Source organism: Eleutherodactylus coqui, chromosome 5 (genome assembly GCF_035609145.1).
Source record: "Eleutherodactylus coqui strain aEleCoq1 chromosome 5, aEleCoq1.hap1, whole genome shotgun sequence".
Lineage (NCBI taxonomy): Eukaryota > Metazoa > Chordata > Amphibia > Anura > Eleutherodactylidae > Eleutherodactylus > Eleutherodactylus coqui.
This window is the reverse complement of record NC_089841.1, coordinates 213,933,165-214,077,343: the sequence shown is the minus strand read 5'-3', so window position 1 is coordinate 214,077,343 and position 144,179 is coordinate 213,933,165. Positions and strand designations below refer to the sequence as shown.

Genomic DNA, 144,179 nt, shown 5'->3' with positions numbered 1-144,179 from the left:
ACTGCTGGACACTATCATGCTGGCATACTACTGCTGGACACTACCGTGCTGGCTGACTACTGCTGGACACTACCATGCTGGCTGACTACTGCTGGACACTACCATGCTGGCTGACTACTGCTGGACACTACCATGCTGGCTGACTGCTGCTGGACACTACCATGCTGGCTGACTACTGCTGGACACTACCATGTTGGCTGACTACTGCTGGACACTACCATGCTGGCCGACTACTGCTGGACACTACCATACTGGCTGACTACTGCTGGACACTACCATGCTGGCTGACTACTGCTGGACACTACTATGCTGGCTGACTACTGCTGGACACTACCATGCTGGCTGACTACTGCTGGACACTACCATGTTGGCTGACTACTGCTGGACACTACCATGTTTGCTGACTACTGCTGGACACTACCATGTTGGCTGACTACTGCTGGACACTTTCATACTGGCTGACTACTGCTGGACACTACCATGCTGGCTCACTACTGCTGGACACTACTATGCTGGCTGACTACTGCTGGACACTACCATGCTGGCTGACTACTGCTGGACACTACTATGCTGGCTGACTACTGCTGGACACTACCATGCTGGCTGACTACTGCTGGACACTACCATGCTGGCTGACTACTGCTGGACACTACCATGCTGGCTGACTACTGCTGGACACTACCATGCTGGCTGACTACTGCTGGACACTACCATACTGGCTGACTACTGCTGGACACTACCATACTGGCTGACTACTGCTGGACACTACTATGCTGGCTGACTACTGCTGGACACTACCATGCTGGCTGACTACTGATGGACACTACTATGCTGGCTGACCACTGCTGGACACTACCATGTTGGCTGACTACTGCTGGACACTACCGTGTTTGCTGACTACTGCTGGACACTACCATGTTGGCTGACTACTGCTGGACACTACCATGTTGGCTGACTACTGCTGGACACTATCATACTGGCTGACTACTGCTGGACACTACCATGCTGGCTGACTACTGCTGGACACTACTATGCTGGCTGACTACTGCTGGACACTACCATGCTGGCTGACTACTGCTGGACACTATCATACTGGCTGACTACTGCTGGACACTATCATACTGGCTGACTACTGATGGACACTACCATGCTGGCTGACTACTGCTGGACACTACCATGCTGGCTGACTACTGCTGGACACTACTATGCTGGCTGACTACTGCTGGACACTATCATACTGGCTGACTACTGCTGGACACTATCATACTGGCTGACTACTGATGGACACTACCATGCTGGCTGACTACTGCTGGACACTACCATGCTGGCTGACTACTGCTGGACTCTACCATGCTGGCTGACTACTGCTGGACACTACTATGCTGGCTGGCTACTGCTGGACACTACCATGCTGGCTGACTACTGCTGGACACTACTATGCTGGCTGACTACTGCTGGACACTACCATGTTGGCTGACTACTGCTGGACACTACCATGTTTGCTGACTACTGCTGGACACTACCATGTTGGCTGACTACTGCTGGACACTACTATGTTGGCTGACTACTGCTGGACACTACCATACTGGCTGACTACTGCTGGACACTATCATACTGGCTGACTACTGCTGGACACTACCATGCTGGCTGACTACTGCTGGACACTACTATGCTGGCTGACTACTGCTGGACACTACCATGCTGGCTGACTACTGCTGGACACTATCATACTGGCTGACTACTGCTGGACACTATCATACTGGCTGACTACTGATGGACACTACCATGCTGGCTGACTACTGCTGGACACTACCATGCTGGCTGACTACTGCTGGACACTACTATGCTGGCTGACTACTGCTGGACACTACTATGCTGGCTGACCACTGCTGGACACTACCATGTTGGCTGACTACTGATGGACACTACTATGCTGGCTGACCACTGCTGGACACTACCATGTTGGCTGACTACTGCTGGACACTACCGTGTTTGCTGACTACTGCTGGACACTACCATGTTGGCTGACTACTGCTGGACACTACCATGTTTGCTGACTACTGCTGGACACTACCATGTTGGCTGACTACTGCTGGACACTATCATACTGGCTGACTATTGCTGGACACTACCATGTTGGCTGACTACTGCTGGACACTACCATGCTGGCTGACTACTGCTGGACACTACCATGCTGGCTGACTACTGCTGGACACTACTATGCTGGCTGACTACTGCTGGACACTACCATGCTGGCTGACTACTGCTGGACACTATCATACTGGCTGACTACTGCTGGACACTACCATACTGGCTGACTACTGCTGGACACTACCATGCTGGCTGACTACTGCTGGACACTATCATACTGGCTGACTACTGCTGGACACTACTATGCTGGCTGACTACTGCTGGACACTACTATGCTGGCTGACTACTGCTGGACACTACCATGCTGGCTAACAACTGCTGGACACTACCATGCTGGCTGACTACTGCTGGACACTACCATGCTGGCTTACTACTGCTGGACACTACCATGCTGGCTGACCACTGCTGGACACTACCATACTGGCTGACTACTGCTGGACACTACCATGCTGGCTTCCTACTGCTGGACACCCCACAGAGATGCTCCGAACAGCTGGACAAGAGACAGGCAGAGACGTAGTGTATGACTTGATGTTTTCCAGGTATTAACCATCAGCCTATTACTATTGCCATGCATTTTGGGATATAAACAATTATTGCAGATTACTAAGAAAAAGAGCCAATTTTGCATTTTGACTGCCATAATCATGTTGAACGCATACAAATTGATAAGAAATGACTAATTTTATTTCAGTAACATGACTTTTGTAAAAATTTGTTGACCAGTGACATCAGATGGAAATAGCACCTATTTATTTGGATATCACAGGCAATCACAAATTAGGAGCTTGGGTGATAAAAGCACAAATTTCCTCTGTTTATTCAAATAGTGCTTGGTACAGACTGGCTACTATATACTTCCGAAGAGTAGGTAGTAGCCTGTCTGTACCAAGCACTATTTGTGATTGTCTGTGAAATGGACAGCCACCTGGATCGAGTGGTATAGAGTGGAAAACATTCCCCGTTGGAACAAGGATACCGGACGAACATAAGACGGGAGCAAAAACGATCTGCTGCAAGGGTGAGAACTAGAAATGAGCGAGCATACTCGCTAAGGACAATTACTCGAGCGAGTATTGTCCTTAGCGAGTATCTCCCTGCTCGGAAGAAAAGGTTCGGCTGCCGGCGCGGGTGACAGGTGAGTTGTGGGAGTGAGCAGGGGAGAGCGGGGAGGAGAGAGGGAGAAAGAGATCTCCTCTCCGTTCCCCGCTGCTCCCCGCCCTCCCCTTTTCTTCTGAGTGGGCAGGTACTCGCTAAGGATAATACTCGCTCGAGTAATTGCCCTTAGCGAGTATGCTCGCTCATCTCTAGTGAGAACTATTTTTTTATTATTCATTTGGATAGGTGTGTTCATACAGGGTTTTTTTACTCGGACTGATAGTCTGAGAAAATAATTGCTGCATGGGCATGTTGTCATCTCTTTCACACGGACCGTAGATCTGTGTAGAAACTCACACGTGTAATTAGCCTCATAGGCTATAATGTGTCTGTGCGCTGCTCGTGAAATACACAGACGGGAAATACACCTGCGTGAATGGGCTCTAAGGCAAAATGGGGAACACCAGAGTTTTTATCTTCCTGTGGAACTGAAGCAGGTGATGTAATGTGATGGCATGGTGGTGACAGGAGGAGCGAGAAATAGCACTTTTATAAAACTGAACTTTACTGAACGTAAGTAATTTTATGCATGTTTTCACTCCATAAGGAGATTATAGCACTTTAACGTTCCATTGGGACATCATATCTTATCACAGTTATCAAAGTTATATTCAATATTTCGGGTGCATCGCCCTTACCCTTCCTCCTGAATGAAGCCATAACAAGTCACCTGTTAGGCATATTTATTGCATGTGTCTGATACCGACTCACTTTCAGTAAACTAGACCTATACCACCCAATTGGAGCTGCATCTCTACTCACAAGATGACTGACCTTGGTGACGTCAACTCTACCCTACTATGACACAAATCCTTGCTGGCAGTGTTAAGCCCCATTTACATGCAAAGATGATTGCTCAAAAGATAGCTTGAATGACAGTTTTGAGCAACCATTTTGCATAAACTACTAAGTAGCTACTTAGTAGTTTATTTGCTTTATTTGTGTGCAAATGAGGCTCCCTTTGCTGTATGCAGATAACAGCTGGAGGTCTGTTATCTACTTACAGCTCCATTGTTCTCAAGCGTAACAGCAGCTGAAATGATGTTCTCAGCGCTCCCATGGAGAATCACAGCGTGTGGTCTCTGCTATCAGCTGGCCAGCTGAATAATGGTTTTTATTCTGAACTAAAAATCATCATTCGGCAGAATAGCAAACGATGGGCGCATTTACACTCATAGTAACATAGTATGTTAGGCTGAATGAAGACAATGTCTATCAAGTTCAGCCTGTTTCAACCCCTAGTTGATCCAGAGAAAGGCAAAAACCCCAAGAAGCAAAAGCCAATCAGCCCATTTGGGGGGAAAATTCCTTCCCAACTCCATAATGGCAATCAGAATAATCCCTAGATCAACCATGATAGTTCCTACCTAAATGTAAGACTTGGAACTATAAACCCGCTGGTCACCTAATGTCTATATCCTGTAATATCCTTCTGCTCTAGAAAGACATCTAATCCCCTCTTAAACTCCTCTATGGATTTTGCCATCACCACGTCCTCAGGCAGAGAGTTCCACAGTCTCACTGCTCTTACAGTAAAGAACCCCCTTCTATGTTGGTGATGAAACCCGCTTTCTTCTAGACGTAGCGGATGCCCTCTTGTAACCGATGCAGTCCTGGGTATAAACAGATCATGGGAGAGATTCTTGTATTGTCCACTAATATATTTACAGTTATTTGATCGCCCCTTAGCCATCTTATTTCCGGGGTGAATATTCCTAATCTTGATAGCCTCTCTGGGTATTCCAATCCTCTCATTCCATTTATTAATTTAGTTGCCTTTCTTTGAACCCCCTCCAGAACTGTAGCATCTTTCCTGAGCACCGGTGTCCAGATCTGTACACAGTACTCCATGTGGGGCCTGACAAGTGCCTTATATAGTGGAAGAATAATGTTCTGGTCCCTTACCCCTATAGCTCTTTAAATGCACCCCAAGACTCTATTAGCTTTTGCAGCAGCTGACTGGCATTGGTTGCCCCAGTTAAATCTACAATCCACTAGTACCCCCAGCCATTGTTTGAACTAATTTTGAGCGATAATCGTTGTGTGTAAATGGGCCTTTAGGTAAGTTCTTGTGACCTCACATTCGTTATAAATAGAGATGAGCGAGCACCAAAATGCTCGAGTGCTCGTTACTCGAGTCGAACTTTCAGTGATGCTCGAGAGTTCATTTCGAGTAACGAACCCCATTGAAGTCAATGGGCGACTCGAGCATTTTTGTATATGACTGGTGCTCCGCTAAGGTTTTCATTTGTGAAAATCTTAGCAAATCGCCAAACTCATGTAAAAAACACAGAAATGGATAGGGCAGGTGAGGAGCAACATGCAGGGCTGCATTTTGGGCTCCGAGGTCTCACTATTAAGCCACAATAGTGGCAAGAGTGAACCCCCCCCCCCCCCCCCCCCCCGCACTGTCAGCATAAAGATCGTTCTCCTCTGCCACAGCTGTAACAGCTGTGGCAGAGAAGAACGATGTTATCCCATTGAATTCAATGGAGGCGGCAATACAGCCGGCTCCATTGAAAGCAATGGGCTGCCAGCGAGCGCGGGATGAATTTTCGGGAAGGGCTTAAAAATATAAGCCCTTACCTGAAAATCATCCTAAAATGTGTAAAAAAAAAAAAAAAATGTATACTCACCTTTCTGCTGCAGCCGGAGTTCAGCCGCGTCTGGCCGGCAGTTCTTCTGAACTGCACTGAGTAGTATTCAGCAGCCGAGGATTTAAAATCCCCGCCTGCTGAATGAGCTGCCTCTGATTGGTCACAGCCTCACCAATCAGAGGCAGCTCTCACTCACACCCATTCATGAATGGGTGAGTGAGTGCTGCCTCTGATTGACTCAGCGCAGGGACCAATCAGAGGCAGCACTCACCCATTCATGAATTCATGAATGGGTGTGAGTGAGAGCTGCCTCTGATTGGTGAGGCTGTGACCAATCAGAGGCAGCTCATTCAGCGGGTGGCGATTTTAAATCCCCGGCTGGTGATAGATCAGCAGTTCAGCACCACAGTGCAGGGGACAGCTGGAGAAGACGCGGCTGTGCCCCGGCAGCTGAAGGGAGGTGAGTACCTATTTTTTTTTTTTTTTTAAATCACTTTTAATTCATTTCCAGGGAATGGCTTATATGTAAAGCCCTTCCCTGAAAAAGAATTCAGGTGTGCCAGCAGACCACTGTCTTCAATGGAGTCGCCGGCAGCAGCAGCGGCTCCGTTGAAGAGAATGCCTGCATTTTTATTCTTTTTTACACTAAAATCTTTCTTTTTCAGGGAAGGGCTTATATGTAAAGTCCTTCCCTGAAAAGGAATGCAGGGAGCCAGCAGGCCATTGTTCTCAATGGAGCCACCGGCAGCAGCCGCGGCTCCATTGAAAACAATGCGTGCATTCCCTATGGTGCACGCATGTCCTATCTTTGCAGGCACGCACCTGCAAAGTACGGACATGTGCACACACCATAGGGAATGCAGTGTTGTAAATACAAGTGTGTTTTTGTGCGTGCGTATGCACGCACCAAAACACGCTCGTCTGAACGCATCCTTAAGGATGGTTTTCAGGTAAGGGCTTATATTTTTAAGCCCTACCCGAAAATTCATCCCACGCTCGCCAGCAGCCCATTGCTTTCAATGGAGCCAGCTGTATTGCCGGCTCCATTGAATTCAATGGGCTAACATCGTTCTTCTCTGCCACAGCTGTTACAGCTATGGCAGAGGAGAACGATCTTTATGCTGACATAATTTTTTTTTTTTTTTTTTACACATCTTAGGATGATTTTCAGGTAAGGGCTTATATTTTTAAGCCCTTCCTGAAAATTCATCCCGCGCTCCCCGGCAGCCCATTGCTTTCAATGGAGCCGGCTGTATTGCCGGCTCCATTGAATTCAATGGTCAGTGCTCGTTTAATCGAGACGAGTACCACGTGGTGCTCGTCTCGAGTAACGAGTATCTCGAACACCCTAATACTCGAACGAGCATCAAGCTCGGACCAGTATGCTCGCTCATCTCTAGTTATAAACATTAGCATTACTTTACACTCATATTTAGTAGTAGCAAGACATCCGTAAATAACTCAGGCCTTCCAGACATGCACCCGATATCTAAATTATTTCCTGGAACTCGATTTCTTCTGCCCTTTAAAGCCCATGCCCTTACACCGTGGACATGCAATGTCGAAGTCACCACTCTTGAGGTCTCACGTGAGATACTACTTTCTCTTTTTACTTTATGCCCAGTGTCTTGCTGTATCTTTACATCAGACATGCGTACATGTGCACCATATTCATTATATGACTTCTGAATAATCCAAAGTCACTTGTTGCATACACAGTAATGCAGGAATAACAAGTCCAATTTATATGGCAGGTCTTTGATGCAGTTTTTGGGCCAAACACAGGAGTGGATTCAAATAGGAAAAATCTTAAGGAAAGAGTCATGCTTTACTTCTACAGTATTTTTGATCAACTCCTATGTTTGGCTCAAAAAACCTACCACAAAAACTACATGTATGATACCAGCCGTATGAAGCTTTGGGCAATTGTAGCAGAACTTCCAAGTGGCACATTTACACAATTTTATATTTGCCCAATTTGCTTATCAGTAATTTTGTTATATGGACAAGGTTGGGTCATGGTATTTCACAGAAGTGAAAAATAAGCCTACCCTGCGCTGGCAGGACATTCCAAACTCTACATTTGTAGCTTTCTTGTGATCTATGGAGATGTATATAGCCTCATTCAAGTAATTACCATTATAAATCATTTGATGACCCTGCACTGCTGGCATGGGAAGTAGCAATCATCTCAGTCTTGTCAGGTAGTTAAAAATTGATTATCCAATGACAAAGGCATTCGCCTTACCCATTCCCTTCTTTCATAAATGTGTATCCCCTCATATGTGGCCATAGCAACAGAGCCATCCATATGGCTGCTCATGAGCACTGGGAGATATTAATGAATGAAAACCATCAAAGGTTATTCTAATTCCCTCCATTTAACTTTTAATTTGGGAATGCACATTAGCTCGGTAATTAAGTTGACCTATTCCATTGTGCTGGCATAATACTTCGGGTAAAAAGGAGAAGTGCAGACTTTCTCTCATTCTTTCCACTTCTATGCATACATGTATTTGTAGAGAGTATTAGCAATGCATGAATCATTTTTGATCCTACAAATACATAGCAGCATAAGGTCCGGACTTCTTAGGTGGCTTGTAATCTCTCTATAATGTATTAGAAACTGGCATTACAATTATATTTATATTTGTCTTGCTTAATATAAAACTTTGGGCATATTTTCACAATTGCTAAAAATACTGAACACATCAAGGCTCTTATTTCTATCACTCTGGTTTCTTAAAGGTTTTCAACTTGTTCTGTAGCTGAACCAGACCCACTTCTCTAACATCACTTCCTGCTCTGCAATTATTGGCTGGAGTTACACCTAGACGACTTCCTGTTCTACCCACCCAATTTATTTACTCTGAACATCATGACAAGAGCTCTGCTACATATTACCTGCTTCCTCCTGTGTTTAAAGCAGAAAACAGGGCATTGCCTTAAAGGGGCTGTCCCGCGAAAGCAAGTGGGGTTCAGCACTTCTGTATGGCCATATTAATGCACTTTGTAATATACATCATGCATTAAATATTGGCCATACAGAAGTTATACACTTACCCCCTCCGGTGCTGGCGTCTCCGTCTCCATGGCGCTGACCGAAGCCTTCTTCTCCCTCGATTAGACGTGCTTGCGCAGTCTGCCCTCTTCTGTCCGGCTCCGGTGTGCTCGCGCTGCAGAGGTCTTCTGCGCATGTGCAGAAGACCTGTGCGGCGCGAGCACGCCGGAGTGGCCCCATTCAACGGGACAGAAGAGCAGACTGCACAAGCGCGTCTAATCGAGGGAGAAGAAGGCTTCGGTTGGCACCATGGAGACGAGGACGCCAACACCGGAGGGGTAAGTGTATAACTTCTGTATGGCCAATATTTAATGCACGATGTATATTACAAAGTGCATTAATATGGCCATACAGAAGTGCTTAACCTAACTTGCTTACGCGGGACAACCCCTTTAAGGGAATTAGGGAGCTCCACGTTTTTTTTCATATTGCATTTTTGCAATCCATTGTTGGGTCCCTCTTGGGTTCTATGCTCAATGCTGAAAACTACATGAAGATGAAATCCGGATGGCGTTATAGGGTAGAATATGTGAATTTTTTTTTGTTGCTATTATCTTGCATAGACAGGAACATGCTTCTGTTGTCATAATGTATGTATTCATTGCAGATGTATATTTTTGAAAACTCTACAATAAAAACAAATATGATTACAAAAAAAGAATATGTGGGACAAAGACCTTATCATTCTTACACACTGGACAGAAAAGTGCCGAGAAGTAGAATAGTGTGCTGACCACCTATTTGGTATTATCCAATGGGGAATGGGATTTCCAGTGCGGGGTCTCATGAGAGGGGATAGATTGATTGTCTTGATGATTGGAAAGTATGGAGGAAGGTTTAAGTATTAGCATGATTTAGTGTTGCAGAATTTATACAATCAGGATGTTGGTACCTCAAGGTAGGGTGCTAGTATCTTGGCACTTTGATTATATTTTTTGCATTAATTACTGTATCTGTTAGCTTGCAATCTCTTGATAAACCCTACAGGTTATGGAAAAAGAGAGAAGCATATTAGGATGCTATGTGTGTTTCATTAAGGGCTTTGTATGATTGTTATAGGGAATGTCATCAGAGAGGGAGGATACCCTTGTCAGGGCGACTAACCTGCTGTTAGGCATGGGGACACTAGGGGTATGTAGGATCAAATCTCTCACAATATATATACATTTCCCCCTTTCCCACCAGCAAACTGTATCTTCAACATGCCATTAAAAAAAAAGAATGTGATTTGGAAATGTGGAAATTTTGCAAAAAGTGTGTAATTATGGGTTATCCATTCCTCATCAAGTCAAGTCAAAGAGTTTTAGCTACAATGTAGAGAGATTATATTAGATACTTTTCACTGCTCTTCCTCTTTCTAGAGGTCCTTGAAAGATATGTTTCTTTAGCCACAATGTGTGAGCAATTAACAAATCCGGATAACACTGAAAAATTATTTGAGAAATTTGGGGAATTTTTAAGAATAAAAGAATAATATTATTTTCTTCACAAAATTCTTTAAATATCTTTTCTACTTGTAAAATAAACATTATTTTAACAAGTAGAGGTGCATACTTTGTACATCATTGAGGATTGAGGAGATGCAGAATCTTATGACTAGTATAACATCAAAACTATATTCTGATAATCTTGATGTAGTCAGTTTTAGATTCATTTATATGGACTTCATTATATACATTTTTAGGACAGGATTAAACGGGGCAAGTTTAGGGAGTGCATGCTGGTGCTTTAAGAGAAGAGCTGGGAGCACATCTGAGCTCTACAGCCAGAGGCCTGGGGGTGAGCACAGCGTGAAGAGGATGGAGCCCAATGTGCTGGAGGAGAGAGATAATGGCATCCGGCCATGGCTCCCAGAGGTAGGTGAGCTGCACTGATAGTGCACCATGACACCCTCTTATAGTAATGAGAAGACAAATTTTTATTTTATATGTTAATGGACTGTCCATGTTATGGATCTCATAGAATTCAGTCCCCCTTGTATTAGCCAGAACAGTGAGAGCTCTGCCAAATATCAGCTCTCATACTGGAGGGCCCATTGATTTTAATGGGTATCATGTAATAATTCCTGTGAAATAAGACTAGCCAAGTCTTTACTTTAGAGATAACAGTCATAAATATTTTTTACAGTTATTGAAATATGAAAATATGTAATTTGAAGGTACATTCCCAGAAGCAGGCCCACAAGTGGTTCTTGCACATGGGCTCTCAATTGTGCTGGTGCCATTTTTCTTTTATGTCACTCATCTTGGCAGTGTTAACCCCTTAGTGACCAAGCCTGTTTGCGCCTTAATGACCAGGCCAAATTTTGCAAATCTGACACGTGTCACTTTAGCATGGAAAAACACCAGAAAGGTTTTGCATATCCAAGAGATTCTGACAATGTTTTTTCGCCACATGTTGTACTTCATTTAGGTGGAAAAAAAAGAGCAATAGAATTTGTGTTTATTTATTAAAAGCGCCAAAATTGGGAAAATTTTTAAAATCGTCATTTTTTCACATTTCCAACTGCAATATCTCAAATATGTGCAAACATAATATAGAAATTTTTGTTAAGATTTATATTTCCATCCGTTTACTTTATTTTGGGCGCACATTGGAAAAACTTTAGTTTTTTTTTTAACCATTTAGGAGATGTACAAATTTAACATTACTTTTCAGCATTTTGAGGAACACTTTGTTTTCCTACACCAATCCAAGATTGGAAAGGCTCATAGGAGTCAAAATGATAGATACCCCCACAAGTGACCCCATTTTAAAAACTACACCCTTTAACGTATTCACTGAGGGGTGTCATGAGTATTTTAACCCCACAGTTTTTTTTCAGGAGTCAATGAAATTTAGAAGAGAAAAACTAAAATTTGATATTTTTGCAAATATGTCATTTTAAAGACAGGAATTTTTTCTATAGTACACATGAAAATTAGGATTTGCACCACAGAATGGATACCCCTGTTTGTCCCGTGCTCAGAAACATACCCATTGTGGCCCTAATCTTACGTCTGGATGCACAATGGGGCCCAAAATGAAAGGAGCAACCAGTGGCTTTCGGAACAGAAATTTTGCTTGAAGGAGATTTAGGCCCTATTGCACACTTGTAGAGCCCTTGAGTGACCAAAACGATGGAGAACGCCCACAAGTGACCCTATTTTGAAAAGTAGACCCCTTAACGAATTTATCTAGGGGTATGATGACTTTTTTGACTTCACAGTTTTTGAATGAATCTAAGCCAAGCCGAAGGAAAAAAATTACGATTTTCATTTTTTTGGTAATTCTGTCATTTTAAAAGCAGTTTTTTTGTACAGCACATATATGAATGAAGACTTGCACCCCAAAATGGATACCCCTGTTTCTCCCGTGCTCAGAAACATACCCATTGTGGCCCTAATCGTATGTCTGGATGCACAATGGGGCCCAAAATGAAAGGAGCAACCGGTGGCTTTCGGAACAGACCTTTTGCTTGAAGGAGATTTAGTCCCCATTGCCCACTTGTAGAACCCTTGAGTGACCAAAACGATGGAGAACGCCCACAAGTGACCCCATTTTGAAAAGTAGACCCCTTAACGAATTTACCTAGGGGTATGATGACTTTTTTGACTTCACAGTTTTTGAATGAATCTAAGCCAAGCAGAAGGAAAAAATTATGATTTTCATTTTTTTGGCAATTGTGTCAATTTAAAAACTGGTTTTTTTTGGACAGTGTACATAGGAATGAAGACATTCACCCCAAAATGTATACCCCCGTTCGTCCCGTGTTCAGAAACATATCCATTGTGGCCCTAATCTACTTAAAGGAAACATAGCTAGGCCTATAATGGAAGGAGCACCCATTGGATTTCAGGGTACAACGGAATAAATTCCAGTCCCCATTGCCCACTTGTAGAGCCATTGAGCGGCCAAAACAATAAAGAACCCCCAGAAATGACCCCATTTTGAAAACCAGACCCCTTAACGAATTCATCTAGGGGTGTACTGCATATTTTGACCCCAAACTATTTGAATGAATCTAAGCAAAGCAAAAGGAAAAAATTATGATTTTCATTTGTTTGGCAATTTTGTCAATTTAAAAACTGTTTTTTTTGTACAGTGTACATAGGAATGAAGACCCTCACCCCAAAATGGATACCCCCATTTGTCCCGTGTTCAGAAACATACCCATTGTGGCCCTAATCTACTTACAGGACACATGGCTAGGCCCATAATGGAGGGAATGCCCGCTGGATTTCAGGGCAGAACTGAATAAATTCCAGGCCCCATTGCCCACTTATACAGAAAAAAAATTGACTTCCTAAAAATAATCCCTCCCCCCTCCCTCCCCCCCCCCCCGCCATCCCCATTTTTTTGGCATTCCCTAAATATTAGATAAAGGTAATAATATAAACTGCGTTTTATGTCCGAAGACGGGTAATTACGGAGGCTGCTTGGGATGGGCACATGGGGCAAGAAAACCGTGTATCCCCCCCTCCTCTCATGTATTTTGGGGGGTATTTCGTAACCTCAGCGGCGGGTATGGGGTGTAAAAAGTGGCGCTCTGTGAGGCTTTGTAATTTTGCTGTGGTGCGGCGGTCTCACAGAGAAGGCGCTCAACAAGCTGCTCCTGGAACTGCAGGAAGGCGAATGTTCCAGTGGCTTCTTGTAAATTACGGATTATAGGTAGCGGTCTGAATAACGCCGGGCTCACGTAGCCGTAGGCGGAATCTGCTTGCGAAGGCCCGCAGCGGATCCCAGCTGTGAGCCTGGCTGTGACCCTGCGTACGGCCGCGTAATGTACTGCGCATAACTGTCTACTCACACAGGCAGTCATGCGCAGTACACCGTTGTTTGTTTTTATTTCCCGCGGCGTCGCTTAGAGATGACCCGGGTACCCGTTCACAATGTGTTTGCACATGGGCTGCGGGTATATCCGCGGTCATAGAGCACAATGGGCTCTAGGTCGCGGATATCCGCAGTAAAATATAACATGCCGTGTTCTGTTTCTGCGAGTGGATTACGTAATTCCGACCCGCTAATTGGGGGGAATTGTGTAATCCAATGCATGCGATTGATCCGTGGATTACCGCTGATCAAGCGCATGCAGAACCCGTAATTCCTCTCCGGTCATGTGTGACCTGCCTAATGTTAGAGCGCTACTTTATCACGTGACCGGGGACCGCTCAACGAGGCCGCCAGTCACTGCTCCAAGCACTCAGCGACCGTTAGTCGCTGGGAGCAAGGAGATTTAAAATTTCCTGGGCTCCCCGGCTCCTGCGAATGTGTCCGGCATTTTGCCGGCGGGCGCATGTGCAGCAGCCGGAAGGGTCCATGGAGGATAATCGCATCTGGATTCAAATGCGGAAGCTGCCGAGAAGATGTTTCATCTCCTCTCACCGATCGCATCGGTGAGGGGAGATGAAACTTCCACTTTTTAAAGAACTTTTACGTGATCGCCATTATGCATTGGGTAACGGCGATCACGTGACCAGTAACCGTATACCGCGGCTGCCCGTGACATCTCCAGGCTCTTGGCTACCTTTGGTAGCCAGCAGCAGGGAGATTTTACATTTCTTGGGCAATCTTTCACTTTTGCGCATGCGTCCGCCATCATGCTGACGGGCGCATGCGCCGAAGCTGGGGTAAGGTCCACGGATCAACATCCCACCAGGGAACAAATCCGGGACCTTGGGTACGTAATTTTATCCCCCCTTATGGATACGATCCGTAAGGGGAGATGAAACTTTAACTTTTTAAACTTTTTTTAACTTTTAACTTTTTTTAACTTTATATGATCACCGTTATCCGATGGATAACGGTGATCATATGACTGGAAACCGCATACAGCCATCCCCAGTCATATCTCCCTGCACTCGGCTATCTGTGACAGCCAGGTGCAGGGAGATTTTGAATTTGCCGGGCTCGCCGGCTTCTGCGCATGCGCGCCACATCGGCACATCGCAGAAGCCAGCGGGGGGTCCCGACACCGGCCGGAGGACATCGGCGGACCTGAGGTGAGTATTTTCACCTCCCCTTATGAATCCGATCCATGAGGGGAGGTGAAACTTTTTTTTACACTTTTTTACACTTTTTTTCACTTTCCGCGATCGTCGTTATCCATTGGATAACGACGATCGCGGTATCGGGGACCGCTCACTGCAGTCCCCGCTGACATCTCCTGCCTCCCGGCTACCTACAGGAGCCGGGAGCCAGGAGATTTTAAATTTCCCGCGCCGCCGGGCCTTCTGCGCATGCGGCTGACGTAATGCCGCCTGGCGCGCATGCGCAGAAGGACGGCTACAGGGCCCGAAGCATCGGGACAGCGGGGAGCCGTGCCGCGGACCACGGTGAGTAATTTCAGCTGCTCCGATGGATCCGATCCATCAGAGCAGCTGAATCTTTAACTTTTTTTGCAGTTTTGTTTACTTTTTTGCAATCGGCGCTATCCATTGCATAGCGCCGATCGCAATGGCGGGTGGGGGGGGTCTGAACAGCCCGGGATGACAGCTCCATGCTGTCAGCTACCTGCGGACACCGACAGCATGGAGCTGTCATGTCCACAGCCCGAGGGGCTTTATTCTCTGCAGGACACATGTTTTTATGTCCTCAGAGTATAAAGCCCACTTCGGGAGGACGTAAAAAGACTATGGCCCGGTCGTTAAGGGGTTGATGGGATCTTCTGACAGATACTTAATGTCTATGACTACTGTTCAGTACAGATGCAACAATTACCACTTGACATAGTAAAAAAGTGTTCTTGTTCTTACACTATGAACAGAACAACATGTTATTATTAGGATACAGTACAACATTTCTTATTTATTATTGTATGTAACGTATGAATGACACTGTTTATAAATAAGCATCAATTACTCATACAAGCCTGATACAGACCCACATCTTTGTTTCATTTCTGATATGCTGATACATTAATCAGATGGGCACAGAGCTATTGTAGTCGGTGGATCTGGAGCTAATGTAGTAATTCTATGCAGCTATTTTCACTACAAGTTTCAAAACTCTTCTGCCTTAGGAGAAGCCATTAAACAATATTTCTCTCAGTCGCTATACTCCGGAATTAAATGTAAGGAATATCCTACTTCTGTTGAGTGTTGTTTTTGACAGTGCTGTGACAGTGAAAGCATTCTATCCATTTTCAGGCAAATGATACTTGTAAAACGTTCTTTTGCTATAAGATGATAAGTTTTGCTTGTTGTAGTAGAACTCTGCTCTAGTGGGGCTTTGTGCTGGGAATTTCATTGGCCTCAAATTGCCTAAACAAGACACAGGGTTTGGAGTCGTTCAAATCATGTTATTTAATGGGTTTGTGCCAAGAGCACAACCCTTCTTCATATATCCTATTGGTGCATATGAACGTTACAGAGCTAGGTCCCAGAACTGAGAGCTGTTTAGGAAGAGCAACTCCTCCAGGCTCGCCCAGAAGGTTGCTGGGGGCGGCAGCAGGACACTGAAAAGAAGCAGCGTGGTGACAACCTGGAGATACACATCCGCCATCCCTTGTACACCGTTACACACTGCTCCACAGATGACACCCCCCTCAGTGATAGCACCCAGCGCGGCCTGCACCTGCTGCACCCCCCCTTCCTACACCACTCCCTCCAGGTGGACTTAGTGCTGTTCTATTATTACAGCATGGAAATTTATCTGACCCCCCACCAACACCTCAACCGTAAGATCTTTGCTGTCTCCTAGTGTGTTCACAGGAAAAAATAAATTAATCTGCAACTTGGCAACTTGGTTATCAGTTTCTGGATGCTATAAATTGTGGGCATATGGCAGTGAGGGTCTGTATATCTTAGCAGCACTTTAAGGCCTCATTCACACAGGCGCGGTTTTAGTACATTATAGGCGCGTGAAAAGATTGTGTCTAATAGAACCAATGGTTTCTTATAGAACCTTCAGATGAAGGAATTTTAGACGTGCAAAATACTCACACCTTACAAAGATAGAACATGGGACTGTAAAGCTCTGTGCTGCGAGAAAAGATACCGTAGGACCTGACCTATCTTTGGTGCGTGATGCATAGGAGCTTCCATAGACTCCTATGGGAGCTGGATAACACGCACCGCGCTCCTCTGATCATGTGAATGGGCAATTTCACAGCTAATTAAGCTCGAGACTTAAAGGGGTTGTCCCGCGGCAGCAAGTGGGTCTATACACTTCTGTATGGCCATAATAATGCACTTTGTAATATACATTGTGCATTAATTATGAGCCATACAGAAGTTATAAAAAGTTTTTTACTTACCTGCTCCGTTGCTAGCGTCCTCGTTCCGATGGAGCCGACTAATTTTCGCCCTCCGATGGCCAAATTAGCCGCGCTTGCGCAGTCCGGGTCTTCTGCAGTCTTCTATGGAGCCGCTCGTGCCAGAGAGCGGCTCCGTGTAGCTCCGCCCCGTCACGTGCCGATTCCAGCCAATCAGGAGACTGGAATCGGCAATGGACCGCACAGAAGAGCTGCGGTCCACGGAGACAGAGGATCCCGGCGGCCATCTTCAGCGGTAAGTATTGAAGTCACCGGAGCGCGGGGATTAAGGTAAGCGCTCCGGTAAACTTTCTTTACTTCCCTGCATCGGGGTTGTCTCGCGCCAAACGGGGGGGGGGGGGGTTGAAAAAAAAAAAAACCCGTTTCGGCGAGGGACAACCCCTTTAATAGCTGGAAATCACCCGTTTGTGCGATTTATGCACGAGCGAGATGCATTTTTTTGCATGGCTATTTGGGCGCTAAAACCACGCTTGTGTGAACGAGGCCTAAGGAAGAACGTGTAGGAGTATGTGACAGTTTAAAAGACTATATAATTAATAAAAAGATTTTTAGACCAACGAGAGTCAGAGACCATAGAAAAAAGTTGCTTGATTGGGAATCCTATTGGAAATTCCTCTTAGGAAGTTGCCAGCCTAATGGTCTAAATCAAAGATAGGACCTTATTTTTTATTATTATTGATATGTTATTTCAAACCTTTGTATTGTTTCTAATTGCTTTTAATGCATGCTACGTAAATGTAATTTGACCTTTGAGACAATAATGTGATTATAGAGTGTGTTATATTGGGCGTGTATACCCATTTGTATTGATGTATGACTAAGGCTACATACCAGAGAGCTGTATATGGTGTGTTTTCCATGTCTGGATATTATGCCTGATGTCAATAAAGATTTACTTGATTTCATCTAATCCCTTGGTGCTGGAAAGTCTTTTCTGCTTGTGCCTCTGCTCCGGGTGTAACCAAATACAAATAATTGAACTGAAAGGCCGTAAACTGACAATTTTTGATTGTTTAATTTAATTTGCTGCTATTGCAATATGCTGTAGATTTTGTGCCCACCAATCCAGATGGAAAATCGGCTGCATATTTGCTAGTCTGAACATACACTAAGTGCTACTCCTGGTAGTGGAAATGATTCTGAGAGACCATGTAGGTACTCTGTATTCATTCAGTGCATTGCCTGCCTTGTCTCCTCACATGTTTCACCCTCAGAGCCCTTACATCACAAATAAATGCACTGCTGCTATTCTTGCTATTACATTGTTGCAGGAAGTGATCACTGGAAGAAGGGGGCACTGGAAGATTAGGGTGAGGGCCTGGCTTATTGGGGGGCAACCATGTTTCCCCTTTTTCGTGATGCTGTCCATCAGAGATGCCTCCTGGCTGGCTTTGAATCCTTCCACTTCAGTCCTGCTGAAGCCAAATGAGAAGATAAGGTAATTACCCCCCCCCCCCCCACTCATAAGTGGTATTTTTCCCCTTGTGCTGACACAATGCATAAAGTATTACTCCCCTTTTAAAGTAATATGGCCCTTTTGTGCCCCTTCAAAGTAATAATGCCCCCTTTGTTTCCTTCAAAGTTATAATGCCCCCTTTGTGCTTTCTCAAAGTAATAGTGCACCCTTTCTACCCCTTCAAAGTAACCGTGCCCCCTTTGTGCCAACAAATGAATACTGCACCCTCTATGCCTCCCCTAAGTAATAATACCCAATGTCAGCACATTTCCCAAGCCCCTTGCTTCTTCCACCTTGTGCCAAAAAGAAACATCATCCAGGCAGAGATCTGTTATGATTAAGAACTAGGCTGTGACATTAGTATGCAGCTCTGTCCCCAGACTACAATAGTAGTGGAGCCTGCCCTCATCTGCATAGGGTTCTTGACAGGGCAAGTGTCATCACATGTTATGTGATGTGACATCAGTTAACACAAGGCCATAGGTATAGGAAGGCCATAGGTACATATGTACATATATATCTATAATAGAAGCCACTTTATATTTCCATATATAACTGTGCATTCTCCCTGCTGCAGCCACTAAGAAAGTTTTATGTTGGGTCCTCCAAGCCAATGGGAAAATGGGCAGCCAGGGGTGCATCAAAGCAAGTGAGAAAGTGAGGCCTGGAGCTAAAGCTCCAAAAGCTACAAAGATAATATGGCCCTGGACAACTGGCATGGATGGAGTGGGATGATATCTCTTTATAAAGGGAAAGATCACTGAGACTCTGTTTACACTTTTTGGAGTCTACTTCCACAATATCGGCCAGTTCATGTTCCTAGAGAACACTTGGTTAACACTAGAGGAGTTTGCAGAAGGGACCCTGATATTAGGAGGTGACTTCATCATTCCCTTAGACCCAGCTTTAGATACTTCTCGGTCCAGTCTGTCCCTCCTCTCTCAAAGGCCTTGCCTGTGCCCCCTTACCCCTTTAGGAGTGGCTGGTCCTTAAAAATACTTGATGCCCTATTGACCTTCATTCCTATGTTCACTTTGTATGTATCTTTGATAAAATGCCTTTTGCAGTTCAAGCACTGTAGTATGTTCTTTGCGATGAAATCAGAATTTAAAAAAAATAACAAAAATCTGGACCTGGGCAACACAATAAAAGGGGTCACATCAGTCAGTGAATGTCACTGGCATTGGTCGTTATGTTTTATTCCCTCTGTGACTGCTTCATCCCAATCAGGTCTTTTAACCCCTGATCTCACCACTACTGGTATGTCATTGCATGCACTGGCAGCCAACAGAAGACTCACAAGCCCAATAACGCATTCCAACATGTTACCAAGGCAGTGCCATCAGTCATAGGAACATCATGCCCACAGGACCATCACATGGCTTGCCCTTGACTTACTGTAATATATGTGCACAACGTCGTATATGGTGATTATATGGTCATTGACTAGATGATGACAAAACAGTTGTAAATATGTTTGGATACCGAGCTGTCAACAGGGGCAAAAAATAAACTGCACGTCTCCCTTACCTTGATCAGTAGTAAAAAGGTTTATATTCTAGATTTCTGATACTGGTGGCAACTAGAGATGAGCGAGCATACTCGTTAAGGACAAATACTCGAGCGAGTATCATCCTTTGCGAGTATCTGCCTGCTCGACCGCAAAGATTCAGGTGCTGGCGAGGGAGAGCAGGGAGGAACGGGGGGGGGGGGATCTCTCTCTTACCCCGCCCCCCCCTGCTCACTCCCGCAACCCACTGCTTACCCCCGCCAGTACCTGAATCTTTGCGGACGAGCAGGCAGATACTCGAAAAGGATGATACTTGCTCTAATATTTGTCCTTAACGAGTATGCTCGCTCATCTCTAGGGGCAACATGGAATGCAGCAATTAATAGTATACATAGTAGTGATATTAATTATGGTCTATGTTAGTGAATTCTGCCTTGGATAACCAAGGTTGGGACCTTCAATGGTTGCCCGACCCAGTCCCCGAAGTCCAAGCTGGTCATAATAAGACTGATTTTCACTGCTGTGATCCTGGATGTGATTCTGTTATATGTTTCTACACTGAGGACAATTTTCTTAAAAACAACCGCTATCCCCACCTGTGGAAACTGTTGTGCTGGATAACTCGGCAAATAAAATTAAGTTCCATGTCTGTAGAATAGCTTTTTTCCCCAGAGGTAACTAACTGTGAATGAAATAGAGATAGGATTTGATTGGCAACAATTTATTATCAACTTTGTTACTAGCATAAAGTACTATTTCTACATGGCATGGTCATTCTTGATCGCCATGCCTTCAATAAAAGACACATCTACGGTATGTCCTTTGACTCTTTTGCAATAGTTTACATTAGTCTAATAGTAAAAGAGTAAAACTTTCTTTCCAGACTCACATCCATTACTGAACTAGACAAGAACCAGTAAACAGATTATTGGAACCCATCCTAGCATAACTAACAGAACATAAACCCCGCTGCCGGTCCTAATCACTATTTCACCTGTTGTTCTGAAGTTAACCATTTTTAAAGGCTTATGTAGATCTGTATTTGCAGTTCAAGGTCCATGGTTGTTGCCCAGTAAACATTTTTTCTCCTTTATATTCATATATTTATGAGATGGAAAAGGGAGAGGGAGAATGCAGGGGTAATGAAAAAGTGATGACATCACTGGCATGATGAGACATAGAGGATGCAGTATGTCAACATGGTGGGCAATGTCAATGAAAATGTCTGACATGTCCCCTTTAAGGCATCAAAATGGTTGGTGATGTCACAGTTAACATTACATAGTTAGCAGGGAAATCACACAGGTTGGCAGCCCTATGAAATATGCTGCACCTAGGAGTAGAGGTGGACCATGCCATAGGAATCAGAAGTCCATGGAAGAGTGCGTGCACAGCAATCTGAAAAGAGTCAGATTTTTGTGCCGCACGTGGACTTCACCGGGGTGGGGCAATACAAGAACAGGCAAGTGGGTGAGTATAAAAAATACATCCCTGGCCTTATCACAGAAAAGACCCAAAGAACAGAGGGCCCTTGACAAACTCCCCAATTATGTCATCAGCAGTGATGACACCATGGAGCTACAAAGAGGACACTCCATGACTTCAGGTCTTCTCCTGGGTGCAGTTGCTGAAGCTGACTGGAAGCTGCGGGTCCTACTGCCCAAATTATAAGGTCAGTAGCCCTGGTGATGTTACTACCTACTATGTCCTCACCTATGAGATCATCACCTATTGTGCAGCCTACAATGGGTCACAACAGTCAATATCAATAGCATTATTCATTCGGATATAATACTATCATTGACCTCATCATATAATCAGCACTACTGTTTCTTTATCCCATGCATTGCCACTCCACAGACGACTCACCAGGCCAATGAATTCAGATGTGATGCCACCAAGGCAATGACATCAGCTGACTCTGTTCTGCAGCATCATCACTGCTATGTATTCTTACAGGAAAAAAACAGTAGGCCCTTTTAGACGGAGCGATTATCATTCAAAAATCATTCAATGAGTGAAAGTGAACGATAACCGTTCGGTCTAAATGCAGCCAATGAGCTGAGCGGCAAACAATAACTGTTCACTTTTCATTCGCAGGCATAAAAATCATCATTGGCTTGTTCACTTATCGCTCGGTTTAGGGCTCAGTCATACGAGTGGAGATTTGCGCGTTTTTCTGCAATTCGTGTGCGGGGAAAAATCCGCATGACCACGTCCATTGCCACCCATATGTTCTATCTTTTGTAGGTGTGGATTTTTTCCCGCAGATGCATTGCATTTTTTTTCACGTGGAAAAACGTGCGAATCTCCGCTCGTCTGACTGAGCCTTTAAGCAGCGCTCGTTCAGTCCTTCTCATTCACGGCAAACATTAAAGACTGAATGATTTCTCATTTGACTCGACAATGTATCTGTCTGTATAAACAAACTAACTCTGACACTGTTCGCTCATTCTCTCATTCAAACTATAAATCGGCTCATCTAATTGGACCCTATGCCTCCACTACTGCTTCATGGTGCCGCCTATTAAAATTCAACCACGAAACATAACATGATGTGAGTTGTTGAATGATTTCTAGACACATTTATCAGTGCTTACATTTAATGGAAGTAGCCAACTGATGTCAGATGGCAACCAACAACACACATTTGTGGATCTGGACTTTATTTTATAATCATTGCAATAAAGCAAACACGTCTTTATAGGAAAAAAAACATCAAAAAACTTAATTTGTTCCAGATTCAGTGCTATGCTGAATAATTTACATGAGGCCTGTTGACTTAAAAAAAAAAAAAACAAAGAAAACACCTATTGATGGATCCTATTCGTTTACATGGCGTCTATGTCAATGCCAACGTGAAGTCTCATTTTGTTTTATGGCTCCTGTATTCTTGGCTATAGCAGTAGTAATGCCCAATGACCACGATACAAGGGACTACATTGCATTGCCATATCTGTGTCCTTCCCCTTGTTGCCAACGGTTACCATTAGATTTAGCTGTGCCTCTCTTAAGGGTAAAATACAAACTGATAGAAAGTTTGTTGTTTCATTGCACAACGACCATCTGCCTTCCATATTTTTAGGCATGCTTAATAATTTAAGTAATTTGAAGTGAAACCTTCTTGAGAAATATTTTGGCTGAGAACGTGGCCAAGATAAACAGCATGTGCCAGGCTTGACTTGTTGCAGAAAGATATATTGCCTCATTTATCAAACAAGCTAATTTTTGGAACCCCTAAAAATAGCATGAAATGAGTGTAAATATGGATGTTGCAATGTATACTTGTATTTAAATAGGCTGTTTTCTACATCTCTGGCAGTTTCTTTCATTTTTAAAGGGCTACGGCTAAAGGAACATTACTGAACAGGTAAATGATTGTACATTTTGCTAACAGTCCAGTCTTGGCAGAATGCCACACAGACGGGCACCACAAATCACTATAGAAAACGGGAGCAAAATCGAATGTAAGACCTGATAATATCACAAAAGACAAAATACATCCAAAACAAATGCACACCGCTGAATATAAAAAATACTAAGGCATCTTTTTCTTACAACATTAGTACTCTGCAAACAAACACTTAAAAACATTTCAAAAAGGAAAATGAAAATTGTGGTTGGTACAATAATGGGATAAACCACGGAAAGATCTCAATGATGAGACAAAATGTACAAGGAGCAAAATAATCTCATCAAATGGAAAATAGATATATACAACATAAATGCCCCAAATATTTCAGATACAAAACCTAAAGTGCATAGGAGAAAAAGCTACACATACCTGGTACATAAAGCTAGACACAATGATATGGTATAGAGGTCAGATTATATCAAAAAGTTGTGTACCCAACTTGCTCCAGTAGGAATGCTCAAACCCTTGTGAATGGCCGCGTCAGTACAGCTTCCTCAGGATTAGGTAAAGTCCCCTGGTGCAAGCGCCGAGTCATGACTTACTCCTAGGGTGACGTCATATCGTGACATTTTCTTGGCAGAATGTTTTTGTGGGGTGGTTTGCCATTGCCTTCCCCAGTCATCTTTTACCCCTCAGCAAGCTGAGTACTCATTTTACCGAACTCGGAAGGATGGAAGGCTGAGTTGACCTTGAGCTGGCTACCTGGACCACACAGGGATTGAGCCCACAACCTTCATGAGGGAGAGTTTAGGATTGCATTTCTGCTGCCTTAACACACTGCACCACACAAGGCGCCTAGTACCCTGTGGACCACCTCTAGCTTGGATACATGATGTGATACGGGCAGGCATGGAGGCTCTAGTACCCTGTTGTACCGCCTCTAGCTTGCATACAAGATGTGATACAGGTGGGCATGGAGGCTTTAGCACCCTGTTGTAGCACCTTTAGCTTGGATACAAGATGTGATATGGGCGGGCATGAAGGCTCTAGTACCCTGTTGTACCGCCTCTAGCTTGGATGCAAGATGTGATACAGGTGAGCATGGAGGCATACAAGTTTCATGTGGTGTCCTGCGGTATATCGGTCCACATTTGCTGTAACTGAGCGTCTAGATTGTGCATACTTGTGGGCTATTGAAGTTAGCATCCCAGATGGTCCCATACATTTTCTTTTGGCCATAAATCTGGCAACCTGGCAGGCCACAGAAGTGGGACAAGGTTGTTGAGACATTTCTGTGACACCCTAGCTGGAAAATATCTCTTGGAGGCCCTGCTGTGAAACATAACACATGTGGCTGCAGGATATTCTGAACATATCGCTGAGCTGTCATTGTCCCTCATACCACTACTAGGGGTGACTAACTGTTGGATATTAGATGGGATACAGATGGGCATGGAGCCTCTAGTATCCTGTTATACCACCTCTAGCTTGGCTACAAGATGTGATACAGTGGGCATAGAGGCTCTAGTACCCTGTTGTAGCGCCTCAAGCTTGGCTACAAGATGTGATACAGATGGCCATGGAGGCATACAGTATCCTGCCGCATATCGCTATAACTGAGCCTCTAGATCGTGCAAATCCATAGACTGTTGAAGTTGACATCCCAGATGGTCCCATACATGTTCTATTGGTGATAAATCTTGAGCCTGGGCAGGCAACAGAAGTCTGCCAGTGTTGTGGAGACATTCCTGTGACACCATTACTGTGTTTGGCCGAGCATTATCCTGCTGCCTCTTGGAAGCCGCCATGAGAGGAACACATGTGGCTGCAAGATGCCCGGAACATATCGCTGAGCTGTCGTTGTCCCTCTTACCACTACTAGGGGTGACCGACTGTGGTATGCGATGGCCCCCCAGACCATCACACAGCACTGCGGGCAGTGTGCCACTCCACAGCAAAGGTAGGATTGAGGCACTCACCCCAAGGTCTCCAGGCACAAACACGGCCCTCATCAGTGCCCAAACTAAACCTGGACTCATCACTAAAACAACTCGGTTCCACAGTCCAGCTTCGTCGTTCACAGCACCACTGCAAACGGAGGTAACAGTGGGTGGGTGTTAAAAGCGTCTAGTGGCCAACAAGCTCTACACAAGTGGAAGAAGAGGTCACTACATACAAGGAGCCTCTGAGAGCCTCTTATAGGCCAAGGGGGGAACAAGATATCGGGTGACAAGACTGTTCATCTAATCACCCCACAGCTCTAATCATTTGCCTATCTCCCTGAGATGGAACCGCATGCCGAGTCCTGCAGCAAAAGGACAACTCCTGATTTGATTATATTTTTTTCAAAGAATGTATTATTTCCTTACAGTCTATAACGCACTGCTTTTGTCTCACCAACTTACAGTATATTGCGTGTACTACAAATGAAAGTACTGTGAAAAGCACCATATGTAATTTAATACATTTTAACTTCTTCACTGCTGACTTCAATAGAAAAAAAATGATGTGGCTTGAGAATTGTACGAGGCCAAACTGTTAGTCATTCTGGCCTCAGCCTTTCACAACACTGTGAACTATTTAGACATGAAATTACGTTTTATGGAGCAATTTGGCAATCAGCTATTTGATATGAAAACACAAAACTGCTGGACTTTTTAGAACGAACCTGGGAGAATATATATAAATTCTATGCAGATGTGCAGTCTTGGTCAACTCAAACATATTCTACAGTATCATTCCAGTTACTTTACCATAGATAAGGGAATGAGGTTATTTCTTTGGAAGAGATGTACACTTCACTATAGTTTGACAAGAATCCCATATCACCGAAGAGTTAAATAGTAGCAGCAGGGGATGCAAACTACTCAATAAACATATTATTTAGTGTATATATATATTCATACTTATCACGGCTGTAGAGGTTAATATGTCCTACATACTAAACCCATATCATAGGCATCAGGTTGCAAGCAAAGAATGATACTACGCAGTAAAGTTTGCTTTGACAGGGAAAAGGAAGGAAACAGATCCATCAGGATCATCTAAGTTTGTTATTACAAGTACTGAGAAGTTTTAGAACATTTGTTCTTAGTGATGTTTATAGTCAGTCCCTTTCCTGGAGATTGACTCAGTTCCTGTGAAAAGTAACTTTGCTGCAAGTTCTCTGCCCTTCCACCCCCCCAAAAAAACCTGAAAAACAACTTGGGCTTTCAAGAGCGTGAAAAATAATGGGTTCGTTATGCAATTTTCCTCTTAAGATTTCCATTGTTATTTGCCATATAGATAGTTTCACGCGACTCTGAGGGAAACAAGTCAGCATATTTTTAAAAGGTTGTTCATATGAAAAATGTAGGTTGGTGTTTATTAAGTGAGGACATTTAGGTTTCAGATGTTGGCACCGCGAGATGTCATCAGTCTGTCATCATATTTTAATGCATCCATAAAAGAAAATGACTTTTAAAATACTGGAAAATGTGAAGCAACGTTTGTCACTTACATCTAGAATCAGACAATTCCTAACGTCTGAAGCATCTTCTCTAATAGGTGGAAATGGAACATGAATTGGAAGTCTGTGCTATTTAGAAAAACCTCAGCTGCTTGATGGAAAGAAACTATTAAAGGTCCTGCCAACAATCAGCCCTAACAGCATTAAATGTCCTAGGAAGAAGTTAAAAATGGACTGTACTGTCGTCTCTAATGATGGCCACAAATCTTGCGGCAATTAATGATGGTCCGTCGGCCTAATGCTATGATACAGTCTGATTTATTGTTTTATAATATGTATGGAGTTGCACGAAAAAGTAAGTGAACCCTTTGGAATTCTTTGGATTTCTGAATCCGTAATTAATAAAATGTGGTCTGGGTGTTATCTAAGTTACAAGTACAGAACACAACAAAATGACTAAACTAATAGCACACACTTGTACTATTCATGGCTTTTACAGAGCACTTTGAGTAAACATCCAAAGTGAAGAGAGATAAAGTAAGTGAAACCTTGAATACTTCTACCAAACTTTTCCTGTAGCTGTAAATAAGATTTGTGTAATGGAGGAATATTGGACCATTCCTTCCATATGTATTTCACTTCAATATTTCTAGAGTGCCTTGCATGCAAAGCCCTCTTCAGGTCTCTTTACAGCATCTGGATAGGGTTTAGGACAGAATTCTGACTTGGCCATTCCAAAACACAAGTCATCCTCTTTTTTAAGTATTCTTCAGTTGATTTACTTGTGTGCGTTGGGTTATTTGGGAGGTGTATCATCTCTCCTTAAGGAGAGCACTTAGAAGGTGTGTGGAGACACCTAGGAGACTTATAAAAGCCATGCATGCTCCTCTGGGAAATATATGCATATAAGAAGAGATGGAACGATAACCTCTGTAGCAGCACCTATTGGATGGCAGCATTCCTTCAAATCAATGTCAGACCTTTTATACAATTCTTTAAAACAATGATTTGGAATTGAAAACCAAGCTAGAAATCCATACACAGACAGCTGTTTCAGGGGTTTTGCCCCTCATCAGTGTGCAGTAAGATTTTGACTTGGCCAGAGTTGCTTCAATCAAAGCATTGCCAATGTTTCCTCACTTGAGGCCCTGGATTACTGCCCATACATTCTCCTGTATAATGCTTTAATACATCTCAGAATGTATTGCTCTCTCAATGATCGCAAGGCATCTAGGCCCTGACGTAGCAAAGCACCACACAACCATGATGCCCCCTCCACCATGCTGCACAGTTGGGATGAGATGTCGGTGTTGGTGTGTTGTGTCTTTTTTCATCGAAACCTAGTGTTGTGCATTTGTGTTCTAGAGTTCCACTTTTATCTCACCTGTCCACAACATAGTGATATCACCAGCTCCTTCACATGGGCAAACGAGAGTCGTGAGATTCTCTTTCAGTGTAAAAGGGCCATTAGGGTCATTTTAGGCAATCCAATTCTAGTCTGAATGAGCAAAGTCTCAGGATAGGTCATTAATATGAGATTGGTGGGGGTCCAGCATCCGGCAGCAGCTGACTGAATTGGCGATGACGCTTTGGTGAGCACTGCATATGCTTCATTTGTTTACTAGGCATAGCTCTGTACATTTTGTAGCTGCTGAGCATGGTACTACATCTCAGTCCCATTCATTTGATCCAAATATGGTACGATTGACAGACCCTGAGGCTGCAACGGCTTCAACTACCATAAAGAGGTCATCCATAATCTATACAGAAGATTGGGGGGGGGGGGGTCTCTTCCATTTTGGGAGAAGTTGCATCACCCCTCTTCAATTAGTACCCCATTCTTTTTATTTAGAGTGTACAGTGTAGACTTTTGCCCCACTCCGTAATGCATACTGTCAGACATGTCAACTCACTCTGTCTCACATAGAGTGAGTTGACATGGCGAGACACCATGTACTGTAATAGGAGCAGGTTGGGCAGCCACAGACACACAATTAGGTAGTAGAAAAATGGGGAGATTGTGTAGGTTAGAAAACTTTAGTGCTATGCTAGAAAAGGGAGGAGTCAAAGATATCTACATTCCATATTCTGCAGAGACAAGTCATGGTTGGAAACAGTCTTCATGGTGGTCTGAGCTGGATGGAAGAGATGGTAAAAGTGAACAACTCAATCAGGGAGAATGTCACCTATAGGTCCCCTTAATTAATGGAGCAGTTGCGGTTGGTCTGGCTCATCTAAGACTCACACGGGGTTGAGTCCTAAATCTGTTTAATCAAGTCAGCCATCTTGGTAGCTGGTGGTGCCCCCGATCATATATATGTAATAACTATATAGGTATATGATTTTTTTTTCTTTTTTGAGGGAGAAGGAATGGCAAGGCGGGGGGACCATATGTCTTGTGGCTTCGGCCCCTGATCTTTGAAGACTAGCAATACCCCTGTTAAGAGCCATTATATTACAACTAGTATTGTGTCCACTACCTCCGCTGACCTTTTATTACTAGTAAATAACATCATGTCTTCCAATTCACGCAATCCAATTCAATTTGCCGACTATAAAACTGCTCACTATGTATGAAGCCAACCAGGGAACATATGGAGACGATCATGTAGTCTCAACACAGTACCAAGAGCAAGCAAGACAAGTATTCTTATCATGCCAGCTATGAGTCAGTAGTACGCCTTTGGTTCATTGTCTTGAAAATGACTTTGGACAGTAAGAGATTTGTGGTATTTGAGTGTCCTTTTACATGTTTTTCTTGAATAAACAAATTCATCATAGCAAACAGTTCTTATTATTGTTTCAATGTAGTTGAGTTATTTCTATTAGAGTTAAGTGCTTTCATATGTGTTAGCCCTCAGTTCAGCGTTTGGAGGAGAGAAACTGAAATCAAACTGAAAAAAACGGCTATGTTTTTTTCCCCATTGGTTCCAATGGGGTTTCAAAAAAAATAGAAAGCAAACGAAAAGGTTTCCGTTTGCTTCCATTCCGTCAGGTTTCCGTTTTTTTTAGCCAGAAAAATAACGCTGCAAATTGCGCTATTTTCCGACCCCAAAAATGGAAATCTTGCCATTTGCTTCCCGTTTTTTTTAAAACTCTATTAAAATGGGGAAAATAGTGAAAAAAATAATGGATCCGTTGTTTCAGTTTTTTCTCTTCCAAAAACAGAGCAGAGAGAACTCTGGAAACTCTGAAGTGTGAAAGCAGACTGATATAAGTTCAGTGTTTATTATTATCATAACTATAGGGGCTTATTCAGATGGGCGTATATCGGTCGGGTTTTCACGTCTGGCCGATATGTGCTGCCCCTCTCTGCAAGGGGAGGAGGTGGGACGGGACGGAAGCTAGTGCACTGAGCGCCCGCACCCTCTTTGCCCCTTGCCACTGTTTGCAATGGGAGGGGGCGGGGAGGAACTTACGTACGCCCCCGTCCCACCCCTCCCATTGCAAACAGTGGCGAGGGGCGGAGAGGCGGCGGGAGCTCAGTACACTAGCTCCCGGCCCATCCAGCCTCCTCACTTGCAGAAAGGGGCAGCATATATCGTCCGGGTGTGAACACCCGACTGATATACGCCTGTCTGAATAAGCCCTTAGGGCTCAGTCACACGGGCGTTTTTTCGCGCGATTTGCAGATCGCATAACTGATGCGCATCCGCAAATCGCGTGACAAAGGCCGACGATTCGCTGAAAAATCTGCACCTAGCAGCGTTTTTAGCGAAATGGCTGAGCGCTGCCTGCTATTCTCTGCCACAGCTGTGGCAGAGGAGAACGATGTTCGCCCATTGAATTCAATGGAGCCGGCAACGGAATAGAAATTATATGTATCCAAATAAAGGTCAACAACTAGGTAATTGAACTGATTAATAGTTTCAGATTCCTTGGGTCCCTCATCGATCATAGTGGCAGCTCAACAGCTGAGATAAAGCGTCGATGTGGCATACGGCAATGGTGAGCATGGACCCAATATGAAAGTGCAAGGACGTCTCCGTCACCATCAAATGAAGGTTAATCACAGCTAGAGATGAGCGAGCACACTGGGTAAGGTCAGTTACCCGAGCGAGCCTCACTCATCTCGAGTAACTGCCTTCTCGTTCGAGCGTGCTCCCACTCACCCCCCCCCCTTGCTCTCCTCCGCTCTCCCCCGCAGTTACTCGAAATGAGCGAGGCTCGCTCGAGTAACTGACCTCACTGAGCATGCTCACTCATCTCTAATAACAGGCATCGTCTTCCCAATTGCAAGATATTGCTGTGAGACGTGGACATTGAGACGAGCAGACAAAAGAAAACCTGATACTTGTGAGCTGGGGAGTTAGAGAAAACATCTAGAATCCCCTGGACAGATAGGGTCATTAACAAAGCTGTCCTGGACCGTATCAACCCAGAGGTGTACCTGGAAGGCAAGATCATGAGACAGAGACTGACTTACTTTGGACACGTGATGAGGACGAATTTGCTGGAGAAAGAGATGCTACTTGGAATGGTCAGTGGTAAAAGGAAACGGGGAAGACAAAAGACACGTTGGTTGGACACCATCAAGAAGGACACGGGAATGCACATCAGGCAATTGAAGGAGCTATGGAGAATAGAGAAGCATGGAGAGGACTGGCCTACAGAGTATCCAAGAGTCAGACATGACTGAACAGATACAATTTGCAGTATATATATTCCTTGATGCTTCCATCACAATCCAATGAGAGAAAGAAGCAAAACAGTCCCCCAGAAATCACCCACTTTTCCGTACATACCTCAGATAACATGAAATGACTAATACTGAGTGGTATCCTTCTGCAGCAGGGCCCTCTTCCACAGTATCGCACTACTTTGGGCCCTCCAGAGGAAATCAGCCATATCAGCAAGGAGGATTCTCAGCCTTAGGGCGAGCACCCACTGGCGTTTTTTACCTGCGTTTTGCGTTTTGCGTTTTGCGTTTTTCCTGCACAGGCATAGAGATAACATGTGTTCCTGTCCACTGGCGTTTTTTTTGCGTTGCGTTTGCGTTTTTAACATAGGAGCTGTCAGTTGCATATGTGTCCTTATTTTTCTCCATGGAAATTAATAGAAAAGCCGCGAAAACGCCGCGAAAACGCCGCGAAAAACGCCGCGGAAAACGGGCGGAAAAAACGCGGGAAACGCGGCGAAAACGCAAACGCCAGTGGGTGCTCGCCCTTATCTTGAGACTATTTCCCGGGTCAACACAATGTAGCACACTGTTGCTATAAACAACTAAGCAACTAAACAATGAAAACACAACCATTAATCTTTGAAGATCCTTCTCTGCTATAGTCCAGAAGAAGGATGTTTTGTCTGTTCTTACACTCTCTTTCATCATTAGCCTTCTACTACAACCATCATCATCCATCATACGGTTCACTGTTTGTTGTCCTTTAATGTGATATTTACAATATCAATCAATGAGACTGCGGCTGTAGGCAATTAAATGTAGAGATGCACTTGTATTTCAGAATAGCAAAATAACACAGTAGTGAATAACAATAAATCTCTATTATAAGGACTTCCCATGTAAATGGTGGATCAATAATAATAAACTAGATTGTCCTTTTCAGCAGAATTTACAATATAAAAATACGAATAATCTCCCAAATGCCTAAACAAACACTAATATAAATGCTCTTGTAATAAAGAAAGTACTTGCAGATTTTATCTCCAGAAAAGTGTGTAAAGGCTCATTTACACGCAAAAACAATCTTTCAAACAATTGAAAGATTGACAGTTCTAGCAATCATTTTGGATAACCTGTTAATGGAAACTAATGTCCATTAGCATTTTATTAGCTTCGTTTGCATGTAAATGAGCCTCCAGGAGCTGCTTGCAGATCACAGCAGGTAGTCTGAGCTCTGCAAACAGCTACTTTGTTCTCGCAGGGGCTGTCTGCAGAATACAATGTCATCAGCTGCTCTGGGCGTCTCTGTTATCTACTCTCCAGCTGAATGATGGATTTTAAGCTCACCTTAAAATCATCGCTCAGCCGAAGAGTGAACGGTGGTAGCATTTACACACAAGGATTATTGCTCATATGCCATCGTTTGAATGAATTGTGAGCGATGTAATCGTTGCGTGTAAATGGGGCTTCAGTTTGAACTTACAGGGCTTTTCCAATGACTTAAATTTGCTTCACAACCACTCTGCTCTTCATGGTTGCTGCTGACCCGGACATGTGACTGCTGCAGCCAATCACTGGCCACAGCGGGGACCTTGTGTAGCCAGTGATTGGCTGTAGAACTCACATGTCTTGGTCAGCAGCAACCAAGAAGGGCAGAGTGGTAATGATGAAGCAATTTTAAGTAATGGGAAAAAAGCCTTTAAAGGGGTCTCCAGTGAGAACAACCCCCGATTTAAAGGTCTACCTGCTGAAACTTCTAGCAATCAACTGAGATTGCTAGTGTAAGCTGCTGGTGCCTGCAGACTTTTTGAATGATTGGATGACCATGTAGAAATGACCTCTATCATATCCATGTGACTTTTACAACCTCCTAATAAACAACCCCAGCTCACCACGTTAGGCCTAGTTCACAAAGTACAGAGTTGCTGCAGATTTTAAGGTTTTGCTTCTAGCCAGTATCGGAAGCGAATTCAGAAGAGTATTATAAGTCCTTATGCGGCTTTCACATGTTTTTTCTGTAGTTTTTGATACTGCTGCTTTACGCAATACCAGAAGTGGATACAAAAACAAGAAAACCATCAGCACTGTGGCGGAAAAAGAAACCATCAAAAACTACATTTGAAAATCTCAATCAGCTCTAGGCACTTGTTCTAGAATTCGGTCCCCTACAATGTCTGAACCCAATGATAATCCTTTGAATGTGACATTAAGCTATGTCTCGCTGTTCCCAGATGTCTGTTGTGGAGGAAAAGAAGAATCAGGTACATTGAGTCTTTCACATGTTCAATCCTATGTTCCTCCTAGAGATAATTTGTGTCAGGGGTTAACCACTTCTTCTCTCCCTACGGCAATAATGATGCACTGATGTTTATAGCGGAGTTATGGGAAATACAAGTTTTCCGTCAACAGTTTTATCTGAGGTACATGGCAAGACTTACAGAGGATGGGGAAAAATAGATTGTATTTAGACACACAAGACAATGATCTGAGTGGCTGTATGAAAAAGGCCATCTTCAGCTGAAGTTTAGGCCTTGACTAGAGTTGTATACCCAACCACTAGCGGGGTACAACCCCAAATGTATATCATTGTAATATAACGGATGTCATGGGGCAGCAATGAACAAACAATAATCACTGACTGCACAAAACACCAAGACATACTCCAAAAATGTGTGTAAAACAACACCAAAATGTATTCAAATATATTGTCTTTATATATCCATGCATAAAATCAATGAAGAAGAGATGATATAGCGCATTCAGAGGGGACCTAACAACTACAGATGTGGCCTCATTTGACATGTCGACACGTCTTAAGTAGAGATGAGCGTGCATACTCGATAAGGCAAATTACTCGAGTGAGTAGTGCCTTATTTGAGTACCTACCGTCTCTAAAGATTCGGATGCCGGCAGGGGGCAGGGAGAGCGGGGAGGAACAGAGGGGAGATCTCTCTCTCCCTCTCCCCACCCCCCGCTCCCCCCTGCTCACCGACGCAACTCACCTGTCACCCGCGCCAGCAGCTGAACCTTTAGAGACAAGCAGGCAGGTACTCGAATAAGGCACTACTCGCTCGAGTAGTTTGCCTTGAGTATGCTCGCTCATGTCTAGTCCTAAGACATGATGAAAAATAAAAGTATACATGCATGTACAGCAAAAAAAACCTACATAAATTTGGTAATTGTACTGACTCATAGAATAAAGTTATCATGTCATTTTTTTGTTGCAGTTTGTGAGTGGTAGAAACAAGACTCACTGAAAGATCGTGGAATGTCGGGGTTTTTTTTCATTTTACTCCACTTAGAATTTTTTTTAAGTTTTTCAGTACATTATAGGCAACAGTAAAAAAAATACAACTCGTCCCGCAAAAAACAAGCCCTCACATGGCTATGCTGACGGAGTTATGATTTTTTTTTAAAAGGGGTTAGGAAAAAAAGAAAATGGAAAATCGGTAAAAAGGTTGGTCAATAAATGGTTAATTGCATATAATTCAATCTATATTTTCCTTGAAATGCTAAGATAGTGAAGTCGATAAATTAAGTAATAAATACAACTATAAGGGTAAAAAGGCACAGAGAAAGGTTCAGTCTTCTTGCTGAGAACCAGTGCTTCAGTGTAATATATATTTTTGCAATGTAACAGCTGGAGACTGCAATGTAGACGGATCAAATTAACCTTTAATACGTCCCTGCCACGAATGACATGGCCCCTGTAATTTAGAAGAGGAAATCCCTCACCACAGCAATGTACTTTAGATATTAGCTGGAGACAGGGCTCCAACTCAGTTCCAGAGCCGGAAGATAATAACATCCGAAGACACATGACAATAAAATAACCCGGAGTATTCATTTACATATACTTCATAAACAGCGTACGGTCAGGACCGCTCTGCTGAGGGTGTGTATGCAATCAGTAGAAGCGCCGTGGAAATGATATGTCGCATAGAACATCACCATGAAATATACAGCCAATTAGTAGGAAGACTTTGTAGTATTTCCTCAATAGAGTACCAGTAGGGATGTCTCAAAGCAGATATATTCCCCACCATAGCCCGCTGAAACCCGTAATATTGTAGCATATGGCTGTATACACGTGCTCTCACTAAGAAATTCTGCTAACATCCCTTGTGTAGCCGTGGTGCTTTGATTTCAACGTGCTTTTCATGAAACAGGCTTCATTAATTAAAACAGAGTTTATTCTTCATTTTCCCAGTGCAATTTAGAAAATGTAACAGAACTTAGACGAGTTGTTAAGCCATTTCTTCTCCAAGTTTTCACACTTGAGGTCTATCTGGAGGTTACATGCTTGAAATAACTTAGATAGTGATGCCTCTTATTCCACTGTTACCTCTGTAAAATGTCATCAAGCAGCGGTGTAACTATGGGGTTACTAGCTGACTGGCGCATAATAGGAATCCTCATGGTTTTCTGTTTCTCAACATGCAACCTCTAACTTTTTTAAAAATTGCTTACAATAGAATTTTTAAGCTTGAATCTGCCCCCTTGACTGTACAAATCACTACTTGCAGTGAAGCCCAGGTGTCACATAGCGAAGCGTGGTCACATTCTATGCGCCCTATTACAAATTATAGTTATACACAATATTGGTACAATTAGGGTGCCTTCACACCTGTGTTTGGAGTCCTTTTAAGGGTGCATTCACACGAACGTATATCGGCTCGGGTTTCACGCCGAGCCGATAAACGTTGTCCTCATGTGCAGGGAGGGGGATGGAAGAGCCTGGGCCAGGAACTGTGCTCCCGCCCCCTCTCTGCCTCCTCTCCGCCCCTCTGCACTATTTGCAATGGGGAGAGGCGGGATGGGGCGGGGCTAATTCCCGGACTTTAGCCCCACCCCCGTTCCGCCTCCTCTTGCTTTCAATGGAGCCGTGCTGCTGCTGGCAGCTCTATTGAAGGCAATGGTCTGCCAGTAGCCCCTGAAGTGATTTTCAGGGAGAAGCTTTAAATGCAAGCTCTTCCCTGAAAATCATCCCTTTTAGGCCGCCTGCAGACGAGCGGGTCGGATCCGGCGGCGAGGATTCTCGCCGTGGGATCCGACCCGAGCGCCTGCAGGGACAAGCGCGTACTCACCCGCACCCGATGGTCCTGGCTCTTTCACGTGCCGGCTGCTGGGCAGCCAGCGCATGCGCAGATCGGAGCCGGTGGCCATGTGAGTGACGTTTCTGTGCGATATTTCACGCGGCCAAACTGCGTCCGTCTGCATAGGATTGCGTTTGTTAACGCAATCCTATGCAGGCTTTGAGCGGCGGAAATCCCGCGGGATTTCCGCCCGTGTGCAGGTGGCCTTAGTGTTAAAAAAAAATAAAATATATATATATATACTTAACTGTCAGCTGCTGCCGTGTCCCCTGCTGGGATGAAGAACACATCTGCCACATGCAGCTGATGTTTTCTTCATTCCCGGGGGAAATAAAGAATTCCCTGCTACACCTGTCACAGATGTGACAGATGCGCAGGACAGCAGGGTTATGGTGCTGGCAGATCAAAACATCATAGGGATGTAGCTTTACTCCCTCACATTAGTATAAACAGGCAATGTTTCGACTATTATTCCGTAGTCTTCGTCTTTGCTTGACAAAGACTACTGAATAGTAGTCGAAACGTCGCCTGTTTGTAGGAACGTGAGGGAATAAAGCTACATCCCTATGATGTTTTGATCTGCCGACACCATAATCTTGCTGTCCTGCACTTCTATTTTGTACATTGTGATCTTTGGATTTGGATCCTGTCCATTGCAGGGCAGGCATTATATATCACATATGTGCATGTTCATGCGATTTAAAGAAGTGCTGCTGTAATACTATCTTTCCAGATGTGACAGATGCGGCAAAGGTTAATGATTGAGCTGGCTGGGTGTGGTACTTCTTGCTAGCCAATTCCCTGGATCTGTGCTCACATATAAACCCAGCTCCTGGTCAGTCTCTGCATGGCCCCTAAGGTGAGCAGTCATGAATGCTAGTCTGGTGAGGTTTGCAGTGTGATCTGGTTTATGTCCGTTTGTACGTTTAAATTCTGTCAGTTTTGTGTCAGCGTGCTGTGTGAACTCTGTCCGGTTCTGCTGGACTCCTGGTTAGTGTAGGGACTAGCAGTATAACCAGGAGCCGTGAAGTGGCCTGCTAGCTTCCACATATTGTACAACATGTCAACTACTACCTGGTATTTATATTCAGCTTCCTATCTGTTACTAGTGGTTCCATGCTGTATGCGGTGTATTCAGGCCCTGTCATGTGGCATGTGAATGCATCCTGTTCTGGTGTGTGGCTCCTAGGGCCCAGATCCGAAGACCGCTGGGCTGCCCTTATTGGGGCAATGTCCCCGCTTAGGTAGGGCCAGGTCTATCTCCCTATAGCCAGGGCCAGTTGCTTGAAACCTGTGTGTGTCCCCCTTTGGTCATGATCGTGTGGGTCCCGTGCTTTGTCTGCCCACACGATCGTAACAAGGAGTTCTTCATCCCCATAGGGAATAAAGAGTTCCCTAGCACAGCTGTCACAGATGATAGCTGCGGTAGGGGATCCAGCTGCCAGCATCGTGTAATTGTTTTTAAGGGAAGGGCTTTACATATAAATCTTTCCCTGAAAAACAAGCCAAACTCGCGTACAAAAAAACCCAAAAAACATACTCCCCTTTCTTCAGTTGCTGGGGCTCAGCCGCATCCTGCTTCCACTGTCCCCAGCTCTGCACGAAGTTCTTTCAGCAGGTGGAGAATTAAAATGCCCGACTGCTGAAAGAGCTGCTTCTGATTGGCTGAAGCGCTCAGCCAATCACCGGCAGCTCTCAGCTGTCATTCATTGAATGTGAAATTTATGCTTATCGGGTCAGTAGAACACAAACAAAACAAAAAACAGCCCACTCTTCAAATAAAAACCTAAACAATACTGAACTCTGCTTAAAATTACCGTATATTCCGGCGTATAAGGCGACTGGGCGTATAAGACGACCCCCCCCAACTGTCGACTTATACGCTGGGAATACGGTGTAGGGAAAAAAAATACTCACCTCCCGCGGCATTCTGTGGCGCTGCTGCAGGCTGTCGCTCCCTCCTCCTCACTGGCAGAGCATTGCTTTCTGGATGCGGGGCTTGAAATCCCCGCCTCCAGAAAGCTAATGCTGTGATTGGCTAACTCGGGCAGCGTCAGCCAATAAAAGCTGGCGCTGACTTAGCCAGTCACAGGCATTCAATGACATCATTGAATGCCTGTGATTGGCTAACTCAGGCGGCGTCAGACAATGAAAGCTGGCCCTGTGTTAGCCAATCACAGCCATTCAATGATGTAATTGAATGGCTGTGATTGGCTAATGCAGCGCCAGCTTTCATTGGTGGATGCTGCCTCAGTTAGCCAATCACAGCATTAGCTTTCTGGAGACGGGGATTTCAAGCTCGGCATCCAGAAAGCGATGCTCTGTCGGCAAGGAGAAGGGAGCGACAGCCTGCAGCAGCGCCGCAGAATGCCGCGGGAGGTGAGTATTGGGGGGTCTTTTTGTACAGCTTATACCTGGCGTATAAGACGACCCCCGACTATGGAGAGGATTCTCCGGGGTTTAAAGGTCGCCTTATACGCCGGTATTTACGGTATGCTAGAACGTTCATTTTCAGCTTTTTGTGAAGCTAATAGAGGACAGAATTCATAACAAATGTTTATAATAAAATATTATATTGTTTATTTCAATGTCACACATTGCAAAAGTTGACTTTGAATATCTAAAAAAAGTGTATGTTTATTTTTCTGAGAATAACGTATGCAATACAGGTACATGCAATCACCCCTTGGTGCGAGTTTAAAGGGGTTGTCCCGCGGCAGCAAGTGGGTCTATACACTTCTGTATGGCCATAATAATGCACTTTGTAATGTACATTGTGCATTAATTATGAGCCATACAGAAGTTATCAAAAGTTTTTCACTTACCTGCTCCGTTGCTGGCGTCCTCGTCTCCATGGTGCCGACTAATTTTCGCCATCTAATGGCCAAATTAGACGCGTTTGCGCAGTCCGGGTCTTCTTCTCTTCTCAATGGGGCTCCGTGTAGCTCCGCGCCGTCACGTGCCGATTCCAGCCAATCAGGAGGCTGGAATCGGCAATGGACTGCACAGAAGAGCTGCGGTCCACGGAGGGAGAAGATGCCGGCGGCCATCTTCACCGGGTAAGTAAGAAGTCACCGGAGCGCGGGGATTAAGGTAAGCGCTGTCCGGTGTTCTTTTTTAACCCCTGCATCGGGGTTGTCTCGCGCCGAACGGGGCGGGGGGTTGAAAAAAAAACAAAACCCGTTTCGGCGCGGGACAACCCCTTTAATTTTAAAAAAGGCTTTGGAAACCGGAGTATAAAAAAAATAAAAATAAAATATTATGTATATATTAAAGCAGTTGTCCCACCACTTAAAATTTGCTCACTACTACTGTGCCCTTCCTAGTTGCTGCTTACCAGGATATGTGACTGCTGCAGCCAATTACTTCTCTAGGAGGTCACTGCTGTGGTCAGTGATTGACTTTACCACGTTTCGTGGTAAGAATTTATGTAATGGACTTGGTGGAACTGCGAAGAGTCAAGTATACAATGTAAATTATGACTCTGAGACAGTTTGGGGAAAAGACAATATCAAAACTACAAACTTAATATATGTATCTCATGAAGAATAAAACGTTGCTACACAGACAACATGAAGAAGCTTGTGTGCAGCATGCCTGAAAACACAGTTGTGTCAGCTTGGTCTAGGGTAGATTCACATACGGAAACTGGGTGACCCAACACACTTAACTACTGCAGTCACCCAAAGCACAGAAGAAGCACTGCTAAGGAGAAGGTGCGGACTTGTAACTTTTCCTCAAACTTGTTTATAGCATTAGGCTGAGCTCACATGAATGAGTCAGATTGCGCATGCGGGAGGGCCGCTCCAGATTCGGCTGTGAGCCCGACCCGTGACCACTTCACTAAACTGTATTGCGGATGACCGAAAAGGCTCGCAGACAGTCATGTGCAGTACAATTTTTTCTTTTGTTTGTATTCCCCGTGCCGTCGCTTAGTGATGACATGGATACTAGAGATGAGCGAGCGTACTCGGATAAGCACTACTCGCTCGAGTAATTGGCTTTATCCGAGTATCGCTGTGCTCGGGTCTGAAGATTCGGGTGCCGGCATGGAGCGGGGATCTTTCTCTCCCTCTCTCCCGCCCGCTCTCCCCTGCTCCCCGCTGCGACTCACCTGTCAGCCGCAGCGGCACCCGAATCTTTAGACCCGAGCACAGCGATACTCGGATAAAGCAAATTACTCGAGCGAGTAGTGCTTTTCCGAGTACGCTCGCTCATCTCTAATGGATACCTGCAGCCAATACGCAATGGGAGTCAGAAGCCTCCATTGATTTCAGTGGAGGCCGTTCAGGTAGATTCTGCTGCAAAGTAGAGCATGCTGAGATTTTTCTTCCGCTCGCAGAATACGCAATTTGCATTTGCGAGTGTAAAGGAAAAATGCGCAGTTCCAATCCTGTCTTGTGTAATTGGCCTTATGTTTCATTCTAGAGTAAACTCCTAAACAAGTGCTAAGGTATTTCACTGCAAATCCCTAAAATGTGTCTCTGGTCCGTTAGGACCAAAACACCCTGGTCCTTAAGGGGCTAGAAAAAAGAATGCATGCTCAATTTTTTGGCAGTAGATATTTATGGTCAAAGTTTAGATGATGAAATGAAGATCTTGTATCTTATTATAAAGTAATTTTTAGGATAAAATGTGCTCTATTAGCTTCAAAATGAGCCCAAGATTAAAGTTTTCAATAAATAGAAGCAAAGTTATAATTTTTTTTATTGACATTTTTTTCTCATGTTTGCAACCCGGCTGTATGAATACCATGTATCACTGAGGGCTAAAATGTTACATCTGCAAGTTACTTTATGCCCTCTGTCTATCAAATTTCATGAAAATGTGAGCTGCTCGGATTTGGCATGGACTGGTCCTTTTCAGATGTTTTCTCTTTAGGCATTGGCAACAGTAATCTGGGGAACACGGAACTTGATAATCCTGGGAGGCAGCCAGAACACTGCAGCCCACAATGTTGAAATTTAGGCCACGACACAGGTCGCTCGGGCAAGGATTGCAGCTGTGCAATATCACAATCTAATAGAGCTCAATGCAGTTGTGTTGTAACTCTCAGGTTGCCGTGTCCGCAACATGCAGATCACAAAGAAAACCCAGAGAGGTGAGATTTTTTGCCTGATAACTTGTCTTTATTTAATCATTTTACCCTATTGCCTTATAGAGAATTCTACGTTAAAATGCCTGAAAAGAAAACCACCAACACAGAGAATGCTGGGTAAGTAAAAAAAAATGCTACTGACCCGAAAAACAGACAAGGGAGTAACAACATAAAAAAAAGTGCATTCCATATTTCCTATTGTAGCTAACATCTGGCTGCAGTATCTTTTGCAATGAAAATTGTGGCTTAAACACCAAAGTCTATATATGAACCACCCTTACGGTATGTTCACACAGCGGAGCTCACTGCGGAAAAATTCCATGTGCATTCCGCCTCTATAGTTTGCATTAAAATCGGCGTCTTTGATGTGGTTTTTCATGTGGATTCGCTTGCAGAATTTATCCTGTCAATGGGCAAAATCCGCAAATTCCAACATGGAAAACCTCATTTCTGTGTGTTTCTGCATCAAGAAATGACATGTCAGAAACTGATGGGGAATATATATATTTTTTTTTTTTTATAAGACCATCTCAAGGTAACCCCTACAGCCAGGACAAGAACAATATTAATAGCTGCATTTAGAGAACTAGCAAATTCTGCACAATAGATATGGGGTTTGTGTTACCAGGTGATGTATTTGTTGACATAACTGCATTTAAAAGGGGTCATCCAGGGAAACTTTTTCTTCTTTCAAAAACTAGCGCAGTGTGCATTATTAACATAGTGCCTTCCAACTTTCCTGCTACTTTCATTCCACATGTGCTCGGTCCCTGCTGGTCTTCACTTCGGGATGCAAGAGGACTGTGATAACGTGGCCAACACCAGGGCTATGTGACCAAACACTGACTCCCTTTAGTTGAAGATTAGCTGCGGCGATCATATGACTTGGTGCTGCAGCCTCTTCGCTGTGTACCTGGAAGTGAAGCCGAGTAGGTACCATGCACACATTGAATAAAAGTGGCAGGGGAGCCGGAAAGGAGTTTATGTCTTCTTATATGTTAGTAATGTCCAGTGACCCTGTTTTTGGAGAGAAAGAAAAAAAGTCTCCCAGAAAAAAAATCTTTAACCCTTTGCAATCCAATTTCCCTGCCCCCCACACACGCACCAGCTCCTATTTATTTTGGATGGAAAAGCGCAGCAACACATAAAAATGAACTATCATAACGATTTTATTTGCAATTTTTTTTTTAATGAAATCTGAGTTATGAATGTTTCATGTCAGATAGATCACTTGTAATAATCCTGTAAACATATGTCAATGTCGGAGAGCTGTCCTGCATAGTGTAACATACAGTATATATGCAGAACAGCCTCCACCATTGGAGAGCTGTCCTGCATAGTGTAACATACAGTTTATATGCAGAACAGCCTCCACCATTGGAGAGCTGTCCTGCATAGTGTAACATACAGTATATATGCAGAACAGCCTCCAACATCGAAGAGCTGTCCTGCAGTGTTAGAAACAAGTGTTGGACCTCGCCTGATATCAGAGCGATGCAGGGAAATTGGAATGGAGAACAAGGTCCAACACTAGACTAGAAAGGATTAAAGGCTTATTACAGCCATTTTTTTGTTTCAAAAATACAAGTGAAGCAGTTAATGGAGGTGTCCCATTTCCTCACTGAAACTGAAAGGTATAACATTAATAGAGATGAGCGAACACGTTCGGCCCCGCCCCTTTTTCGCCCGAACACCGAACTTTGCGAACACTTCAGTGTTCGGGCGAAAAAGTTCGGGGGCCGCCGTGGCAGCGCGGGGGGGTGCGGCGGGGAGTGGGGGGGGGAGAGGGAGAGAGAGAGGGCTCCCCCCTGTTCCCCGCTACTGCCGCCCGCGCCGCCGCGCATCTCCCCGCCCCCCGGCGGCACCCGGACCTTTACGCGCGAACACTGCAGTGTTCGGCAAAGCCGGTGTCCGGGTGCGGATGTGTCCGTAACGGACATGTTCGCTCATCTCTAAACATTAACAATACTTGCTACTCCTAGTGTCAAACACTGCATGCTATAGTTAAAGCGACCGACCCTCTGGTCCTGGACAAAAATGGCCACATTGTGCATTGCTAGTGCATCATTAGTCTGAGACCCAAATGCTGCTTTGATTGGCCAGTGTTGTCCATATGACCAGCACTGGCCTATCATAACAGCATGTAATGTCTTAGTCTACCAATGCACAGTGTACGTCATAGAAGCGGTGCAATAATCTTTGTTTGGCCAGGACCAGTGGGGGAGTTGCTTTAAAGAGGAGCTGTCATGTCCTCTGACTGAAAGGAAGGGCTGTATACAGGGGCGTAACTATAGAGAATGGAGGGGATGCGGTTACACCTGGACCAAGGAGCCTTAAGGGGGCCGTAAGGCCACTTTTCTTCATATAGGGAGCACAGTACCATGATTAAAGCATTATATTTGGGGGCCCCATTTCAGATTTTGCATGGGGGCCCATAAGATTCAGGTTACGCCTCTGGCTGTATACATTTACAGCTGCACCCCCACTAATTCCTCTGGTGTTTAAATTTTTCCTCTATTCCATCCCCTCTTTTACCCACAATTGCTCTGGTTACTTTGAGTCAGATTCTGGTCCATTGTCAAGTGGGTGGTCTCCAACAGCCAGTGTCATCCATTGACACAGTGGTGGAGACCACCCACTTGACAATGGACTAGTGTGTCAAGCTTGGAATCTAACTAGAGTTATTGTGAGCAAGGGTATATGGGGAAACTTGGGTTAAAAACAAACCCATTAGAGGAATCAGCATGGCTGTGGCAGTAATATCTACGTAGGCGATCCCACTAGTCAGAGGACATGACCTTCTCCTTAACAACTTAAATATGAACAGATCTGTTTTCACAAGTTTGTGAAGCAAAGAACCCCCCAATTACCACGGATGCAGACAGTAAACCGCGAATGCATTTTTCTGATCTGTTCTAGTCATTGCTAATACCAATAACATAATCCAATAGAGGAATGCTACAGTCCTGAGCCATCTGGGTTTGATTTGTTTAACGTCCTTAAAATTTTAGAGATTCTTGGAAATTTCCAATAAACTTATCATGCAAAATAAACTTCGAAAAACAGAAGACTGATGGCAAAAACAAAGACCGCATGGTCTATCCAGTTGGCAATTATATTATTTCCTTCTTATTTTTCGCTCAGGATAGATAGCAACACCTCTCCTAAAGACCACCTCTTAGAAGATCACTCCATTATCCAGACCACATGTGATGTGACAGATTTTCAATTCCACCATAAACTATACATAGGAGCCAGCTTGAGAAGACCAACCCCTCAGATCACTTTTCAATACAATTTTGGGTGGTCGTCTCAAAAGAGGTTTCACTGTATGTTTAGCCCAGGCATGATTAAATTTACTTACTGTTGATTTTCCAACCACATCAGCTGGAAGATTGTTCTAAGAATCTACTAGTCTTTCAGTAAATATCATTGCTTCTTGCCTTCTCCAACCATTTTTAGAATGCGACCCCCTTCTTCTTGTGTTTAGTTTCTTATTAACAAACTTTCCTCCTGAACCTCATTTATACCTTTATCATATTTGAAAGGTCAAACTGAGGGCCACATCAACATTATGGTTGTCTTCAAATGGCTGTTTGTAATTGTAAGACTGCATTTTAAAGGGTTATATTAAAAAAGGGGGTAGGAGAGAACAGACAGATGAAAGCAAGGATCTAGTCCAGGAAACAAATGGGACACAAGTCCTCCAACAGACACTTGACTCAACTGCCAAGTAGTTAGAGAAAAGGATAAATCATGGGAGTTGGCAGAGGCTGGTGAAAAGTCCCCCAAAAATTCCTTAGGACAGAGCCCATACTGATTGGGTTAGGCCGTAGTACAACGCAATGTCTTCTCTGATCCATGCAGCATGCTCACAGGATGTGGACAGGCAGGATGGAACACATTGTCCTCTGCAGGATGGTAGCAAGGACCAGAATGGATGTACCAGCCGTGGCCTATGCTACGGCAAGCAGCGCTGTACTGCAGGATAGGCTTAGCAGAAGAAGCAGACAAGGGAGTGCACACAGACTCCAGGGGCAGCAGTAACAGCTGCAGTACTCAGTCTGCATACACCAGACGTAGCAGTGTAGGACCGCGATGGTGCTTATGATCCTGGTACCAATTGATAGGCTGTAAACAAGTACACATTGGGCCACATAAAAGGGACATGGTAGCCAGATTTATCCAACAGGCCTTGAGTTTGGCATGTTGTCTAGACTAACCACACCGGAGAATACTGTGGATTTGCTGTGTGCAATATCCATTGCATTTATAGCAGCAGCATCTCATCCATACACCATAGAAAACATCCACACGGCGTTGACCTGCAATAAATTAAATCTACACCTTATCAATTCACGTAAAGTATAGTAACCGTGCAGCAATTAGGCTAGAAATTGTACAACAAAAACTGCACCATTTGGCGCGGTTTTTTTTGCCACTGCGGATTTGTCACTACAGAAAACTCATTGGACATCACCTAAAGATTTTGATCATGTCCTTTTTTCTTCACCTTCCGGCAACTGAAAATAACTTCTATTCTAAAGCTCTGGTCTTTATTTTAAGGAGAAAAATATATATATATATCCTACCAGTGCAGTTTTTGTTGTGAAATTTCTAGCCTAAAGGCCCATTTAGACACAATTATCACTCAAAAGATGTCATTTGAGCAACTTCTGAGCGATAATCATGTGCATTAACAGCGCAAGATGATGTTTATCACCTTGCGCTCCGAGCAGGGGATGCAAAAGATAAGCGGGGCCGCTTGTCTTCTGCATCCAGCTGTTCTCTGCTCGGAGCGCCCGGTTGTTATACAGCTGAGCGCTCCGAGCAAGGTATGCAGAACAGAGCTGGAGCGCTCTGTTCTTCATACCCTGCCTGTGTTCAGTGATACAGCTGAAACAATAGTATCCCGCTGTGAATCCCTGCTAAGGCTCATCGTTGTCTTTTAGTATGCTGAAAGATCAGCGACGGCTTAATGAAAACTGCACGATTATCGCTCAAAAGACGGCTTTTGCGCAAATTTTGAGCGATAATCAATAAAGGGTGAAAATCCGCTAAACTAAAACTACAAAACTGCATGTTGCAGCCAGCGACCCAGTAGTCTGGACTTATGAAGAGTGTTTGGTCAATAAGGATAGCCTGACACATTCTCACATAATAGCAAGGAATTTCTTCTTTCCAAGCGGGTGTTCATCCAACCAGGGAAAACGAGTCGTGCACCAACCTTATTTACATCAGTGAATAGCAACCTCAGCGACTTGTAGAAAGATTTTAATGACAAATATCTTTCAAGTAAACCACTGTGCAAAGAAACACACACTTAAAAATGCTTCCAGTCATATCCATAAAACAAAAACACCAGAAAGTATCAGTAATATAAAAAAGTATAAAAATACAGTTTACAGCACATACAAAACCACCAAAAATCATAACATCTGCAAAACCTATCTTTACAAACCAGTCATTAAAAAAAGGTCATTAAGGATTATATACAACTAGAAGGTGCATTGGCATCGGGGCTTTGATTTTAGGCCCACAGCTGTAATAAACACAGTAACATGATTAATACTGGATAACAGTGTAACTGCCATAAATTAAATAAGTTAGTTCACATTTTTGCTTGGCACGCCCCTTGAAGGCATAGATTAGTCTAATGTGTATTTAAAGCTGTCTTTAATAGTTCCATGTCTTTTCTTCTTTTCGATGCAACTCTTCGACATTCATAGGCCTCGTGCTGTAGAGGAATATAAGTATCCAGTAGTCCCAAGCCCTGCGGAGCAGGACTCATGAATAGTCTTGTCCAAGATGGTTTCATCTTTCCTTTGTATCCAATGAAGGCAATGCTACCTAAGGAAAACATATACTGAAGGTTATAAAACGGTCCATTTTGCAAAAGCACAACTAAAGCATAATTAGCTATTATATATATAGGGAGATATATATATATATATATATAAATAATTTTTTTATCTCTATTGCTCTAATCAAATCAATCAGCAACCTATTTCCAGACCTACTGAGAGAATATAGGTAGTTATTAAATTCTTACCAAGGCCCATTAACCTGTTTGAAGTGTCAAAATGGTCATGGCAGCAGATACACAAATAAAGCCTGAATTGTTGAGTCATTAATTTTCCTTCCCCCCCCCCCCCCTCCATCATCTCGTACTCAACTCCCCCCCTCCATCAACTCGTACACATACATACTTTAAAAAGGTAACCCCCTATTTATTTTACTCGTAGCGCATTCATGTTCCGCAGCGCTGTACATCACTTGATGTAGGGTTTTGGTCCCCACATCTGAATTCACCTATTTGTAGGTATGCTCCCCCTCCCATACTCCAAAAATATACTAACTCCCTGCACTTGTTGTCCTTGGTCAGACTTGAACCCAGGACCCCACACTGCAAGACAGTGCTAACCACTGAGCCACCGTGCTGTCCGCACACCTAGCAGGTTGCATCTTTCCTCCCAGCTCTCACCTGCAGCTCCTCACTCCCCCACACAGAAGAACCAAGTAGTAAAAGCCAAGATTCTGGGCCAAGCTAAGCTTTAGCCCTTACACTTTCATTGCCGCAGTCACTTAGAACATATGTAATACATCATTACTTTAGGCAGTAAAAAGGCATTAATTCAAGAAAATTACCTTCAATTTAAAATAGACCGGTTGTTAATGTCAAGCAGAATTTTTATGATTCCAAATCTAATTACATTAAACATGTCTTTCAGTACCTAAAATTGGCTTTCAGGATTTCCAGAAATGTATAAATAGTTTGCAGGAAAGAAGAAGAGAAGGAGAAAAAAAAAAGAAAGGGGAGGAAAAAAAGAGAAGGAAGAAAAAAAAAAAAAGACATGATATTGTACAAAATCAGTAGTCCAGTGACCATTAGGGCCAATGCTATGCACTGTACTTTATAAGAAATAGAAGGCTACACTTTGCTTGCACTCTTGAACTACTATGTGCAACTTACCTTTGTTCTGAAGCAATGCGGGTTTGGCTGTTCCAAGGGAGTACAAGTGTTGTGCGATTTTACCATAATCATCTATGTATCCACGGGATGCAATAGCTACTATTGATCTAGTCCATAAAATAAGCAGATCAAAAGTCAATTAAATGTAACAACTATTAATGCACAATGGGAAAAAAAAATCACCAAGCTAAAAAGGGGTAGTTTCATCAAAGATAGTGACCTTCAAAATGCATTTTTAAGTGGAATGAACCGCTCACCACAGGTCCCACACCTGACAGTGCAGGCAAACAGCTGCTTTTGCAAGAGAGAACTGGAGAACCATGTCTTTTCCCTTGGGTAGCAGCAGCTGTGGTATAACATGGTGGCTATTCAGATGAATGGCCGTCAGTGTATTACAAGGACGGCTCGAGTTTGGCAGACCAGGCACTGCTGGTACATCATAACTCTGAGAGGTGAACCACTCCCCTGATGTCCAAATACCCTGACAGGGGTTCTCTGCTTTACACCATACCTTCTTCTATGAAAGGTCCCCAGATAAGCTGTAACCCTAGCGATCAGCTGTGATTGGTGGAAGAATCCAGAAGAAGTGTTCCTGCACCCCTTCAGGAGAAACTAGCCTTTACATAGTTCCCATTCAAACTAATAAGCTGTTTAAAGGGTTAAAGACTGGACATGCTGGGTCTACAGGAATTGGAAACTGGTTGTAAGCCAGAGGGATTGCCACTAAGAAATATAGATTCTCACTGCAGAGAGTCTGGCCTGACCATGTATGGAATGGCTGGCAGGTGAAGAAAAAAAATTATTTATCACATTTTCTCTGCCATAAAAGGGTATTTGAAAATCGATTTTTTTTTTACAGCAGACAACCCTTTAAGAAGGGACACCGTCAACACCCTTGAGAACCATAAACTACCTGAGGGAATAGGGAATCAAGGGAGGTAGGTTTCATACTTATTGGGCGCACTGTTCCAGTGCTGTGGCAGCAGCTTGTCTCTTTCTGCACACATTTACCATTCATCTCTAGGTGAGGTGCATGCACAGAAAGTATCAAAGCTGCTGCCATGTGAGATTTAAGGGGACACAGCGCAGTCAGTATGAAAGACTCCTCCCCATTCCTTCACCTTTGACCCCCATAACTTACTTTATTGGGCTCAGAAGTGATGAGTCCCTTTAAATTTACATGCTCTGATGCTCACATATACAGTTATTACATATGTTAAATAATACCCCCCTACTGATAAAAACTAACTTCACTTGGCATAGAATGAACCTGCCTTAGTGAGCTCTTTACCATAATCTAGAGACCCCAAAAATACACCTTTATATTAGTAATTAATCTGTCCCTGACTGGGTCTGTGTTTACTAGAAAAGTTCCGAACTAAATATATAAGTTTTGTTTCACTTTTGTAGCCTTTTTTTGTTCAAATTTCAGCTCCGCATCTGTGGTGGTGCCGGTTATTTCTGGTATAATCACAGCAATGTGGCAACTCGTGTGCAACGTCAGGGTTTCCATCACAGTGGAATTAAAGATGGCCCCATCAAAAAGAAACATTGAGATTGCTTGCAAGTCGCAGTAATGCTGCTATATTACATGATTTGGGGCAGATCTAGCCTAATTGTTGTTGGCGTGTTAACATTTCTCTTCACTTGATGCTTAACCCAAAGAATCAAAAATGCGGTAACCACAAATCTCTATTAACCTTCCGAAGACAGAGCAAGTTTCCAAAAAAAAAAAGGATTTGATACAGAAAGACTTTTAAAAATAAACACATTTATACCTTTGAGGGATTCGGTTTTCTAAATATTTTTCCAGCCGCTCAAGTTCTACTTTTGAAAAGTTCAAGTTTTCCTTTACTGCTCCAGTGCAAGCGTCAATGACAACAAGGAATAGACCGACTGTTCGGAAGGGATACTTTGTGCCATTAACCTGAAAAACACATGAAGGTAACAAAAAGATTGCCAACCATAATAGGAATCCAAGCCCTGTTCTCTCGCATCCCCCCATCCAAACCTATGAGGACATTTCTTAGAATAAGAGCCTTTAATCTTTCTGAAGAGACTGAAAAGCTGGAGAAGCTGGAGAAGCTGGAGAAGCCTAAAATAGAGAGATTTCTGGACAGAATGACAGCCAAAAAGTTTAAGTCAATAAATAGCAAGTCGGCTAATATTTTACTTTCTAAGCTCAAAGGACAATGTTCTTCTCAGTGCAGAACTAAAATGTAGCATTTCCACCACCTTCTGTTGTCAGAATACTACTGACTCTACAGTTTCTAGAAACTTTCTAAACTTGTTAAAAAGAGAACCTGTTACACTGAATATACCGGCCTATGGACAAGCAGAAAGTTAGAGAACAGGAGGGGCTGACAGATGTATATGGTAGTGTGGGCAGGTTTAGTAAGTTATTGATGTGAACCCTGCTTCATCTCAGCTTAGGAGTTAGTGATTGTACTACCTGACAGCCATCTCTGTATTCACATGTACACAAGGAAGGATGTCAGTCACTGAGTGAGGGCCCCCGGAGTGAGCAGAGTCAAGACATACAGAATCGCTTTCCACAAACATATACAGGGCGATTCCAGAGGAATGGTGCAAAAGGAACGCTGATTTATTCATACATGAACTGACATACAACAGCCATGAAAAAATGACATGAAAACATAAGAACTCGTCAAGTTTTTAAAGCACCTCACAGATGTTTGTAGCGGGCACAGAAATAATGCATCTCTGCTACAGTGGAATCAATAACCGAGCATATGCTGGGAAGCATTTGAGGAGAACTGGACTGCCAACGTGACATCTGTTGGGTCACCAACAGCACCCACATCCAACATCTGCAAGGTCCATTAAAAACTTAAGTTCGGCCTCATGTCCACGGCCGGGTCGGATTCTGCATGCGGGAGCCTGCAGCTGAATACGAACCTGCCCGCACCTGAGGACCTCGCTTACCTGTCCGGGTCGTCACTGTGGATGTGTGCGGAAGCGCCAGCCGGCGCCCTGCCACACGTGCAGTATAGATTTTTCTTTTTTTTAATCTCCTGTCATCTGTGCGGGAACTGCAGTGAAATGGAGCACACTGCGACCAAAAGGTCTGCAAAACAAATCTGCATGCTTTATTTAAGCTGCAGACGCCCATGTCTCCCTATGGATGGCTTGAATTGTGGATGGTCCATGTGGGTGCCACAATTCAAATTTGCTCGTAGACATCGGGCCTTCTATCTTTTCTTGCCATTCTGGCTGTTGTAGGTCAATTCACTTATAAGTATGCTTTAAAAGGTGGTTTCACATCAGCATTAGGGCTCAGTTCAAGGTTTCCATCTCTCAATTTTTGGAGGATGTAAACCTGAAATGAACTGATCAGTTTTTCCCCCCATTGATTTGAATGGGTTTTCAAAAAAAACCTGAAGGCATTCAGTCTGCTTCAGTTCTGTTTTGCTTCAGAGAGATGGAAACCCTGAACTGAGCCCTAATGCTCTGCATGTGCCAGATCTGCCACGAAACCTCCGACCGGAGGCTCCAGCGCAGATGTGAAGCCACCCCAAGTCAATTCTGGAGAGAGAAGTCTAAGGGTGTTTTTAAATGTTTATGACATGAGTATTGTTAGTTTCCTAATGGTTAGACTAAAAGTAGTCTGCAAACATAACATTTAGCGTCTTTTTAATAAATTAAACATTAAGAAGTCTAATCTTTTGGGGGTAAGAATCCTTAGGAAGATCTCTAGATTCTTCTATAGAACGATTATTTTTACAGCCAGTGGGGTCTCCTACCGAAATAAAGGACTCGGCAGCCCCTCGTTGGATTTCTGCATTACTGAGTGACTGGATTTCCAGAGGGAGGTAGATATTATGAGGATCGCTGGTAAAGACAACCTACAATCACAAAAGAAATATATATCAATCACACATAAAAAAAAAAGAATTTACACAGAAAACAAAAATATATTTATATATTTTGTGCTTTACCTGCCATTAAAAGGAAACCAGTCATCAGGTAGAAGCACTATAAACTAGGTTATGGTGCACCTGTGGCAGGTTCCCTGGAGTCCGGGGAGGTATTTGTTATTTACCTGGCTCCCCGATCCAGCGCTGTCACCCATGATCGTCATTGCAGACCATGCAGCTGGATCATTGGCTGCACGCTCTGTACACCCCCCCCCCCCCCCATTAATTGCTATGGGAGTGCGCGAGTGCAGCCAGCGGTCTGGCTGCACGGTCCGCAGTGGGGGGAGCTCGATACATATAAGAAATATCTCCCCGTACTCCAGGGAACCTGCCACATGAGCCCCATAACTTGTAGTTTATTGGGCCATTCCGATGTGACAGGTCCCCTTTAATGGATTAACCTGTTGGTTCTCCGATGTGTTTTTTTTGGTAAATACTTTTATTACCCATGAAATAATTGGAGTATTTTTTATTAGATTATTATGTTGTGCCATTCCTCTGTTATTCCTACTGGGAATTTGTAAATAAAATGACCACTGAGAACTACCATTTCCTGTGACAGACAGTTATGTCCTTACACAGTCTACTACAGTCAGTAATGACCGAACAGCATCCGACGGTGTAGTGGCACACCAAACTGGTAACACCCAGCGGCCAGATTATTCATAGATTTCCAGGAGGATAAAGGCTCACTTACAGGCAAAGATAATCTTTCAAATGACTGAAAGATTTTGCGATCTATTTGCATAAAGTGTTAATGGCCATTAACACTATCATCTTCATTTGCATGTAAAAGAGCCTCCAGGAGCTGTTTGGAGAGCCCAGCATGTGATTAATCACATGCCCAGCTGTGTTTACAGCTGCATTGTTCTGCTTGTGGTTGATGGCAGATTACATTGTTATCTGCTGCCTCCCAAGGAGATAATAGCATGTGGTCTAGTGAGAGATAAATGTGTTTGCTTTTCCTCTCACTAGTTGAACAAAGGATTTTAAGTTCTCTAGAAGTGCTCTAAAATTGATAGATTATGGGCAATACAAGTATTTCCTGCAACAGACAGGTCCTGATCAATGATCAATAAGACTCCATACAATATTGCACCTTGCTACCTAAACTATTCCGTGTTTGGATGGCTACACAGCGCAGTGTATCCCACAGCCAAGAACAGACTGAGGTGAAATTCAGACGATCCATGTTATTTGCTCCTTCCTAAGGACAGTCGGAGCAGTTACTACACTTCAGGAACACTGGAGCCACACTCTGCAGTTCATTCATTGATTCCCGCACACAAGACTGGATGTCTTCAGCGCTGCGGCTGAAGTTTATACTAATGTTCGGCAGTCCAGCCAAAAGGACAAATACCTCAACACAGTGTGTGTGTTCAACGGAAGGCCAATTACATAACCAGCCTCTTCGGATCTGACCCAGTGATTTAACACACTTGGTATATTGGAGGCCTCATAAATATGTAGGAACACTTAACCCGTTCCTTCCCGTCTCCTAGAGAGTGCAAGAAGTGATCGGAGTGGGAGATTCTGCTAAGGAGTTTAGATCTTGAAAGATCAATAGATCGAATTCCTTTTGGATAGTTCCAATTTCTCATTCAAACTTTAAGAAATGCATTTCTTAGTCAAACATCTTGAGGTCAACCTTGTAAATTTGAAGGCTGCAGCAGAAGTATCTAATGAGTTTAATGAGTTTCAAAACCGGTTATTGGCCAAGCTGTACACTGCTCCTCAGCCGTGACGTCAGCGCCCCTATTCATCTCTGTGAATGATGCCTATTCTTCTATAGCAGAGTGGTCCGAGACCCACCCGTCCGTCCCGGATAGCTGAAGAACGCTTTTGTAATGGCTTTTATCAGATTTACTTCTTTGAGCTAATTATCCATTTCCGGGTCAGTTAGGCTTCATGCACATGGCTGTAGGGTTCTAGGGATCCACAGAGGTACAAGTGGCGTTCAGATGTCATACAGGGGCGTGTAAAAGTAGTTTTCTGCTGATTCAGGAAAGGAAAAGTACATCAAGCTCATTCCGTATCACAGAGAGAATATCCCCTCCGGGTGCGTACGGAGTTGCCCTCAACGCCAAAGTTTGGAAAAGTTGTAGCATACGTCCTTAAAAGGACTTTTAACCCCTTAACGACGGCCCCATCGGGAAACTACGTCCTCAGAAAGTGGGCTTTAATCCTAGAGGACATAGTTTTATGCATCCTCTTTGGATTAATGCCCACTGGCCTGAGGACGTGACAGCTCCATGCTGACAGTGCCCGCAGGTAGCCGACAGCATGGAGCTGTCATCCCAGGATGCGAGCAGTTCCCCCCGGTATTGCGATCGGCGCTATCGCAAAAAAGTAAACAAAACTGTAAAAAAGTAGTAATTCAGCTGCTCTGATGGATCGGATCCATCAGGGCAGCTGAAAATACTCACACGGCTTGTCGGCGGTGTCCCCCGGAGATCTGGTCGTCCCGGACCCGCCGGCGGCCTTCTGCGCATGCGCGCCAGACGATGACGTCACGCGCACGCGCAGAAGCCCGGGTGTCCCCGGCAAATTTAAAATCTCCTGGCTCCCGGCTCCTGAAGGTAGCCGGGAACCAGGAGGTGTTACCAGGGACCGCTGTGAGTGGTCACCGGGCCCGCAATCGCCGCTATCCATTGGATAGCGGCAATCGCGAAAAAGTTGAAAAAGTAAAAGTGAAGTTTCACCTCCACTCATGGATCGGATCCATGAGGGGAGGTGAAAATACTCACCCCCGGTCCTCTGCGATGTCCCGAAACCCGAAATCCCCGTCTGCGCATGCGCACCCGATGATTGACATCGGGCACGTGCACAGAGGGGCTCGAGCCCCGGGAAATTCAAAATTCCTCTGCTCCTGGCTGCCATGTGTAGCCAAGAGCAGAGGGATGTCACCAGGGACATGATCACTGTCATCCAATGGATGACAGTGATCATGTAAAGTAAAAAAAAAAGTGCAAAAAGTAAAAATAAAAAAAAGTTTAAAAAAGTTTTAAAAAGTTAAAAAAAGCTTGCGTTTCATCTCCCCCCACGGATCATATCCGTGAGGGATGATGAAATGACGTACCTAAGGCCCGCGGATTTATCCGCGGACCTTACCCCAGCTTCTGCGCACGCGCCCGTCGCCAATATGGCAGGCGCATGCGCAAAAGCCGTGATAATTTAAAATCTCCCTGCTCCTGGCTACAAAACTTAGCCGAGAGCCTGAAGATTTCACGGAGAGCCGCGGTGAGTGGTTCCTGATCACATGTTCGCCGTTATCCAATGAATAATGGCGATCACGTAAAAGTAAAAAAAAAAGGTGAAGGTTCATCTCCCCTCACCTATGCGATCGGTGAGATGAGATGAGACTTTTTACCGGAGGCCTCCGTATTTGCACCCCGACGCAATCTTCTTCCGTGAACTTTCCCGTATTCTGCGCATGCGACCGCCGGCAAAACACCGGACACATGTGCAGAAGTCGGGGAGCCCAGGAAACTTAAAATCTCCTTACGCCCAGCGACTAACGGTCGCCGAGAGCCTGGAGCAGTGACGGGTGGCCTCGTTGAGCGGTCCCCGGTCACGTGAAAAAAAGGTAGCGATCTACCTTTGGCCGGTCTCACATGACCAGATAGGAATTACGGATTCCGCACGCGTCTGATCCGCGGTATTACGCAGATCAATCGCATTGGATTACACAATTCCGCTCGCATTAGCGGGTTGGAATTGTGTAATCCACTCGCAGAAAAGAGAACGCAGCAGGTTCTATTTTACCGCAGATATCGGCAACATAGAGCCCATTGTGCTCCATGGTCATGGATATACCCGCTGCCCATATGCAACTACCTTGTATACGGGCTGCGGGTACCCGCGTCATCGCTAAGCGACGGTGCGGGAAATACAAACAACAACAAAAAAATGTGTACTGCGAATGACCGCCTGTGTGAGTAGGCAGTTATGCACAGTACATTACATGGCCGTACGCAAGCGGATTCCACCTACGGCTGCATGAGCCCGGCGTTATTCAGACCGCTACCTGTAATACGCAATTTACAAGAAGCCCCGGGAATGCTCGCCTTCTTGCAGTTCCAGGAGCAACTTGTTGAGCGCCTTCTGTGTGAGACCGCCGCACCTCATCAAGCTTACGAAGACTCAGAGAGCGCCACTTTTTACACCCCATACCCGCCACTGAGGTCAAGAAATGACCCCCAAAAAGCATGAGAGGAGGGGGGATACACGGTTTTATTGCCCCATGTACCCATCCCAACCAGCCTCCGTAATTACCCCTGTCTTTGGAAATACTACACAGTTCACATTATTACTTTTATCTAAGATTTGGGGAACGCCGAAAAGGGCGCGGAGTGTGTGCGGGGGGGGGGGGGGGGGGGAGGGATATTTTTAGGGAGTCATTTATTCTGTACAAATGAGCAATGGGTCCTGGGATTTATTCAGTTGTGCCCTGCAATCCAACGGGTGTTCCCTCCATTACAGGCCTTGCCATGTTTCCTGTAAGTAGATTAGGGCCACAATGGGTATGTTTTTGAACACGGGACAAATGGGGGGATCCATTTTGGGGTGAAGGTCTTCATTCCTATGTACACTGTACAAAAAAAAAAAAGTTTTTAAATTGACAAAATTGCCAAAAAAATGAAAATCGTTATTTTTTCCTTCTGCTTTGCTTAAATTTATTCAAATACTGTGGGGTCAAAATACGCAGTACACCCCTAGATGAATTTGTTAAGGGGTCTAGTTTTTAAAATGGGGTCATTTGTGGGGGTTCTTTATAGTTTTGGACGCTCAATGGCTCTATAAGTGGGCAATGGGGCCTGGAATTTATTCCATTGTACCCTGAAATCCAACGGGTGTTCCTTCTATTATAGGCCTAGCCATGTGTCCTTTAAGTAGATTAGGGCCACAAGGGGTATGGTTCTGAACACGGGACAAACAGGGGTATCAATTTTGGGGTGAAAGCCTTCATTCCTATGTGTGCTGTACAAAAAAAACTGTTTTTAAATTTATACAACTGCCAAAAAAATGAAAATTGTAATTATTTTCCTACTGCTTTGCTTAGATTTATTCAAAAATTATAGTGTAAAAATACACAGTACACCCCTAGATAAATTCGTTAGGGGGTCTAGTTTTCAAAATTTGATCATTTGTGGGGGTTCTCTGTCATTTTGGCCGCTCAAGGGCTCTATAAGTGGGCAATGGGCCTAAATCACCTTCATGCTAAATTTCTGTTTTGAAAGCCACCGACTGCTCCTTTCATTTTGGCTCTCGTTGTGCATCCAGACAAAAGATTAGGGCCACAATGGGTATGTCTCTGAACACGGGAGAAACAGGGGTATCCATTTTGGGGTGCAAGTCTTCATTCATGTGTGTGCTGTACCAAAAAAACAGTTTTTAAAATGACAGAATTGCCAAAAAAACGAAAATCACAATGTTTTCCTTTTGCTTTGCTTCAATTCATTCAAAAACTGTGGTGTCAAAATGGGCAGTACACCCCTAGATAAATTCGTTAAAGGGTCTAGTTTTCAAAATGGGGTCACTTGTGGGAGTTCTCTTTGATTTTGGCCGCTCAAGAGCTCTACAAATGTGCTATGGGGCCTAAAACGCCTTCAAGGAAAATCTATGTTCTGAAAGCCACCGACTACTTCTTTCGTTTTGGGCCCCGTTGTGCATCCAGACATAAGATTAGGGCCACAATGGGTATGTCTCTGAACACGGGAGAAACAGGGGTATCCATTTTGGGGTGAAAGGCTTCATTCATGTGTGTGCTGTACAAAAAAAGCTGTTTTTAAAATGACAGAATTGACAACCGAAAATCACAATTTTTTCCTTTTGCTTGGCTTGAATTCATTCAAAAACTGTGGGGTCAAAATGGTCAGTACACCCCTAGATAAATTCGTTAAGGGGTCTAGTTTTTAAAATGGGGTCACTTGTGGGGGTTCTCTTTGGTTTTGGCCACTCAAGAGCTCTATAAATGTGCTATGGGGCCTAAAACGCCTTCAAGGAAAATCTATGTTCTGAAAGACACCGACTGCTCCTTTCATTTTGGGCCCCATTGTGCATCCAGACATAAGATTAGGGCCACAATGGGTATGTTTCTGAACACGGGAGAAACGGTGGTATCCATTTTGGGGTGTAAATCCTCATTTTCATGGGCTCTATAGGAAAAAAATATATGTCTTTAAAATGACATATTTGCAAAAATATGAAATTTTATTTTTTCTCCCCTAAATTGAACTAATTCCTGAAAAAAGCTGGTGGGGTCAAAATACTCATGACCCCCCTCAGTGAATACACTAAGGGGTGTAGTTTTTAAAATAGGGTCATTTGTGGGGGAATCTATTATTCTGACACTTACGAGCCTTTGCAAACTTGGCTTGGTGCAGGAAAACAAAGTGCTCCTCAAAATGCTGAAAAGTAATGTTAAATTTGTACGTCCTCTAGATGGTTTAAAAAAAAAAAAAAAAAAAAGTTTTTCAAGTGTGCATTCAGAATAAAGTAAACAGATGGAAATATATATCTTATCAAAAATTTGTACAGTATGTTTGGACATATTTGAGATATTACGGTTGAAAATGTGAAAAAAGACAATTTTTTCAAAATTTTTCCAATATTTGTACTTTTAATAAATATACACAAATTATATCAGTCTATTTTTACAGCCTAAATGAAGTACAACATGTGGCGAAAAAACAATGTCAGAATCACTTGGATATGTAAAGCCTTTACGGAGTTATGCTACATTGAACGACGCATGTCAGATTTCCAAAATTTGGCTCCGTCACTAAGGCGCAAACAGGCTTCGTCACTAAGGGGTTAAGGTCTCTCTCACATGAGCTTTTACCGCATGCAAATATTTCACGCGGGGAGCACACAGCGGTACGAATACATTGCATACCGACAAATCTGCAGACATTATCTAGGCGTGTATGTGCACATAATATATGCCAAGATATTGCATGTAGCGTTCTTTTTTTGCATGTGCGCGTCAGGCACCGTTGAAAGTAATGTAAAGTTTGTTACCATGTTTTAGGTGCGCCAAACACGTGCGTGTAATATGCGGTAAAAAAAAAACAAAAAAAACTCAGAGCTTTTAGGCCGTATTCACACATCTGAGATAGAGTTGCATCCGAGATGGTTGAGTGCACCTAAGGCCGCTCACACATGCATGGCATTTTCAAACACACGCTGCAGCGTTTGACAGCTGTTTTTAGGGCACCCCATCATTGCGATGGGTGATGATGGGTGTTATGGAGCGCTAAAAATGGACAAAAATAGAGACGACAGCGGTCAAACGCTCGATCGCTAGTCTGCGAGGCCCCATTGAAATCAATGGAGGCATTGTACCGTGATTAGCGTGGGGTTTCAAAAGCGGGCTGTGTGAGAGTGTCATCAGTCTATGTGTTGGGCGAGATATCGCACATTAAAGGTCCTATTCTCATGTGAGACGCGCGGGGGGGGGGGGGGGAAGAATCGCACTGAATATACCCATATCACTAATAATTACTAGTTAAAGTTTACACTTGCATTAGCTTTTTTCCGTCAGGCTTCAGTAGGTTTTTTTCAGCGCTCAGAAAAGCGCATCACGCAGCAGTATTGTACCCAGTAAATAAAGCAGACACCCGATGTATAAGCCTGGGTTTATATCTGGGGCAGATCTCAGATTTGGTGAAAGAATAGACCATCACATGCAGCGCTATTACCCCTATATAGACAACACCCACCATGGACAGCCATGGCACAGATGTGCCTACGTCAATGGGGGACAAGAAAGAAGACATTCAATGAGTCACGAGGGATGTGAGATCCCTCATCGCTCCGGTAAGAATGAAAACCATGATGCCAGTGTGAAAAGAGCCTTACTTTGGTCTCCTTGTGCCAGGGTGTATGGGTGGTATAGAAGCCCTTAGAAAAGGTACAACAAGTGTATTTCTGCTCATCTTTCACACAGGTGTCCACGCTGGTTGTTCTGCAACTAGCTGCCAGGTTAAGCAACTCACATGCTGGAGTTCCAGCTGCTAAATTATAGAGCAATGTTCCAGAACAGCAATGCGATGGCAGCATTCCAGGCGTGTAAAGTGAAAAAAATACTTTATTCCTCCATACACAGCTACGTTTCGACCCTCTCGGGGTCTTTGTCAAGCTTGACAAAGACCCCGAGAGGGTCGAAACGTAGCTGTGTATGGAGGAATAAAGTATTTTTTTCACTTTACACGCCTGGAATGCTGCCATCGCATTGCTGTTCTGGAACATTGGATTATACCTAGGGGGGGGGGGGGTTTTGGAGGCTCTGACCCCCCCACGCTTTGGCGCGCATTTATTGGACTTGTTAGTCCTCTTTTGAATAGATTTAAAAATCCTGAGGTGCGCTGCGGGCTCTTGGAGCGGATTACAAATTATAGAGCAATGACTGATGGTTTTACAGAATTAATGTTAGCAGTAACCGAATCTCCAATTTTACTCTAAAACCCATTTTAGCTTACCTGAGATGCTCCACACTTTGCGCAGGTTGCGGTTGACTTAAGCGGCATTGGTTTTGTTGCTGTCGGTGCTTTGGCATATTTGGGGTAAGCCCTGCTCATGCAGTTACTGGTTACTTTGGATCGGAACGTGGCGTTGATCATAACTCTTTCACATCCCTGAGAAGAGCAGTAGCCGTGGCTGTCGCGGGGGTGTTTTGCTTGGAGAAAGAGGAAAAGTAATCTAAAATGGATTTGAAAAAAAAAAAAAAAAAACAATTAGAATTATAGCCATTAACTATATTTAAGTGGTCCTCTTCGTTTAGCTGTCAGCAGCCATTATCTTAGTAGCTGCACAATTAGGACACCCATTTCAGACTTAACCTTTTAACGTATGAATATTTCATGCACACTGTAAACTTTAGTCAAGCTGGACATACAGCAGGCACTGTTTTTAGATTACCATCATCATTACTGTTATCCTACTTCTAAACTCTTAAAGAGCCCCTCCAGCAAAAAACAAAAAAAACACAACGCATCTTTTTCCATTCCTGCCCCATCACCTGATTGCCTGTCACACTCTGAAGGTTTCCTCTGTATATTCCAATTACTTCCTTGTACTGCAGCCCCCTGCCTGATGCTCATCAGTCACCATCTTGAAACTGAGATGTTTTAAGGTCACTCTAAGTTAATCCCATGATGCATCAGAACAGCATTAGCTGAGATTATACAATTTTTGCTTGCAGGGAGCAGTTTAAAATAATAATTACTTATGGTCTGCAGTTTATTTAGAAGAATATAGAGGGTAAACAGTCAGAAGGATAAGCGGTGATCTCCTCTATTATAACTGTGTGGCATAAACTGTGAGATCAGTAATGGACAGGAGTGCCCGTGCCCCTCTGTGAGCAATTTATGTGGCAAGTCCATGGAATACGATCACACAAGCTGAGAAACTGACTAGAAGCTGAAAGCATAACCCCAAGTAGATCTGAGCTGGTCAAAATTGAGATCACATGAGCATTGGAGAAAAAGAGGCCAAACTTTTCAGACAGAAATAAATAACTAACCAAGGTAACACTAGCTCACTTGCACAAAATGGGGGGATAGATTTGTAATCAATGAACAAAAGAATGAATGAACAAAAGAACGAATGAATGAACAAAAGAACGAATGAATGAACAAAAGAACGAATGAACAAAAGAACGAACGAATGAACAAAAGAATGAACAAATGAATGAACAAAAGAACGAACAAATGAATGAACAAAAGAATGAATGAACAAAAGAATGAATATATAATTTATCACCAGAGTGGCCCTTTAAGAGGATCATTCCAGTGAAGAGTGATAGAGTCATAAAACACCACTTAGGGCACTTCATGGTAGCAATTTTATCTGGAGTGTTTCTTTACATTTTCAAGATTGTTTATGTTAGAAGGTAATGTGGTGCCTCCATGAAGTCTACACCAATGCACCACGGGGGTCCTACCAGATGAAGGTTTCTGTATTCTGCATGTTTTGGGTCTGCTACAGGTAAGCCATGTTGAAATACCTCAAAGTTGTGGTTCTCCGAGAAAGTTGAGGTGAGCATGATGGAACACACACTGTACATGGTATGGGGAAAGTTCATCAAGAGACAGAACGTATCTTTAAAGAGAACTTGACACTATGCCAGACATCGAGATGTCAGCATGGTATCCTAATAGAACTGTACTAGGGAATGTATGGTCACCTTTCTTCTCCTGCCCCTATTGGACACTTTGAGAGGCTGTTTTAGAGTACCTCTTCTGGACCTGTGGACTCAATTCTTATCTTCAGCAGATCTGAAAAACCATATAATGCAGCGTGTCTCTGGTATTTGAGAGATTCCTGACTAGCAGAGAAGGATCATGGAAAACACAAAACCAGTGTTTGGCTTTCAGTTTAGTGGGTGCAACTGCCCTCACCAATATAGGCGTACCAGAGACTTACATAAAGCCTCTGGTGTAAAGAGGGGAGTCTTAGGGTGCATTCACAAGGGTGAGTGCAATATTGGCCCAAGAAACTCGCACTGATCGTGCGCTGGTCAATCTGCGATTGCAATGCGTTTTGCAAGAGAAACGCATAGCTGAACATGCTAATTTCACGTGTGTGAAAAATTGTATGTTTTTTCAATAGTAAAAATACAACACTTGCATCACACTGGCATGAAGTTTTTTCATGCTCCCATAGGAAATAATTGTCGATTCTAAAACAATTGCCCCCCAAAATGGGTCATCCTGCACTTTCTCTATCTCAGATAATCCGACAGAAGAATCGCTCATCTGCATTAACCCATTGAAACCAATGGATTCTTTTCATGTGCGAGTTTGTCCATATGGCAATTGGATGGAACTCCCACGTGCGTATGCACCATTAGGATCTATCCGCACAGGTAATTTTCACACACAAATATCCAACCGATACGGATGGAACTCGCACGTGAAAAAAATTTTTAAAAAAAAATTTAGTTTTAATCCATTCATTCATTGGAGTGTTTTTCCCCTCAGACCGATGGACTGAGATAGAAACATCACACCAGGTCTTATTTTTGGGCGACTTGCGTTCAAGAATCGCCTTTTTCCTAGGAGTGCCAAAAAAAGCAATAAATACAGAAGAACACATTGAAAAAGGAATACATGGTCTTGCATGTTTTGAGAATCTGGCAACAACTTACCCTGTGCTGTTATCAAAAAAGAATTTTGCCCCAGTCCGCCACTTCTGCAGTTCCTCTATGGAGGATACAGGCTGATATTCTTCAACAGGAAACGTTTGGCTCTTGACAATTTGGGACATCACCTGAAAGCTGGTGTCCGGAGGATAACAGAGACCAACTCTAAGCCAGTCCCCTCTAGAAAATAAGACAAAGAAGGGTAACAACTCCCTACTATATAGGACAGATTCTAGAAAGACATAGTATGGAATAGAAGAATCAAGTGTACAGCCATGCAATGTGCTGCCTATAAAAAGCTTCTTAGATGGTATTGAAACCAGAGCTCTGATGAAAGCACTCAGGGTCCTCTACACCTTTGGAGTGCTGACTGAAGACCAAGCATCATCACCCGGTGTCAGTGCCTAACCAAATGATCTTATGGTTAAAGAAATGCAAATACGTAGGCCGGGTTCTAAAATTTAGGAGGAAGTAGTCCTTGGAAAGTAGAGCCTGTAACTGTGAAGAATGGAGCAAATCCATATAAATAATGCAAGGTTCAGGTCATGCAATGTAGAGGAGAAAACAAAAAGAGCTGAGCATGAAGAATTTGCTTACTTGTCAAAGTTGATTAGGTAAAGGTGAGTAGTCTGCGGAGCCTGTGCGTTCCAGTGAATGGTGTAGCCCTTCTCCAGCATCACCACTGGCTGATATTGCTGGTAAGGTGCTTTTTGGTTGATTCCCCGAAGAGTCATAGGACTGGAAGGATACTCATCTCGCACAATGGACATGGTGAGGTTCTGAGGATTTCGTGCTTGAATGTAGACCTTGTGGGGAAAATATATAGTAGTAAAAATGTAGGAAATGTATAAAAAAGGTCAGTGGAGTTCAAATATCGCAAATCATTTTACCTTCCTAAGGACTCAAATTACATCTGAGCCGAATGACGATGCCGCATCGCAGGTGTGAATTTGGCCTAGCTTGTAACATTTTAGAAGTCCCAGTTGGTTTAAAGCAGATCTGAGTTTTTTTAGACGACTTTTCAGAATAAGCTGCCGTGTGTGCACATGAAGAACACCACTACTTTTGACATAAATACCAGATACAAGTCACTTTTTTTTGCCTTTTCATGCTGCACATGTAATTTTTAGTCCCCCGAGTTGGTGGGAGGAGACTGCTTCTATGGTGTTTTCTAAAGACTATATAGAGAAAACTACAAATTCCATAATGATATTATGCAGCAGTACTGAGCAGTGTGAAAAGGATTACAGTAGCTATGATGCAATAACTAACTCATGATCAGCCGCAGCAGCTAACCGTGTATGAGATACTATAGGAGTCTCTGTTTCTCTCTTGTCCTATTCCCTACACAGACTTCTATGGACAGCATGAGTTATTCTCCTTCTTGATCTTTCAAAAAATTCAAATGAGCAAAAGCGAACAATATAATCATTCAGTGTAAACACAGCCAACGATCGAACAACTAATGAGAAGTCGTTTGCTTTTCGCTCATAGTTCATGCAGGTATAAAAATAGTTGTCTGCTTGTTCACTAATCGTTCGGTTTACATGCCAATAGTTTAGTCGATCGCATTCGCTGTGTGAATGATTAAACGATTTTTTTTCGAATGACCGAACCAACAATGTATCTGCCTGTATAAACCGGCTGCACAAGTGAACAAGTGAACTCAAACATCGTTTGTGCGTTCAAACAAGAAGTCCTTTGGTGTAAACAGACCCTATCTCGGTTTTGCCATCTCAGATACTAGAGATGGGCGTCACATGACAGTAGGGAGCAAACTGGAAGAACGAACTCTAATGGTCAGCATTTTTAAGAGATTTTATAACTCAGAAGGCCAACCACCAATGAACCATGTGCAGACATCACCCTTCACATTAGCACATGAACCGAGCTAAGCAGAGTAAGGCCGAGCTCATAAGGGCAGATTAGCATTGCGGATTCCATGATCGCCACGGTAAAATGCAGGCATTTAAAAGCATGCATGTTCGATTTTTTACTCACACTCGGACACGAATTGCGTATTCTGCGAGCAGAAGAAAAATCCCAGCATGCCCAATTTTGCCGTAGAATCTGCGCCAAAAGCCTCCATTGAAGTCAATGGAGGCATCTAACCCACAGAGTAACCGCGTCATAGCAAAGCAACTACAGGAGAAATACAAACAAAACCAAAAACCCTTTAGGCCTCAAGTTCACAAGCACGCACGGATTCCGCATGGGGAATCCCGCTCGGAATCCTCCTGCGCCCAGCGTTACTGCGTACCTGTGTCTTTTTCTGTACTGCGGATGTGTGCGGAAGTGCCAGCCGGCACACATGCGCAGTACAGTCTTTTTTTTACTTGTGGTTTCCCATGGAAACCACAGCCCGCATGCAACGTCAATTGTGGACGGGCCATGGATCGGACGGCTTTCAGTGGCTTAAATGGAAGCCGTCTGTGCGAGAATCGCAGTGAAATGGAGCATGCTGTGATTTTTCATCCGTGAGCAGAAACTGCAATCGGTTTCCGCTCGTGTACATAAAAAATTATTTTTCCATAGCATTCAATGGACGGTTATTGCTGCTGAATCTGGAGTGGAACGCCTGCTCCGGATTTCGCAGCAAAAGTGGGCCTTACTGCGCATAATTACCTACGAGTCTCCAGAGTTCAGGTTAGTGCCGTTTGCAGGGTCCTCCGCTTTAAAAGTGTGGACCTGAAAGTCACTACCAGGTGACTTTCTTGGAAGCCAGCGTTACACCTCTCCGCCGCTACTGGGGCTCAGAGTGTCTAGCCGCTTTACTCACAGGTCACTGTACTGAAGCTCTTTCAGAAGGCGGGGATTTGAAATCCCCGCCTCCTGAAAGGGTTGCGTCTGATTGGGTGAGCGCTGTGACCAACCACAGGCAGCGCTGAGCTGTCATTCAAGGAATCCGATATCTATCTAGAGATCGATCTATCTAGAGATCCCCATTGAAAGCAATGGGAGAACATCGCAATCCTCTGCCACAGCTGTGACGGGGATGATTAAAACCATTGTTTTCCTATGGTGTGTTCACATGTCCGTGCTCTACAGGCGTGCAACTTCGCACACCTGCAAAAGATAGGACATGCGTGCACCGCCTAGGTCCGTGCTGCACGTAAATATTCCCCGCGGGGAGTCTCTTCCTCACTGAACACTGTGTCGGCACCGTCCTATCTTTTGCAGGTGTGCGAATTTGCACGCCTGTAAAACACGGACATGTGAACACATCATAGGAAAACAATGGTTTTAATAGACGCGCGGTTTTGTGCGCACATACGCACGCTCGAGGCCTTACTGTTCATTGTAGCAGCTGCAATTCTCAACATTAGAAAGCAGAATACACTAAGAGGGAGCTTAATCCGCTTTTCACATAAAACTGAGAGAAAAAAAAAAGAAAAAAAAAAGAACTATTTTCCTGACTTCTCACCTGTGCATATTTCCCACTGCAGATAACACCGTTCCATTCCGTAACATTGACACATTTGGGATGTCTGACCAAAAAATTATCCATTCTGGCCACATAGGTATCATTATAATTTGTCACAGAGCCATCCATGTCATGGAATATAGAGTTTTTGTCTCCATCCATGTCACCGGTTTCAAACCACGGCCCAGACTGCCCAAAGAATGCTCTTAACGACACCTGAAAAGTAATTAAAATAAGACAATTGATGCAGAAATGCTTTAGTTATCTGAAGGCAAAGGATGCGTTCTCCCCAAACCCCAACACCGGGCGAGGAACGGTATATTGGAGAGCATAAGGGAACCAACAAAGCAGCCGGTCGCCATGATCAGTTGCAAGGAATACAAGTAATTTACAAGGAGAGTTCTAGTGGTTGAGAACAGAGTATCTAACAGCACGGCTATAGGTCCTTCAGCCTAAGTGAAGACACATGTTATTACCCCCATAGTGTTTAATACAGGCAAGCTGGCCCAGAGGAGGAGCTGCAGTCTGCTCCGCCACAGATTTCTACAGTATAAAATATGGACAGAGTCCAAAGATTCAAAAACTATTGTTCCTCCTTTCGCTTTTCTTGATGTAATATAATTAGGCACAGCAGAGGAACATATGCAAGATGGCATCTCGTACAATACAATGCTGATGAACATTTTGTCTTAATTATGTACGACGTCAACACCAAAGAAAGGTCCAACATACTGCAGCAGCTGACAGATTCACAGGCCACCATGCTGCATCTGTGCTGGGAACGGGTACAATGGTAATTCAGTCACTTACATAGATGGCTGCTTTTACATCCAAACCAACAGTTTACGCCTCAAGGTAAAACCCCTCCATACATACATCTCTTAACTAACCTCCCCATATGTAATCTCCGGTGCTCACAAGACCAGTTGGTTTCGTCTCCTCTTAGCTGCTCCTCATACAACCCATTCTAAGATTTCTCCCTCGAGTCCCCCAAACTCTGGAAGTCTCCACCCAACCACAACAGACTTCCCCTCCTCTTTGAAACCTTTTAAAGCTTTGACTGTGACTTTTGTGACTTTATCATTTATTGATGACCTATCCTCAGAAGAAGTCATCAAGAGAAAGACAGTGGCCCGCCACTCGGGATTCCTGCTGATCAGCTGACGCCCAGCACCACTGTCAGTACAGACAACTCTCCGTATTGCAGAGGTCTGGCACCACTGTCAGTACAGACAACTCTCCGTATTGCAGAGGTCTGGTTTGATACTGCAGGCACAGCTCCCACTGAAGTAAATGGGAGCTGTGCCAACAGCACCAAGCCAGGCCTCTGCAATACCAACAGGTTACCAGCTTCCAATGCTGTCTGACATGGATTGACAGCAGGCCCAATGATCAGCAGGGAAGGGTTCCCGAACAGCAGACCGCTGTCAATCGCTTATTAATGCCCTATCTGAAGGAGAAGTCATCAACAAATAAGTCACAAAAAGTCCCAGACAATCCCTTTGGGAAAAAAGTCCCAAACAGCCCCTTTAGATCCTACCTCATTAGAAAAGCCTGCAACCTACCATAACCCTGCAGCCACTACAGTGTTATTGTCTGTCCCCTTCCCATGCAGAATGACAATTGTAGGCAGGGTCCTGTACCCCTCTGTTCCAATCTGTCAATCACTTTGATTGTACTTTTTTAAAAAATTTTATCTTGTGCCCTGAAACTCTTATGATATGTACGGCGTAACGGTGCATTTAAAAAATCATCATTATTGCTATTGCCCTCTGAATCCTCCCCCTCTAACATAAAAAATTATCTGCTCCGCATAAACATGAGCTTGTCCTGCAAAGCTAATCACATAATCCCCAAGACACGTGCGTGTATAGATATGTCATGTGGAAGGTAAGGGTTAAGTATTTGTGACATACACCATATTTTGTCTGGTTTGCACAGTATGGTAGTTTACTGCTCCACATAGTTGCTACATTTGTAGCAAAAACCAAAAAAAAACCTCAAATGCTAAAAGGATTCTAAATCTTAAACATCTATGAACACAAAATGTGTAGAAAACTACAATCCAACCCGCCAAAAATAAGGCCTCATACAAAAATGGTAAAGTATAGAAGTTACGCTTGGAGAAGTGAAACTTGTTTGTCCTTAAAGGGTTAAGACAGTTGCATAATCATAAAGCATCCAGTTGGCTGTAAGGACATCATGCCGTCAGCTTGGAAAGAGTTCATATCTGCAGAAGCGGGCAGTGAAAGAAGAGCGACTGTTCCGCTGAATCCCTTTGTGTGCACGGGGGGAGGCGGGGGGGGGGGTCAGGTCTGCATTCTGTAGTGAACAATGTCCGAAGTTCTAAAAGAGGACAAAACCCTCGCTGCTCTTCAGCAGGTTAAAGTATCTGGTAACCCTGAGAAGGATCCCTCAGACAGACAGCTGAGAACAGAAGACGGCTTCTATCCCCTCTAGGTTTAAAACAACATTTGCAACTTCAATGTTTGCACTTCTGGAAAGAATTACCAGACTGAAAACTCGGCCCATTACTGTACCTGGCAGGATGTAAAAAGCTTCTTTTATGCAGACGATCCCTGTGTTGGAGAATCAGGACGAGCGGTTCCTGGAATCCGACAGCTGCCATGTATTATAGACAGAAAGGAAGGTCCTCTCCCCCACAAGAGAACATGTTCTGTCATGTTGGAAATGTAAAGCCGTGCTCACATATACAGTATGGCTCGTGCTCGGCCAGCTCTACATGTATGCAGGGTACCTGAGCCTGATACAGTTGCTAACATCTTGTTTGTGCACCAGTCAGGAGGTATCTGGTGTCACATCTGATGCACCAGAAGCCATGAATGATCCCTCAGAAACTATCAGTTTCCCTCTACCACACCAGGGAGAAAAGAATGGATGGCCAGAAATATGGCAACAAGCCCTAACTCAAAAAACAGCAGGAAAGGAGATACTATGTTGCATTTGTGTGGATGACAAGTATAACATAGTAACAATGTGTAAGGCTTAAAAAAAAAAAAAAAAAAAAAAAAGCCATACACGTCCGCCCAGATCAGCCTATTATCCGGCAGTCCTCCAATGGCGCTCTCAGGCTATGCCCATAAGGCAGTGTAGAGAACCACATCCCCCTGCACCACGTTTCCTATAGGACAACCCGCATGGCAGAAATAGGGTTAAATATCTAACAAAAAGTGTAAATGTGTGGACATTATAGATTTTCTGATTATGCATAGGGTACATCTTTTCTTATCATCAGACTACAACCCGGCCCGCAGCTAATACGTATTGTAAGAGTCTGGAAATCCACAGAGCGTCTATATACACTGTACTAATCAAACACAAAACCTACAAATGGTAACTTATAGGGGTATTCCAGGGAGAATACTGCCACACTTTATGGATAAGTCTTGTGATACTACAGTCCTCTCGCACATGCGTATACAGTGAAGTACTTACACGGCTTGCAAGACTATGTTGATCTCACGCATGCGCACTAGGAAGTCACGCAAGGAGTTTATTCTTGTGCATGTGTAGTGGGAGTATTGGGACGCTATAGTCTCAATGAATGCATTGAATCCTTGGGATTTCATCATAGCCTTGTGCGGTATGGCACTCTACTGGAGGATGCACACCTGTCCTGAGCTAATGGCTCTGCCTAAATTCCCGATTTTCAAGAGGGAGACTGTGATTACATCTTATATACAAGAACACAATGGATGTCGTCTCCCCACAACTCCTGGAGAATTTTAATGCACCTGTCAGGGGGAGGTATGTTTAAATCTGTATTGTGATTGGTTGATAGGTTTTATATAATGGGTGTTAGATTGCAATTTTGTTAGCTTGATGAAGATTGTTGCACAAGGTCGAAAAGTCGTTGCCTATGGTGTGGAGAAATAAAGATGCATCATAATTGATCCCATTGTTCGCACCCCGCATGCTGCTCTTTGGATTTACAAAACTCGCATGTGAACAAAATCCGAGTCCGGATCCCCTTCCTTGGGCGTGCATCCCAAACCACTTCGCGGTTGTTGATATGAAGTGTGTGCTGCTGACCGACTACTATCTATTGGATTACTATCCTTAGGATAGGTCATCAAATGTTGATCATCTGGGATCTGTCGCTCAGAGCTGTGCCTGCAGTTCCAAGTGCTGGCCACTATGCAGAGGTCAGAGCAGAGATTTCCGCTCCTAACCCTTGTGTATTTTCGGCGCTGTCAGGGGGCACACAATCAGCTGATCGGTCAGGGTCCCAAGTGATGGACCCCAGCAGATCAACTATTGATGATCTATCCTGAGGAGAGGTCATCAGTAGTATTCTCCTTGGGAGAATCCCTTTAAAGAAACACCTACAGGTTAGATATCTGGCAGGAAGAAGAAATAAAGCACTACCAGATACTTACATTCGCTCCAAATTTGAGAAAAGAAACATTATTCCTAGGAGTGAGCTGCCAAGGATTTTTCATTAGGAAGCCAATTGCACTTGTATAGCGGTCAGATGTTGGCACAAAGTTTTTAAAAGTACTTTTTGTAAGTCGAATCGGACCGTCATAAATCTGGAAGCCTCTGATTGGAAAAGTTCTGGAAGAAACAAACAAAATAGGTCACACACACAAGCCTTAAACTGAAGGGACATAATGGGTAACTAAATGTTTTTGTGCAAAATTTTTTATAGTGCAAGCAAAAAATTTGCAATAGATCTTCTGCAAAAATACTTTTTTTGACTTCTCAACCTCTTTCCCCCTTCCCCATCACTTATTCTGTGTAGAGAGGTTATCAGTACGTGCAGAGGTGTATACACGGAGAGATCAGAGAGCAGCTGCAGCTCATATAACGGACCTTTTACATGGGCCGATAGGCTTCTAAACGACTGCATGAGCGCTAGTGTCACCGCTAAGGTCGTCAGCACTGAAAGCCTTCCCGTCGGCTCACAGGCTTCTCACCTGCTTCTCGCTCAGCGCTCCACCTCCTATGGGAAGCGCTGAGCATTTACACAATACAAGCAGCAAGCGAGCAAATGGGGTTTAAGTTGACTGATAGGAATGCAGTACGCTAGAAGAAGCGAGATATGCTGCACTTGGAAAAGAAACCATCTGGAATTTATCAGACTAATTCGCTATTTCAATTGCTGCGTCTTTGTTTCCTGCTTACCTTGAACATACCTTGCAGAGCAAAAAGTAGAGCAAAACGCGCAAATGCGCATGCAAAAAAGAATTGTTTACACATATGCTCATGTGAATATGGCCGGGGGGTGGGTGGGGCTTAAAAACTTTAAAACCTCTTTAACGCCACTCTCACACAAGCATTTTTTACAGCATTAATTGAGCGGTTTCAAAGACGCCAATCATTTTAATGAGGCCTCTCAGACGAATGCATTAGTGGCGCACGCCAAATCGAGCGCTGTATTTTCTATTCTACAGCGTTTCTGACGCTTTGCATCACCCATTGAAATGTATGGGCAGTGTTAAAAACGCTGTAAAAAACAGTGTCAAATGCGTACTATGCCATCGGGAGGGGGGGGGGGGGGATAGTGACGTCATCAGCTGGCTTAGCATGCGTGTTACTTCACAAAACATGCAGTAAAAAAAACACAAACTCTGTAAAAACGCTGCGTTTTTAAATGCAACCTTTTTGCGAAACGGCCGCGTGAGATTAGCCCACGATGCTGAAGATGTGGGGGTATAAAATTAAATAGCCTGTCACGATTTGTGCTAAACTACAAGTATTTGTTTAGTATGTGTGATTAGATCTGTGATCGTGGCTGAATACAGTAATGCATAACTTAACCGGGTCGGCTCAACAAGAGGACCCCTTGTGGAAGCAGAGCTGGGGTGGGGGTGGGGGGGGGGGGGTGATCTTATTGCATTTGCAGGTACATCCGGCCGTTCACCTCCCTCAAATAAATGGCAGATCATGAAGTACATAGTGGGCCCAATCTATGAGGTCTAACAGGAGTCAGCTCCACAGGATCAGGACAGGTTTTAACCTCTAGAGGCCAACAATTGTTTCCATTCACTGCCAGAAAGCACAGATATTGTGATTAGCACTAAATATTTGCATCTACGTGGAGCGGAATAAAAACGGTGCAGAATTCAGGACAGGCTAGGACTTTCACATCTGCAGCATGTTTGTTGAGGGATTGCCACCGATTTGCAGCCCTTGAAGCTTCCGCTACTTCTGGAGTTGGCCTTTAAACAATTCTTAGTCCAGGGTCCCAAATCACGATAAAGTGGAATAATGTATTAAACATAGTAGACCGTGCTTAACAAGTCACACGTCGAGGAGCGTTATACTTAATCCGTCATAATGAGCGCGGCCTCCGGGGCACAAAATCAGAATTGCGAAAATACAATTATCCCATAAGCATCTCTCTGCGTCCGTGAAGGATTGTAGACTCCTCGTAGGCCGCGGCGCTCCTGTGAAGCACATTCTTGGAACACAGCTTTGGTCTTAAAGCATGCCATTAATTCACAACAGAACACAAATACGTGGAAACCATTCAGACCATAATTTATGACGACTACTTCCAACTATTTTTTTCAAATTCATTTCTAAGAGTGCCTATTCGAAATGTATCCGCAACCCAAACCTAAAAGTAACAATAGGAAAGCAGTTTCCATGCACTCCAAGCCACAATATAGCTCCCACACTGAGAAATATGCATCTCGTTTCTCTATGGTATTTCCATATGTATTCCATCTACCCTGCTAATTAAGAACATAAGACACCTACTGGTCGGCCTGACTTACGGAATTCACATCGAGGGTGGGATGTTTATAGAATATTACACACACATATCTATCTCATCTGTCCTATCCATCTAGTATATATCTCATCTATCCAGTGTGTGTATATACCAGTGGGTCAGGACTGATAGAGATATTAATTGTGCATATATATTTTATATACATATGCCAAATGTAGTTGTACCTGTTTCTAGGAAGTGTGCGATTCCTATTATAGACTCCTCCGGTCCCCCAGTATTTGTTTAGGCCTCCTTGGGATCCATAATTCCTACTTTCGCCTATAAATAGAGATTCAGAAACTTCTTGGCTGGAGCCTTCATCTTTTGGAAAACTTCCATCACTGCAGAAAGTGAAAGCATTATCATGAAGTACGTGGAAAAAGAGAAAACCAGACAGTCCTGCAGACATCTATAGGCACATATACGGTATATCTCTACCTGCATTGGGGTAAATATTGGTTCTTCCTTTACTCTTTCACCAAAATGTGGTTACAAATGTGAAGTCTGTTGGAGTTAGATCAACCTCAACAAGGGGAGGAACGGGCCAACAGCCAAGCAATAATGTCTTAAACTTGAAGTATTACAGAGAATGACTTATACAATAAGAGTCCTGTTCTTCTTAATGACCCCTGGTCCAGTGTGTTTTGCCCTGGAAGCTCCTGCAGCGGTTACAAACCATTCATCGTTCACCTGACCACTCAACCAATCACTGGCCTCAGCAGTTACATGCCCACATCTTTTATATATTCTTCCTAAGACCGCCTGCACACCAACAGATTTGCATTACGGAATCTGCGGTCGGCGTCCGCACCGCAGATCCGCAGCAAATGCTGTTTGTTACAAGCTATGGAAAGACGCTTCTTCCTGCACACTCGCAGAAACCAATTTCGGTATCTGCGAGCTGAGGAACAATCGCAGCATGCTGTATTTTTGCGTGGATTCCGTGCAGACGGCTTCCATTGAAGTCAGTGGAAAGCATCCAACCCATGGCCCTTCCACAATTTACATGGCGGACACGTCGTGGATCCCATGTCATTGCCAAGCGACTGCGTGGGAAAAATAAACATTTAAGAAATAGAAAAAAAAAACAAAAAAAAACAAAAAAAACTTTAGTGCACATGTCCAACGGCAGCTCGCCACAACCATCCGCCGTGCAGAAAAACAAAATACAGGTACACAGGGTCGCTGGTCACGGTCAGATTCCGCTGCGGGCTCCCACATGTGAAATCTGACCCATTCGTCTGCAGGTGGCCTAAATGAAAAAACATTTATTAAATTGTGCCCACCCAGCCCCGGAAATCAGCAGCATAACTTCTTACAGTATGTGCAACGCACGACCGACTCACTGTAACAAGCAGAGTAAATAGGGAAATCCAAGCACAGAACATATCATTTTATAGCCTTTTCTGCTCTATAAACAAACTTTCTTCTAAGCATTGAGATCTTTCCTGATAAAATAGTTTAAAAGAGTGGTCTAGGAATGGGGAAAAAAAATGTCTTATTTTCTCCATAAACAGCGCCTCTCTTGTCTGCATGTCATGTTTGGTACTGCAGCTCATCACCATTAAAGTGAATGAAGCGGAACTTGAATGCAAGTCCCAGCACAAGTTATTACATGAGAATGGCATAACAATTTACTGTAGGATCAATTCTGTAGGACCAGAGCCCCGCTGAAAAAGCAGATAGAAACAGTCAATATAGTCAGTGGGTAAATAGAATTAAAAAAAAATGCAGACAAAGTGATCACTAATTAAGACAACACCAATTAAAGAGAAGGGAAAATTTTTTTATATATATATATATATATATATATATATATATATATATATATATAAATAATATATATATATATAAATAATATATATATATATATATATATATATATATATATATATATATATATATATATATATATTATATACACACACACACACACACACACACACACACACACACACGGAGCGTTAAAAATGATCCACACTCCAGTTATATTAAAGCTTCTGTTGGCCGCACGGTCTTATCAATGCTTTCCATTGTAGGTTGTCATCTCCTCAGTCGCTCCTGCACAGGTTATGTCAATTAATTCCCGACTACGGTGTAAGAAAAAAAAAAAATGGCTCCCCCGATTGTGATTTGCATGGAATAAGAGTAGCGTGCAGCGATTTGTTTTTTAGCCTGAGAGCAAACGGCAGAGTATGGAATGGAAATCTCCTCAGTCGCCTACCAGGAAAAAGTTCAAAAGTCAACCAACAGCTTGAAAATTGATGCGTACAGTTTTCCAGGATTCTCAAGGGGAAGTATTGGAACATTATCAGGAAAAAGGTCCAACAATCAACAGTGCTCGTTACAGTGTGACGCTCACTAAAGAGCTGAAGCCCAGAATTCAAACAAAACACTGAGAGCGGTCATTCAAAAGTGTTGTTGCATGAGAATGCATGTCGGCACACTGCTGCCCCTACTGAAGACACTCTGCAAAAACTTCATTTTGAGGTGTTAAAGCATCCTCCCTATAGTCCTGATCTTAATCATCGGGCTATTTCCCGTTTGGTCCCCTGAAAGTAGCTCTAAGAGGACAAATATTCACCTCTGATGAAGAGGCGAAGACAGCGGGGCAGTTGTGACTCGCAGCTCTGCCTAAACCATTTTAGGGAATATGAAAGCTTTCTGACACATGGACAAAGTATATTGAAAAGCAGGAGATAATGTCAAAAATAATGTATTTGTCTTTTCTAAATGTTAATTAAAATAAATTCTACTGCCAGAGTGCGGATGATTTTTGACTTCCCCCTCAGTGCGAGGGACTCATTTTAAAGCTTACTACTTCAATAATTACTACTGTAATAATACTTGGGTTCCTTAAAATAAAACTCATGCACTTTCCATTGTCAGCCACTCTACCTTCAAGCCCTAACAGGAGTATGCATGTTTAAGTGCCAGCAACAATATTCTATCATTTTTACCCTTCTGTCTTGCTCTTTATAATTAGAGTGTGTATAAGGAAAGCATGGGCAATAATCCATAAAGGGACCAAATGTCGGCCCAACTGAACGGATCATCATATAAGGTTACACAGTATACACTGTATATACATATGTCTTTAGCGGTCTTACAAGCATTGTTACTTACCTAGCAAATGTGAGACCAATTCCATTGTCCGAAAATCTGCAAAGAAATGAAAAAGATATAAAAAAAAGAACCACCAGAATATAAAGAACCATTAAGTGTCAGTAAGGCTTTAGGGTGCTTTTACACGGGGCGAACAGATGCCCGACAGGTCGTCCCAGCAATAATCATTCCTGTGTTAATGCATGGGAACAAGTATCGGGAATGAATAGAGGGGGAGCAGGCCGTTGATCATACTGGGCTGCCCACCTCCATTCACAGTACGCAGGTAGTCGGTGATAAGTGAACGACTTTACATGGACTGATACGTTGTTCCGTTTTCTGCATGCAGGGACTGAACGACAGACGAGAAGTGAAAGTTGCTACATATATTCACACTGAACGATAATCGTCCAGATTGTCGCTGGATTGCGGGAATCTGAATGATTATTCCATGTAGGCAGGGCTGTAATATACTACAATCTCTACCTAACAGACTGTACATATACTTATCACAGCATGCATATTAATGGGACTATTCTTCACACCTCACATTTGCTTTATGAACCCCCTCAAAAGTTATGAAACCTGTGAGCCTGTATAAAAACTATAGGCATGATGCCAAGTAATTACCAAATGTGGGTGTCCCATCTAAGGATGTAGGGGCACGGCTGTCATTTACATAACAGGTTACCCTAACCACCACTACCAGACTGATGATCTACAAACCCCCCCCAAGCATGGATTCATGTAAACACTGTCGGTATAGTCATACATACCCTGAATTCCTTATAATAATGTCCCCTCCTCTCACCCAAGCACCGTGGTCATTATTTTTAAAAGAAACAAGACTGTCAATCAGTGCGGCAACTCTTGGCTTCAGAGGATCAGCATCAACATGGGGGCGGAATCTGCAGAAGAGACAAACAGATTAGTGTGCATTGCTTTCTACAGGACAATACCCTTTATTTGGACTAAAGCGCTGCTGTAGCATGCAATCTAAAAATCACATGAAAGAAATTCCAAAGTGCCATCTTGTTCTAGATCACTACAGTATTGCCCCTTTTACACGGGACGATTCTTGTCTGCCCGAGCGAATGAGCCGGTGACGTCATCAGCAGCTCGTCCGTGCGCAACGAGAATCGTGCGGATCTCGTCCCTTGTCGTTCAGGGTTTCATATTCCTATGTAATACTCTGTATGATCCGTGTTTAAACTGATTATCGGTCATTTTTCCTCGTTTGAATGACTTTCTGAAGGATAACTGTACTGTATATCTGTGTAACATCAGTACGCATTGCATGTCTCTGGTTTTTACATTCGTGTTCAATTATTTGTTTGTTTTTCTTTTTTCATGCAAGAAGAAAAAAAAAAACACTTTAGCCTGATTTGTTTTTTTAATTTCCAGAACTGCTTAGCAATGATTACTGAAAAACAGAGTTCACACAGATGTCCTCCATGTGTAGTGACCCAAAACACCCATTTCTGGCAGCTCCATAATTGTCATATCTTCCATGTAGATGCACTGTGCAAAGAGTCTTGTCTTCTGTTATGTGTATTGCACAGCTGCAGCATGTAAGAGGTTAATGTCCGAAAATAGCTGGGGTATGTCTGAAAAAAGTAACAAGTCTTTCTAGTCATGTGATGATTGCTATAAATATGAGTGATTGAGAGCTAGTCTTCTGTCTTCTTCAGTGGTTGAGAGTGAAGTGAGAGTGCCGGCCACATGGGGGTACCTTCAACCCTTATGTGGTGAAGAGATGAAAGCATAGGAAAGGTACCCTGAAGACTAAGATCCCAGGAACCAACCTCTGAGGAGTGAGAGAAGAGAAGGAGTTCACCATGCAGTTGTTAATCTTCTGAGTTCAAGTGAGGGTCTGCGGAGTGTTCTGTCCCCCTCCGGTGTTTTTCTGCATCCCAGAGTGCATGTGTCCAGGAGCGGAGCATTTCAGATAACAAGACTGTAAGCCCGGTATCATCCTGTGTCCTCCTCCATGATTATCCCCTAAAGCTGTCTTTCCTGCACGAGCGAGTAAAATTATCTAACACTGAATCAGAAGTAAAGTTTGCCAGTCAATGCCCGTTCTCAGTTTCTAAGTTCAATTGTGTGTGGACTCTTATTTCCATCGCCGGATAAGCACCGGTGAGAAGGAACGGTGGCGTCACGAGTGACAACTTCTACAGTCCACTACACAACTATTTAGGTGACTGCTGACCCAGCGTTGCCTGGAAGAGGCCTAGCGGTGCCTTGGCCAGAGTTCCGTGCGTCCCTCCCGGGAGGAGTCTGGTAGAGCCACCTGGACAAGTGCCATCTCTACCCCGCCAGCTCCACGGTGGGGGTCTCCTGTCTCGGTCGCTGCACATGTGCACTTCATCTTTTTGTACACCCATTGACTTGAATTGGTGACAGTCATCCGAAATGTGGGACCAGAATAGGGCATGCTGCGATTTCTCCTCCCTTTATTTTCCCACAGTCTGAGTAGAAAATGCATGCCTGTATAGCCTCATTGACTATAATTGGTCAGTGGGCTATCCAGTGCAATCAATTACAAATACATACAGCTAACGAACAAAGAAATGAGAAAAAAAAAATAACACGCTTGTGAATCAGCCCTTTCACGCTGGCATGTGTGAATATAGGCTTGATATAACTTTGCGAGTAAGCAGAGGTCCAAATCTCAAGACGGCACAAGGCAGTTCAGGCAAGTCGAATCTAGTCAGACAGGTCATAGAGCTACTACTGTAGTTCATCCACAGAGCTGACGATCCATTGATTGGACTTTCCACCTTCCTTATTATTGACCTTCACTTTTGCCATGAAGCAATCTGTAGTGGTGCAGGTATATTGCATGATCCCAAATTTTTTTTTTAGAAATCTGTTAATAAAGCCAACCTGCTAATAAGTCTACTTTAAACTCCTCACTATTTTTCAAGATCTCTGCCTGTGGTCAGTGAATGTAAAGAGTCCTTATTCACATCCAGTGGCTTATCTAACACGGCCTTAACATCCCGGACTCCCAAGGAGGATACTGGCACCTGCCACTTTCTTTCCCCTTGCCAGAGGGCTGCAGATGACATTTGTCTTTTGATGTAGCATTTGTCTCACAGTGGAATACCTTACTGGTAACACTGTAGCAAACGCACAGCTGTGAACAGCATTAGAACAGCTCAACTTTTTAGCCACTGGTTGTAACTAGGAGGTTTTTCTTCACTGTCAGAAAGCTCAGATATTGGGAAAAAAATAAATAAAAATAGTATCATTCAAGTCGGAGGACTTTTCACTATGCAATACATAAGGCTTATTTAAATACGACACCTCCGGGGGTCTTCCTAGAATTCGGTGTTCTAATCACACATACCCATCTGTGCTCTAATCAAACGCAGCTGTCAGATGGTAAAATAAAAACGCCAACTGTATAAACTTAGAAATTCGTCAACTCTAAGGGTGGGAGGACACGATGAAGACCTAGAACTGATGACTATTGTCAGCACGGACAGAGGGTGGAAAGATCAGGAAGTAGAACACTGCCAAAGGCGATGGAGTGCTAGGAATAGGCTCCCAACAGACAAGAGCTATGCCTGTGATAAACATGCCACCACCCTGCGGACGGAGGGATGGGAAGACTTTGAAGTAGAAACTACATTCCTTTTTTTAGAGCACCCATCAACTTGAATGGGCAATTCCAGTCCTAGAACTGTACCAGGCACATTTTTTTCTTATTTATTTTTCATTTTTCTACGAATACACACATTGGGGGAAGATTTATAAAACTGGCTAAAATGAAGGCATAAGCAGTGATATTCTTGGGTAAAGCCAATACTACCGATACCAGGAATATGAAGGGTAGTAACGGTATCATCATTAAAACTCAAACCGCTCTAGACCTTCTAAGACTAAACTACAGAACCTCCATGATCAGTATACGCAGTGGATCTGTAGGAGTTCACAGTTAAACAGTCTTCCTCCCTGCCACCAGAGACTAGCCATCACACAGTGAACATACCATAGATTTTGTGCTGTCGTTTTTTAATCTTAATGTGCTCAAAATTCGGTGCTGATTAAGTTCATTAGACATCTGTCAGAGTCCCATAAGGCTGACAATCCTGGCTGCCCCACTAAGGGAGGGTATGAGCTCACTGCCTAATGTTTATACAGGGTGTAGTCAAATAGACGGATCCAGCAATATATCACAGTACTGTGGTCCTATATTGAAATACTAAGAGTACTTGGATAGGGAGGCATGGTTGCACTACATGACGGTATGGCTCAAGGGTCCCCAGAACATGGATTTCAATTTTGTGTTGTGGCCCCTATAAGAGATATTGCGTTAAACCCAACTGAAAAGTTGAAGAGTAGCCTGTGGGAAACAGAAATGTGCTTTCCATATCCAGGTCCTGCGGAATCGCTGCTATGAGTGAAGGAAAGTGCACTGGAAGTGGCCTCCATCCGCTACGATGGGGCAGATCAAGCAGGAAGTCATCCACCATCTATAGGAGATTCAGGTACCGATCTGTTTTGAGACTCCCTGGAAGGAAACAAGTCCAACAACGGCTCCGTGCATGTACTATAGCAGAAGGAGGCCACTTCCAGTATGCTTTCCTTACCTCAACCATAGCAGCGGTCCCACAGGACATGGACGTGGAAAACGGGTTTCTGCTTCTCACATGCTATTCTTCAACTGGGTTTTATTCTCTCTCATGGAGACCACAACCGAAAATTGAAATCCATGTTCCAAATGCGCATGCACCATATTACTGTGTAGCACATTCATGCCTTACTATTCAAACACGCCATTGTTATTTTAATATAGCACATCAGTATTGCCATCTAGCACTGGAACCGTCTTTTTGACTGCACCCTGCATACAGACCTTAATGAAATAGTTTATTTGTATTTAGCAAATGCATGTGGGGGGTTGGGTTGGGGGGGCTGTTGAATATCTGAATCCAAAAAATAAGAGCTGCACCCTTGTAAAGAGATTTTATTAAATTAATCCGCACAGATTTCTGCACCTAAAACAAAAGCGTTAAACATGGGCATTCATTTTAAAGGAAAATAGGAGTTCAAAGTTGGAGAAATGCAAACACAAATGCTAGCAACCTGGAGACTTGTAAGGCCTCATGTCCACGGGCATAATTGAATTGCGGGTCACTCATAGTTCAATATACCCACAGACAATGATCAGGCATTATTAAATACCTGCGGATGGCATGTTTTCCCGGTGTGCGGATCGCACGTGCCGGGAACAAAAAAAAATGCAGCATGCTCCATTTTCTGTGGATTCCCGCATGGTCAGCTTCCATTGAAGTCAATGAAAGCCGTCTGATCCGTGGCAACCCTGCAGCTGACTCTGCAATCGTGCCGCGGAACAGCAGGAGATTTAAAGAAAAAAAAAAAAGCACTGCGTATGCACACGCACGCTGGCCAGCACACCCGCACACTCTGCAGTGCAAGAGAAAAGAAGATCCGTCCGGGACGGAGAAGTCCCGCACTGCATCCAGACAGGTGAGAAAATGTCCATGGCTGCGGGCACGGGGGGATTCCACTGCGAGTTTCTGCACTTGGAATCTGCGCCTGCCCGTGGCCTAAAGATGCATAGCCAATATAATTGAGTATTAGACAACATTAAATATCACCTGGCATTGTTATCCAAGCACAGATATTCCCTCGGGTCTTCAGCGCTTGCATTTGTAGTTTTCACACCTTTATCAATAAACAAGCCCGCCTAAAAACAGGGAGGGAAAAAAAATAAAAAATTAAAATCTTTATACAAAAAGTCAAGGGGTATCTTCCTTACTAGATTATTGCAATGAATCTACTGTGTAAATGAATACAGAATACACAACGACGGCCGACGGCTCTTTCTCCACTAGAATGAATTGTCTCATCACAGACATTGGGGATCAATGCTAATAATGGCTGGTTGCCTACTGCCAAGTGTCACAGCCAATAGAGGCCATCTATACCGCTGTCGAGACTAAGGGCACTTTCACAAGGTAGTATTCTCGTTAGCCACAGTCAGTAATAAGTCCGAAAGCCAGGAGAGGTGCAAAAGTTTACATTATACTTAATGTGTAGGTCCCACTCTTTTGGCTTACAGACACGGATGCACAATAATCAGCAAATACTGATTTTTCTAATGCTACCATTACGTTAATCTATGGATTAGCGGCCTATACAGCAGTCTATATGGACATGGATGATGTTTTGGATGAGACAACCCCTTTTAAACCTTATGTCTTGAAGCTGAAACCATAAGGGGATGGGCATGAAACGCTTGTTACCTTAAAGTTGGAATGGACTCGGTTGTTGTAAAATATCCCAAGAGGTGTGAGCTCCGATTTGGTATCTGGATAGAGCCCATGGGATTCTCCGGTGGAAGACTTGTGGAACACATACCAGATCCCTGCATCCTTTACGTAAAGAGAGGTATCGATTACACAGTAGCTCTATAATCCCAGCTATTGGATAGCGACCATTGTAAATAAACCAAGAAAACTTCCCATAGCTTCATTGTACTACGTTACTCGAGGGGAATTGAGACCCTCACTTCATCCGGTCACTGAGTCACGTAGTACGATCCATGTTGTAGGTCCACGTTTGTTTTTGTTTGTTATATGATTTATGTGGCCCTAATTTTAATCAGTTGTGAATAAAAGTTATTAATTTTAATTTTAATCTATATCTGTGAAGGGCGTTTCTATGACCATATAGATTTGGAATACCACTGTGATTTCTGTACTAATATAGCAATGTTTTAATTAATGCAGAAAGTCCAATCTAAAAACTTGCCTGAGAGCCAGCCGCCGCATTACTTATCAGGTTATTGTTGGGATTTGCGATCCAGAAAGTGGATACTGCCCTAAAAACACATTCAAAAGCAATAAAAGAAGAAGGAAATAAGTAAAAGCTATAAAAATGTATAAACACTACTGAAGAGTAATGCACATTTTAGAATACAGGCAATATCCATGCCACAGTCACATAAAATCCACATTATATACACTTACATTTCTAAATGGAGGACCCCATCCGCTGCCCACTGATTGACAGCTTTGTCCCTATTACTGCTGTACATAGGGAGACTATGATCAGTCAGTGGCTGCCCCACTAAGGGGCCGTTATAGGAGGACTATAATGGGGTCCGGTAAAACTTCCGGACAGCAGTCCAGTATTTTGCCGGACTCTACAGGACGAAATAGTGTTGTGTACAACGCTATTTTGTAGCAGAAATCTGCAACACAGGTTCCGAACGGAACCTCCAATACTAATGTGAACAAACACGTATCAGTAATTCCCACAAGAATCTATAGGAGCAACAGCCATCCAAAAGATTGGAAATGGTTCAAACAGACACGCTGTGCACATCTAGGCTCTGTACTGTTAATGCTTCTTGCCGTATTGACAGTAATTTTTTTTCCTTCTATCAACCATTTCCTCAAAATTCTAAAAAAAAGTTTTACAAGTTGACAGGAGAACAGTTTGTTGCACTGCCAAGTACTCACATGCAGTCAGTGGCTGGATTAGGAACGTAGTTTCCGTATACTTTATCCCTCATAGCGGTGCACACGGTATTATTTCGGTCTGTGGGTAATAAAGTGCCTGGCTTGGTAACAAGTCCAAGGTTGTGAAACAGACTGTTCCTTTGTTCTATACCGTCCTCCAGAAAGAAACAATGTCCCAGTGTGTCATAGCCAATTGTGTCCTTGATCTGTACAAAATTAGAAAAAAGATCAGCAAGATCAACTATTCATTAAAGAAATAGTTGAGCAACTTTGTAAATGCATGTCATTACTGGGATTCTGGTTTGTCCCTGCAGAAGACAAAAAAAACTGTTATTCCTAAAGTGTGGCTTTAAGCTTGCTTCACACAGACTTCTGACTAATTTCTATATCTGTTAAGCTGGCCATACACGGGGTCCCCCGAAAATCTCATGTGTATGGGGGGGGGGGGGTTCTCTCTACCAAAATAAAAATGCACAGGAGTGTTGAGCGAATCAACATCAGCCAAAAAACTGCAATACCTTCCCATGCAATACCGGTCAGCTAAAGACTGGTCTGAGCCAACCATATACTCAGATATCGAAGCAATCGTCTTCATCTTTGTGGAAATCAAGTCTTCCTATTCTTTATATTGGTGTTGGACTTTACAGGCAATGTACACGCTACAACCATGGCAATATGTGCAAAGAAAGACTTACCCAATGAATCAAGGCCCACTTTGACAACAATTATCGCTCAAAATTCGTCCTAACAGCTTTTGAGGGATAATCATTACATGTAAATCCTACCATTGTTTGCTTTTCTGCTGAACGATGGTTTTCATGCGAGCATGAAATCCATCATTCGTGATAGCAGGGACCGCACGCTGAGTTCTCTGCGGGTAGCGCTGATAACATTGTTATTAGCCAACAGCCCGTGGCAGAACAAAGGACATGTATTTAAAGAACAGACCACCTGCTGTTCTGTAAATACATCTCCTGGCGGCTCATTAACATGCAGATAATATTAATTATCTGCTAATGGGCATTAGCACCCATTAGTAGCTTTGCAAAATGATTGCTTAAAACTGCCACTCAAACTGTCTTGAGCGAATTTTGAGCGATCATCTTTGTGTGTAAATGGGGCATTAGTCATTTACACAATTAAGATGGATATCGGATAGCTAGTGGACAGAAATCTGTCCATCCTGTATAACTCAGTAATTCAGAGCTCCAGCCACAATTTTTTTAAGCCTAAAAGTTGAAATCTCCCAGCATTCCCCTTACTGGCTTAACATCTGCATAGTGCTTGCTAGACTTGCAGTCCTGGTGCAGGAAAAGCTGTCCCACTCCATTCCCCCCCAACCAAATCTTGACATACAGCCCCAATTCTGATACTAGGTATTAACTCTGAATACCAAACAGTTTGTTTTCAAGGTCTGCCCATGTTCCAAGAAGTTACTGGATGGCTTGGCAGGGGATTGCAGCCTGTCCGATATGTATCTTAGTAAAGCTTTTGCAACAATTTCAGAATTTGGCAAGTGTTAGTTATGAAAATAACTTGAGTAAATAATTCCCGATGTTTACTGGAGAAGTAGACCGGGTTCTCAGAGCGCCTTTTGGAAAAAAGTAATTTTTTTTTTTTCCGTTCTATCCATTTTGGAGACAGCTGGTTCAAAACCAATCACAGAAGGAATTTGCACCATCTTAGATGGAAGATCTGGTAGCATTACAGCAACAGGAAATACACCACACTACATTACATCAGCGGAACGATATCCCCTGTAATATCCTGCTCATTGGCTGCCCTACAAATGGCTAGGTCCAAGTGGCTGAATTCTCTACAGCTTGACATCTCATGTACATTGATGGCATAGTAATCAGATATGGCATTAAATGTCTGGTATCTCCTCTAATACCCCATTTAGACAACGATTATCGCTCAAAATTCGCTCAAAAGCAGTCTTTTGAGAGATAATCGTGGTGTTTAAACGTGCGGTCATCATGCAGTGTTGTGCACGATTCGCTAGCTGAAAGACAACGATGAGCCTCATCAGTGCCACGCGCGGAGTTCTCAGCGGGATAATGTTGATACTATTGTTTTGGCTGATATCCTACTCAGAGGACACAACAGGAGTATGAAGAAGACAGCACTCCAGCTGTGTTCTGTATACCAGCTGAGCGCTCTGTGAACACAGCAGGAGTATGAAGAAGACAGCGCTCCAGCTGTGGTCTGTATACCCCACTTGGAGCGCTCAGCTGTATACCAGCTGAGAGCTCCGTGAACACAGCAGGAGTATGCAGAAGACAGCGCTCCTGCAGTGTTCTGCATACCCTGCTCGGAGTGGTCAGCTGGATACAATCTGAGCGCTCCGAGAACACAGCAGTTTTCAGAGTGTGTAAATGCACACAAGAAAATATTGCTCAAAAGATTGCCTTTGAGGGAATCTTGAGCGATAATCGTTGTGTCTAAATGGGCTTCACGTTAATAGAAAAGAGCAATCAGATGTTGGCAAGTCCCAGCGGTATACCTACCAGCAAGCCATTTGTTGCATGGACTGTGACGCATCTGGAAAAGCTATGGTGAATCGATAAGCCTTCCACGTAGGTTCCAGAACTGTAGCCTCCCATTTCATCGACATCGCCACACAGGTGAAAATGTACAGGATAACTGCCCATTACTTGCTGACCCATGTGCTTCAGTTCAACGTTGGACAGATGAACAGAGGTGAAATTCTGTAAAACCTAGCAAAAGGAAAAAAGTTACATAGTTGAGAAGGTTGGGAGGGGAGGAAAAACACACACACACACACACACACACGTCAACCTATAACCCTACAATGTCAATTCAGGGGAAAGAAACAAAATTTACTGAGTCTTATTGCCTCATATAGGGGAAGGTGAGGGGTGGGGGCTAGGGTGCGTGGATTCTTTTCAGACTGTAAATCTGCCAGCCAGGACAAATGTTTGGATGAAGAGCTCATCTCCAGGAATCTAGTACCTATAATTATAGAAAGACATCCGTGTCCCTCAAACCTATTTAATGAGTCAATGAATGATCAAGCATGAATCAACCGTCAGAAACCTCATGTGACAAACGTTTCATAGTCTCACTGCTCATACAGCGCAGAAGCCGTTAGTGATGATGGTGAAGCCCTGCTTTCCTCCTGACAGACAAGGTTTACTTTTCATGGTTATGGGCCTAGATATAAAGAGATCATAAGAAAGGTCTCTGTCCTGTCCATTTATCTATTGGTACATTACACCAACATCGCCCCTTAGGCCCGTCTATGCGAGCCCTTTCACGTATGCGAACAACTATAAAATGCATGCATTATTAAGGATACATGTAGGTTTTTAAATATTATACATGGGATACGTTTCAATACGTTTTGATCTGTTTTTGATATGAAAACCGCAAAAGGTTTTTCACTGTAAATTTTTTTTTCTTAGAGTTTTGTTGTTCCCATTTTTTTACCCTTTAACCACTTAAGGACCAGGGTGCTTTGGTCCTAAAGGACCAGACACTTTTTGGAGATTTTACTTATATGGTGGTTTCACGGCTCTGACATATAGGGCTATTCTGTTATACCTTTTGTCACTGATTTTTTTTCTATTTTATTAGTGATAAAAAGCTAGAAGAAAAAAAGTTTAAAATTTATAGTTGTTAGTTTTTAAAATTACTACATTTATGCTAAAATAAAGTACAGGAATGGGTTCCTCACTTTGTTTTGAACGTTTTGATACATGATTTGTATAGTTTGGAACTACAGGGTGCATATGGTTATGGTTTTGGTTGACGTCCGTGAATAGGTTTCCTTTTTTTTTTGTATATACTTTTATTTTAAATTTTATTCCGTACTTTTCCTTCTTCTTATATCTAACTATTTTTTTTACCATGTATGTTCCTCATGACATCATAAAAGACATCTGGGGTCATTCACGTTTTTTCTTGTATTTCACATTTTTCCACTGTATCTGGGGCATCCATAGGAGCTCCTGTTACAGGGGGAAGACATTCCCCTGTAGTGACAGTAGTTATTAACAGAGCTGATACATTTCCATACTTTTTTGTGATACAGAAAAGAGTAGGAAGCAATGCTTTTCAATACCGCAAAAAAAACAAAAAACTGAAATATATGCCTTGCTAAAGGTAGTCAGATGTATGTATTGACTAAGTCTGACCCACTATAGCCTATAAGTCTATTAAAGTGCTACGTTTGGTACTAAAACTGCATCTGTGTTTCACGGATGACCATACGACAGTGTGGACGGGACCCTAACCATCTTTTTCTGTTAAACTGAATAACCAAGTTTAACAAACGGTCTTGGTGGTACATCCCATCCCTCTTTTTAACTACCGTGGCCAGCTAATCTAGCCATATTCTTTTTATACACCGCTGCCTAAAATTGTACCCAATACTCCGTGTATGGTCTGACTAGTGATTGGCCTAGAAATAAAACTAATGTTCTTGTATATTACACAATTCACGGATGACCAGCTACTGGATTATTAGAATAATGTGCACAAAGGGGACGGTTATTTATGGCAGACTTCATTCTCCGGTCATATTCCCCAATTATATTCATAAAGCAGCGTTTATAGCCTTTGTTCGTTCCATACGGTCCCGCGTGTGCTTGTTTAATATAATAGAGCCCTCAGAAAGGAGCACTGGGACCAATTTTCCAAAGAGCAGGAGGGAGGAACTGGATATACAAAAATAGAGGCAAAATATAAAGATGTCAGTAAAGCATACAGGCTTCAAGAACATTGGCGCATCTTACTCCACTGGGCTTATGGAAAATGTGAGACTTATTCTGACATAAAACTGCTGCACACCACTTCATAAATGTCCCACATAAAAAGTAGTAACTCCTGTAAATAGATTCTGACAATAATTTAGATTTATTACACAAAAGCAGTACAAAATCGGCTATGTACTTTCAATATAAAGATAATCGGGTCGTTGAGGTTCGCATTAATCCCTCATTGTTTACAGTTCACGATTGAGGTTTGGATAGGTTTTTAGCATTCAGTTTTATCTCATACGTACTAGATTACGGTTTCCAAAAAGTATTGTATTTTTTCATACCTTAATATGGCCTCCGAAGGTATCAAAATTGTAGAACTGGCATTGGTTATCCCCATAACAAGTCTCCTCCATTTCTCCTTGGATGACAATGTTCCTCGTAAGGACTCCTACTTCAGCCCGCATGTCCAAACCTTCTGTGATTTCTCCCATATGGAAGAACTTGGGCGGTTCTAAAGTCAAGTAAAATATAGTATGTAAGGCCAAAAAAATGATACATGTCAATCCAGTTTAGCCTATCCTCCCACCGGTCCCACACAAAATTGACCAGGAGGAAGGCAAAAAACACAAAAAAAGAAAAAAAGGTAGAAGCCAATTTTCTCCATTTAAGTGAAAAATTCCCAAATCTTCTGAAGTAATCAGTGACTATAATATGTAATATTGTATCGCTCAAGAAAGGTGTCCAGGCCCCTCTTGTATTCTTTTATTGAGTTTGCCATCACAACGTCCTCAGGCAGAGAGTTCCATAGTCTCACTGCTCTTACAGTAAAGAACCCTCTTCTATTTCGGTGTAGAAACCTTCTTTTCTCTAGACATAGAAGGTGCCCCCTTGTTACAGTCACAGTCCTGGATTTAAATAGCTGATGGGAGAGATCTCTGTATTGTCCACTGATATAAATATTTATCAGGGGAAAATACATAGTTATTAGGTCGCCCTTTTGCTAGCTTTTTTTCTAAGCTAAATAACCCCAGTTATTTCATGGTAATTACCTCCCATATGCTAAAAATATACATACACCTGGATAACAATTTATGCATTTTCAAGGAAGGCAGGGATATAAAAGTTCAACACAGAGACAGCATTACAGACATGTGTTTATTGCTATACTACTACTCTTGTAGCCTAATACGAAGTGTATGGTAACTGCACATATCCTACAGTTGTTACATGGCAAATGTTTTTTTTCCCCCCGTTTCGAGGTATTTGAAGGCTGGCTATTCAAAGCACTAGAAGACATCATTTGCTACTGAACAGAGTTAGGAAGAACAAATACAGTCCACAGCTTGTGGCCAACACATCCGACAACTATTTCCACACAACCAGAGATTGTATGTTGTGTCGATCTACAACAAAATATGTTAAGCCGACACCAGAACCATTAAAGCGTACTTGAGTTTTCAACAAGTTTTCTAATATATAACAAGTTCTCCTTACCTTCTCATTTGCTCCTTTTTGCACCCTTCTTTCATGTCTGCAAGTCCTGACTTTTAGGTGGACTTTCCCATTTTTCAGCTTTTTGTTTCAAGGAGGGGTGTGTGGCAAGCCTAGCATTCTACCAGCAGTTCACTCATCTGCTCCTATTTCCATGCTGCCTCTGGACCAATCATATATAGCACCAAATAAAATCTACACTCTTGACCAATTAGCAGGGAGGCAGTATGTGCCTCAATCCTGTAATATACTTTCATTAAATGGTTTTGTTCTACCAGTGTAATTCAAGGCTAAAGTGCAGCCCATCTGCAATCCACTGCTTGTCGTTAGACATTTAGCTTCTCTAATAACTGGGACATTACGATTTTTCTCATCTGTGGGGGCTTTTTTGCACTCATACAGCTTTCAGATCTGCAGTCAGTGTGTACACAATCTCTACGAAATGTCCTAATGTCTCAAGTTACTAGAGGATCTGAATGCAGGGGATTGCAGAGGGGTCGTGCTTCAAATTTCATTTATAGGGGTTAAAATAAAAAAAATACTTTCAATGAAGTATATTACAAGATTGATGAGACACATGGGCTATTAGATGAGCAGAATTTGTCTGAAAAGTTAGGGCCCCTGACTGGCATATGAAACACCACTTTTGATCAATTCCCCTTTGGGGTAGGTTTGTAGACAGCTTTTGAATTTTCTATTTACTTTTAAAAAAGATGAGAAGTGGTTGGGATTATCTGGGCGACTCAAAAAAATGGTGCAAATTATATCCCATAACCACACTTACTCCTAGCGGACCTAGATTTCATTTTCAGAGCTCAAACTACACCAAAATGTAATAAAATGCCTGCGCCAGTTAGTAAAATCTTGCGCATTTTACTGTGACGAAGCATGGTTTAACACTGGTGTACATTATGAGGTATATTAGAATGCTTACCTTTATACAGGGATTATACTTTATTTAAATAAACCCCTCATTGTATGTTCTATTAGGACATTTAACTAGAAGGAGAGTCTAAATAGGGGCTCAACTTTTTTACAGATATTCGGGTCTGATGACGGAGGATTTGGGTGACTGAACACGAGCATCCACAACTTACTGTTTATTTTAACTTGAAATTGGTTACATTCTGGACAAGGAAGAAGCGTAAATTCTTCAGCTTGATACATTGAATAGTCGGTGCTTGCAACAACGATTTGATCTCCTGGCTGCCAACTGCGCACCTCATCCATGAGGTCAAGCACAACACCATCAACAGCTTCAATACTAAATCCAGAAAGGGCTTTACCTAGAGGAGATATACACAGAATGGGAAGATATTAAGAGGAACAAGGACTAAATGTCACACGAATATGTAAGAGCATAGGGGACTTTACAGAGGTCCGAAACTCCAATTGCCAGAAGAAAAAAAAAAAAGTAGGGGGGGGGGGGGGTGAGAGAATACATTACAGCGCATCACATAAATCTGCAAAATAGCTAAAGTCGGTAGATATATGCCACGTGTGTTGCCATATGCTACGAGCACTGGGCCATTAGCCTCTTGGCTACTGGTGTTGCTATGGCTAGCTCAGTTTAAAGTTACATTATGTTTGGTCTGAGCAATCTCAAAAGCCTAAAATCTGTAAGATCAAGTACAGAAGTGCAAGATCTTTCCACTTATATGGTCTTTCCCTAGTTTGTATACCCCCATTGACAGAAGCAGGAGATGGATTTGTTGGCATTAGGTGGGGTTTTAAAATGTGACCAAACACTACTCAGATGAGGAAAGAGAAGAAGTAGGAGATACGGACTTAGGGCTTATTCAGACGACTGTATATGGGCCAGGTATTCACGCCGGCCGATATACGGTCGTCCCTCTCTGCAGGGGTAGGAGGCTGGAAGAGTCGGAAGCAGTGCACTAAACTCCAGCTCCTCTCCACCCCGCGGCACTATTTGCAATGAGAGGGGTGGGGGCGGAGCTAAGTTTCGCTACTTAGCTTCGCCCCTGATCCCTGTCATTGCAAATAGTGCCGAGGGGGCCGAGAGGCAGTGGAGAAGAAGCGGAGAGGGGGCTGGAGCTCAGTGCACTGCTCCCGACTCTTTCAGCCTCCTTCCCCTGCAGAGAGGGACACCGTGCATCGGCCGGGCGTGAATACCCGGCGGATATACGGTCGTTTAAATAAGCCCTTGCATAGTACATTGGATTTCTAATTATGTTGCCGCACTGATTGATTGGACTGCATAAAAAAAAAAAATAAAAAAAAAAATTTGATTACTTGGCAACTTTTTTTTTTTTTTAATCCAGTCTCGCAAGAAAACTACACTGTCAAATATTTACCAAGTTTCCATTCACTGTATGCTTTCACAGCAAATCTCTGTCCATCCAACGTGGTAAAATCTCTCACTGCTTCTGCCCTTCCTCGAGTGCTATGGTTCTCATAGTCTCTAGAACTTTCACTGCAAGAGGTGTTACTTCCACCTACAACGCTGACGAGAGCCCAGGCTTGTCTATAAAAAGAAAGTCCGTTATACAAACATCTGCAATGTATGGAATATGTAGATATAGATGCGAATATATATATCTCCGCATATTATAATGAATGTGGCAATAGAAAAACTGATGTTTCACCAATAAGTAGCTGCATCATTGCACGACAGGCAACTCTAAGAACTTCTAAAACTAGAGCTCTCCAATTATCCATATGTACGGAGGACTGAAAACAGCAAAGGGAAGCAGAATGTTGTACAAACATTATGTAATGCTTTCATATGCTGCTAATTACTGGGATGATTGCTTTGGCATCACAAAGGGTCATAAGTAATTATAGGACTAAGAAGACATAATGAGCAGCACAGGGAACATCCGTACTTATTCCCTGTGCCATCAGGCCCACTAGGCCATTATAGATTGTGAAGCCCAGATTCCAGGTAGTATTACTTGGAGATCTTCAGGAAGCATCAAATAGGAAACCTTAACCCTTTCCAATTACGTGTCGGACCTCGGCCAACATTGAGATTTTCCAGCATAGCTCCCATGTCGAGCGAGGTCTGACACACGTTGCTCACACTATGCAAAAGAGAGCTTCAATGTTGGAGCTCTCCTCTGCTTAGTGTAATGAGATATTAGATATATATATCTTATGTAATACAAGTATTAAATCACGTTTCACTTTCAAAAAATTGCTAATGCATTAATCATCGTGACAGTTTATTTTTGTGCGTTTCTATTGTGTAATTCCAAGAAATCCACAACGCACTTTCCGACCCAAAGTAAAAAAAAAAAAAAGCTAGGGAAGATGCGGGTGGCAGGGAAATTGGATAGGAAAGGGTTAATAGAATTTACTGTTAGCGGATTTGCTGTGGATCTCCATGTGTGAATGCACCCTTAAAGAAGAAGTAAGGTCATCAGTAGTGATGAGCGAGCATACTCGCTAAGGGCAATTGCTCAAGCGAGCATTGCCCTTAGCGAGTACCTGCCCACTCGAGAGAAGAGGTTCGGCTGCCGGCGCGGGTGACAGGTGAGTTGCGGCAGTGAGCAGGGGGAAGAGAGGGAGAGAGAGAGATCTCCCCTCCCTTCCTCCCCGCTCTCCCCCACCGCCGGCAGCCGAACCTTTTCTCTTGAGCGGGCAGGTACTCGCTAAGGGCAATGCTCGCTCGAGTATTTGCCCTTAGCGAGTATGCTCGCTCATCACTAGTCACCAGGCAATGAACAAGCCAAAAAATAAATAAAAATTAATAAAAAACAAAAAACAAATTTTCCACAAACATAAGGGCTTATTTACACAAGCGTATATTGTCCCCGCCTTCCCTCACCGGCTCTCTGTCTCTCTCCTCCCCTCTGAGCGGTTTGCAATAGGAGTAGGCCGGATGGGGCGGAGCTAAGCTCCTATCCTTGTCCGCAGCCAGCAATTGGAGTGGGCGGGACAGAGCGGAGATTAGCTCCGCTCGCATCACGCCTCCTCCCATTGCAAACGCCGGAGTGGAGGAGAGAGGCAGAGAGCCGGCGGTGAGGGAGAGGGAAAGGGGGATTGCTCAGATGGAAGCGTATATCGGCCGGTCGTGAAAACGCCGGCCGATATACGCTCGTGTAAATAAGCCCTAAGACTCCATTATATAAACCTTCCTCAATCTAGTAACTTAAACATGAAGGTACAAATACCTATATCCCAAGCTTTTCACTTGATTACTACCGAGAAGACGTTGAATAGTTAAGCGAGTTTCTTGAAGCAGGTTTTTTTCTGCGGAGTCGCCCACCGCCATGGCAACAATACGACCGGCTGGAAGAGCCTTGAGGAAGTCCTGCAGCTTCTTGCTTTCGGTATCAGAAATGAAGGTGTCAAACTTTTCCATCAGTAATACTTGACCCGTTTCTTGATCCACGACTCTCACGTTCAGACCTCTAACGTACTGACCGTCAAAGTTGTACGATCCTGCAGGAAGTCCGGACGGAGTAAGAGATTTAGTTAAAAGGGTCCAAGATAGCTTTTTAGATCCATGCAACTCCAGTGTTCCACCTGGTGACACACCGATGAACTTCTTTCCAAAAGTCGGTACGCCATCTTCTTCATCTGATCTACCGTACAGGATAATATTGGCTTTGGATTTGTAGCTGCATTTCTCTGCTCCAATATGAAGCGCTCCGCCATCCTTTATTAGGATAAAACGAGTCCTAAGAGTAATGTTTTTTGATCCACTTGCATCGTCTTCAAAGACTAGTTTACCTGAAAAAGAGAAAGCACTCGAAACATGTATTATACATTTCTCATTAACCATTTCCAGTCCAGTGTTGGACCTCAGCCGACATTGAGATTTCCCTGCATAGTTCTGACGTCGGGCGAGGTCCGACACATGTTTCTAGCCGAAGTCAGAGCGCTCTTCTGCATAGTGAGTTCTCGTCGGCATATGTACATAACCCTGTACAAGAGAGCTCTGATATAAGAGAGCTGTCCTGCATAGTGTTACAAACATATGCTATACACATTAGGCTTAAAAAAAAACTTCTAAAAATCATGGCAGTTCATTTTTAGGTGTTTCTGTTGGGTAATTCCAAGGAATTAGTGCTGGGGAGTGCGCATGGCAGGGAAATTGGATTGAAGGCAGTTAATATCTTCATAAGTTTATACTAGTGTGTTTTGACTGATCCAGTTTTACTAAAAATGGAAAGCATTCCGTCCAGTTTCGTGGTGCATTTTAACCCTTTCCAATCTAATTCGTATCCTGGCTTTCCTAGGGGGCTTACTCTTTTTCTGCCATTATACAACGGTGCTATCTGCTGGCTAAAGCCAGTACTGCATGAGGTGACATGTTAGATAGGCTCCGACAGCAGAGAGGCTGGCAATATACAGTAAGAGAACACCGACGGATGTCTTCCAACACATAAGCTGTACAGCCATAAATCATAATGTCTTCAGACGTCAGACAGTGGATTGGAAAGGGTTAATAGATGGATCCATCAAAAAATTTAAAAAAAATAAAAAAAACTCAGGTAGAATGCTTTCAGTCTATTTCACAGCATTGAATAAAGACCAGTTTTCTTCTGCAGTCTGGTAGAGATGAGCAATCACTGGTTGTGGAGCTTCTGTGGACAGGAGGTCTTTGTGTTCCCCTTAGGACACCTGCATAATTAGTGGTGGTGGTTTAATTAATGTGGCTCAGCGGTTAGCTCTATTGCATTGCAGTACTGGGGTCCTGGGTTTAAAGCTCCCCAAGGACAACATCTGCACGGACTTTGAAAAACTCTATCCAGAGTTTGCCCTTGGTCAGATTTAAACCTAGAGCTCCAGCACTACAAGGCAATAGCACAAACGACTGAGCCACCACGCTTGTTTTTCCTTCTTCCTCCTCCTCCTCCTCCTCCTGCTTCAATCTGCGGAGGAAAAGCTCTTCTTCTCCCTCCCACTACAGAGAAGGAGAAGCATGGTGGGTCAGTTATTTGCCTAGTTGCTTTGCAGGGCTGCAGTCCTAGGTTCATTCTGATCAAGGACAACATCTGCATGGAGTTTGTATGTTCTCTGTGTTGTTTCTTCTTGTTCTTCTCACCCGGGGATGGAAGAGGAAAGAACGAATATGGTGGCTCAGTCATTAGCACTGTAACCTTGCAGAACTGGAGTTCTCGGTTCAAATCTGACCAAGGGCAACATTTGTATGGAGTTTTTCAAAGTCCATGCAGATGTTATCCTCTGTGACCCCAGCAATGCAAGGCAATAGTACTAACCACTGAGCCACATTCACTGAACCACCACCAGCTTTTGTCTCAAGTGGATCACAAAAACCACCTGTAGTCCCCAGGAAAGAAAATTGGAAATGAGAAACGGATTGCTTTCCAGTTGGGTCCGTCTCCCACTGACTACAACGCATGAACAAATGGATCAGTTTTTTAACTAAAAAAAAACAAAAAGCGCAGCAGTCAGCGCTTTTGTTCCAGCATGAAAAAAAAACAGAAGGAGATGAAAAATACAGAAATGGATTCAAAGTCTTCAGTTTTTCATGGGCTGCAAAGCGGAAACGTTTTCTTTACGTTTTGCCGTTCCAACGGCGAAACAGCAAAACAGAAATGAAAATGCTAGCGTGAGAAGGCACCAAGCAATACAAAAAACTATTACTCTTCTTTTTGTTTAGTTATCCCCTTTTTGTGTTTAGTTTTTTTGAATTTAACCTTCAAATCCGCAGTGCATCCGCAATTGTATTTGCGGATCGCACGCTTCCATACAGATGGATGGAGGGCATTCGTGCATCATCTGCAGTAAAATGGAGCATGCTGCGATTTCTTTTTCGCGTGTGCCATTCGCAGATCAAATCCGCACATGTTAAATTAAGTGCGCACGCCCCAGTCTTCTCTATGGGCTGCTTGAACTGCAGATCGTCCACATGGGTGACCTCCATGGATTCTGAAATTCAAATTACCCATGGACATGAGGCCTTATCCTACCCGACTCCACAGGTAGCAGGCTACAACAACTGCCTATTGTGTATTATTTTTACCCCTGTGCATGTGGCTTGCCGGCCTAGACCCCGATTCTCTACGTTGGAGGGGAGCGGCAGAGCCACTGTTGACAACCATCTTATTCCCGCTGCTTTTCCCTTATCATCGGTCTACCTCGCTGCAATAGCAACCTGATCAGTCATCAGCATTAACAATGGCACTTGTCTTATAGAAGCTGCAATGAAGGACCTGCATCACTGACAAGGTTACTGTGTAGCCCTAGCCCAGTTTTATGATTTATGCTCAAGAATTAATGATCATTAGTGAATGAAGCTGGCAAGTCAGGACAAATCTAGTAAAAAGTATACACACCTCCATCCTGGATGGTTATAGAGTGTACTGTGGCATCAGACTGCAGACGCAGAAGGTCCCCTTTTCCGATGACAACTCTCTTATTCGGGTCATGGCCGGGGTCCCAGTTACTGAGAAAGTAGCTCTGATCCGGACAGTTTTCTGCAATTAGAATCAAAAATTGGGGGGGGGGGGGGGGGGAAATTAAATTATATATAGATTAGTTATTAAAAATTTGTAGAAACTTAAATATGTATTGAAACAATAGATTTCCTTTTGGGCAGTTGCATAATATCTTCCCTGCTTCAGATTTGCCACTTTCAGAAGTGACACGTAGTGATGACATTGGAGGTGAGGGCGATACGCTTTATACGGTTCTCTGCCAGAAAGGTTGAATCTGCACACAGAAGCCCAATATGGAATTTATTAGAAGGCTTTCCTTTTGGAAACTGATATCCCTCTAAATTTTATAGCACAAGATTTGCTAAAATGAAGCGTGTAGTGAAACCATCTGGATGATGTAGTTAAACATGAGCGAGTGTGGGAGTATGGGTCACAGCAGAACACACCTGTGGCTTTAGTCACTTAGAGAGGTTTCCAGCATTGCATGTAAAGCCTCGTGCGGACCATGCCGTTCTATCACTGGGTCTATGCAAATGTTGCAGTTCTTTTACACACAGGATCATGGCTTTAAGCTGTTACAATATCCATACGGACATTAGTTAGCCAAGTTACAGGCTCTGACTAATGGTCACGCCCGGGAGGCCTCACTGTAGTTGCATTCTGGAACTGGAGAAGCCAACCAAGAATTAACTTGGATCCAAAGCCGAGCCAAGTCAATCACCTTTAGCACAAGAGATAATTCTTGAGGAAATGAAGATACATCATTCATGGAAGAACCTTGGGAAAGAATAAAGTCATCGGCCTAAATATGTAAGTCAGAGCTCTAACTACATAGCAATGCCTAATACTACTGAGAGATGGGCCTGGAATTGTGCAAGGACAGTCAGGGACAATACCACCAAAGTTTTACTCCAAGAGATGGTGTGCACCTAAGGTCATAGAGGCACCAAAAAAGTTTGGAAAGCAGTCAACAGACTTCAGATTGCTTGAGGAAAATCCTTTAGCCTAGCTGATCATTCTCCAACAGAGAACAGGGATCCCTGAGTGGATTCTAACCGGTCCAATGCTATTGCTTTCTTCAAGTCAAAGTAAGCAGAGCCAGATGCTTCTAAGAGTCTTGTCATTAAAAAAGAAAAAGAAAAAGAAAAAAAAAAAAAGGGGGGGGGGGGGGTACTCCAACTACATTTTTAAAACTTTTTTCTATCATAAGTAGGAGAAGCAAATAAACTTTGTAATATATTTTAGAGAAAAAAAAAAAAGCCTTTTCCAATTATTATCCACTTCTGCTCCGGCACCGATCACCTTCAACCACAGGCGTACCGCTAGGGGTCGTAATAGCGACCAGGCTCCTGCGCTGAATAGGAGCCAGAGGCAAGCGATTAACAGGGGCCCAGAGTCTCCAACAGCCGCTCACCTCGATAGTGATTACCAGCCTGGGTGCCGTGGCTTCCCGGCCGGTAATCACTCAGTGGCGCTGATCCCGGGCACACATTCTGATGTCAGTGTGTCCACCCGGGATCCTCCTCCCCTGACCTCTCCTCCTTAGTTCCGCAGGAGCTTTGAACTTAGTGAAAATCCATACAGACAGATCAGAACAGCTGTAGCCCATAGACATCTATGGAAGGGGAGGAGGAGAATAAATGAGCTACTGGAAGGAGAACGACAAAAACATGTAGTTGATTGTATGCGGTTTTTGCTACCAAGTTGCTGCAATTACAATGTGTTTAACAGTCAGGTAGAATGTAGAAATGAAAGCCAGACTATCAGTTACATTTGGATTTCATGAGCATAAAGTGAGACATTTGCTTCCTACATAAAACACAACAGAAGGCATGAAGACAGGCAAAGAGAAACCAAGCATCAGTCGGGCTCCGTCTGTGTTGCACATCAAGTTTATCATTAAAAGCAGTGAAAAGTGAAATTGTTGTGGCTTGCGCCTGCATCACAACTGCATCCTGACCTGACCGGGGGTCCTTACCCAAAGAAACACAGAGACTTCTATGGGCTGCAGATGTTATCGATCTATTGGTGTATGGACTTCTGTGCATGAATCTTAGCAGTACATGTAGAGGAAGTGGAGAAACAGGCATTTTCTCTAATAGGATATTTGCCAAATTGTTAAAATTCACTTTTATTATTGATTTATGCAAAACAAAAAAAAAAATAAGTTTTAAGTACTGGAATTCCTTTTAAATTAATCATGTACGATTGACAGAGTCCAATGTGTAGACTTCTGGGAAATGACAGCTGATTGCAGATACCAGGTCCCTAGCCTCCTGCTCCCATTCTATACCCAACTAGAGAACAGCTCCATGGGTGCGGCTTGTTTAGAGGGGGGAGTAGTCTGCATAGACTTCATTATACATAGAGCAGTGGGAAAGAGTTTTGTCATTGTTACGACGTAACAGGAGTGAGACAAGGAGCAAGAGAAAGCAGAGGTGTGCATGGTCAGTACTGGAGGGTTTGTTCTAGCTATCATCCTATTAGACGGGATGAGTTGTCAGGCAAACGATACCAGACAGCGTGTCCCAGTGATGCTCGCTCCTGTGCCGTTACACAGGAGTGAGTATCGTTGGCTTTGCTCTGAACGATAATTGTCCCATGAAAAGGGCCATTAGTTATTGATCAGATACTCCTAAGTAGTACAAACAGGTAGAATTGGGAGGGGTGAAACGACACATACTAAAAACTTACACCCAGGTTTCAAGTTCCTTACATATAGGACAAGTCAGTGCCTAATAAAAACGATTACTGTGGTTTCTTCTGTGAGTCATATCATTACAGTATCTATCACACATCTAGTACACAGAGACCACAATTCCGCAATTTCATGATATGAGCGAGAGGTGGATGCGTGCAGATGGCCCTTACCGTCAGGGGCGTATTTCGAAGATATTCCTAGAACAATAGCGAGGATGATAAAAAAAGTCAGACTGGAAATGGCAAAGCATATTAGAGTGTTTTTGTGCCTTCTCCTTCGAATAACTTGTGCGTGATTGTTTTGTCCATCTCCTGAAAACCCAAATGTTGTATGTGCTTCTTGCCCGGAGGAATTAAATTTGGCTGTTGCTTGAGTCTTTGGAGGAGGCGGCGGACGTAATGGAACAATTCTCCCCGGCACATAGCCCGGTGATCGCATGTTGCTGCCATTCTGAGGTTGGAGAAAGAGGCGTGAACGCCCCCTGTAGTCGGGCGCCTGCATGATCAGGTGATGGTAAGCTTGCCCTGAAATACAAAGAAGAAAGTGATCAATACAGGATGCTGCTCGCCCATTTATCACAGCAACATCTGCAGGGTTCAAAGCTGCACGTGTTCTACCCTGGCGCGTACGCATGAGGATTGGCGGCAGGTCGTTGCATACCTGCTGTGTGCACAGGCGGCACTAGGACGGAATATGAGCCCGTGTGAATGGGCCACAAATGGAGTAGCTAGTTGCGCCAGGATTTCTTTACACTGAAGTGTACGATGCCAACAGTATTTAATAACACAGAAATAATGTAGAGGACAGCAGCCGTTTCGTCATAGACATCCATGGTTTCGTTCTTCTGCTTATTAGGTATTGCCTTTTGCAATATTAGTTTCAGGCAGGAGAAAACAAGATACAATATTTCACAACCAAGAACACAAGACAGATCGTCATATTCCAAAACCAGCTGATGACTTCCCTGTAACCCTGCCTGTTGTCGGACTGAAGGTTGGAGGGAAGTTTGGCACCATTTATGGACAAATAAACATTAAATTAAGAATAACTATTACTGAACCCTCAAACATTTGAGAAGAAAATGCTACTCTAGATACTCAGATACTAACGTTAGTAACCCTAGTGCTTGTCCCCCCTAATATAATGCCATTGGTTACTGCACACAGCTAATCGCTTTATTCAATGATGAACAAGAAAATAAAAGATGGATGATGTACTTCCAGCTTATCCATACCCACTCATCAGTCCCTCTGGGATAGAGATACTGAAGTACCCTAGAAGTAGACTTGATGACTCACCATCCATAAATGTCTGGAAGTGACTTCTTATAGTCACCGATTAGTCAATAAGGATCTCATGAATGAGTTAGTGTTCTGAAAATGTTCTTGGAAGGGAGTGGAAAGTCTATTCAGGGACTCCTCCATAGAGCCAAGACCATTCTGCTAGGTAGGAGGACCCTACATCTAAGGCCACGTTCACATTAGTGTTGGCAGCATCATGTCAAAGCCTCCTACACAGAGCCAGCAGGAAATACCGGACAAAACAGTGCAGCATGCTGCGCCATTGTATCTGGGAAAATGGGACCTGTTCCGCACAGTTTGGGTTTGGCATATGCAAGATCCAGAACTTCACGTTTTGTTGTTCAGCTCAGAGGATGGAACTGAACAGCAGAACTATGGCCTCATGTCCGCGGGAAGAAAAAAAAAAAAAAAAAAAAAAAAAAAAAATCAGGCCTGCTACGGATTCTCCTGCCCCGCGGACATGAGGCATTAAAATAAGAATAAACTCACCTGCTGCAGACGGTGCGGGTCTTCCCTTCTTCATGTCCGGATCGTCTTTCTTTGGCCCGGCGGATGTGCTTGGCACGCCGGCTGCGTGCCGCACGCATGCGCTGGGCACATCCGCCGGGCCGAAGAAAGAAGATCCGGCTGCGAAGAAGGGAAGACCCGTACCGTCCGGAGCAGGCGAGTTTAATTCAGGCGTGGGTCTCCCGTGGATCCGGATGGCTTCCATAGGCTTCAATAGAAGCCTGCGGGAGCAGTCCCTGCGGGAGACCCGCACTAAAATGGAGCATGTCCGGATTTTTTCCTGCACGTGGAACCCACGCCTGCAGGGAAAAATGACATCCGCAGGTATTTAACTACCTGCGGGTGTCTAATGCATCCCTATGGGGTACGGATCCGCGTGCGGGAAAAATGCTGCGGATTTTAATTCTTAATTTCCCCGTGCACATGAGGCCCAAATGGCCTTCTCCTTTCCAAGCGAAGTAGCGCTCAATGAGTGCTATGTACTAAAGAGTGAAAGTGGAAATATTACTTTCATTATGTGACCAGGCGATCACGTGACCGCCAGGTGCCCCCTGTTACAGCAGAGCTGCAGGGTCCCAGCAGACAACTCTGACAGTGACTATTCTCACTACAGGGGGATGTGTTCCCCTGTAACTGGGACCACTATGGATGCTCCAGCTACAGTGTAAAAGTGTGAAATAAACACACACACACACACACACACACACACACACACACACACACACACGAGTCTTATATAACGTCATGAGGGACATGGATGGATGGATGTATAAATTAGTTACAAGTAAAAAGACAAAGCTGAAAAAATAAAAATACATAAAAAATAAAGTAACTGACCGCCAACCAAAACTGTCGCCATATGTGCCCTGTAGTCCCAAACTACACAAATTGTATATCAAATAGTCTGAAATAAAATGAAGAACCCATTACCTACTTTATGTTAGCGTAAATATATTATATATATATATATATATATATATATAAAAAATTTTAAGCTTTTTAAAGAAAAAAAAGGACCTATGTCATGGAAAAGGGAAAAAAAAAATGCTGCAGCAATAACTTTGGCAGCTGATGAAAAATAAATAAAATATTAGGGCAGTAAAACCACCACATGGGTAAAATCCTGAAAAAAGTGTTTGGTCCTTTAGGACCAAAACACCCTGGTCTTTGAGGTTAAAGAAGCTTACATTAGACACTTAAAAGGAGTGAACATTTTAATCTTCCCCACAATGTACTAGACTCTAGCTACATAAGATCTGGCAAATCGAATTAAAGACATAATGTAAATCCTGGATGAACAAACAGTAATGGAGGCCGTCCAGTATTAGCACTTGCCTCCCATTCTCTCATTCCACCAAGCCCACTCCCTGACTAGCCATAAAGTTATACTTCCCATACACGATCTAACAAAGGGCCATAGCGTTCCACCAAGACATGAATCAGTCAGTGCCATGCCCTACAGATGCCTGGCTCAGTGCTGGCCACTCCGTTGAGTACTTCAGGCTGTTCTATGTTGCACATAAAATTAAGCTCTGTGCTCATACACTTTCCATCTTTGGGAGGTCCCGCGACAAGTGTAATCCTGGAATACTGAACCGTCTGGATACTTAAATATCAAAAAGGAGAAACTGTAAAAAAAAAAAATGTAGAAGATCCAAACAAAACCGAAGTTTCATGCCGTATTCTGATCAATGCCAGGCATGGTCATGTAGTACCACCAGGTCTACTGTAGGCCTTTATGCTACATTAAGAGATCGGTTGTAGGATGGAAGGATTCTCAACCCAATGTGCTCCACATTGCACAGTTTATTCTACTAATTAATGTAATGTGATGAGGCTTTTGGTTGTGGAGGATACCAGAATTTTCACAGGAAAGCATGCAAAGTCCATGCAGATCTGGTCCTGGTCATTTTTAGGTTAGCATCGTCACCTGCCCATTTGCTACCCAGCTATAAAGGGTGCTGTACTCCTAAAATGTTGTGTTCTTTGCTACACTGGATTCTGGGATTCCAAGGCAGATCACAAATGCACAACATTGCATCTCATGATTTGTATTAGGAAATGTAAAGCTGCTGAAAACGCATTTATACTAGTGGGCTCAACAGCCTGCAGAATTACACATGGACTATACAGCCACAGTCACATAGGCATTCAGTTGCCCGTTCTGTTGTGGGAGCAGGAAACCAGAGCCCCTGCCCGAACGGATTCATCCTCTGATGGAATCCAACTGTCCCCATTGATTACATGCAGGCACAAAAGTCATCGTTGGCTCGTTCACTAAGGCCTGCTTCCCACGAACGGATTTACGCCGCGTAAATCCGCGGCAAAAATCCGCTGCGTTGCACCCTGCTATTAGGTTCTATTGAACCTAATAGCACAATGCACACGATGCGTAATTCCACCGCGGAATTACGCACCGTGAAATCTCCCGTTCTCACCCGCAGCATGTTCTATTTGCTGCGGGTATACGCGCTGACGGCTTCCATTGCAGTCAATGGAAGCCGTCCGTTTACGCTATCTCCCGCTGCAACCAGCGGAAGATAGCGTGAAAAAACGCTTCCCCGCCTACCGCCGCGCGTCATATGACGCGGCCGGCACGTCACGTGACACGGCCGGCCGCGTTATGTGACGCGGTGGGCGTGTCACATGACGCGACGGCGGTGGGCGGGGAAGCGTCTTCACGCTATCTTCCGCTGGTAAGTATGGGGTCTCTGGGGGGCGCCGTGACGGGCTTCGCAGCGGAATATTACGCGGCGGAGCCCGTCACGCTCGTGGGAAGGAGGCCTAATGGTTTCATTTAAACAGCACCCGTTCAGCAGTTCTTATTCACTTAAAGGGGTTGTCCCGCGGCAGCAAGTGGGTCTATACACTTCTGTATGGCCATAATAATGCACTTTGTAATGTACATTGTGCATTAATTATGAGCCATACAGAAGTTATTCACTTACCTGTTCCGTTGCTGGCGTCCTCGTCTCCATGGTGCCGTCTAATTTTCAGCGTCTAATCGCCGGATTAGACACGCTTGCACAGTCCAGTCTTCTTCTCTTCTGAATGGGGCCGCTCGTGCCGGAGAGCGGCTCCGTGTAGCTCCGCCCCATCACGTGACGATTCCAGCCAATCAGGAGGCTGGAATCGGCAATGGACCGCACAGAAGCCCTGCGGTCCACCGAGGGTGAAGATCCCGGCGGCCATCTTCGCAAGGTAAGTAAGAAGTCACCGGAGCGCGGGGATTCAGGTAAGCACTGTCCGGTTTTCTTTTTTAACCAGTGCATCGGGTTTGTCTCGCGCCGAACGGGGGGGGGCTGTTGAAAAAAAAAAAAAAAAAAAAACGTTTTGGCGCGGGACAACCCCTTTAACGAGCCAACAATGTATCTACCTGTATAAACCAGCTGACCAAGCGAATTCAACATTGTTCATTCGTTCAAACGACGTATTGTTTGGTGTAAACGCACCCTAAGGGTGAAGTCACACGAACGTATATCGGCTCGGTTTTTACGCCGAGCCGATATACGTTGTCCTCGTGTGCGGGGGGGGGGGGGGGGGAGGATGGAAGAGCCAGGAGCAGGAACTGAGCTCCCGCCTCCCTCTGTGCCTCCTCTCCGCCCCTCTGCACTATTTGCAATGGGGAGAGATGGGACGGGGGCGGGGCTAATTCTCAGAACTTAGCCCCACCCCCGTCCCGCCTCTTCCCATTGCAAATAGTGCAGAGGGGCGGAGAGGGGGACGGGAGCTCAGTTCCTTCTCCTGGCTCTTCCATCCTCCCCCCCCCCCCCCCCGCACACGAGGACAATGTATATCGGCTCGGCGTAAAAACCGAGCCGATATACGTTCGTATGACTTCACCCTAAGGCTGGATTCACACAGGGCGGATTTGCCGCGGTTCTGCCGCAGCAGATCCGCCCGCGGCCGCTAATCTCGGGATTAGCCAGCCATGTGGACGAGGTTTCTCAGAAACCTCGTCCACACGGGACGGCTAATCCACTGCAGTAAATCCGGTCGAAACCGCGGCAGCATGTCTGTTTACAGTCGGTTTTTTGTTTATTTATGTTACGGCCACCCTCTCCTCTATGGAGCGCCGGTTGCAACGGAAAAGCATGCGGCCGGACCGCTTCAAAGCCGCCGCGGCTTAGACCGCGGCGGTTCTCCCGGCGGAAGTCTTGCGGTTTTTGCTGCGGCCAAACCGCGAGATTTCCGACGAAAATACGCCCTGTGTGAACCCAGTCTAAGGGCTCCTTTCCACTTGCGATTGCGTTTTTTGTTAACGCGATTGTCAATGGGACTTTCTATTGTAAAAAAGCAACTGCGTTTTTGGTGCATTGCGTTGCGTTTTTAACATTAGAAAGTCCCATTGACAATCGCGTTAACAAAAAACGCAAACGCAAGTGGAAAGGCACCCTAAGAGTTTACAAAGTTGCGTCACTTTTTAAAGGGCGAATCAATCCTTCCAGCATTCCCATTAAGTATCCTCATTCGCGACTATGGCAGTTACCTGTTCTGCAGGTTTTAAGCGTTCATCCAGTTTTCCCCCCCAAGCCTGAATATATTAGGAACGTGCATGGGCAACAACTCCCCAAGATGGAGCTATTAACTCCGTAGTGACAAGCCCATTTTTTGCCTTAAAAACAAAGTAATTTTCTTTGTTGCATTGCAAGAGCCAGAATGCATTGACATAGCCGTAGAAGGGTGGTTTTTTTGAGAACATATATATTTTTTTTTAATGACACCAAATGTAATGTGTTGTATAACTTTAACAAAATTTCTTTTCCTTAGGGCTCTTTCACACTACCGTAGGCGTTTTAAAGCGCGCGCGCGCACCGTAGGAGCGGGTGAACGGGCGCACAAATCTAAAGTTTGTGCGTCCCTTCAGATGTCCCTGGTCTGGTGCATATATGCTGAGGCCACAATGCTGTTAGGCGGGGAGAGACAGCTTAGCTCTCCAGCTGTTTGCAATGGGAGGGGGCGGGATGGGGGCAGAGCTAAGCTGCCGCCCCCTCTCCATCCGTGGTCCGCAGCCAGCAATGGGAGGGGGTGCCCCCTCTCATTGCAAACAGCCAGAGGGGAGGAGAGAAGAGGGAGTTTAACAGTCACACTGCTAAACTCCCTCCCACCTCCGGCCGCTGTCATTGGCTCCCATAGGAGTCTATGCAGTGGCTGACATATTCCGGGCAAAAAGATCCCAGGACTATCTTTCCTGCCCGGTGCTATATTGACCAGCCGGGCGTTTTTACGCCTGTGTGATATGATGCATCAGATGGTAGCATATATCAGCCAAACAATCATGGCATTTCTCTTTAAAGACATTTTTTTAATAGCACTCACCATTATGTAGTAGAAAATGTACTTTAAAATGCGCCTCACTGGCAATTTAAAAATGCTTTTATAGCTAAATGAGAAGTGGACTTACCCGGTGCCAGAAGGGTTAATCCGGTGGTGAAGGAGTTAACCCCTCTGCACCTGTTGTCCACCTTAGTCTTCAGCAGGTTTCTTGCTTCTCCATGTTTCTTTTTGGAGCGGCGTCCAGGGATATCCTTGCACCGTGTTTGCAAGCACGGTCGGGCTGGATTACTAAGTATAAAAGTAAAAATAAAAACTATCCCGCGCCTTGGTAGAAAACCAATCTTTTTTTATTCTTATTAAAACAACGCGATTGGTTTTCTGCCAAGGCACGGGATAGTTTTTATTTTTACTTTTATACTCACTCACCATTATGTGATATCACCTATCATGTGTTGCAGTTTTGAAATTTTCAGGGACATTATCCCTTACAAAAAAAAAAAAAAAGGTTTTGTTTTTTTGTTGGGGGGGGGGGGGTATATTCATTCTTAAACTGGATTTTTCAATTAAACCCAATTTCACTTTACGGTTTTATTCTTCTTTTCTTTAGTCCCTCAAGGGGATTTGAAGATGCGATTGTTCAATTGCTTACATTACTTGCATTTTACAAAGCCTATGATAGCAGCCTATTAGGCTCTACAAGAGGAGGGGCCTAATAGGCTGAGTTACAGGTCAGACATAAAAGGCCTTTGTCAGGCTTCCAGCTGCCATGGCAACCCATTGGTAACTTGCAAGCACATTGTGGGGTGCTAAAGGGTGACCGGAGGAGCCCCTTCTCCCTAGCATCTGCTTACATGCTGCAGTTGCTATTGATTGTGGCATATATGGTGTTAAAGGGGTTGTCCCGCGAAACAAAGTGGGGTTATACACTTCTGTATGGCCATATTAATGCACTTTGTAATGTACATCGTGCATTAAATATGAGCCATACAGAAGTTATTCACTTACCTGTTCCGTTGCTAGCGTCCTCGTCTCCATGGTGCCGTCTAATTTTCAGCGTCTAATCGCCCGATTAGACGCGCTTGCGCAGTCCGGTCTTCTTTTCTGAATGGGGCCGCTCGTGCCGGAGAGCGGCTCCTCGTAGCTCCGCCCCGTCACGTGCCGATTCCAGCCAATCAGGAGGCTGGAATCGGCAATGGACCGCACAGAAGACCTGCGGTCCACCGAGGGTGAAGATCCCGGCGGCCATCTTCACAAGGTAAGTAAGAAGTCACCGGAGCGCGGGGATTCAGGTAAGCACTATCCGTTTTTTTTTTCTTTTAACCCCTGCATCGGGTTTGTCTCGCGCCGAACGGGGGGGGGGGGGGGGGGGGGGGGGCTATTGAAAAAAAAAAAAACGTTTCGGCGCGGGACAACCCCTTTAAAACTGCCAGGATCTTAGATTTCTCTGCTACTGGTGGTTAGAGCAGGAGTCTGGCTATCAGTCAGCCAAGCCACTGCCTTAAAAATATATATGTGCAGGTCTAAAGTCCTTTAGTGAGTCAGTAAAAAGGCGTATTAGCCGTCACTAAGGGATTAATAATCCCCAGATATCTGCTCCTGGGTGGGGAGAAAGGATTGGGGTTCTAGAAAGCTGAACATTTATTCTACTAGGAGCCAAGTGGCAAAAGAGGTCTTAACGTCTATGCTTGTCTATGTGCGTTTCACCCGATCGGGCCATGCAATATTAGGAGGCGGCCAAGGGAGATAAGCAACTGACTACACAGGAAGTCAGAATATTGAAAGAACATATTCTGAGCTAAAGAGAAGTGTCTGATGTGCAATTTAGTTTGCAGTGGAGAATAAACGATCGCCTTATGACAGTTTGTAAGAATTTGAAAAAAAATCGGTGGAGTTATTGGTTATTGCTAAAAGTATTCTTTTAGGGCAAAACCAGAAGAATTCTTCATTCATCTCTCAGTTCTAAGAGGAGAGAAAACAGGAACAAAAATAAGAGGATAATGGAGGAATATCTGGGATGAGAAAAGGGCATATTTTAGGGTTAGTGTTCCTTTAAGCAAAATGTAATGTAGCACTTGGAGAGGAGATCACAAAAATTGCAACCAGAAGCGAAAGTTTAGCCGTTCACATCTAAGCTGGATCAGTGAGGTTTTGTTTGAGATCGCCTGATCTACTAGATCTGTGCCTCTAGTATTCTACAGCTATTGGTGGTGGGATGTATAGCTTACCATACGTTCATAGTATATATATATATATATATGGCAGCTCTCAGCACAAGACTACAATGCCAGAGATCTACAATGCTTGCAACAGAAATCAGGACTGTAAGTTCATTTATACCAGCATGGGACCAAGTGTGCAAAGCAGATTAGGACTTTACAGACAGGTTTTCCACCTGCGGCTGCCAACATTGACTGGTATTTTTATGGAAAATATGGAACATCTTCCTCTGTAAAATGTCACACAGGGAGATGACGGAGGCTTATTGTTTCATCTGCGGCTCGTGGACGTTTCCTGTTGTCACCAGAGAGTTTCCTTGTAACATTACTTACTATATATCATATAGTTTGAGCGACTTTCCACAGTTAGCTGGAACTATTCGAATAGGTATGAATGAATGCAAACAATTTCTCGATTTTCAGGACCTGAAATCCAGCTGGTCATACACTGCAAAGAGACAGGACTGTGAGGAGATTGTACCTAGCAAGTTCTTATCACACTAGAAGGGCCGTTTACTTTTACCAATAGTCGTACAATGCCACCACTTAAAAGTGATCATACAGACTACAGGTCTATGTAAGGGTTCCTGTCCACGGGCGGGTTGGATCCTGAATGCGGAATTCCGCAGCAGAGATCAACCTGGTGCTCAGACGATGACCCGTGGGTACCTGTCCGGCGTCTTCTTCTGTGATGCGGATGTGTCAGCCTGCGCTCCGGCATGCATGCACAGTTCAGAGGATGCGGCACCATTGCTAGGCGATGACGCAGCTCACGTGGCCATTCTGCAATCAGGATTGCAGAATAGCGGTGGGACGGACAGCTTCCATTGACTTTAATGGAAACCATCAGTGCGTAGCTCGCACAAAATCGCAGCGTGCTACAATTTCTTCTCCATGAGCGGAAAAGTGCAAATAATTTTACTTCATGGGCAGGAAATCACGTTCTTACATTGCATGCTATGGGCTAGATTGGCTGCAGAGTCCGGAGATGGAATCCTGCACTGGACTCCGCAGTGCAAATCAGTCCATGGAGAGTAGCCCAAAAAATGGTGGAAATTACTGAAGAACCAGTTGCTTAAAGGGGTTGTCCCGCGCCGAAACGTTTTTGGTTTTTTTTCAATAGCCCCCCCGTTCGGCGCGAAACAAACCCGATGCAGGGGTTTAAAAAAAAAAAAAAAAAAAAGGATAGTACTTACCCGAATCCCCGCGCTCCGGCGACTTCTTCCTTACCTTGCGAAGATGGCCGCCGGGATCTTCACCCACGGTGGATCGCAGGTCTTCTCCCATGGTGCACCGTGGGCTCTGTGCGTTCCATTGCCGATTCCAGCCTCCTGATTGGCTGGAATCGGCACACGTGACGGGGCGGAGCTACGAGGAGCAGCTCTCAGGCACGAGCGGCTCCATTCAGAAGGGAGAAGACCGGACTGCACAAGCGCGTCTAATCGGGCGATTAGACGCTGAAATTAGACGGAGCCATGGAGACGGGGACGCTAGCAACGGAACAGGTAAGTGAATAACTTCTGTATGGCTCATAATTAATGTACGATGTATATTACAAAGTGCATTAATATGGCCATACAGAAGTGTATAACCCCACTTTGTTTCGCGGGACAACCCCTTTAAGGTTACTAAATTTGATTGATCACCTAATTGTTGTGCTCGCAGAACGCTATGGAAGACAGGTACTTCTAAATGGACCCTTCCTGCCCTAGCAGCTAAATCAGCAGAGGTATGCACACCAAAAGATGTAAAGCCAGTCACTGTTGGAGAAACCCCTCAAGGTTTATGGACCGCTTAACCCTCTAAGGCTCAGGACATTTTGGGGTTTAAGACCAGACCAATTTTTCCGTCTTGGTATTTCAGACCATATGGGGTGTATTGTGGTCCCATACCGGTCATGGCTCTCCATCCGGTTCCTTTGATTCCCTCTCAGAACTAATGTGGCCACTTCTGCTCAGTCAGCCACCCCACCCTTTTTAGGTAGGGATTCCTATTGGGCAGACTAGCCAATAACAAATCAGGCACAAAGTATTTAACACTTTCACGGCCATTTCTCAAATGGGGATATAGGGGAAAATTATATATGAACCAGGCCTTATTGCTGATCATTCACCCTCAGAAACATGCCAAGCAGAGTCGACAGGAGACAAAGTGGCCATTGGGTTCCAGAAATCTGTGGCAGACGGCAGAGTATTTCTTGACCTTTTCAGCTCAGCTCCGTGGAGCATTTATATAACCATCAATGTATATACAAGAGCTTGGACTGGTCTTCGTTTTGTTTCTATTAACTAGTGTTTGTTTGTCTTGCTGCAGTTTCACATACACGGGATTTTCATTGCAAGGCATACGCAATTTCATTCTGAGACCTCCAATTATCCAGAAATTTGGGTTGATTTCAGCCCTATTTAAGATAGTTTTGGGACTAGGCTTGGTTCCCAAAGATATTGGATGGAGTTCTTGGAAGGAATTCACTCTATTATGCAAGTCTAAAGGAAACCGTATGCACAGGACTCTGAAAGGAGTCCGATTTTTGGCCAGTGCACAGATTTCAGTGGTAGGCACCACGGGTGCCAGTAAGCGGTTGAGTATAAAAAAAATAAAAAAAAAACCCCGGGTCCCTGTCACCTGCCCTAACAGCACCATAAGTTGGCTTATTGTGCTTTAGGCAGGTGACAGGTTCCCTTTAACCCCTTGAGTGGCACACCCGGAAATTTTCTGGGACGAGCTCCACTGCCGATAGTGATATAGCCCGGAAGATTTCCGGGCTATGTATCACTATGGGAGCTGCAGAGCACAATGCCACAAGCTGTGACAGTGTGCTCTGCCTGCACAGTCCCACAGAGAAGAAAGCAAGGGCTTTGAAAAACCAGCAGAAGATATTGCCGATCTGCCGGCAATCTCCTGCTTCTAAGTCTCCTGCTTTGTTTACAGATTGCCATAGAGACCATCGGCTTGTCAGAAGCAAGCCGATGGTCTCTGTGGCAGGGAGAGCTGGTGCTTGGCTGTCAGAGGACAGCTAGGTACCAGCTCTTACAGCAGAGATCAGAGAAAACCTCCGATCTCTGCTGTGTTAACCCTTTACATGCTGCAGTCTATGTGACTGCAACATGTAAAAGGCTGTCACTGCAGCATGTAAAGGGCTGTCACCATCGGACCCCTGGAATGTGATCAGGGGGTCCTGATGGGTCCCTGTGGAAGTCCCCTAAAGGGACAAAAAAAAAAATTATAAAAACACTTGTCTCCCTTTACTTTGTAAAAAAAAAAAAAAAATGTGGTATCCATGCATCGTAATGACCCAGAGAAGGAAGTTAATACATTATTTAACCCCTTAATGACGTGGCCCCTTTTTTTCTTTTTCCCCCCCCCATTTCTTTTTTTCCTCCCCCATTTAAAAAAAATATAACAACTTGTCCCGCAAAAAACAAGCCCTTATATGGCCATGTCAATGAAAAAATGAAAAAGTTATGGCTCTTGAGACGCAACTGCAAAATTAGTTGAAATTTAATGATTAGACCATTTTAAAAAACCTGCCCTGGTGGGCACGACAGGGTGGTAGGAAACCCGCCACTCAAGGGGTTAAGTGGTAAGCAGCCCATCTCAAGAAGGAACACATTTACCTTTCAGCTTGGTTCTCAGAAGCATCAACATTAATATGTCTTTCTACCTATAAAATGTACTCTTGCTCTTGGCAGAATAACGGGAGGGGAGCGACTTGTCAGGGTCCTTTTACACGGGAGGATTGTTGGGTGCTTCAGTAAACAGACAGAGCGGGCCAGTCACTTCCATTCACAATAAGCAGGTTATGGTGCCATTACGGAAGGTGACGGAGTCGGTTGAGGCATTTTTTTTTTTGTATACTCACCTGCTCTGTGGATCCTGTGGTGTCCCCCTCTTCACAATGCTATGCATGCACTCTCCTATACTAGTCTATGGGGGGGGGGGGGGGGGGGGGGGAAACGCACTCAGCGTTCTCTCATAGACAAGTTTGCAGTGCCATGAGCTTGCTCTCCTATAAACTTGTATAGGAAAGCGTGCCAATGGCACTGTGGAGAGTCGGATTTGCAGTGCTGGCGTGATCCTCAGAGGAGGACACCGCTGCAATCAGGGACCAGGTAAGTTTTAAAAAGTAACTCCCCCAGCTCCCCGTCACATCCCCTAGCAGCACCAACACTTAGTTTATGGTGCTTTGAGAATGTGACAGGTTTCCTTTAAGCTGGCAATACATCTAATGACCATCTATTGTTTATGGCAGATGTCCAGAGAGAAGGATCAAGTACTTGGATTTCAACAGGACTAATTAGACCACTATCAGAGGAATCTGGCAGCGGCTTATGCCTCTTTCCTCTGTGGAGTGCATGTGTGTATAGGGGAGGGGGTCATCAGGGGAGATAATCGTCAGCTGAACACCCATGCAGTGGATGGCTACCTAGTGAGTATGGGTATTATTGTATCTTGACCCCACCGGAAGCTAGGGGTTTGAGAGGGCTTGGATGCAGGAACACCGTTGTCACACCCCTAGCTCCCGATTGGCTCAAGCCGTGAAGGCCCTAGCAGCGTGTGCATTGCTTTTTGCTTAGGGTGACGGTTCGTTTTCCACTTATGCTTACATTATAAGCTGTAAATGCTGCCATGTTACAGCTGGAACATGCCAGCCTTAACAGTTTATAATCTAAGGCTAAGAAGAAAACCAACCCTCACCCTAAGCCTGCAGGGCAGGCAAAAAGCAATGCACACGCTGCACCTCTGACTGTGACCGCTCACTCCTGTGCCACTTCTCTGTGATGCGTCCTGGCCTCCCGTCGGATGAGGCTTCCGTCCCGGCTGTGCGTTGCGGCCTGGGTGCCGGCTTGCTGCTCTGTCCAGACCGGCGCCTCTCTGCGCCGGCTGGCTGCTCCGTCCAGAACGGCGCCTCTCTGCGCCGGCTGGCTGCTCCGTCCAGAACGGCGCCTCTCTGCGCCGGCTGGCTGCTCCCCATGTGCTGGTGCCACAGGTGCTCCTGGTGCATCTTCCCCCAGTGCTATTGGCTTCCCCCAGTAATCATGCACTGAGCGGCCTGTCCCGTGGCACTGTGGGATCCCTGGTGTGGTGCTGCAGTCTACGTCTGGTGGCTGTCACAGTGTCTCCTCCTGACGCTGTGGCTTCCCTGCTGCCAGCCGCGATATAAACTGGCATTGGGGAGAGGGGGACAGGCTTGTGGGCCAACGCCGGGCAAGGGCCTTGCAGCTGGGGCTGCTGGCTTTTCAAATACATCCTTAGTGGGCTGCCAGGACCTACAGCCCAGCCAGCCGCGCAGCCAATCACGTACAGGGGACGTCACCGCCCGTCGATCTTGGCTCCACCAGAACTTCCTACTGTGGGTATGGCTAAACATTATACTCTGTTAGCTCCACAAGTACTAATAGGGCACACAGGACAATCAATTCTGACATTATCTTAATTGTCATCAGAACATGAAAATTACAATGAGAAGTCCACTGCGCTGCATTATTAGTAGTACCGAAGGCAAAATACAGTTGACTAATGTACTCACAAGTTCAATAAGTTAAATCCTGCAGCAATACTATGAAGTATAATATGGAGGTATCACAAAGTATCATCTAGTAATACAATTCTAGACACTAAACATTCCCCATATGAATGCCTTTTTGAGAAGTGCTTGAGATCTGCATTTTCTTGCTGTCAGAAGTATTTCATCCCCTCCAGAGCACACTTGTGCACTCGAACACATCAAGCCCTCCATGCCACCTGGTTTTATTTTTATTACATTGTATCGATTTTTCTTCTTCAGTCTTGTAAATGGATGACATAATAGCTTGTGTTCATGAGGAGGGGGCTGCTCCGGATGTAACATAAATCCCTTACCCTAGCTGGGGTCTACATCTCACTAAAAGCGCTGCATTGTCCCACGGGCATGCAGAGCGCCCATCTCCTCCTCTTCCCTAGTGCGGCCGTGTATACACATGTATTTGCTTCCCGTATAGATATCTTCCAGGGTGACTCATTACTTAATGTCAGCTTTCCTAGAATCAATACAAAAAGGATTCCTCAGCACTTATTCCTCCAAGTTAGCAGGAAGTCGGCTGCAGCAACAGATCTTGTCCTTTAGGTCTTCATAGTTCTATATGAGACCGTTGTGCATGAAGAACATGTACAGCAGATGGAGGGATTTAGCGTGATGCCCCCATGAAGAGGCCACCTAGATGCCAGGATCTTCTCTGCACGTTCTACAGCTTGGCACAGGATGCAGATGACCCACCTCCGCTCATTCCAGGCACACCTAGGTTAACAATAGATGGGTGAGGCTGGACTCTGTCACTATCTGCAGCTGGTTTTTATTAGGGTGAAATTCTTCATGTTTTGTACAGTGTTTTTCATATTATTGGAGAACGTTTGTTCCCCACGCTGCACCAACAGATAGCAGCTCTTGTGGCTTTTTATACGACGTGCCATCCCTCTTGCATCTGCTGTAATAACCGCTCAATGAGATTTCCATACTCTTCTCCCACCTTGCAAATGAGATGGGACAGTGACTCCTCAGACACTGCAGCGCTCAGGTACTGGCACCACCGCTCTGATGCCAGGAGAATGGCACCTGACAGCTGCAACAGTCAAGTGGTATCCGTTCCACAACAAAGACTGGGAGGACTGTGGGGGCTGCAGGAGCGGTTGGATCACTGGCACAGAGGACGAGTAAGTTAAGCGGCTTTAATATTAATACATTTACCAGCTATATAAGTTAAATAAAAATCTTCCAGCAACCAGCTGAGCCCTTCAAGTTACTTTTTTACTCCTTTTTTGTGATATTTGAGGTTGAGATAATTAAAAAAAAGTTTGGAAGTCCAAACAAAACAAAGTAAACAAAAAGATTTAAAAAAAAATAAAATATTGAGACCGAAAGTCCCCTGTGCCATATTAATTATGACATGGCACTACTCCTAAGAACTACCAAATTATGCGACTGACACCAGGTCTCCATCACTCAATAGGTGCAATCCACATTAAAAACAGATAACATAGCACTTTATGATTATATAGTTAACCCTACAACATCCAGGGTGCCTACTGCAGTCCCTTACATTTAGGCCGCCTGCAGAATTCTCGCAGCGGGATGCGGACCCGTGCCCCTGGCCACCCCTGCGGCTTACCCGCTCCCAGCGTCTCCTCTCTACGCTGTGTGCCGGCTAGCCGGCGCATGCGCAGAGAGGAGCCGGCCCGTCACCAGTGATATTTCAGTGGGGGCCTCTGCAAGACCCGCACAGAAATAGAGCATGCTGCGATTTGTTTTCCGCGGGTAATTTCACGCGGACAAGTCACGGCCGTCTGCCTAGGATTGCGTTTTCTAATGACATCCTTTGGCAGCGGCCACAGGCGGAAATTCTGCGGGAAATCCCGCCACGGAATTTCTGCCTGTGTGCAGGGGGCCTTATGAGAAATAGCCACCAGGGTACTGTTGTCATATGTCGACACCGGAAGCTAGGGGTTGACCGGGCAGAGCTAGAGGTAACGCCTTAGTCACACCCCTAGCTGTCAGTTGGCTCCTGGCCTCGGTTGTCCCGTCCCCACTGTTACTTGCCAGCTGACAGGCTCCTGCTTTGTGCGGCTGTGCTGTCTGCAGGGCCGGACCCTCAGCTCTTGCATGCCACTCTGGCAGTGCAACAGACGGCACTCTTCCTCCTGGCTGGCCAGTTACATTGCAGCGGACAAGCTGCTACTTTGTGGGGTCTGTCCTGTGTTCAGCAATGGACCCTCCAGATGGGAGGCTGCCGGGGAGAGTGTGACAGTGGGGTTGGGAGCAGACATGAGAGACCAGACAGTGACACAGCAGGGTCGGTACAGTTGCAGCAGGAGGCGACATAGCAGCCCGGTGGGGAAAGTGACAGTGAGGCCATGAAAGGCCAGCGGGAAGAGTGACAGCGGCGGCGATGTGAGTGGACATGGCAGGCCGGCGAAGAGAGTGACAGCAGTAGGCGAAATGGGAGACCGTCGGGGAAAGTGACAGTGGTGCCGGAGAGCCCAGCAGGGAGAGTGACAGCGGGGCCAGAAGCGGAGATGTACGAGCTGTCAGAGGGGAGAGCCGGTACATGTGTGTCTGGGGAGTTGTGGGTGTGGGCATAAGCCAATCCGCAGCTGTAGGAGTGACCTGCCCCAGTCTCCTGTAACTCAGCCCATAGTTCCGGTGGAGACATAATGCACCAGTACCGGCCACCACACACAAAGTAGTGAAAGGTACTACAACTCCTTATCGACCATTTTCTACCATCCAAATTGCAGCATATGCAGGACACGGTCCACAAGTGTACCTGCATATTAAGAAAGTCACTGCTCCTTCCAGCAGTCAGAGAAATAGTGCATTAATTTGGCATCAGTAGCTTGCATAGGCTTTTCTTCCTTACAATTGACCATATTTATGTACATTACAGGAATTGAGCATTAAGCAGACTTGTGGGAAGAGTTAGCGTAAGGATAAGGGGAGCCACAAGCTGGGAATGTGCGCTGTGGTTGTAATGAACACCGGCACTGGCCTTCCAAGCTGCAAGTAATAGTTTGGCATTTTCCATTTGCTTGCATTTCCACATGGATTTCATTTTGGGCTTGGGTCAGAGCTACAGATTTTATTTCCAGCATGTCAATATAATAAACTGCCACGGGTTATCAAAGTCTGACTGAGCCTCCTCATGAAACAAGTTTCCTGATATGAATGCAACCAGAAGTGATGGTTAAAACACATCTCATCAAGAAGTGCTCAGCATCAGGAGCCACCTCTTACAAAAACAGCCACAGAGAAGATCTGGCCGACGGTGCGTGCGACCCGCCGTTTGGCTAACAACTGAAGAGGTGATTTCCAAAGTGACTTAAATGCATTTTCTAAAGAAAGTAAGGCAAGAGAGTGCTTACAAACTTTTCGTGATGCCTACTACATCATTTGCAACATGTTACAGCCAAAAATCACTCACTCAACTACCTGCAAAACATTCACTGCAAAGAACACCGTTTATTCCAAACTGTCCAAAGTCACACTACAAAATTCCGTTTTGTGGAAAATGCCATTTGTTGGATTTAAAGGGGTTGTGCACTTATAAACTAAACTATTGATTGTTTAGGATAGGTACCCTTAGGAGGTATTAGTGTATCTTGACGCCACCAGAAGCTAGGGGTTTGACAGGGGGAACGACCCTCTCACACCCCCAGCTCCCGATTGGTGGAATAGGTAAAAGTCCTAAAAGGTGCCTGAATGGATGAGGGGCTGAAGCGGCGTGCAATGTAAGTGAGCTGTGCTCCATGTGTCTTACCCGACGGTGTGCTGCGCCGCTGGTAGCCGGCTCTGTGTCACTGTCCCGCTTATCTTGGCTCCCTGCTTCTGTGAGGCGCGGTTCATGTGGCAGTCCCCCGACACTCTTCGGTCCCTTGCCTTCTAACGCATGCAGGCAAGTGTGGCACGCAACTGTGTGATGCCAGTGTCTGTGCTGCGGACCCTGTAGCCTCCCTGCAGCAGAGACCACTTCAAAGTGACATAGGGTGGTGGGGGTAAGGCCGTTGGTGTGTGTGGTCCTGCACTGTGCGGCCGCCGCATACTACTCTTTCCCCCCCAGCCGTGTCGCCTCCCTGCAGCGGCCCGGTATGTGAAATTGACCGGATGGGGGTGGAAGTGATGGTGCCTCTTGCGGGCCGCCAGCAGCGCATGCAAAATACCTTTGAGGACATTTTAGTGTTGTAGCACTGAGCCGGGTTCTGCCTTGTGCCTCGGTGGAGAGGAAGGCCCTTGCAGGTGTCGTTCTTTACGATAGCAGCAGGGGACGCTGTCTGTATTTGCCGGCAACTTTTACTGGGCTTCCAGGACCTATTAGCCAGGCTGCTGTGCAGCCTATCAGCATCAGGAGGCGTCAACCCCCTGTTAATCTTGACTCTACTAGGAGTTCCTGGTGGCATCAAGATACACCAATACCCTCTTAGGATAGGTCATGATTAGTAGATCAGCAGGAGTTTACCACCCCAGGCCCCAACAATCAGCTATCCACTGAGACAATAGGCAGGCTTAGCATTAGAGGCACTGAAATGAATGGGGACTTTGCCTGTATTAGCAGGTTGGGCCACTGCAGAGAACAGAGCTGTCTGCTTCCGACAGAAATCAGCTCCGTGCACAAGCACCCCAGCGCAGAAAAGAGCTGATCAGAAGAGGTCCTTGGCATCAGTCCACGGCTGATCTATTGATGGTCTACACTAAGGATAGGCCTTTAACAGTTTATTACCGAACAACCCTTTTAAATCACATTGGAAGTCTCCTCTTCAATTACATGTAGTATTTCTAATTCCTTGCTTCACAGCAGTGCAGTATTTGTAACAAGTCTCACTTGTATTTCATAAGCACACAGTCACAGGATATGGCAGAACACCACACAAGAGGCATATGATGTACACATCCTTAGTCTATGTCATAATAGGATTACACATTTTTATTGTACAGATTGCTCCCAGGGCAGGAAATCTAAAAGTCTCCCGTTACCAATGGAGGAGTCCCAGTGATAAGTAGGGTTGCTAATGTCGAGTGATCACTGTTGAACTTGAATATACGTATTATAGCAAAGGCTTTCTATAATGGAAATATTAAACGCTTACTTAAGTTGATGAATAGCCATTGGCTGCTCAATTTAGATCATACCGTAGGAGCCATTGTTAGGCCACCAGATGGCACGGCAAACTACTGTAGCAGCCCCCACTAACATCACAGGGGTGCCAATAGAGTGACTGAGGAAGCCCTCTTCCTCTGTCTAACCACTTAGCTACTCCAAGCTCAGCCTTAGCATGGTCAGCCAACTCTGAACCAGTACTTTCGGACCATGTAAATGTGGCTTTGTGTAGAACAGGAGTTTGGAGAGTCTCCTGTCACAAGCACCCCTGGTAAAGTGGGCCAGTTTTGGACTGCTACCTAGAAGTCTGCACTGTGGGCTAGTCAAGCCATAAAAGATCTGACTAAGTACAACAAGTGTTTTTTTTCCCCAAGTAGTAACTGAAGCTGTAACTGAAAAGCTAAGTGCCTTGCAGAGGGACCATAGCTATTACACTGTCTGCTCTCAATAAGAGATCATAACCAGCAAGTCTTGAGTTCTGCTAATAGACTATTGCTGGTGGCAACCATACTGTAACTGCCAAGCTCTGTGCCTTGTATAGACTCAGTAACTAACAAGCTTGTACCTATTGTGACGCTAAATACTATGCTTTGCAACTCCTACGTTTACCGCTAGTGTACTATCTTCAAGTAGGGCCCTGCAAGTGGGTTAAGGACCACATATAAGAACTGAACCTCTTACAAGCAGTCAACTCATTATCATCACACACGAGAGCACAAAAAAAAGGTATCAGCTATAATACAGCCCATCTCTTGAAGATCACAGGTCACAGAGCATGCCCACAACATTCTCCCATAAAGGTTGATGAACATCTCCAGTCTACAGGTTCCCATGGTCAATGTGACTACAGTAAAGCGAGTGTCTGAGTATTGTTAACAGTAGCTGAGCCGAAGCAGCTGCCTCCATAATAATGTACTGAATAAGTAGTTAATAAAATAATCATCTAGAATAAGAAAGTCAAAAATGAAGAGAAGAAGAACATGTCTTTATCTGGTTTTAATAACGGAAGAAAAAAAAAATTTGAAAAAAAAAAAGGATATTACTGGAAAATTGTTCAGACCAAGTTTTCATGGATCGCTTTGCAGTAACCTCAGAAATCTCAGGTCAGTGCCATCGTGGGATTCAGTCCTTTCATTCTGGAAAGTAGTGGTGGTCCAAGATTACAAAGTTCATTAGCTCCTTCCTGCAATCATTAAGCAAGCGGAGGACTGAAGAGTGAGAAGCACAAGGCCACCTATTGGACGGTCTCAGGCTCGTTTGCATGAAGACTTCTCCCTGATGGAAGCTCTGCCAGAACAAATAATGGTATGATGCCCCTTCCCGTGTGAACGCTGACCCGACAGCGCCAATGCTTACTAGGGCTAATTTAACATGACAGACGTCCTTTAAGTAAACTTTGTGACTCCACTAGTTGTAAGCAGAATATCAAAATGCAACTTCAGTATTATTTCTCGCTTCTCTGCCAAAACACACGAACTACTAAAAAGTAAGTTTTACAGCGATCACTTTACACTGCACTTCCCTCATTTCCACAGGAAATTGCTCATAGCAGTTCTGTAGCAAAATACCGAGCATGAACAGCAAATCACCATCAAGATGTACAGCTCTAAAGAGGCGAAGGATCTTACTCCCGCTACAAAAGTATCAAAAAAGTATACAACTTCCAACATTGGAAGTTCCAACATTGGAAGCTATTGTATAACATAGCATATCCATAAAACTTCCAACATTGGAAGCTATTGTATAACATTCAGCGGGCCATGGATGGAATAGTAATCATTAAGAGGGTTGACTCACAAAGACAACTCCATCCACATGGCCCATCAGATCCTACTGAGAGCCATCCTACTACCCTATCTATGAGCCATGATGAAGGGCACTCCGTCACTTATCCTAGCCAAATCATCAGTTTGCCAGGAGAAGGAGACAACTCCTCTAACACCAGTAGTAATGTCTCTTAGTAGAGCGACTAGGGCAGGGAGGGCCTAGGCTGAACTGTAGCAGAATAGCAGCTAAAACAGAAGTCAATAGAGATACGTTGCTCTCACACTAAATTCTTCGGAGATGGAGATGGAGATGGAACCCGTAGACAAGCTTGTCGTCACAGATGTTTTCACGGCTGTATTGCAGTGGGACAGCTAACAGTCCTGCATCATATAACTGTACAGTCCCTGCTGTAAAGACTATGCTTATCAGAAAGCAAAAACCAGAGGAAGCCTTATGCAGAGATTACAGAGAACCCGTCAAATCCTAGAAAGCACCGGAAACTAAGTAACTGTGCCTGCAGAACAGGGAACATCAAGTCCAAGATGTTCTTTTTATATTCGCCAGGCTCCCCATTTCCACGCCGTCTCCTCTGGAAGTCATCATGACTCTTCTTCAGTCGTACACACTGTTCTCTATGGGAGTGCAGAAGACTGATGAACAGAGCTTAAAAACTGGTGACTTTCAAGGCGGGAACAGGAGCCTGGTAAGTATCAAAAGTGCACCCACTGACTCCACGGTCCCTCACCTATAAGCAGCATAACTTAGTTTATGGTGCTTCTAATACATAAGAGGTGCCCTTTAACCTTGAAAGGAATACTGGGAGATTTCAGCTCTGAATCCTACAGTAGACTAAATACAGTTCTTGACTACAAGCCAGGCTGTAAACCCAGAGGAGCACAAGAGAAGAGAAGCAATGTATTTCGTAATGAGGTATATAGGGCTTAGGGAGGTTTTCGATTGGACTGTGTCCATAAGACTTGGCTCACCACAAAGTGCTCTTCTGCACTGGACTTACTTTGCTCTACTTATCACATAGCTGTTTGGTGGAGATCCAGGGATTAGTACCTGTCATGACGCAGCACTTACTGCACGGCCAGCCAGAACATGACTCTATGATGAGGGACGGCAGCTCCAGCTACCATTGGTTTGGTGAAGGTTGCTGATCGTGCAGAATTTCAGGAACAGTTTGTGAAAATAGGGCTTATTTTTGTGTCCATGAAAATTAAATAAATATAACCTATTTTTTCTTAAGTCTGATGGTACTTGAGCAGTTTATTCTACTTTACCTACCCTCTTACAGCACTCTGGGAAGGTTTTCTCATATATTACTAGTAATTATTAGGAAATCATAGTACCAGTGTTGCTGGTGGCGCAAGGCACCACACAGCTCTGCTACATGCACGTCACACACACACACAGCTCTGCTACATTGTTTTCGCATATGAGCTGCACGTGATTTATGAACTTCAGCAGCTCGCTGAGGAGACATGTTTGCTCTGCCGAGATTTACAACCGTCAGCTGGTAGCTGAGGTGAAATCATGGCTTGTTGCTGCGTTGAACCCTCTGGGATGACATGTTTGCATGACAGCGAAGGTTTGTTTCAACGCCTTAAAGAGCAGTAGCTTTATGAAAAAAGTCACGCTGTGTGCACATGTTCATTTTTTGGGGTGCAGAGCACTGGAACAGGGGACCTGGTGAGTATGAAACATAGGGTATTAGTGTATCTTGATGCCACCAGGAAGCTAGGGGTTTGACAGGACTGGCATGCAGAAACGCCCGTCACAACCCCTAGCTCCCAATAGGTTGAAGTCAGGAAGGTCCTAAGCACAGTGTGTAGAGATTGTAGCGGCCCTGGGACAGTTAGGGTTAGGGGTTATTTACCAGGGAGGGTTAAATTGTTTCTTGTAAACACTTCCAACTTAGAGGTGCAACATGCAAGCATTAACAGTTAATAATGTAACCCTCACTGGAAAATAACCCCTAACCCTAACCGTCCAGGGGCCGGCAGAAATCTGTACACTGTTCAATGATACGATGCTGCAATGCGCGCTTCCCATTCCATGTGGGTTGCCCAACCGCTGCCTCCGGACAGGAGGGAGACGGAGAGCAGGTAGCAGCAGCATGCCGGAGGTTCTTGACTGCACTGTCATGCCCCCGCGGCATCACCATCATTTGCATGTGTGTTGCAGCTGGCACTGCGGAAACAGCGGGAAAGGGGCCAACGGCACTCTCCTGCCAGCGCTGCCCGACCATATACTCCATGTTCTGCCGGCGGCGCTCGGGAGACATAGCCGGTGCAGATCATCTCCGGTGCCCCCGCAGCTGCAGTGGGGAAAGGGGGGCCCAACAGAGAACAGCAGCGAGGATGTGACCTAATGGCCGGGGAGGCTGCAAAACTTAAAAGCAGGGTGGCAGCAGAAATTAATACAGCATCGGGGAGCCTAACTCCGGGGACCTGGGCACACTTACAGCAGCAGCGGGTACAACAACTGTTGCCCGGGAGCAGGGGAGAGAATAATGTTCACCTTCCAGGACCTGCAGAGCAGACATCTATGCAGCCAATGAGGTACTGGGGGCGTCACCGGGCTGTGAGTGTTCTCCACAGCACTTCTTCCTGGTGGCGTCAAGGTACACTAATACCGAAACATAGCTCCCCAGACCATCCCCGCCCCCCCCCCCCTCCCCATCTCATCTTTGAACCCCCTAACAGTTTATGGGACTTAAGGTGCTGACAACTTCCCTTTAACATGAAGGAAACAGTCTGCTGAGCGAGGTATATGATAATTAATGAAGGTTTTGGTGCAGGACGCTTTGTAAAGAACATACCCCTATTCATTTCCTGACGTTAAACAATGAATTATAAAGGGAAATACCAATGATTTCCTGTTAGGAGGTAATGCTAGGTTGTTAAGAACAAATGCATTTTATACTACAAGGTCACAGAAGTACAAATCTTAGTGTGCTTGTCCCTAGCGGTTTGGACAAAGCACATGACGAATCAGCAGAAATCTTTGTTAAAATGGCAATTATACTTACTATATAAAAAATGATTACTAAAAGGTTCTAAATAAGAGGGTATTTATCATCAGGGGAAGTACTGATCAGATTTCTGGCAGCTTTTCTTCCCTTCTCCAGTTTAAAGATGCAACAAGTGTATCAGATGTTGCACAATGTTGATACATTTGTTGCATAATTGAACACATCTAGAACTATGGAGTCACTTTTTATGATACCCAGCTACTACAGCAGACCTGGGCAAAGCACGGCCCGCGGGCCACATCCGGCCCGCTGAATAGCTCGGACCGGCCCGCAAAGAGTGTCCTGGTGACTCACCAATGAGTCCGGTGTCAGCAACGGGAAGCAGCGAAACTATGCACTCCGAAGCCTTGTCCATTTTGTTCACTTCTGTGCTGTGCTAATAGTTATTCAGGCCTTACTTATTCAAGCACCTCTACCAATGACGTAGGCTTGAATAACTTTATTAAACAGCACATAAGTTAACAAAATGGACAAGGCTTCGGAGTTTGTAGTTTCACTGCTTCCCGATGCTGAGTAAGTGATGCCACTGTAACTTCTGAGTGCCAGGATGCTCGTTGCGGACCTTGGGGAGTGCCAGGACAATCGTTCCACGCTCGTCATTGGTAAGTGTCAGGACTTTTCCCTTTGCATTGTAATTAGAATAATAATACTAATAATATTCACTTTTTAATCTCTCTTCTTGGGGCAGCTCTCTGTGCCCTCTCCTAGGAGCATACTACTGTGTATTAAAAAAATCTATTTTCCGAGGTTAGCTGTTAACCCTTAAATATGGCGGCTAACATTAAAAAAAGAAAAATTGATGCAGAATGCCGAGTTTTTAACAAAGAATGGACTTCTAAATATCTATTTACTGAAACCAAAGGTAAAGCTGTGTGTTTAGTTTGTGGAGAGCAGATAGCTGTATTTAAAGATTACAATTTGCATCGCCATTATGAGACTAAACACGGAGAGAAATACAAGAACTTGACGAAGGCAGAGCGGGCACGGGTATCTGAAGATTTGCTAGCAAAACTGCAAAGTCAGCAAGGATTTTTTAAAAAGCTTCACTCATCCAGGGATGCAGCCGTAAAGACCTGCTTTGTAGTATCCTACAAAATTGCAAGAAACAGTAAGCCATTCTCTGATGGGGAGTTTGTCAAAGAATGTTTGGTGGACTCTGCAGCGCTAATTTGTCCTGAGAAAAAAGAAGCATTCGCAAATGTGCCCCTCTCCAGGCGAACTATAACGAGACGGGTCGAAGACATAGCGGGGAATTTGGAGCTTCAGCTGCAAAAGAAAGCGGATGATTTTACCTTTTTTTCCTTGGCTCTGGACGAGAGCTGTGATATCCGAGATACAGCCCAGTTACTTATTTTTGTACGTGGGATAACAAAAAACTTTGAGATGATGGAAGAGCTGGCAGCTATGCGATCAATGAAAGATACTACAACGGGGAGTGATTTGTTTACAGAGGTAAATGCATCCATGGACAAGCTAGGACTAAAATGGAACAAATTGGTAGGTGTTACAACCGATGGCTGTCCAAATCGGGCGGCTGGAATACGGCCCCATTAAGGCAATGTGCATGGAGCCTTCGTATGTTGGTCTGGCCCTCTAAAACCATTCCAATTTCTCATGTGGCCCCATGGGAAAATTAATTGCCCACCCCTGTACTACAGAGAGATGGTGACAAGTTTTGGAGCTTTTTAAAAAGTTGCATATCATAAATATCTCTATCCTCACTCCACTCAAACCGGACCCCTTTCCTAGACACTTGAAAAGTGAAATAGGAGGCAAAACATCTGTTCTTTTTGCCACAATTTGTGTAAAAGTGCAACTTACACCAGAATGCTGCTGCAGAACCAATAATACACGTGCCCCATAGTGCTAAAGGGGATATGTTAAGACACCTGAAAAATACCCTAAAACAGAAATCGGAAGGTTATATATGCAATAAGCAAATTCAATAAACAGCCCTTTCGGCCAATGAAAGACTTCCTGTTACATGTCGCCAACATATTCTGCAGCGCTGTACAGATTGTTCTTGCTCACAACCACATGGTAACTGCATACACTGAGGCCATTATTAGCCCTAGTAATACAGGATGTATGTATAATGTACGGCTAGGCAAGTCCCAGGAACTAGGTCAACTATAGGAATAATCTTTATGGATGTAGCGCCAACATATTCCGCAGCCCTTGCTATACATAAGACTCAGCACCCGGCTCAGTTCTTTCCTATAGATGTCTATGAAACATCCTGTGGCATCACTAGAGCACCCCGCCGTCTCCTGGAACGGTTTCTCTCTAGTAAATGACTTTGTCCATCCTTAATATACACATGGCTCAATTTCATGGGATCTCATAATGAAAACCAAGGCAAGCTTGGGAGATGGCAAACTGGTAGACCCAACCAGATTAGAGACAGAAGTCTACATGGGATGGCCAACATTACAATAACTCATGGAAGTGACTTTTTAAGAGAAACTCTACATAAAGAGTGACCGGGCTGCGAGTCACGAGTTGTAGTGCTTCCTGAGAGCCCAGTACTTAATCCAGAGGTTCTAAAACAGTCTTCCGATTGACTGTAGAGCTTCATGTAAGAGCTGCTGGGGCATGTAGAATACCTATAGAACGTGAAGCTGGATTGACACGGACATATGTGTTGTACCCAGCAGGCATCGGACAGCACACGTATTTGCGCACCTCCCATAGACTACAAAACGCAGAAAGATAAAAGCGGGTCCTACTTTTTTCCACGTGTGCAGAACACGCTCATGAGAACTCAATGGGTTCTATTCTTTGTGTTTTGCGCATACAGATTTTCCACGCACGAATACCTGCGCAAACATGGTCATCTGAATAAGCCCTCACGCTGCAGATTTCCGTTCATGTGAATGAGCCCTTAGAGCCAGTCTCCCACTAGTGTGAGGTCCTGCACTGAGATCACGGGGGTTCCTCCAGAATAGAAGCCCCTCAGCACCTGCATGTCTTGTTAAGAACCCCTAGATGCCAGCATTATGTTAGGACCTCAGCTATTATTAAGGCCCCCTGCAGAGCCAGATTCCGCATGCAGAGTCCCGCAGCAGAATCCAGCTCTGCCAGCAGCGGCGCCCGCGGATACCCGTCACTTGTCTTTCTTCTTTACTACGGATGGTCCGCACTGGGAGTCGTCGGACATGCGCAGTACAGATTTTTTATTTTTTTTTAACTACTGCGTTTTCCCGTGACCTTTCTGCAGTGTGATTGGGGAAGGGCAGTAGTGGATCGGACGGCAATTGACCTTCATTGCCTCCATTCACTGTGTATCGTGCAGTGAAAAACCGCCCTCCTCCTCCAGCACGGATCCCTACTTCCACGAGGTAATGCGAGGCATTTTTGACATTAAAACATCCACAGATAAAAAAAAAAAAGTAAAAAATTTGAAGAAAATAAATGCAAATAATCGCACGTTGGCGAGAGCGATATCAGGCTGAGTTTTACACCCCGATATCGCGCTCGCCCGTGTGAAATTAGTCTAAGCGCTCCATCACATGGGTGTATTTGCTTGTGTAATAAGCAGAGAATAGAACTCATTAATCTCAATGGGTTCACCATTTCCGTATTAGACGCGCGCATTTCAGTCGCAGAAAGAAAAAAAAAAAAAAAAAACGCAGCATGCGCTACTTTTCTGTTTACCAAAGCCCCCCCCCCCCCCCGCCCCGTAGAAGTCAATGGGTAAGGGGGTTCAAAACGCAAGGAGATGCGCAATAGTATATCTGAAACTAATCAGCCATTTCAAGCGGCGTGCCTTGTTTTCAACGCGCAAATGAACGCTCTCTGTGGGCGGAAAAAAAAAAATAAAATAGTAAAATACATTGATGCACACGACAAAGAAGCACGATTTGTTCCGCAAAAACGCAGCTCTGAGCCGCCCACCAATGCGTGAAACTGTGCGCTGCAGCCATTGTCCTGCTGCGTTATGGCAGCAGGAAAGAGGAATCCGCTGACCGAATGGATCCTTCTTATGAGGGAACCGAACGGCGCCGAACAGACCTCCCTGACTAGAATGGCGTCTGCTTGGTCTCCGTTCAGCAATCCAGCATTTTACCGGATAGAAAAGTCCTTCACACAGGACTTTTCCTTCCGCCATGTTGTGTGGGGTTCTCCGAACGCAGCCGGTAAAGCTGCATCTGATTGAACCATTCAGGGTTGTGGGAAAGCTGGGTGTCCGCCTATTATAAATGATGAAGGCGTGTGACAGGGAGCACCGGACGGGCTACATTACACAGGGACAGACGCAGGCATGACGGGACTAGAAGGCACGCTCTGTGGCGACTACCAGGACAACTAATGGGGGGGTCTGTCCGGTCACAGAAGCGCTTTAATGGGTCCCAACCCAAATGTACATGTCCTATTGTTCTTTATTATCAGCTGTTTCAGTGAGGGACAAGCTCTGCCATAAGGGGATGTACAGTGTGAGCGGTCCTTCTAGTGTCCCTATACGTATGTATGAGGGAGACAGCTGGCCGCCACACATCACAAGCCCCTCAGGACGGGGCATTGTGAGGAAACTCGTGAGGAGAACAGCCGCAGCCAATCAGATCGCACCTTCTATAAATCAAACCTTCACCACAACAATAGAAGCTGAAAGCGGATTGGTCACTACGGGGCAGACGCCGCGCGAGGCCCGTACTATAAAAGCCACCCCGGACGTCCCCCCTGACAGAAGCGCCGACGACATCTATCGCTACTTACCCGAGCGCTGGAGAGTGTCACACGTGCCGGGCGCCGGGCACTGCCCTCCTTCCCATGGCACGGGCACTTCTCGGCACAGGCCACCGGCTGCTGTGGAAGAAGTTTTCCTCCCAGAAATGCCGTCTCCTGCCCGACCTGCAGCTCCGTACAACAAAGAGGAGCGGCCGGCAGCCCGTGTGTGTGAGGTGGAGAAGCGGCTGTGACTTTACCCGGCCCCCCGCGGTCACAGCAGTACCGGGAAACCTATAGAGTGCTGCGGGGGCGGCCGGCTCCTCCACTGCCCGAGACTGAACACTTTCCACAGCCCGGTCACCATATATATATGTGTGTGCTTGGTACAGGGAGGAGCCTGCGCCGCGCCCCCTGCCGGCGGCCTCTGCTACTGCAGCAGGAATGTCACTCGCAGAGAGCTGGAGCTGCTGTGTGACGAGCGCTGTCACCAGGGGGGCTTCTGATGACAGTGTTTTGGCATGCTCGTTTACCCCTCTCCAGTTTGCAATGCTACAGATTAATCCAATGTCTCATCATGTTAATAAAATAAATAAATCTTGTTATCTGTATAGCGCCAACTTATTAAACAGTGCTTTCAGGTAATTTTATTTATTTATTACCCCCAACCAAGCTGGGTACTCATTTTACTGACCTTGGAAGGATCAGTTGACCTTGAGCCAGCTACCTGAACCATTCAGGATTTGAACTTGCAACTTTCAGGTCATGAGCAAGAGCTTACACTCTGTACCACACAAGGCGCTATGTTAATGGTTTGCCACATCTCTGAGGCTGCTGGCGTCACACAGGTGCATTTGCACTTGTGATACAAAGACAAAAGAACTCGCACATATTCACACGTGCGTATTTTTCCAGCACATATCGGTTGCGCAAAAGCATTTTTTTCCCTGCGCACCAAAAGTCTCCATAGAAGTCAATAGGGATGCGCTAAAATAAGCCAGAAATAATTGCGTAGGAAAAAAAGGAACGTATCAGATGAATCAAGCATTTCAATTGGTGCGTATTTTTTGCCACACGCAAATGAACATGACTTGCAGGCACAAAAAGTACAGTAAAAAAATATAGTTCCTTCCATAAGTATGCAGCGCAGTACTACAACGCAGTAAGTATGCAGGTGTGCATAAATACGCATAGAGGTGGTCTCACGCTGCGCTCACATGTAGATTTTGATGCGGATTTCACCCTCTCAGTTGATAAGGTGATGTCTGTGGCAGATCCGTGTCCATATCTGCACCAGCGGAGCGGACTGTGGTGTACAGATTTCAAAGCGGGAAATCATCTCCAACTCCATATATGTGCACATATCCTAAGGGCTCGTTCACAGAAGTAATATTTGCGTGCGTAAGGGCTTATTCCGACGTGCGTATATCGGCTGGGTTTTCACGCCAGGCCGATATACGCTGTCTCTCTCTGCAAGGGAAGGAGGCAGGCCGGGAGCAGTGCACTGAGCTCCCGCCCCTCGCCACTATTTGCAATGGGGGCGGGGTGGAACTTAGCTCTGCCCATTGCAAACAGTGGAGAGGGGCGGGAGCTCAGTGCACTGCTCACGGCTCACCTCCTCCCCCCGCCACATATATACATGAAATAGAGCCCATTGTTCTCTATGGGTGCATATATACACAATTATGGAACGAAAAGTATAAACAACAAAAAAAAACAGGTGTACATCACATGACAGATTGCGGGAGATACGCTGTCATGTGCAGTACAATTTTGCCGCCATACGTGGCGGTACGCCAGATCACTGCCGGCTCCACAGTTGTAAAAACGCTGCATGAGCACCACAGTATTTTACGCTTACGACTTTGTGAGCCCAGCCTTAGAGAGATGCGGGAAACAGATTTCTGCTACTTTGCAATTGGGTTTTACTCTCTTTTACAGGGGCCACAATAGTAAATCAAAATCCATGTTCTGGGGCCCCCAGGAGCCTGTTCACTATGCCTTCATGTAGTGCATGCATGCCTTCCTATTCCGAGTACTCTATTGTATAGAGATATAGCGCTGGATCCGTCTTTATGCCCACACTCTGTACAGTGATATATAGAAGACAAAGGAGGAAATATTTTTAATTAAACCCCAAAATGATTGTCAACCCAAAATACTGGCATTCAAGTGACCAAAGATGTCCGTAGTATGAGGTTGGAGGGGCTAAGTATGCTTGTTGTATGGATGTCCTGGAGCTCATTGATCATGGAGGTAGCAAGTCAATACATTGATCTATGGAATGCTTTTAAACATATCGCTGTATATTGGTACAAGTAGAAGAAGTGCCGTGTTTTGCTTTGTGTCGTCTGCCATTCATTAGAGGATTTACTATATTCCTATAACTGGAAACGTCGATTTGCCATGTTGGATTTTTTCGGTTATTGTCAGGTGCAGTGTGACCTATTTGGAAATCTTTTATAACAGACAGATGTACCACGGGGGGCATGCTGGAATCATTACATCAGGAGTTCACCAGCAGATACCAGCACAGGTCAGGGTGCATTCACATGGCAAACTCGGACTGATATTGCAATTGCAAAGCTGCCATTTTCTTCTTTAATTGCAATGCATTTTGCAAGAAAAATGCATTGCATCGCCGCACATGTGATTTTTCATGTGTGTGTAAATCACGTTTTAATATTAGAGATTCAACTTGAAACTCACTCCCACAAAACATGACGAATCAAATCCATTGATTTTTATGGGTTCGTTCTTATGAGACCTGGAAATAGAAGATCCAAACAGCACGCAGAAGGCCTTATGTCCATGGGGACAGATTTGCAGCGGTTCACCCGCACGCGTGATCCGCACCCCATAGGGATGCATTGGACACCCGCAGGTAATTAAATACCTACGGATGTCATTCTCCCCTGAAGCGCGGATTGCGTGTGCGGGAAAACACCCGCAGCATGCTCCATTTTAGTGCGGGTCTCCCGTGGGACGGCTCTCGCAGGCTTCTATTGCAGCCTATGGAAGCCGTCCGGATCCGCAGCACACCTGCAGCTGAATTCCTGCTCTCCGGCGTGGGAGAGCAGGAGTTCAAAAAAAAAAAGGAGTGCACGGCGCATGCGCGTGGCACGCTGCCGGCGTGCCGAGCACATCCGCCGGACCGAAGAAAGAAGATCCGGCCGCGACGGAGGGAAGATCTGCAGTGTCTGGACAGGTAAGTAAATTTTTCTTTTTAGGCCTCATGTCCGCGGGAAAGGAGGGACCAGCTGCGGGATTCTGCATGAAGAATCCGCGGCGGGCCTGATTTTCCCCGTGGACATGAGGCCTTAGTTTGTGAGGTTTTTCTCATTAATTTCTGGGTCTTGTGCAAAAATCACAAAATGTAAATTGACAATGATGGAACTGGGAATAAAATCTATTCATTTGTATATATGACAGTTTCATATCACATGGGATGGAATAGACCAGAAGCCGCAGTAAATTCCACACCAAAATCCACAGGTTACCGCAGTGTATGATTGGAAGATACAGGCCCATTATGCTGCACCTTATTGATTTATGTAACTTCTCGCAGGGTGGAATCGCTGTAGGCATTTCACAGTGGAGTACCCACACCAATTCCGTAAGAATTCCACGGTGGCCAAATCCGCATCCAAGGCCGCTTGACGAAATCACACGATTTTCTTGCGATATGACAGTGCTACAAATTACATGTATGTGAAGCCCATGCTTTCTGAAGGATTCCTTCACATTAGTGATGTTTTGTAGGCTGCTATATTGCGAGAAAAAAAATTGAGGCATGCTAAATGTTGCCGCGATTTGAGATGTTTTGTAGCCCAGGTTTCCCTACGGAGCCTTTCTATGTGTTGCATCGCATTGCATGAAAACGTGGTTTTCATGCGGTGGGAGACAACATTTACAGTGGAAAAACTTACTGTTTCCCAGGCACACTGGCTTTAAATTTTCCCACAGTGCTTCCTGGTCAGAGGTTCAAAATCCCCGCCTCCAGGAAGGGCTGGCTCTGATTGGTTCTCAAGCGCCGCGGCTCAACCAATCACTGCAACACTCGATGAACCAATCACAGGCATCGAATTGTTGAGTATATAATCCATTGGTAGCAAAAATGCATTGTCTCTCACGTCATCGCTTCAGGTTTTTGGGTTTTGTCTCTACTCATTTACATAGTAGTGCTTTTCTTTCTATGTTCCTATTATCTCCTTAGTTTACATAACATACTAAGGCCTCATGTCCCCAGCACGCGTGGAATCCAGCCGTGCACGCAGCCATGGACGTTTTCTTACCCGTCCAGATGCGGTGCGGGCCAGATCTTCTTTCTTGTGCATGGTGGAAGCGTGCGGGCGCGCGGTGTACATGCGCAATGTGTTTATTTATTTTAAATCTCCTACTTTCCAATAGATCTGTGGCATGTCCGCAGTGTCAGCTGCGGGTGTGCCGTAGATCAGATGGCTTCCATTGACTTCAATGGAAGCCATCCATGTGGGAATCCGCAGAAAATGGAGCGTGCTGTGATTTTTTTACCCTGAGTGCGATCCGCAAATCGGGAAAAATGACATCCGCAAGTATTTAATTACCTGCGGATGCGAAATGATTGTCTATGGGCTGATTGAACTGCGGATCGCACATGCGGTGAAACGCACGGATTCCACAATTCAATTATGCCTGTGGACATGAGGCCTAATGGTCTGATATAGAGGGCACCCAACACCCATGTGCATCCACAGGTCGGCTTCACACGGACGTATTTGCACGGCAATACACAGAATAGAACCCATTGATTCCAATTTTCCTAATTTTGCACACGCATTTTGATCACGCAAAAAAACAAAAATAGAACATGCTCTATTTTTCTGTGTATTTGTACACCAGAGGTCCCCATAGAAGTCAATGTGGGGTACGCAAATGCGCGCGCAATACGCACGAAGATGTGTAATTGCCTAGGAAAAAAGGAACACATGTGGAACTCATTAAGACTAATTAGCCTTTTCAATCAGTGCATCTTTGTTTGCCATGTGTAAATGAACATGCCTTGTGTGCACAGAAAGTACAGTAAAATACGCCGTGCAAAAAAGCGTAGTTCATTCTGCCAAAACACTACACTCATGTGCGCACAAATACACATCCATTCCATGTGAAGCCGGCCTTAGACTACCAACACACTGTCAATGCATAGTGTGTATCAGTAGTCAGCGAAGCCTCGGTGTGGCCACCTTGGTTTGTCCGAGACCAGAGAGTGGCATTAATGCGAACAGTCAGATACAGTAAGAGCAGAATCCACATACATCATCTGTAAGCTTGCAGACACAGCTCTGCTGTACATTTATGTCTATGCCACGGTGGGGAGTCTGTTCAAACTATGGCACTTCTCTGTCAGCTTGTACGCCAGTCACCTTTGTACTACCACACTGAACTGTAAATTCTACTTTCTCTAGGAATTCCACAAACTTCCACTAGATGGCGATGTAACTCCAATAAGTTATTATTTCTTTATTTAGAAACCATATCTCCTGTCACTATTTACTTTGTATGGGAAAGTTTAGAAAGTTAAAGAATATTGACAATACAGCGTCATTAAAGGGGTGGTCTCGCGAAACCAAGTGGGGTTATACACTTCCGTATGGCCATATTAATGCACTTTGTAATGTACATCGTGCATTAAATATGAGCCATACAGAAGTTATTCCACTTACCTGCTCCGTTGCTAGCGTCCCCGTCTCCATGGTTCCGTCTAAATTCGCTGGCAGCTTGCTTTTTTAGACGCGCTTGCGCAGTCCAGTCTTCTCCATTCAGCACGAGCCGCTTCAGTGTGCTCCCCGCTACAGCTCTTCTGCGCATGCGCAGACGAGCTGTCACTGCTCGGGAGCGCGCTGAAGCGGCCATTCTGCACCATCCTCTGTTAGAGGAAGGTGCAGAAACTGGAGCTGCCCAGCGGAGAAGCCCAGCCCAGCCCAGCAGCCCCGAGAAGCCTCCCAGGTAAGTGATGGGTCGGGGGGGGGCTGCCGCTGTGCCGGGCTGCGCCGGGGGGGCTGTCGCTGCGCCGGGCTGCGCCGGGGGGGGCTGTCGCTAGGCCGGGGGGGGCTGCCGCTGCGCCGGGCTGCGCCGGGGGGGCTGTCGCTAGGCCGGGGGGGGCTGCCGCTGTGATGGGGGGGCTGTCGCTAGGCCGGGGGGGGCTGCCGCTGCGCCGGGCTGCGCCGGGGGGGCTGCCGCTAGGCCGGGGGAACTAGCGCTGGGCTCCGGAACCTAGCGCTGGGCTCCGGGGCCTTCACCTGGGCTGAGGGTCTAGCGCTGGGGAGCCGGGGGCTAGCGCCGGTTACCTGCTGTCTGGTCGGCGGCTGCGGGGCGTCTGGTCGGCGGCTGCGATGCGTCCGGTTGCCATGGAGACACAGCTGGCGGCGTCTCGGGAGCGCGCACGTCGGGCTGCAGCGAGCGACGGGGAAAGAGCCGGCGGCCATCTTGAGGAAACTTTTATAAGTTGCTGAAACGCTGGAACGGTAAGTACGAACCAGCTAGAAATGTCATTTACAGGGGGGCTTAGTAATGTATGTTTAATGGGGGGGACTGGGCAAAAAAAAAATTTAACTGCTTCCTCGAGACATCTCCTTTAACCACAATTGTTACCTTTGGCTGAAGGAGCAACTTGATAATGAGCAGCTATCTTTAGGACAAGTGGCCACTGCCAGTCTCTGATCTGAATACACACTGTTAACACTAACACGCTGGCATCATTTAACCAACTGCTAATCCACGTAACTATTCAAGAAGTCCAATATATTATATATATATGAGCTCAGCACAACATTCATCCACCATTTTTGGGACATAGTGAAGTCTTAGATCAGGCTGACATATCTGCCCCAAGTGAAGTCCTGCCATATAGGTCCAACAAGTTGTTGGTTTTTACATGGTCAATCATCTGCTTTTTTAGGAGTTCCTTGTAGTTCCCATCTTCTCCTCTACAAACCTTCTTATGTATGGGTACAACACTGGCTATCCTCTAGGGACATCACCTGTTAGAAGGGACTGGTTAAACAAATAAGGGGTGCACAGTCGGCTGACATACGCTTGTGTGAATAAGCCCTAAGGCCTCATGTCCACGGGGAAAATCATGGAGAATCCGTAGCGGGTCCCTCCTGCCCCGCGGACATGAGCGCTTAAAATAAGAATAAACTTACCTCTTGCTCACTCCGGATCTTCCCTTCGCCGCGGCTTCATCTTCTCTCCGTCGCGGCCGGATCTTCTTTCTTCGGCCCGGCGGATGCGCAGGATGACGTCGGTTGTGTGCCGTGCGCATGCGCCGGCCCGAAGAAAGAAGATACGGCCATGACGGAGAGAAGATGAAGCCGCGGCGAAGGGAAGATCCGGAGCAGGTGAGTATATTCTTATTTTAGGTCTCCTGCGGATCCGGACAGCTTCTATAGGCTTCAATAGAAGCCCGCGGGAGACCCGCACGAAAATGGAGCATGGTCCAGATTTTTTCATGCTCCATTTTTAAAAAAAAATCACTTTTATTGACCATCCGCGGGTATTTATCTACCCGCGGGTGGTCAATGCATCCCTATGGGGTGCGGATCCGCGGGCAGGAGAAGAGTTAAAATCCGCTGCGGATTTTAATTCTTCTTTTGCCCGTGGACATGAGGCCTAAGGGTGTGTTTTTTGCGGGTTGAACTTCAATCTTCATTTAGCCTATTTTTGGGAACACACAACATTTGGATCACTTTTATTACTTATTTTCTAGAGGCAAGATTAACATAATTTACAATTCTTGCATGTTTTGTATTTTTAGTGGCATTTCCCACTCAGTATATACATGTTAAGTTAATTCAGCGGGTCAGTATGATTAGTGGATACCAAGTTTGTAAAGGATTCTTTTTTTTTTGCAACTTTAAAAAAATATCTATTTTTCTCTATCGCTGCATTCAAAGACCCCTAATATATATATTTTTTGTTTACAGTTCTGTGCATAGTGGTTTTTTTGCGGGGTGAGTTGTATTTTATAATAGTACCATTTATTGATCCATATGACATTTTGATTGCTTTCTGTTCTATTTTTTATAAGGCACGAATGCAAAATTTGCTAATTTTGCCATATTTTTTTCACGGCGTGCAACATAAGGGTTAAATAATATACTAACTTTTTTTCTGTGAGTCATCATGAATGCGGCGATACATACTAAAGGGGGAAATATGGGGTTTTGACGGGGTTTTTTTTTTACCATTTTTTAAAATACTTTTTATTTTTGTCCCCCTAGGGAACTTGAATATCACAATCTTTAATCATTCTTATAATACACTGCTTTACTAAAGTATAGTAATCTATATATATAAAGACGAAAGCCCTCACTGACTGACTTGCTACTAATTCTCCAACTTCCTGATGTCGTAGAAACATGAAATTTGGCACAAGCATAGATTATCTCCAAAATAGGAAAAGCAAAGGGGACCCAACTTGATTATTCAATTCTAGCGCAAAAGAATTAGCGTCCGAATTTTACGTACGTAATCTAATGCTCTCACTTTCCGATGTCATAGAAACATGAAATTTGGCACGAGCATTGATTATGTCATAAATAGGAAAAGCTTATGGGTACCAACTCGATTATTCAATTGTAAGCGCAAAAGAATTAGCGTCCAAATTTTACGTACATAATCTAATTCTCCCACTTCCCGATGTCATAGAAACTTGAAATTTGGCATGAGCATTGATTATGTCATAAATAGGAAAAGTTAGGGGGGCGTGTCTAGCAGCCATGCTGTGAGGACGCACAGAGCCTGAGCTCCGTGGCAATCCCCACCATCCTGCACCCATCCTGACTGCCCGACGAGAACAAACCACAAAAGAACTCACCCGGACGCAGGTGACCACCCCCAGCAAGGATAGGAGTGACTCAGCGGGCATCCGACGGCAAAATCGGCAGATACCGACCGCGGGCCTGCTCCCTGGACTCCGGCCCCGGCACTTCCGGCCGCGGCGGACGGCGCACGCTCCACAGCTCCCCCACATAAGAAGACCCGGCGGGACGCCGGAGCCCTCTGCAGCGGCAAAGCGCAGGACCGGGAGACCGAGCAGAGCGGCGAGAGCCACAGGAAAGCTGCGACTTTGCAGCCCTGAAGATCCGGAGGCTCCTCGCGGCACAGAGAAGGAGGAGGAGCCTCGGAGAGCGACACACACCGGCCGGCCAGCGCCGGGCTCCAGACCTGACACCCTGACACAGAGGGCACCCCGTACAATGGTGAGAGGCGGTGGGGTACTGGAAGGAAGAGGGGAAGCGACATAGCGGCCACCAGATTGCCCTCTCTGCACAACAGGGACCGAGGGGAGTACAGCCCCCCCCGCCCCCCAGCCACAACAGTAGCTCGGCACAAAAAGTACCCCACGGACAAAACGAGCAAGCACTCCCACAACTAAATAGGGCCCATTGGTAACCTGCACCACCTTAACATAAGGAGCAGGGTGGACCCCATCGTCTGGGCACTATTCTGAGCACCACCAGACCACACAAGGTGATTGCCAGCCACCCCACAACGTATGCACCTCTGAAGCAGGGAACCAACACACAACTGGCACCGTCTGCAACCCATACTACCCCAGCATAAGGGGTAAGGCGGCACCCCACCTGTTAGGACACCACTCCAGCCCGGAGTGGGCAATTGCCACCAGGCCGCACGCAATGTCTGCTGACGACCCTGCAGCCACCCTACCCCTGAAGCGGGGAACAACTAGTGTGCACCCATCTCTCCCTGCAAGGAGGTGCTGGGGCACGACCGACGGCATACCAACGTCCCGCGAAAACGCAGCCACACCAGCTGAACTCTGACCATCAGAGCCGCTACTTTCACAACCCAGCGCGACCCTCAGCTGTAATTCTGGCTGTGGCAAACAGCAAACATTGAATATACTCCACTGACAACTAGCCAAAGCAAGCAGCCCAGAAATTTCTGAATCCCAAACTTCCCACCCCACCGCAACGGAGCGTATTCATACATCTCAAACCCTCGCTCACAAGAAGATCCTCTACTGACCTCCCAGTGCATGAAGACCGCAAACATACCACCACCGCTCTCCTCCCGCAAGCGGGCCAGCTCAGAAATTTCTGAATCCCAAACTTCCCACCCCACCGCAATGGAGCAAATCCATACATCTCAAACCCTCGCTCACAAGAAGATCCTCTACTGACCTCCCAGTGCACGAAGACCGCAAACATACCACCACCGCTCTCCTCCCGCAAGCGGGCCAACCGCAAGTCTTCCAGGATGAGCCGCAATACCCCTCCACCAATAACGGAGCGTCTCAAAGCCTACGCACTCGAACCGACAGCAGACACCCCACGTCGATCACCCAGATCAGACCAGGATGCGAGCAGGGCCTCAGGCTCCGCCCCCTCCCCAGAGACCGAAAAGGAACCAACGCTCAGGCAGGTCACAGCATAGCTCCTAGAGGCCATACAAACCAGCACTACCTCCCTAACCGGTAAAATCGAGGAGGTTAAAATTGATGTAGGACTGTTGCGACAAGATATGCACAACCTCAGCAGCAGAGTAGGAGAGGCCGAGACACGTATATCGCAACTCGAAGACACCATGGCTCCAATACCAGCCAAACTCACAGAACTCGACAAAGCGGTGAACACTTGGTCCCAGCGAGCAGACGACCTGGAAAACAGGCTGCGCAGAAACAATCTCCGAATAATAGGACTACTGGAACGCGCCGAGGGTCAAGATCCCTGCTTATTCATGGAAACCTGGCTGAAAGAACTCTTGCCAGAGGCCAAATTCACTGCGGCCTTCGCCATTGAGCGGGCCCACAGGGTCCCGGGCCGCCCCCTACCTCCAGGAGCACCCCCAAGACCGATGCTGGCAAGACTCCTCAGCAGCAAAGATAGAGATATTGCCCTCCAGGCAGCGAGGCGAGTGCAGAACCTCCAATATCAGAACGCTAACATTTCTCTTTTCCCAGATTTTTCGGCCGCCCTTCAGAAAACCAGAGCGTCCTTCATAGCTGTCAAGCGCCGTTTGAGAGAGGCCGCCATACCGTACTCCATGATGTACCCAGCTCGCCTGCGCATGGTACATAATGAACGAGCCACCTTCTTCTCCACTCCAGAGGAAGCTGAGGACTGGCTCAACCGCATGCCAAGATCGCCCAGACGTCAATGATCTTCTGACAGGTTCACCCGGGAGGGGGGAGGGGGACGAAGGACTTGGGCGCTCGGTTACGGTCAGTCTGATATCCCCTATGTTTTTCAAGATTGCAAATGTATACACCTGTGCCCATTTCCTGTTTGCCCCCCTCCCCCTCACCCTCTTGACTACCACTATCCCCCCACCCCCCCTCAGACCTAAACGTCAGTGACCTCTTAACAAGCTTGCCTGGGGGAGAGGAGGTAGATGAAAGGCCTGGACGCCAGACCACGACCAATTTAACGCCCCCCATGGCCTCTAAGATAGTACACGCATACACCGGCGTCTGCTCCCTGTCTGTCTCCCTTCTCCCCCCTCCCCACCACCACCATCCTTCCATCCCCCTGAGTGCCACTCCTCAGCAGCAGGATTTAACTGAACAGGAGAAATTATAGAAAGAACCTGCTACATACTTAGTAAAAATTCTTACCGGTAAAAACAAGCACAAGAAACTCCAGTCGGGCAGAGAAGCATATGTACCTGGGATAATGGGGGCCTGGAGCTCTAAGCAGAATTAATCTGCCTGACTGTGCCCAGATCTACCATCGTTTATTGGGTGCACAGTCTTCCCCGTTATCACACGCACGTTTAAGTTAAGTTAAATGTTATGATGTTTGTAACACCTTGGCAACCTGCTATTGATGTAATCACAATTGTAAAGTTTTGGATACGTTTTTGCAGTACAATATATGGAACCTGTTTCGGTCGGAGTCGGGGGACACATCCCTCGACCCTTGCTCGGAGGGACCGGGTGGCGGACCGAGCGCGGGTTGAGCTTGATATACTGGGGAACCCCCATCTGCATAAACATAGAATCACACGAACCAAATGGCCAATATAAATATTCTCTCCTGGAATGTGAGAGGGATGGGAGCTTCTAGAAAAAGATCTATGATCTTCTCTTACATCAGAAACCACAACCCACACATAGTATGCCTCCAGGAGACACATATGATCTCTGAGAAAACAGGGCAATTACAGAAACCATGGGTCCAATGGGCTATCCACTCAACCTATTCCTCATACGCCAGAGGAGTGTCCATACTAATCCACAAGCGACTGAGATGGGAACCGGGACGCACAGTTAGAGACCCAGAGGGCAGATTCTTGTTCATCCAGGCATGGATAGAGTCCCTGCCCTACGTACTAATCGGGATATACCTCCCCCCACCGGCCAACATAACAATTCTACACCAGGCGGCCCAATTCGCCACCCAATACCCCAATGCCTCTATAATATGCATGGGCAACCTGAACCTGGTACTGGACCCCCAGTTGGATAGGTTCAGCGCCCCGCACGCTCACCCGGCCCAGACCAACCCGTCACCTCTGGCGCAATTTTTGCAAGAGGTTGGGTGGCGAGACGTTTGGAGAGTTAGGCGACCGACGACTCGCGAATACTCCTGCCACTCTGCTGGCAGGAATACTCTCTCCCGGATAGATTATTGCCTCGGGAACGCCAGATTATGCACTACAATAACCCATATTAACTACCTCCCTAGAGGCATATCAGATCACTCCCCTATACTTATAGAAGTCTCCACACCTGACACACATGCCCATAGGCATAACTGGCGCGTACACCCATTCTGGTTAAACCTATTCGGAACAAATGATAGAATCCCTGACCAACTCTCCGCTTTCCTAGAACTTAACCGGCCGGACACCGACCCGGTAGTGCTGTGGGAGACATTAAAGGCCTTCTTAAGAGGCGCTTTAAAATCATCTATATCATATATCAAAAGGGAATCCTCTAAACTAGAGCGCGAGATGGCGTTACAATATGAACGCCTGGAGGCAAGTTACATCGCAGACCCAACGGACGAACGTAGGGAGCAGTGGCTGAGACAGGGCAGGCAATACCTAACCCACCTACAAGAGAAGGCTCATAGAGCCTCCTTCTTTGTAAAACAGCGATTCTATGAACTAGGCAACCAATCCAGCAGCCTACTGGCCACCCTGGTGCATCAAAATTCGGCATCACCGTCGATACTCCGTATCGCATCGGAAACAGGAGAAATTCTCCATGAAAAAAACTCGATAGGAGCAAGATTCCAGCGCTTCTATAAGGACCTTTACGCCACTGGATTCCATGCCACACAACAAGAACTAACAAGCTTCCTATCTAACCTCAATTTCCCTACACTCTCCCAGGACCAACAGGCCCTAGTAGATGCCCCATTCACAGTGACTGAACTCTCAGAAGCCCTTCAGGAGATGTCCAACGGTAAAGCCCCAGGCCCAGACGGCCTACCAATAGAGGTATTTGCAAAATACCAAGAGACACTCTTACCCACACTACTTGATACGTACAATGCTGCCTACGAAAGCAAGTCTCTGCCCCCATCCTTCTATGAGGCCACAATCATACTGATTTTAAAACTGGGAAAAGATGCTCTAGATTGCGGCTCATACAGACCCATCTCCCTTCTTAACTTGGACTATAAACTCCTGACAAAAATGCTAGTTCGACGCCTCAATGGCGTTATTCTAGACCTGATACACCCAGACCAAACCGGATTCATGGTGGGCAAATCTACAAGAGAAAATCTGCGAAGAGTTCAGGCAATAACACAAATCAGATCAGTAGACAAAACAGACTGGGCCCTGGCTTCACTAGACGCAGCTAAAGCCTTTGATTTCATAGAGTGGCCCTTCCTGCTC

At 44.8% G+C, this 144,179-nt stretch overlaps 1 protein-coding gene across 1 annotated transcript; it reads right to left on the bottom strand.

Moving 5' to 3' along the window:
* Nucleotides 1-47,063: 47,063 nt before the first annotated feature.
* Nucleotides 47,064-130,708, bottom strand: CEMIP2 (cell migration inducing hyaluronidase 2). Its single transcript, XM_066604175.1, has 24 exons — nt 130,377-130,708; nt 101,098-101,451; nt 98,125-98,265; nt 94,990-95,551; nt 93,169-93,338; nt 91,951-92,139; nt 89,704-89,873; nt 87,146-87,355; nt 84,636-84,841; nt 83,923-83,992; nt 83,415-83,543; nt 82,767-82,855; nt 77,910-78,041; nt 77,155-77,190; nt 74,214-74,369; nt 71,687-71,864; nt 67,287-67,502; nt 64,460-64,668; nt 63,869-64,042; nt 61,200-61,419; nt 52,543-52,644; nt 50,557-50,705; nt 48,779-48,885; nt 47,064-47,655 (listed from the first exon to the last, which is right to left on the bottom strand). The coding sequence occupies exons 2-24, from the start codon at nt 101,426-101,428 to the stop codon at nt 47,459-47,461; spliced, it is 4,143 nt and encodes a 1,380-aa protein (XP_066460272.1). The 5' UTR covers nt 101,429-101,451; nt 130,377-130,708; the 3' UTR covers nt 47,064-47,458.
* Nucleotides 130,709-144,179: the final 13,471 nt, after the last annotated feature.

Excerpts from the sequence above, each read along its gene's own strand:
- CEMIP2 (XM_066604175.1), bottom strand. The coding sequence starts at position 101,428 with ATGCAGGCGCCCGACTACAGGGGGCGTTCACGCCTCTTTCTCCAACCT. Across the intron at positions 93,339-94,989 it reads GTGAAAAGCTTGGGATATAG|ACAAGCCTGGGCTCTCGTCA; the intron begins GTATTTGTACCT and ends TTCTTTTTATAG. Across the intron at positions 71,865-74,213 it reads CGCACACTTCCTAGAAACAG|AACTTTTCCAATCAGAGGCT; the intron begins GTACAACTACAT and ends TGTTTCTTCCAG.